At 54.9% G+C, this 121896-nt stretch overlaps 6 protein-coding genes and 1 non-coding gene across 11 annotated transcripts; 4 read left to right on the forward strand and 3 right to left on the reverse strand.

Moving 5' to 3' along the window:
* The first annotated feature begins 20575 nt into the window (after positions 1-20575).
* CUNH15orf39 (chromosome unknown C15orf39 homolog) lies at positions 20576-26849 on the forward strand. Its single transcript, XM_042668896.1, is given in 6 exon segments — positions 20576-20756; positions 20758-21489; positions 21491-22084; positions 22086-23000; positions 23002-23374; positions 25970-26849. Coding segments are annotated over 6 exon segments (3135 nt in total). The 5' UTR covers positions 20576-20603; the 3' UTR covers positions 26338-26849.
* Trnaa-ugc lies at positions 23756-23836 on the forward strand. Its single transcript has one exon. It is a non-coding gene; the product is annotated as a tRNA-Ala (tRNA).
* A 3963-nt stretch (positions 26850-30812) lies between the features above and the next one.
* Positions 30813-33848, reverse strand: LOC122098460 (taste receptor cell protein 1-like). Its single transcript, XM_042668890.1, has 10 exons — positions 33790-33848; positions 33587-33741; positions 33370-33500; positions 32824-32888; positions 32476-32615; positions 31613-31737; positions 31409-31467; positions 31170-31315; positions 30947-31038; positions 30813-30824 (listed from the first exon to the last, which is right to left on the reverse strand). The coding sequence occupies exons 1-10, from the start codon at positions 33846-33848 to the stop codon at positions 30813-30815; spliced, it is 984 nt and encodes a 327-aa protein (XP_042524824.1).
* Positions 33849-43627: 9779 nt separating this feature from the next.
* Commd4 (COMM domain containing 4) lies at positions 43628-48206 on the forward strand. Its single transcript, XM_042668837.1, has 8 exons — positions 43628-43709; positions 46312-46383; positions 46536-46601; positions 46749-46788; positions 46933-47052; positions 47189-47269; positions 47705-47881; positions 47973-48206. Exons 1-8 carry the CDS (start codon positions 43707-43709, stop codon positions 48011-48013), a joined length of 600 nt encoding a protein of 199 aa, XP_042524771.1. The 5' UTR covers positions 43628-43706; the 3' UTR covers positions 48014-48206.
* Positions 48207-52134: 3928 nt separating this feature from the next.
* Positions 52135-56139, forward strand: Neil1 (nei like DNA glycosylase 1). 4 transcript variants are annotated; one of them, XM_042668842.1, is made up of 9 exons: positions 52141-52612; positions 53870-53989; positions 54081-54144; positions 54290-54389; positions 54613-54740; positions 55188-55215; positions 55373-55434; positions 55548-55722; positions 55867-56139. In XM_042668842.1, exons 1-9 carry the CDS (start codon positions 52179-52181, stop codon positions 55935-55937), a joined length of 1182 nt encoding a protein of 393 aa, XP_042524776.1. In that variant the 5' UTR covers positions 52141-52178; the 3' UTR covers positions 55938-56139. The 4 variants fall into 4 exon arrangements, with proteins under 4 accessions (XP_042524777.1, XP_042524778.1, XP_042524776.1 ...); XM_042668839.1 differs by having other exon boundaries at positions 52143-52612; positions 55548-55728; XM_042668843.1 differs by lacking the exon at positions 55867-56139 and having other exon boundaries at positions 52135-52612; positions 55130-55215; positions 55548-55689.
* An 834-nt stretch (positions 56140-56973) lies between these two features.
* On the reverse strand, positions 56974-69639 carry Man2c1 (mannosidase alpha class 2C member 1). Its single transcript, XM_042668893.1, has 26 exons — positions 69485-69639; positions 69224-69349; positions 68463-68586; positions 65526-65596; positions 64756-64933; positions 63738-63927; positions 63403-63509; positions 63169-63279; positions 62852-62944; positions 62639-62755; positions 61619-61714; positions 61381-61526; positions 60975-61098; positions 60685-60806; positions 60524-60609; positions 60272-60427; positions 60061-60161; positions 59844-59938; positions 59596-59700; positions 59361-59517; positions 59112-59255; positions 58691-58800; positions 57706-57785; positions 57479-57627; positions 57271-57380; positions 56974-57203 (listed from the first exon to the last, which is right to left on the reverse strand). Exons 1-26 carry the CDS (start codon positions 69583-69585, stop codon positions 57077-57079), a joined length of 3126 nt encoding a protein of 1041 aa, XP_042524827.1. The 5' UTR covers positions 69586-69639; the 3' UTR covers positions 56974-57076.
* A 1534-nt stretch (positions 69640-71173) lies between these two features.
* Positions 71174-121135, reverse strand: Sin3a (SIN3 transcription regulator family member A). Of its 2 annotated transcripts, none has more exons than XM_042668835.1 (21): positions 121127-121135; positions 107536-107756; positions 104751-104927; positions 101125-101231; positions 100030-100312; positions 97975-98226; positions 96104-96256; positions 95807-95965; positions 94011-94100; positions 92318-92436; positions 91561-91771; positions 90720-90836; positions 89526-89764; positions 87624-87807; positions 86115-86688; positions 82540-82709; positions 79087-79260; positions 77001-77093; positions 75461-75555; positions 72860-73067; positions 71174-72288 (listed from the first exon to the last, which is right to left on the reverse strand). In XM_042668835.1, the coding sequence occupies exons 2-21, from the start codon at positions 107722-107724 to the stop codon at positions 72058-72060; spliced, it is 3825 nt and encodes a 1274-aa protein (XP_042524769.1). In that variant the 5' UTR covers positions 107725-107756; positions 121127-121135; the 3' UTR covers positions 71174-72057. The 2 variants fall into 2 exon arrangements, with proteins under 2 accessions (XP_042524769.1, XP_042524768.1); XM_042668834.1 differs by lacking the exon at positions 121127-121135 and adding an exon at positions 116910-117184.
* Positions 121136-121896: the final 761 nt, after the last annotated feature.

Below are 121896 nucleotides of genomic sequence, written 5' to 3' on the forward strand. Positions count from 1 at the left end.
CTTCAGGAACTGAGTCTCTAAGCTGGGCTATAGGATTGATTGCCCTATTATCTTATCTGTATAGGGTAGTGGAGGTGGCTGATTTGCATGTTTATCAGATCTGCAACCAGATTGGATGGATAGTGTAGCAACTCAAGCAAAACATCTTATCAGTATAGATACCAGTGAGCTGGGAATGTGGTTTAGTGGTAGAGTGCTTGCCTAGCGTGCTTGAAGCCCTGACTTCAATTCCTTAGTACCACATACACAGAAAAGGCCCGAGTAGTGCTGTGGCTCAAGTGATAGAGAAAAAGCAGCTCAGAGACAGTGCCCAGGCCCAGAGTTCAAGCCCCAGGACTGGCAAAAAACAAAAACAAAAAAACAGCACCAGGCCGGGTGCTGATGGCTCACACCTGAAATCCTAGCTACTCAAGAAGCTGAAGTCTGAGGATCGGGGTTAGAAGCCAGCCCAGGCAGGAAAGTCTGTAAGACTCTTATCTCCAATAAACTATTCAGAAAACTGGAAGTGACGCTGTGGCTCAAGTGGTAGAGCTCTATCTATCCTTGAGCCAAAGAAGCTCCAGGACAGCAACTGGGCCCGAGATGAAGCCCACAATTGACAACCACAACAAGGGCTAGGAAGGTGGCTCAGTGGTAGAGCGCTTGCCTTGTATGCATTGGGTGTGGTCCTGGGTTCGATTCCTCAGCACCACATAAGCAGAAAAAAGAACAATAATAATGTCATTATTATATAATAATTACTATTATTATTTCCTGTCCTCCAGGAAGTCTAAGACCAAGAAAGACCCCCATGTGATCTGTTAGCCCCAGTTCTGATGGGGGAGTTTAGGGGGGGTTCTAGTCCTCCTCAGTGCCACTTTGGCCAGCTTTGGAAGGTTCTTCAGGATAATAATTACCCAGAACCCTGAGGAACCTAAGCCCCCCCCCCCCCCCAGCAGAGTTATCTGAGGACTCTCAGGGAGTAACCGCTCAAGACAGGCACAAAACACCGTGCAGAGAGGCTGGCCCACGCTGGCAAGGATTTACAGGACATTGCTACTTGTCATGGCCCTGCAAACACACACACAGAAACCCAGCCTCGTCAGGAGACACACCAACTGAGGCTTCCATTCTCTCCAGTTCCTTTGCATGCCACCACGTTTCCCTTTTTGAAAATTAACTTTTCTTTTTTAAATACTGTTCATTTTACATTTTTCTCCTCTTTATTTATCTATTGTTTGCTCTTCAGCTCAAGGCGAGCGCTCTACCACTTGAGCCACGGTGGTTCTCTGGTGGTTCATTAGAGTTAAGAGTCTCACAGACTTTCCTGCCCTGGCTGGCTTTGAACCGCGATCCTCAGATCCCAGCCTCCTGAGTAGCTAAGATTACAGGCGTGAGCCACCGGTGCCCGGCTTGTATCTATGGTTTTAAACAGTAACACCCTAGTGCCAATGTGGTGTATAGACACCCTGTAACAAGTCCCATTTATTAACCCACAGAGCAATTACACTCTGAAAGTTTTCTCCATGGTGATATTTGTCTCCGGGATGGAAGCCAAATATTGACCCAGGTTTCATTTTGTATTGTTTTTAGCAAACTAAGAGCAGCAGCTTTTTGGCTTAAAAACCAAACAAAGCATTTCCACTAATCAAAAGCTACTGCTTGTCCTCCTGAAGGGAGCCAGCACCGTTCCTGAAAGGATCAACTTCCTGATAGGAATTTGTTCCGGGTGGGCGGTGTGCTGTGGCTCACGCCTGTCATCCCAGCTACTCAACAAGCTGAGATCTGAGGATCATAGTTTGAACATCCCACCAGGAAAGTTGAAAGTAGAGCTGTGGCTCAAGTGCTAGAATGCTACACATGAGTAAAAGCAGAGACAGCGTCCAGGCCCCGTGTTCAAGTCCCCATGCTGAGCTTCATGTGAGCATGCGCGCGCACACATGCACACACTTTATTACTTGATAACGAATTTCTAGACCTAGACCTAGTTCTCTGACCAAACCTCCCATACTTTTTTTTTTTTTTTTGGTAGTGGTGGGGCTTGAACTCTGGGCCTGGGCGCTGTCCCTCAGCTCTTCAGCTCAAGGCTAGCGCTCTACCACTTTTAGCCACAGCGCCACTTTTTTCTTTTTGCTTATGTGGTACTGGGGAATCGAACCCAGGGCCTCACGCATGCAAGGCAAGCGCTCTACCGCTGAGCTACCTTCCCAGCCCCTTGGGGTTTTTTGTTTGTTTGTTTGTTTGTTTTGGTACTAGGGATGGAACCCAGGACATTGCACTTGCTAGGCAAGTGCTTTGCCATTGAGCCACACCTCCTTCTTCAAAGAGTCTTCTGCTCCAAATAAGCCAGGCCTGGCCCCTCCTCCACGAAGCCCTCCAGGATTGCTCCCCCACAGAGCGCTCTTGAATGAAGGCCTGGGAAAAAGGAATCTGCTGGCTGTGGCAGCTGACCCCACCCCCATCCCCCAAGTCACTGGATGACCTGAGCCCTGGCTCTCTTTGTCCCCCAACTCTGCCTGCCTCACCAGAGAATTGAGAGTCTGCAGGGCTCTGTGGCTACCAGCCGAGGCTGAGCTGCCAACCCAGATCCACTATTATTTACACTGGCTCCTTCCCACTCTCCCTTGGGGCCGCCTGGCCCTGGGGCTGGGGTGGGGTAGGTGTGTGTCTTCAGCCCTTGGTGGGCCCAGCCAGGGCAGAGGTTAGGAGGGCTGTGTTTAGAGGCCTTTATCTGGCCTCTGTGCCCCGAACATTAGGAAGTTCCCTGGGAAAGGCTGGTTTGTTTGGCTTTGTTTTCATTTTTGTTTCCAAGGCTGGCTACTTTTTTTGGAGGGGAGGGGTGTTCAAAGAAGCCCCCACCCCACCCCCTCTTCTTCCAGTGCTAGAATGGAGCTTGTCCTAGCAAAGCATAGTGTAGAAACCTCTCTCCCCAGCCTGGTACCAGCGGCTCACGCCTGTCATCCCAGCCACTCCGGAGGCTGAGATCTGAGGCTCGCAGTTCAAAGCCAGCCCCAAGCAGGAAAGTCTGTGAAACTCTTAACTCCAATAAACCACCAGAAAACTGGAAGTGGAGCTGTGGCTCAAGTGGTAGAGGGCTCGCCTTGAGCAAAGGAACTCAGAGACAGCTCCCAGGCCCTGAGTTCAAGCCCCAAGACTAACCAAAAAAAAAAAAAAAAAAGTCTCATCTATTGATCCTTCCTGAGCAGGCTTTGAACTTCAATCCCCAGATCTCAGCTTCCTGAGTAGCTGGGATTACAGGTGTGAGTCACCGGCCTCTGCGTGTTCCTGGGACTGGGGTCATGGCAGAGTCGCCCTTGGCTGGACATTGCTTGGAGTCTGCATGCAGAGGTGTAGCAGGATGTAGCAGTGAGCGAGGGCCGGTGCAGTGGCTGTCACTTTGGCTCGGGGAGGAGCACACACACACGGGCCAGGACCTGGAGCTCAGGTAAACAAGCCAGGCACACCTAGGGACTGCTGCAAGCCAGGCTCCGAGTTACATCAGGCCCCCCAGGGCCTCCCGCCCCGGCAGCCGGGTCCCAGGGGGGCGGCTGGTGTCCAGGGCAGGCAGAGGGCTGGCGAGGCGCCAGGGCCGGTACCCTGACATGTTTTCTCCCGAGGTCTCCAGAGACTTCGTGGAAACCAAGTTTGGCCTGCCTGGGGCTGGAGGTAGGGAGGGGTGTGGTGGTGGTGCCTCAGTTTCTCCTCCTCTGCGAAATCAGATTGCTGTGCTTCGCAGTGGGGGTGGGGAAGTGACAGAAAGAGACGAAGAGAGGTGGCCAGGGGCTGGATCTGGGCTTTCTTTACTGTGTGTGTGTGTGTGTCTGTCTGTCTGTCTGTCTGTGTCTGTGTCTGTGTCTGTATCTTGAACTCAGGGCCTGGGCGCTATCCCTGAGCTTTTTGTTTTTGTTTTGGCTCGAGGCTGGTGCTCTACCATTTGAACCACAGCACCACTTCTGACCTTTTGGTGGGTAATTGGAGACGAGGCTCTCTCGCAGCCTTATCAATCCGTAATCCAGCTTCAGATCTCAGCCTCGGGTATAGCTGGGATAATGGGAATGAGCCACCCATGCCCGGAGGACTCAGACAGTTTCAAACTCGGTCTCCTGCTGTCACACCCTGGAGAAAGCCATTTGTTTTTCCCACTGGCTTACTTTGTTCCCCCTCTCCTGCTCCCTGTAAGAAGCCTTTACCTGGCCAGGTGACAGTGGCTCACACCAACTACTCAGGAGGCTGAGGTCTGAGGATCACGGCTCAAAGCCAGCCTGGGCAGGGAAGTCCGTGAGACTCTCATCTCCAATGAACCACCAGAAAACAGGAAGTGGCGCTGTGGCTCAAGTGGTAGAGCGCTCACCTTGAGCTGAAGAGCTGAGGGACAGCGCCCAGGCCCAGAGTTCAAGCCCCACAACCGGCCTTTACCCTTAGCCTGCACAGCCCTGTCATCTGACTTTGTTCATTTAATTCGCAGGCCCCACAGTGGAAAAATCCACACACAATCTCAGATGCAGCATGCGCCAAAAGAAAAGGTAACCGATCTCATTCATTATTTCATAGATCGATTAGCGCTGAACCGGTCACAGTCTGTGGAGAAATCGGGTTAAAGTAAATGTATTACTGCGTATTCTCTTTCTTCCTCCCCCTCTCCTCCTTTGGTAGACTTTTGTAGAATATTCTAGAAAAAAAAATCTCAAATAACATACAGACACCTGTTATGTTTCTTTTGGCTTAGGGACATGACACGTCAGGTGACTTTGAATCTTTGGTTCGTTTTTTTACCAAGAAACCATCAGTCTGTTTCTGTGATGTTCTGGGTCTCAGCAGCTTGGGCCTGGGGGAGAGGGGAGGGGGGGAGGGGGAGGGGAGGGGTGGGGGAGGAGGAAGGAGGCGGCGGTGGTGGCCCAGTGCCAGCCTTCAGGCCCTGCTAAGCTCCTCTTGGCTCCCAGCTCAGCCTGGTTAGGCCATTCCGCCGGCCTGCCTTGCTATTTCCACAGAAGAATCAGGAGGAAGTTGGATAGAGACTTCTGAAGTTGGCCAGGGCTCTGAGAAGAACTGAAGAACCTCTTTGTGGAGCCAAGGATTGTGTGTGTGTGTGTGTGTGTGTGTGTGTGTGTGTGTGTGTGTGTGTGTGTGTGTGTGTGTATGTGCCGGTCCTGGGGCTTGAACTCAGGGCCCAGGCACTGTCCCTGAGCTCTGGCTTTTTGTTTTGGTTTCCTGCAGATCAGAGTCTCACGGACTTTCCTGCCCAGGCTGGCTTTGAGCCACGATCCTCAGATCTCAGCCTCCTGAGTCGCTGGGATGACAAGTGTGAGTCACCAGCGCCCGGCTGGAGGCCAAGGCTTCTGAGCACAACGTGGCCAGCCAGTGGCCAGAAACCACGGCCGGGCCCTGACAGCACAGCCTCCCAGCCCCACCGGCCAGCACTGCCGCCGCGCAGAGCCCCGAGCTGGCCCTGCTGGCTCCATCTGGCGGAGGGGGAGAAGACTCCCCCCTCCCCCCCTCCATCCTGCCCGCCCCTCCGTTCCCAGGCCTGGCCTGATTAAAAGATTTTTCTGATGTCAGGGATAGAAACGGAGGTCTGGGAAAGAAATGTATTTCAGACTCTGGAAAAACAAACAAACATAGTTCTAAGGCTGGTATTTCTTTATTCTCTTCCTTCTAACTTCCTTCCTTCCTTCCTTCCTTCCTTCCCTCTCTCTTTCCTCCTGTCCTGGGTTAGAACTCTGAGCCTAAACACTCTCCCTGAGCTTTTTCATTCAAGGCTGGCGCTCTACCCTTTGAGCCACACCTCCACTCCCTGTTTTCTGGTGGTTTATTGGAGATAAGAGTCTCATGGACTTTCCTGCCTGGGCTGGCTTTGAACCTTGCGCCTCAGCCTCCTGAGTAGCTAGGATGACAGGCGTGAGCCGTGGGCTCCCCAGCAGGCTGGTATTTCTGATGACAGACCACACCTGGCATTTTAGAGATCTTCCTGGCTGGTGTGACCCCAGTTTAACCTCAGGGAGCAAACATTGATGTGACACCTTTATAGCCCTTAAAACTAAGCAGACCCGGGTGTAAACAAGCTTATCTGGGGTTCTTTTTTCCACTCTCTATAAATCTGCTTCTAACAGATCACACTCCTGGCATGTTTACCTTCCACTAGGCATCAGTGCTAAGAGCTTGCATGTATCCATCCATCCATCCATCCATCCATTCAGCTTGCAAGTCAGACCCTGCCTTCATTCATCAGCTAAGGTGCTCTGACAGGTGGGAAGCAGAGGTACAGAGAGGTCAAGCAACATGGCACAGCTAGCACAGGCCTACACATATGAAAACCAATGAGGCAGTGAATGATTGCATTCATCAGAAGAAGAAGAAACAAAAGCCAGGTACTGGTGCTCACACCTATAGTCCTAGCTAGTTAAGAGGTTGAGATCTGAGGATCACAGTTCACAGCCAGCCAGCCTGGGTAGGAAAGTCCGTGAGCGTCTCTCCAATGAACCAGTAAAACAAACAAACAACAAAAACCAACATGGAGCTGTGGTTTAAGTGGTAGAGCATCAGCCTTGAGCAGAGAAGCTCAGAGACAGGGAGCAGGCTTTGAGTTCAAGCCCCAGGATCTGCACAAAAATAAATTAAGAAAGTAGAATAAGAAAGTCTTGGGCTGGGAAGGTGGCTCAGTGGTAGAGCCCTTGCCTGGCATGCATGAGGCTCTGGGTTCGAGTCCTCAGCACCACATAAGCAGAAAAAGCCAGAAGTGGCGCTGTGGCTCAAGTGGTAGAGCGCTAGCCTTGAGCTGAAGAGCTGAGGGACAGTGTCTGGGCTCTGAGTTCAAGCCCCACGACTGACAAATAAAAGAATAACAAAATCTTCCCTTCTGTCAGCTTTTGCCCGTGTATGCATGGGGGCGGGGGAGGGAGCCCTAGGTACAAATGGGCGTGGCTTGTTGGGAGATGATCCAGATGGAAGGTTCCGGTCATCTGCCTGTGGTCTATCCAGCTGCTGAGCTGCGGCAGGCTGGTACCTGGACTGCCGAGCAGAGAGAAGGAAAAAAAAAAGAAAACTCAAGTGTGTTTCAGATCAGGGAGGAAGAAACGCAGGGGTTGGGGCCGCACGCAGGCCGGCCTGGGTGGGGCGGGACAGGAAGCAGCTGTGAGGTTCCACCCCAGGATGAGCGTCTTAGCTTGAGCAAGGTTCGCCTCCTTCAAAACTCACCTTGAGCTGGGCCGGAGACTCGCGCCTGCCATCCTCGGGAGGCTGAGATCCGAGGATCCTGGTTGGAGGCCAGCCTGGGCAGGGAAAGTCTGTGAGACTCCTATGTCCAGGCAGTGCTTGAGCTGAAGCAACTACCCGGATGTCACACCGACAGGCTGTGTGCCAGCCCCTCGAGGCCTGAATCCTGACTCAACTTCCCCACCTGCCTTCATTCCCTCCCTCCCTCCCTCCTTCTTCTTTCTTTCCTTCCTCCCTCCCTCCTCCCTCCTTTCTTCCCTCCTTCCTTTCCTCTCTCCCTTCCTCCCTCTCTCCTTTCCTTCCTTATCCCTCCCTCCTTCCTCCCTTCCTTCCTTCTTTCCTTCCTTCCTCCTCTCTCTCTCTCTCTCTCTCCCTTTTCTTTTGTGCTGATCCTGGGACTTGGACTCAGAACCAGGGCACTATACTAGAGCTTTTATGCTCAAGGCTAGCACTCTACCACGTGAGCCACACCTCCCCTTCTGACTGTGTGCGTGTGCATGTGCACATGTGCGTGTGATGTGTGTGTGTTTAATTGGAGATCAGAGAGTCTCACAGACTTTCCTGCCCAGGCTGGATTTGAACTCTGATCCTCTGATCTCAACCTTCTAAAACTAGCTAGGATTACAGGCGTGAGCTACAGGCTCGACTCCTGTACCCATTGTTGGAGTCTTGGACGCCCTGGGCTGTGTTTGGAAGGGTGGGTAAGCAATCAGGAAGACTGACTGAGGCCTTGCCAGCCCAGACTTGCCCAAGCTGTGGGCCCTGAAGCCCCCTTCTCAAGAGAGCTCCTCGCAGGCGGCCAGACGGCTGATGCGATCATTACTTGGCTAATTGGGTGGAGCTGCAGCTGTCTTGGCTGCCAGGGGCAGTGGGAGGCTGGGGAGGGTGAGGAGGCCGACCCAGCCCCCGGCTGCTGCCCAGCTGGCCACTGGCTCCAGGATTGTTGATTTATGAACAATGACCAGAGCTTTCAAACTCATCCTTTGCTTTACACCTGGAGCCTGGCCTTGCTTTGCTCTGTGAGAAAATCTTTGTGTTCTGAGGCCATTGTTTGTCAGTAAAGGCTTCATGGGACATGGGTTGTTGGCTCTGGAGAGGTGATCTAGAAAGGTCTAGGCAGATTCCAGGCCTGCAGCAGTCCAGGGAGGTGTAGACTGTGTGTGTGTGTGTGTGTGTGTGTGTGTGTGTGTGTGTGTGTGTGTGTGTGTGTGTGTGTGTGTGTGTGTGTAACTTGGCTGGTGACTCAGGCCTGTCATCCTAGCTACTCAGGAGGCTGAGATCTAGGATCGCAGTTCAAAGCCAGCTGGGGCAGGAAAGTCCTATGAGACTTTTATCTCCAATGAACCACCAGAAAACCGGAAGTGGAGCCCTGGCTGCAAGCGGTAGAGCACTAGCCTTGAGCTGAAGAGCCCTGGGTTCAAATCCTGGGACTGGCACACACAGACCTGGCCACTCCAGACCCCGGCTCTCAGTGGCTAGCAGGACATCATCCTCTGACTCCTTTCTGTCCACTCAAGTCCTCTCCACTCCCAGCTCTACCCACTGGAAATGGTGCAGCCGCACAGCCCCGGCCCAGCCCTGCCACAAGCCTTGGACTGGGGGGAGAGGGGGGGACCCAGACCTGCTGGGAGTCTGGAGAAAAGCTTGGGAGGCGGGCGATTGCCACCCCAGTACATGTACACCTCTCGCTCCCTCCTTCCCCAGAGGCTCCCAGGGCTAAATGAGGTGAGGCCTGTGATTTGGGGGGTAATTAATAGTTTAATAACTAGAATGATAATTGCTCCAATTTTATGAATCCCTATTATCAGGCATTGTATGAGGGACTTTGTATGCAGGTCTCCTCAACGCAATCCTCCCAGCTTTTCAGTGAGGAAATAGAGGCTCAGAGAGGCCTAGCCACTCCTTCAACATCACACAGCCTCTGTGTGTGTGTGTGTGTGTGTGTGTGTGTGTGTGTGTATTACAGGCGTGAGCCACCAGCTCCATCTGCACATCTCTTAGTGAGTCTGGAGACTCTAGTACTCACCAGGAGAGGAGGATTGTTATTATTGTCATTTAAAAAGAAAAAAAAAAAACTTGTTCCCTCCTCCCCCTTCTCCTTCCCAGTTATCTTGTGCCTGGTGAGTTTGCATCATTACTGGGGCTCAGGGGTCCAATCAGGGGATGCCCCCAAGGAGAAAGAATGAGGCAATCCCTGCCCCCAAGGGCCTCCCAGAGTTGAAGTTTTAATTAGCCTGAACTGCTCTTCCTGAAACTCTGACCCACCGCTGGCTGAGCCAGGCCGGGCGGCCTGTGCCAGGGTCAGGGCTGGATGGCGTCCAGTGCAGGGCCCCATCCCGGGGGTGGGGGGGGCAGAGGGGAGAGGGTGACTGCCCCCCCCACACCACCACCTCTGAATTACTGAATCTAATCCCATAAATGGACTCACGAAATAAAATGACTTAATCCATTAAATGGATTAAATAAGCAAGTTAATATGTGAAAAAGCATTTACAACCATACTCAACAAATAGGACAAGCTATAAGAGTATTTATTAAATTACAAAAAAAAAAGCAATTCAGGGGCTGGGAAGGTGGCTCAGTGGTAGAGCGCTTGCCTTGAGCTGAAGAGCTGAGGGACAGCGCCCAGGCCCAGAGTTCAGGTCCCACAACTCAAAAAAAGCAAGCAAGCAAGCAATGAGTAGGAATCTGGCACTGGTTAGCTGGTATTGGTCATCGAGCCATTCATTTGTTCATTCATTCATTCATTTGGTTAGCACCAGTACTAATTCAGAGACCTCCAAGCTCTCAGTTGACTTTTTTTTTCCACTCAAGGCTGGTGCTGCCGGGTATACCCCTGTCATCCTAGCTACTCAGGAGGCTGAGATCTGAGGATCACGGTTCAAAGCCAGCCCAGGAAGGAAAGTCTGTGAGACTCATTTCTAATAAACCACTCAGAAAACTGGAAGTGGTGCTGTGGCTCAAGTGGTAGAGCGCTAGCCTTGAGCTGAAGAGCTGAGGGACAGCGCCTAGGCCCAGAGTTCAAGCTCCATGACTGACCAAAAAAAAAAAAAAAAGTCTGGTGCTCTATCATTTGAACCACACTTCCACATCTAGCTTTTTTTCTTTTTTTTTTTTAGGGGGGGGGGGTCTGGTCGTGGGGCCTGAACTCTGGGCCTGGGTGCTGTCCCTCAACTCTTCAGCTCAAGGCTAGCGCTCTACCACTTGAGCCACAGCGCCACTTCCGGCTTTTTTCTTTTTGCTTATGTGGTGCTGAGGAATCGAACCCAGGGCCTCATGCATGCAAGGCAAGTGCTCTACCACTGAGCCACCTTCCCAGCCCTCTAGCTTTTTGATGTTTCATTAGAGATAAGAGTCTCAAGGATTCTCCTGCTTGGGGACCTGGGATTCACACCTGTCATCCTAGCTACTCAGGTGGTGTGGGTAGAAGATCGAAGTTCAAAGCCAGCCCAGGCAGGAAAGTCTGTAAGACTCATCTTCAATGAACCACCAGAAAATCCAAGTGGTAGAGCGCTCGCCTTGAGCTAAAGAGCTCAGGGACAGTGCCTAGGCCCAGAATTCAAGCCCCAGGATCCACACACACACACACACACACACACACACACACACACACACACACACACACACACACACACACACACACACACACACACACACACACACACACACACACACACACACACACACACACACACACACACACACACACACACACACACTCTCACTTCCCCTGGGCCTCTAGGAAACTAAAGGGCTCAGAGTTTGTGTCCTAGGCCCCAGGGACTCTGTCCTAGGGGAGGGCTGGAATTACCATGACAGGAAGATAAGGAGTGTCCAGACCCCGCCCTGGGGGGGGGGAGCTCCTGACCTTGACCTTGGCCTCCCTGCCCTCTCACCCACCCCCACCCCCACTGCGGCCTGCTGTAGTGTCAGCCCACAGCCAGAGCCCTGGGGACCCCCGTTGCCCCGGTAACCAGCCCTAAGCGACAGAGAGCCCAGCGGCCAGCTAATGAGGGGGCAGTGGCCAAGCACTAGCCAGACTCTGCCCGCCCCGGCTGGCCATTGTATGACTTGGAAGACAGTTCTGCCTGCCCACGGTAGGAGGGCAGGTGTCCAGCCCTGGGAGGTAGGAGCAGTGCCATTGGCAGCCCCTCCAAACCTTTGAAATGGGGATCTGGGGGTAGGGTGGGGGCTGCAGGCCAGGGCCTGACCAAAACCAGGGGTGGACTGTGTGCTGGAGTCGGGACTGTGGCCACAGATGCCCAGATCCAAACTACCATGCTGGGAACAGCGGTGCCAGCTTTGCCCAGTGGCAGATATGGGGGTGGGGGGATCCCCAGACAGAGGCTGGCGGGGGGGTTAGGCCCTGGAAGACCAAGGGAAAAGGGGGACTGCCAATCCCCTCCCCTGGCGGGCCACGCAGTGGTCCTGTTCTTCTCCTTAGTCTTTACCCCAGGCTGGGGAAACTTCTAGACCTGCGCCTGCCTGAGACCCTAGGTCTGTGGTGGGGCCTTATTGGGCCTCAGTTGCCCCAAGTAGTAATAATAAGCAGGGCGCAGGCTGCTGCCAGCCTGGGGCTTTATTAAGTTCTGGAGGGTGAGAGGGATTTTGGGGGAACTGGCTGTGGCAGAAATCCCCCGGGGCTTCTCCCCATTTCTGACCCAGGTAGAGTTTTGGGTTTTTTTTTAAGTTATATATATATATATTTTTTTTTTTGGGGGGGTCCAGTCGTGGGGCCTGAACTCTGGGCCTGGGCGCTGTCCCTCAGCTCTTCAGCTCAAGGCTAGAGCTCTACCACTTGAGCCACAGCACCACTTCCGGCTTTTTTCTTATGTGGTGCTGAGGAATCGAACTCAGGGCCTCAGGCTTGCAAGGCAAGCGCTCTACCACTGAGCCACCTTCCCAGCCCTTAAGTTATATTTTCTACCAATTTATTATGTTTGTTTGTACCTGTCCTGGGGCTCGAACTCAGGGCCTAGGCGCTGTCCCTGAACTCTTTTGCTCAAGGTTAGTGCTCTACCACCTTGAGCTACAACTCTACTTCCAGTTTTCCGGTAGTTCATTGGAGATAAGAATCTCACATACTTTCCTGCTGGGCCTGGCTTCGAACCAGGATCCTCAGACTTCAGCCTCCTGAGGAGTTAGGGTGACAGGCCTGAGCTACAGATACCTGGCTTTTTCTGGCTTCCTTTGCCTGAAGATGAACAGAGCCCTACTTTACTCTGCTTGGGCTCCACAGCCCTGGCCTGATCCCCCCCCCCTCCCACCCCCAAGTTGGCCACTCAGTCCCAGCTGAGTCCCTGTCCCCAGCCCCAGCCTCTCAGAGGGAAGCCGAGCTTGGGGGGGTGGGAAGGCCGGGGAGCTGCAGCTAGGCTGGAAGGAGGTCGGATGTCCATACAAGGCCCAAACCCAGCCTGGAGCTCAGGAAAGGCCTCACTGGCCCGGGGCCGCATGAATCAGCAAAGGAATGCGAGGAAGATACATGTTAGCAAGTGTGGACAGTGATGCACACAGGAGGAACTTCTGCTGCAGTGCTTGCTGGGTGGGGGGGTGGCGATCAGGAGACCGGGACAAGCCACAGGGGGAGCCACCAAAAGAGGGAGTCCCAGGGGCCCGCTTGGCTTGCCCAGCCCAGCCCTGGGGGGCTCCTAGCTCTGCCCCCTCCCACCCTCGGTCTCCTGCATGGCCTAAGCCCCCAGTGCCGCTTCCCACCCTGCCTGTTTTGAGTGGACGCTGGTGACTTCCTTGGTAAAGGGGGGGGGGGGGCTCACAGTGTCCCCAGGGTGCCTTTATTTCTTGGCTCCCTGGGCTAACTTCCTCTTGGCTGCCATTCTGCCATTGGCTGAGGGCATCAGAGCTTTGTGATGTCATAATCATGTCTATTTGGCAGGTTAAAGGGCTGGCGTGAGTCACAGAGGTCTCCCCTCCGCCCTCCTTCCTCCCTCCTCCTTTTTTTCCTTCCCCCCCCCTCCTCCTCTTCTTCCTTCTTTTCTTCCCTTTCCCTTTCTCTCTTAGTTTCTTTTCGAGATAGAATCTCCACTGTAGTCCAAGCTGGCCTCAGACTCATGATCTTCCTGCCTCAGCCTCCCAAGCGGTGTTGGGATTATTGGTATGAACCCGTGTTTCGGTTTTGTTTTGAAACTCTCCTGTCATCCGGTTGTGAGAAGTAACTGAGGTGAGCTCCTGTAAGAGGCTGGCAGGCTGGCACGCAACCAGACTCCCAATTAGGCACAGCCCCACCCGCAAACACTGAACTGAATCCTCTGCTGGAGAATGGCAGGCTGAGCAGGGTCGCACTAGCAATCTGGAGGCCTCCCTGGAGGAGGCAATTTCCATAGCTGGGTATGAAAGGCGATTTGCTGTGTATTGTCTCTGGACAAGGCTCCACAACGGTCTGTTTTGCTACCTATGGGGCACCCACTAAGGCCACCTCTCCCTTCTCTGTGGTGAGAGAAAGCCCTGCAGAGACAGGAAAGGTATTTGTAGGCAGCAGGTGGGAGAGGCATTATGATGAACAGCCAGAACATGAGCTGAAGTTCAGAGTGCTGGCCTTTGACCTCACCATCCCCGGGAGTCAGGTGACTGCTCCGTGTCTGGGGCAGGCAGAGGCGGCTGGCACTCACCCAGGGTGGGGAGTGTGCAGAATTGGGGTACAGAGTGTGTAAGCCCCTTTGAACTTCACTATCTATGTCATACCCTCCATCCAGGAAGCACAGCGAAGATCAGACTCTTCTGCGCTCTACTCCAGTCCAAACGCCATTTTTAAGTGTAAGTGTGTGTGTGCGTGCACACACCTATACTGGGACTTGAACTCAGAGGGCCTGGGTAATGTCCTTTCTTTCTTTCTCTCACTCTCTCTCTCTAGGCTAGCACTCTACCATTTGCTCCACACCTCCACTTCTGGTGTTTTTCTGGTTAAGTGGAAATAAGTGCTTCTCAAATTTTTCTGCCTGGGGCTGTCTTCGAGTCAGGATCCTCAGATCTCAGCCTCCTGAGTAGCTGGGATGACAGGTGTGAGCCACTGGTGCCCAGCTACAGTGATCATAGTAATCGTAATGATGGTGGTGATGATGATGATGATGATGACGGTGGGAAACGTGGCTCAGATGGTACAGCACTAGTGGGATGATCAGGTACTGAGTGAGAGTCCTGATCTTGTACCAAGAAAGAAGGGGCTGGGAAGGTGGCTTAGTGGTAGAGTGCTTGCCTTGCATGCATGAAGCCCTGGGTTCCATTCCTCGGCACCACATACACTGAAAAAGCCAGAAGTGGTGCTTGGCTCAAGTGGTAGAGTGCTAGGCTTGAACAAAAGAAGCTCAAGGATGCCGGGTGCTGGTGGCTCACGCCTGTCATCCTAGTTATCAGGAGGCTGAGATCTGAGGATCTCGGTTCAAAGCCAGCCTGGGCAGGAAAGTCCGTGAGACTCCTATCTCCAATAAACCACCAGAAAACTGGAAGTGGTGCTGTAGCTCAAGTGGTAGAGCGCTCGCCTTGAGCTGAAGAGCTGAGGGACAGCGCCCAGGCCCAGAGTTCAGGCCCCACAACCTACCAAAAAAAAAGCTCAAAGACAGTGCCCAGGCCCTGAGTTCAAGCCCTAAGACTGACAAGAAAGACAGAAAGACAGACAGAAAGAAAGAAGCATTTTTATATTGAGCCTTTCTCACTTCCCATTTTATTTTTTTTTGTCGGTCATGGGTCTTGAACTCTGGGCCTGGATGCTGTCCCTGAGCTACACTCTATCTCTTGAGCCACAGCGCCACTTCCAGTTTTCTGAGTGGTTTATAGGAGTTATGGACTTTCCTGCCCGGGCTGGCTTTGAACTGTGATCCTCAGATCTCAGCCTCCTGAGTAGCTAGGATGACAAGCGTGAGCCACTGGCGCCCGGCTTCACTTCCCATTTTTGCTTGGTTGAGGCTCGGAGAGTTCCTCAGTAGCTGGCACCCCCCACCCCCCTTTCCTCTCTGGTGGTCAGTGAGTAGAGGAAGGAGAAGTCAAGGGAAGGGGAGCGGGGAGGGGGGTTGTCGGGTCAGAGCAGGGCTGCACGTTCCTGATGTGAAGGTGTGGCTGCAGAAATACCTGTGGCCCGGCCTCCCCAGCCCTTCCCTTCCTCCCCATCAATCCATGTTTATTTATTACTGGTCCTGGGGTTTGAACTCAGGGGGTCTGGGCACTGTCACTGAGTTCCACCACTGGAGCCACACTTCCTTTTCTTTTCTTTTTTTTTTTTTTGGGGTCCGGTTGCAGGGCTTGAACTCTGGGCCTGGGAGCTGTCCCTCAGCTCTTCAGCTCAAGGCTAGCACTCTATCACTTGAGCCACAGCGCCACTTCCGGCTTTTTCTGCTTATGTGGTGCTGAGGAATTGAACCCAGGGCCTCAGGCATGCAAGGCAAGCTCTACCACTGAGCCACCTTCCCAGCCCCTGGAGCCACACTTCATTTCAGGCTTTTTTTCTATGATTAATTGGAGGCGCAAGTTGCATGGACTTTTCCTGCACAGGAAGGCTGGCTTTGAACCGGGATCCTCAGATCTCAGCCTCCTGAGTAGTTAGGATGACAGGCGGGCTCAGTCCAAACTCCATTTGTTAGGTCCTTCCAAGCCCTAGTTCAAATGACAGCCTTCCTCCTCTCCCCCTCCTCCTCCCCTTCTTCCCCTCCCCTCCCCCTCTCCCCAGATGACTTCACTTGCTTTTCCTACCTGGAGCCCAGCTGCCCTCCTCCTCCTCCTCCCCCCCCCCTCCTCCTCTCTCTCACCTCCTCCTCCCTCCCCTCCTCCTTCCCCTCTTCCTCCTCTCCTCTTCCTCCTCCTCCTCCTCCCCTCTTCCTCCTCCTCTCCCCCTCTCCTCCTCCCCCCTCTCCTCCTCCCCCCTCTTTCCTCTCTCTCACCTCCTCCTCCCTCCCCTCCTCCTTCCCCTCTTCCTCCTCTCCTCTTCCTCCTCCTCCTCCTCCCCCCTCCTCCTCTTCCTCTCCCCTCCTCTTCCTCTCCCCTCCTCTTCCTCTCCCCTCCCCTCCTCCTCCTCCCCTCCTCCTCCTCCCCCTCCCCTCCTCCTCCTCCCCCTCCCCTCCTCCTCCTCCCCCCTCCCCTCCTCCTCCTCCCCCTCCCCTCCTCCTCCCCTCCTCCTCTCCCCTCCCCTCCTTCCCCCTCTTCCTCCTCCCCCCCTCCCCTCCTCCTCCTCCCTCTCACCTCCTCCTCCTCTCTCCTCCTCCTCCCCCCTTCCCCTCTTCCTCCTCTTCTCTTCCCCCTCCTCCTCCCCCCCTCCCTTCTTCCTTCTCTCTCCCTCCCCTCCTCCTCCTCTTCCTCTCCTCCTCCTACCCCCTCCCTTCCTCCTTCCTCTCCCCTCCCCTCCTCCTCCTCCCCTCCTCTCCTCCTCCTCCCCTCCTCCTCCTCCCCCCCCTCCTCCTCCTCCCCCCTCCTCCTCCTCCTCCCCTCCTCTCCCCCCCCTCCCTCCTTCTCCTCCTCCCCCTCCCCTCCTCCCCCCTCCCCCCCTCCTCCTCCCCCTCCCCTCCTCCTCCCCCTCCCCCCTCCCCCTCCTCCTCCCCCTCCCCTCCTCCTCCTCCTCCCCCTCCCCCCCTCCCTCCTCCTCCCCCTCCCCTCCTCCTCCTCCCCCTCCCCTCCTCCTCCGTGCCAGCTGCTCCCCGACTCCTGGCACCCGTGGGTGGCTTCAGCTCTGCCCTGCTCCGCCACAGCCCTGTCCTGACCCAGTGGCCTGGGTGCTTTCTGACCCCATGAACTCGCTTTGACCTTTGCCCTGTCCACCTGCCCTCTCCCCTCACTGGCGTGCACCTGGCCCTGAGTAGGCCAGAAAGATGGGAAACCCCGGATTCCTTCGGAGAAAGAAAGGGGGTGGGAGCGAGGAGGGGCTGCGCTCCGCTCCAGCCGCCGGGTCTGGGGGGTCCCCCGGGCCGGGGTCCCCCCGCGCCCCCCGGGCTGCACCTGCTCAGGCCGGGCCAGCTGAGGGGTGCGGACCAAAATGGTGCCGGGGGGGGGGCTGGGGGGGGGGCCGGGGAGCGAGGCCCCTGCGGTGCGCCCCGCGCCCCCCGCCGGCCTCTCCCGGGGCCGAGCTCCCGCGCCCGCGGGGCCCGCGGGGCCGCCCGACGCCCGGCCCGGGTCGGCGCGCGCGGGGCCCGGCGACCCCCCGGCGCGGCGGGGGGGGCCGTGGCGCCCGCGGACCCGGGGGAGCGCAGGCTCGGCCCCGGCCCGCGCCGCCCCGCCCCCGCCCCGCCCCGCGCCGCCCCGCCCGGGACCGCAGACGGCGCCCGGCGGCGGCGCGAGCGGCAGCGCGGAGGGCGCGCGCGGCCCGGGCGGGACCAGAACCCGCGGCGCGGAGGATGCGGCGGGCCCCGCGGGGCCGCAGGGTAGGGCGGGCGGCGCGGCGGGCGCGGGAAGTTGGGCCGAGTTCGCGGGCTGCGCGCAGGGCGCCCCTGCCGGCGGGCGCGGGCGGAGCGCGGGGCCCGGGGCTTCCGGCGGCCGCGGGGGCCCCGGCGCGGCCCCGTCCCCACTTCCTTCCCCGCGCTCGGCGGGGCTCCGGGGGCGCCGCGGGGCCGGGGCGCGGGGCGGGGGGCCCGGCCGGGCGCGCACGTGCGGGCGGCTGCGCGTCAGCCCGCGGGGTGCACGTGCGCCCCTGCGCCGCCGGGACGCGGGGCGGGCGCCGGGGGGCGCGGGGGCGGGCGCGGGGCGCGGGTGGGGGGCGCGGGGCGGGCGCCGGGGGGCGGCGGGGACCCGAGGGGGAGGCCGCCCGCGCCCCGCGCCCCCCGCCCCCCGCCCGCGCCCCCCCGCCCCCGCGCCCCGCGCCCCCCGAGCCGTCCGGCTGCGGCCTCCCGCCCGGCTGGGCGTCTCCTCCCCGGGGGAGGCCGGGCCCCAGCCGCCCTGCCCGGGGGGGCACCGGGGCTCTGCTGGACCCAGCCCTGCGTCCTGCCCGCCCGAGGCGGCCGAGGCTCCTGCCAGGCCGGGCCCGCGCAGGGGCGCACCCCCCCCCCAGGGCTCGTGTCTGGGAAGGGAGCCCCCCCATGGTGTCTGCGCCCCCCCCCCCCGTCTCCCAGGCCTTCAGACCCCTCTGTGGGATCCCTGGGGTCCCCCCTTTCCCCCCCTCCAGAGCTTCCTGAGGGTCCCCCGTGGCCTCCTGTCTATTGTCTGGGTCCGGAGGGGGCTCTGGAAGTCTCCAGAGCTAAGGGCGCGGGGTTGGGCCCGGCCCTGGGGAGCAGGGTTCTTGGGGTGGGGGGCACTGGGGGGAAGCGGGACCAGAGCCAAGGCTTAATTAACCCGCAGCTCCCCCAGGGCAGAGGTGGGGGGCTCGGCACCCTCCAGACGGTACAGGGACCCCTTCTTGTGTCACGGCTGTGCAGCGGGGGGTGGGGGGGGTGGGGTGGGGGGGGAGGGGGGGCAGGTCCTCCTGGTCACCCTGCCACTGCTAGCGTCCGGGGTCTGGTGTCCAGTCTTCTCTGGGCCTGCGCTGGCCTTGTTGCTGTCCGATCGAGGGTAGACCCTTCCGCTCATTCCACCCCCCACCCCCATAATTGTCTTTTTGTGTGTTTGTGCTGGTGGTGGGGTTTGAACTTAGGGCCTGCATGCTGTCCCTTAGCTTTTGTTGTTGTTGGCTTACTGGAGATAAAGACTCTCACAGACTTCAGATAAGAGTCTCCCGGACTTTCCTGGCCGGGGCTGGCTTTGAACTTCTGATCCTCAGCTCTCTCCGCCTCCTGTATGGCATCGGAGGCCCTGTGCCAGCCACCTACCCCTGGCTTAGTCTTGCCTTGACTTGTCCCTTTGCTGTTCTGACTCTGAGCCCCTGGCTGTCATCGGCGTCCCCCCTCCCCCTCCAGGAGAGGGAGCAGTTCTTGTTTGTTGGTGACAGAAGCCTGTGACACTTGGCCTGTGGCCTGATTGCCGCAAGTTTGAGCTGATTCACCATTTCTGAGCCGGTGTTAGAAGGAACTGGGTGCTGGCTTGGAGAGGGGCGGGTCAGCCTGGCCTCAGATGGAGGGCCCTTGGTGACTCATCGAGAAACCCCATCCTTAACCTCTGACCCCTCTGGGTGTCGGGTCTTGGTTCTTTCTTGGCCTTGCCTTTCCATCAGTGGAAGTAACGTGCATACGGTGGAAGTAGCTGCCAGCTAGCACTCTGGACCTCTCGCAATAGCAGTTTGAAGGGCTTGGGGATGGACGCTGCCTCTCCACCCTCCTCCTCCCGTGGTCTGGGACCTTCCTCCTGGCATAACAGCACCATCTGGCGGACAGCCTTGACCCTGCGGGTGGGGGCGGGGCTTGGTAGACAGAGCCCCAGCGGTGGCTCCCAGGGGACTGCCCTCCCCTGGCTAGGCCCGGTTTTATCAGTGCTGGCTCTGGGTCTCTGGACCTGCATGTGAAGTCCTGTTCTGCTATTTTTCATAGGACCAGCGGGGTCAAGGGAGTGTCAGGAGAAATCTGAGTTTGTAGATAATGTCCAGATTCTGTGTCTGGGTTGCAAGGGGTTGGGGGGGGACAGGACATGACCTCAACCTGTGAAGATGACATCCCAGGAATCAACCAGATGCCTGCTTCTGGTCACATCTCTTCCATCACCAGTGTCTTGGTGTTCCACACCACTCATCTTGGTGTGGGGGACCTGTGGAGGGCCGGGAATTAATACAACATTCTGTGGCTTGGGGCTGGGTAGGTGGCTCAGTGGTAGAGCGCATGCCTTGCATGCCAGAGGCCCTGGGTTCGATTCCTCAGCACCACATAAGCAGAAAAAAGCCGGAAGTGGTGCTGTGGCTCAAGTGGTAGAGCGCTAGCCTTGAGCTGAAGAGCTGAGGGACAGCGCCCAGGCCCAGAGTTCAGGCCCCACGACTGACCCCAAAAAAAAAAACAGAAGCCGGGCTGGGCACCTGTGGCTCACACCTGTAATCCAACCTGATACTCAGGAGGCTGAGATCTGAGGATCGCAGTTTGAAGCCAGCCGGGGTAGAAAAGTCCCCATAAGACTCATTTCCAATGAGCTATTCAAGAACTGGAAATGGTGCTGTGGCTCAAGAGGCTTGGGGGATATCACCCAGGCCCTGAGTTCAAGCCCCACCATCAACAAAACAAAACAAGCTGGGCACTGGTGGCTCATACTTGGCATCCTAGCTAGATCTCAGGAGGCTGAGGTCTTAGGATCAGAGTTCAGTTGAAGCCAGCCTGGAGAGGAATGTCTTTGAGAATCTTTATCTTCGTTTAACTACCCCAAAAAAGCAGAAAGTGGAGGATGTGTGCTTCAAGCAGTAGAGCGGTCTTGGGGGGGGGGGGGAAGAAAGCTAAGGGACAGCACCCAGACACTGAGTTCAAGCCCCAGTACTGGCACACACATGCACACAAAACAGCCGTATGTGCAGGTGGCTCATGCATCCAGAAGATGCAAGATGCATCCAGAGTGTCTGGTTTTCAGGGGCACCGTGTGGCGGAATGCAGCCCATGCTACTGAGCGCCCAGCTTTTCTCTCTCTCTCCCCTAGGTCAGCAGTGGAGTAGAAAAGTCCCGGGAGAGTCTAACGCCTTAACCACCATGGCAGAGAAGCGGCCCCTGGGGACCCTGGGGCCGGTGATCTATGGCAAACTGCCCCCGCCTGGAGCCTGACACCGGACCCAGACACAGCTTACCTCTCTCCGTGGGCAGCCAAGACCCGTGCAGCTACAAGGGTGCCTACTTTTCCTGCCCCATGGGGGGCCCCCCCAAGGCTGAACAGTTAGCATCTTGGACCCCATACCCACCCTTGTACCCTGCCAGCGTGGCCGCATCTCCGCTCCGGACGGATAATCTGTTAACCAACTGCCTGCTCTACCGCCCGCCCCCGGAAGGTTCTGAGAAGGTGCCAGCCTCCGCCGAACTCCTGCCCTTCGCCCCCCAGGCTCACATGTACCCAGCACCTCCACTGGCGGCCCCCAAACCCGTCTACCGCAGCCCACTGTGCTACGGGCTCCCCACGTGCCTGGGGGAGGGGCCGGCCAAGAGGCCCCTGGATGGGGATTGGGCCTCGGTGACTAGTCCCCTGCTGCCCCCCGCAGACCCGCCCTGCCCTCTGACCCCGGCCGCTCCTGGCAAGGGGCAGTCTCTGGATGCCACCTTCCTGCGTGGAGTGCCCCCCGGGGCAGCTGGCAAAGACTCCTCCTCCGTGAACTTCTCTGCGTGCCAGGCGTTCCTGGAGAAGTATCGGACGCTACACGGCCCCAGTTTCCTGCCTTCCAAGTTCACGGGACCCCACTACGGGGACCCGAAGCCAGCCATGGCAGAGGGGCCTTCCAGTCCTTGGAGTCGACTGGCTCAGCCCCAGGAGTCTGTGCCCACTCACTACCCCGCTGCCCCCTCTCCCACAGACCCTGCCCTGCCCCCCCGCCTGCCGCCACCCGGAGAAACAAGACGGCTACAACTCGGTACTCTCCCTGCAGCCCCTCGGGGCGCACAAGGGGGCCGGGTACCCGGCCGGGGCTCTGGGTAGTCCCTACCTAAGGCAGCCGGCCGTCCAGGCCCCTTACATGCCCCCGATGGGGCTGGACACTTACTCCTACTCCTCGGCGCCTCTCCCGCCTCACTCGCCAGGCCTCAAGCTGGAGCCTCCCCTCGCCCCCCGGTGCCCGCTCGACTTTGCCCCTCCGACTCTCGGTTTTCCTTACGCCCGGGATGATCTGTCTCTCTACGGGGCATCCCCGGGGCTGGGGAGCACCCCACCTTCCCAGAACAGCATGCAGCCTGGAGCTCAGCCCAGCGCCTTTCCAAGGGCATGCCAGTCCCTGCCAGCCAGCCAGCCCTGCTCGGAGCCCGTGAAGCCGGCAGACAAGCCCGCGCGGGGCGCCGGCGACAAGGCCTGGGGGCCCGGCTGCGGGAAAGAGCAGTGCCAGCCGCAGCCCGGCGAGCCCCCTGTCCTTCCCATTGTCATCCCAGACAGCCCGGGACCCCCGCACCCCACCGGCACTGCGCCCCTGTGCCCGCGAGCTCCCGGCCCCCCCACAGAAGGAGGGGGTGAGGCCCCCCGGCTCTCCCCCTATGCCTGTGATCGACAACGTCTTCAGCCTGGCGCCCTACCGGGACTACCTGAACGCGCCCGTGCCCAAGGCGCCCCCGACCACCAGACAGAGCCCAGATGCAGACTCCGAGGGAGCCCCGCCTGCCCAGGACGGGCCCCCAGGGGCTCGCTGCCCCGGGCGACAAGAGGTGGCCTTGGACCTGAGCGTGAAGAAGCCCGTGGCAGAGGACGCTGCCCCCAGCAAGGCCCCGCCGCCGCCGCCTGAGCTGCCAAGCAGACCCACGGCGGCTGTGCCAGACCGGGGCCACTCACCATCACGACTGCCCGGCCCGAAAAAGACCACCGCGGAAGCGCCCACAGCGCCAGCCACCACCGACGACCTGCCCAGGACCAACTTCCACAGCTCCGTGGCTTTCATGTTCCGCAAGTTCAAGATCCTTCGGCCCACAACCCTATCCGCAGCCGGGGTGCCGTCCACGCCCGCCGTGGCTCCTGCTTCCACGCAGCCCGTGCCCACGCCCCCCTCCACGCCCGTAGGACTGCAGATCCTCACCCAGCCCTTGCCGGTGGCATGCTTCAACCTGGCCCTGCCCAGCCCACCAGCCCTCGCTGCGGCCTCTCCAGCCCCAGGGCCAGCCAGCTCCCCGGCCTCCACCCCTTCTCCAGCTGCAGGCCCAGCGCCGTCGGGCCCCGTGCCCGTCTCTTCGGGAGCCTCCGGAGTCTCCCTGGAGCAGCACTTTACCGGGCTGCACGCATCCCTGTGCGATGCCATCTCGGGCTCCGTCGCCCACTCCCCACCCGAGAAGCTCCGCGAGTGGTTTGAGTCCACGGGGCCGTGGGGCCCGGGCGGCGTGGCAGGAGTGCCAGGCCGTGCAGGGGCTGCTGGGTAAACTGCTGTCCCAGCTGCAGAGATTCATGTACACCCAGCAGTGCCCCTTCCCGCACGTCGTGCGGGCCGGTGCCATCTTCGTGCCCATCCACCTGGTGAAGGAGCGCCTCTTCCCCAGGCTGCCGCCCGCCTCCGTGGACCACGTGCTGCAGGAGCACCGCGTGGAGCTGAGACCCACGACGCTGTCGGAGGAGCGCGTGCTGCGGGAGCGCGCCCTGCACGGCTGCACCTCCCGCATGCTGAAGCTGCTGGCCCTGCGCCAGCTGCCCGACATCTACCCCGACCTGCTGGGCCTGCAGTGGCATGACTGTGTGCGGCGCCAGCTGGGTGAGCAGGAGCCCGCTCCGTAGCTGCAGGATCTGAGGGCGAGCGTGATGGGGGGTGTGCGCGCATGTGCGGGTAACCAGAACTCGAACTCAGGGCTTAGCGTTTTCTGCCCAGGGCTGGTGCTCTACCACCTGAGCCACAGCTCCACTTCTGGCTTTTTAAGGGGTCCATTGGCAATGAGTCTCACAGACTTTTCCAGCCTGGCTTTGAATCGTGATCCTGAGTGGCTGGCATTACAGGCGTGAGCCACTGGCGCCTGGTTACGTGGTGGTTTTTGAACGTCGTGGGTTCTGATGTGAAGGGTAGTTGGTTTGCTCTCTTTCTCCACTAAATGGTCAATTTGCCTGTTGTGCAGCTTGCTTTAAGATTTTTTGTTTGAGGGCTAGGAAGGTGGCTCAGTGGTAGAGCGCTTGCCTTGCATGCATGAGGCCCTGGGTTCGATTCCCCAGCACCACATAAGCAGAAAAAGCTGGAAGTGGCGCTGTGGCTCACACAGTAGAGCGCTAGCCTTGAACTGAAGAGCTGAGGGACAGCGCCCAGGCCCAGAGTTGAAGCCCCACGACCAACAACAACAAAAAAGACAAATCTTTTTTTTATTATTATTTGATTCCTCCCCATCCCCCTGGTCCTGGGGGTTGAACCCAGGGCCTTTCAAGTGCCAGGTGGAGCATTTACCACTTGAGCTTCACAAGAAGCCCTAGTCTCTCTTCCCCTCTCCCCCTCACTCCTTCCCTTCCTTCCTATCAAGGCAGGGTCCTACCTCCTTTTGGCCCCAAACTTGCAATTCTCCCTCCTCTGTCTTCTGAATGGCTGGGATTACAGGCATGTGCCACCATACACGGTTCCTTGAGGGCACATAGCTTGGTATCTCTGTGTGGTTAGGGCACTCATGCTTCTTCAGCCAGGACTTAGGGGTGGCTCTGCCTCTCCTGAGTCAGTTCTCGGCCCCCTCTGAGCCCTTTCTCCCTGCCACCCCCACCTTCCTACCACCCTTGAAGAACCTGTTGTCATCCCACCTCCTGGCCCTAGGCCTCCTCCCCTGAGGCTCCTGGTCAAGGTGGAGACCGGGCCGGAAGCAGAGTGCTGACCCACATTGTAGCATGTCCTCCAACACGAAGAGCTGGGCACCCGTGGCTCACGCCTGTAATCCTAGTACTCAGGAGGCAGAGATCTGAGGATTCACAGTTCAAAACCAACCCAGGTGGGCTGGGAAGGTGGCTTGGTGGTAGAGTGCTTAAGCACTTAGCATGCATGATGAAGCCCTGGGTTCGATTCCTCAGTACCACATACACAGATATAAACCAGAAGTAGTGCCGTGGATCAAGTGGTAGAATGCTAGCCTCGAGCAAAAGAAGCTCAGGGTCAGTGCCCAGGCCCTGAGTTCAAGCCCCAGGACTGGCCAAAACAAACAAAAACCCATGTAGGAAAATCCAAGTCAGATTATCTCCAATGAACCACCAAAAAGCCAGAAGTGGAGCTGTGGCTCAAGAGCATTTGAGCGAAATAGCACGAGTTAAAGAGGCAGTGCCAAGAACCCAGTACTGGCACACACAAAGTTAGGAAAGAGTTCTCAGTGGAGTGGAAGCAAGTATGGTATAGGATGTGTGGCCCCCTTGTTGAAGCCCAGGATACCCTTGTTCTGGCTCTGGTGGCCGGCCCTATTGAGTCTGGCTGGGAAGTGGTGGCCTGGCTGCTTGCCACAGGCTAGATTTGGGGGTTCCTGACCCCACGCCCTCCCTCAGCTGGAAGGGACCTCTAGAAAATTACTCCTACTTGGGTTTTTCGTCGTAGTTGTGGGTCTTGAACTCTGGGCTTAGGTGCTATCCCTGAGCTCTTCAGCTCAAGGCGAGCGCTCTACCACTTGAGCCACAGCGCCACTTCAGGTTTTCCGAGTGGTTTATTGGAAATAAGAGTCTCACGGACTTTTCCTGCCCGGGCTGGCTTTGAACCACAATCCTCAGATCTCAGTCTCCTGAATAGCTAGGATGACAGGCGTGAGCCGCCAGTGCCCAGCCCACTTGGGTTTCTTTTGGGTTCCTGATTTCCTCTAGTGGTTTTCCTTTCTAGAGGATCACAGTTCAAAACCAGCCAGGTAGATAAATCCACGATACTTCAGCAATAAAAAAGTTGGAGATAACCGGGCGCTGGTGGCTCACGCCTGTAATCCTAGCTACTTAGGAGGCTGAGATCTGAGGATCTTGGTTCAAAGCCAGCCCGGGCAGGAGAGACCATGAGACTCTTATCTCCAATAAAACACCAGAAAACTGGAAGTGGCGCTGTAGCTCAAGTGGTAGAGCGCTCGCCTTGAGCTGAAGAGCTGAGGGACAGCGCCCAGGCCCAGAGTTCAAGCCCCACGATCGACAAAAAAAAAAAAAAAAAGCTGGAGATGGAGCTGTGGCTGAAGGGGTAGAGCACCAAGTTTGAGCAACAAGAAAAAGTCATGTAATAGTGGGAGGCAGGGGCGGGGAGCCCTGCTGGTACCTGCGTACCCCGGTGCCGAGCGCTGTCCAGGGTAGTTTTGGAGGCTGGGAAGGTTGGGGGGAGGGAGGGGCCTGAGGACACGGAGCCCGCAGTCTGACCATGTCCCTTCTCCAGGTGACCTGGACATGGAGGCTCAGGCCACATCGCCCTCACAGCCCACTCTGGCTAGAGAAGACAGAGACAGCCTTCCCCTGGCTCAGAAGTCACCAGCCCCCAAGGTCAGGAAGCTGGGGAGGAAGCCACCCACCCCTGGCCCAGAGAGAGAAGCCACCTCTGGTGGGGGCGGGTCACGTGGTCCCTCACCAAGCCCAGCCACCAACGCCAGCCCGCCCGGCCCTACGCTGCGAGCCCGCTTCCGAAGCCTTCTGGAAACCGCCTGGCTCAATGGCGCAGCTTTGCCCACTTGGAGCCACAAGGCCCCGGGACCAGCCCGGCCCCCTCGGCAGCCCCACCTGCTGGGCAGTGCCAGCCAGCACCTGTAGCCCCCTGGGGCCAGGAGGGTGCCATCTTGTGTCCTACCCAGTTGCCTAGAGCCAGAAAATGGATGCTGGGGGGGCTGGGACCCACCAGGCTGGGCCTAGAACCTCTGACCTTGGAGTATGAGAAAGGACTCTTTCTTCTTCCCTAGAGAAAACCCGTGGGTGCTGGAACTCCCCAGACCTGGCCTTGAATCGTGGCTGCTGCGTTCCTGGCGGCGTGGCGTGGGCAGAGGCCTCTGCTTCTCTCTTGACTGCTCGTTCCCCGTTTGTAAAAATCAGGACAACAGCCTACCTCACCGGGGTGTTCTCGGGGTGATGGCCTGACTCATGCCCATGGTGACTGGGACTCGACGTTTCTCCCCCCTGGGGTCAGGCCCTCACCATCAGCCAAGAGCCTGGATTGGGAAGCCGGGGCCTGGACTGAGGCTGGATCAGCAGGCTCTTCTTGCTGAAAGTCTCCGTGTGTCTTAGGATTTGGTTGTCCCTGAGCAGTACATTGCCAGTGTCTGTCTGTCTGTCCTGTCCGTGCTGTGGTCCTTGATCTGGGCTGGTAACGGGTCCCAGGCCTCGCCTGAATTTACGTCATCCAGCCATCACCCCCCCCCCCCCCCCCAGGAAAGTGATGTTTTTCTGGAAGCCAACTAGCCCCAAGGAACTCGGGGACCAGTGCCCACGTGGTGGGGTGGGGGTGGGGGGAGGATTGGCTCTGTCCTTGGAGGTCTCTGAGCTTTGGCGGGGACTCTGGTGCTCTCCAGGCTGAGAGCTGGGGTCCTTGGCTTTATTTAAGGGGTCTAGGAGCCTGTGCGGTCCTGGGGGCGGGCAATTAAAACATTTGTGTTGTTTTGGAGCTGGGACTATGAGCCCATCTTTAATCATCCCAGGCTTCACCCTCCCCTCCCTGCTCCCAGCCTTGAAGTCACAAAGAACCTGTAGCACTGAATATAGCTATGTATATGTATATGTGTGTGCACATATATATGCATATACATGTATATGTATATATATATATATATATATATACGTTGTTGCTGCTGCAGTCGGGCATCTGTGGCTCAGGCCTGTATCCTAGCTCCTCAGGAGGCTGAGATTCATAGGATGGCAGTTCAAGGCCAGCCTAGGTAGAGTGTTCGCTAGATTCCATCTCCAAAACAACCGCCAAAAAAGAGCTGAACAGACATGACTTCCCCAAGTTCAAGTCTCAGCGCCAGGCACCCAAAACAAAACACAACCTATTGCTAAGAGCTGAGAGACTAAGGGGACAGAGGCTGCTACACCCCCAGAAACTAGGGCCCACTTAACTGTGACCCTCTAGCTCCACCCCCCCCCCCCCCCCAGTTTCTCTGCTGTCCATTGGAGTTCCTAGGCCAGGTCTAGCCAGGTAGGGCTTCTCAAAAAGAGGCCCCTGAAAAGGCCTCCCATTTCTCTTATTACAAGTGCTTTAAAAGAAACCGGGGACCAGTAACTCACTCCTGTAATCCTATTTAACTAAGGAGGCTGAGATCTGAGGATTGAGGTTCAAAGCCAGCCTGGGAAGAAAAGTCTTGAAACTTATTTCCAATTAATCACCAAAGATGAAAGTTGGAAGTGGAAGTGTGGCTCAAGCGGTAGAGTGCCAACCTTAAACCAAACAGTAAGAGACAGTGCCCAAGCCCTGAATTCAAACCTCAGTACTGGTGCACACACAAACACACACATATCCTAGAAACTAGGCCTTGTGGTTCATACTTGTAAACCCAGCATGGATCAAGAATTTAAGGCCAGCACCGACTGACTCAAAACCAAAGTCAGGAACCTGGGTTTTAGTCAAACTGCCGAGCTGACCGTTCTAGGCTGTGTTCTCAGTAACAACACTGACATGCCTTCCCTTTACAGAGGGGGAAACTGAGATCTGGGAACTTACTGAGGGATTGGTCTAGGTTGGGCTATGTCAGAAACCCTGGGTTAGGGCTGGGAATGTGGCTTAGTGACAGAGTGCTTGCCTAGCATGCACGAAGTCCTGGGTTCGATTCCTCAATAGCACACAGAAAAAAAACGGAAGTGGCACTGTGGCTCAAGTGATCGAGTGCTAGCCTTGAGCGAAAGAAGCTCAGGTATAGGCCCAGGCTCTGAGTTCAAGCCCCGGAACCAGTTTAAAAAAACCAAGTAGGTCAGAGCTGGGTGTGGTAGTTCATGCCTATCATCCTAGCTCCTCAGGAGGCTGAGATCTGAAGACCAGTGTTCAGAGCCAGCCTGGGCCGGAAAGTCCATGAGATGAGCTCACTCCATTGAACCCCAAGAAACCTGAAGTGGAACTGTGTGTGTGTTGGAGCACTAGACTTGAGAGTAGAAGCCAAGGGTCAGCATCTAGGCCCTGAGTTCATGTCCAGTACTGTCATACAGGGACACAGGTCTCCCTTTGGCAGCCTCTGGAGGCCTGGTCTGGTTCACTCTGGGTCACAATGAGCAGGATCCAGGCCTGGTCCTGGGCTCCCCCACTGGAGATGGAAGAATGGCTTTAGTCTCAGCCTGATCTGCCGTCCCACTGGGGGTGTTGGCTGGCAGGTGACCAGTCCCTCCTCGTGGGTCATCCCCCAGTATAGTCCTTCCGTGTCCCCTCTGCTTCCAGCTCTTGCCACTAACCCCTGGCTGGACAGGCCTCCCACGCAGAGCTGAGACCCCCATGCTAATACTCAGCCGCCTCCAGCGTCTCGCTGTCCTAGAGAGGAGCTGAGGCTCCTGGCGTGGGGTGCAGGGCCCAAGGAGGCCTGACGGTGGCTGCAGCCCTGGAGATCAAGTAAGGGCTCTACAGAGCCTGTCTCAGATTGAAGGGATGAGAGCATACAGGGCCAATGTGCTGCCAGGTCCTCCCCTACCTAGCTCAGAGCCTGGGACTCGGGGCTTGGCTGCTTCTCCCTGAACCTTACAAACCCCCCTGGGCCCCCAAGCACCAGCTGCTGGAGTCCGGGATGTCCTTAACCAGGGTGGCTCCCGGCTGTGGGTATAGGCCGGGGACCCCAGAGGCTTCTCCCCACACCTGGGGCCCTGCCGGCCTTCCCATAAACCTGTGCACGTCCCCTGGGTGGGAAGGCTGGAGTGGCACCATGCGGCCTTTCCTGACCCAACACACCAGAACTCCAGCTTCCTGAAGATCAGGTTTGCTTGTGTGAAGCCAGTCCTGGGGCTGGAACCCACCAGGGCCTGGGTGCTGTCCCTGAACAAAAAATTCTCATGCTTGAGGCTGGCACTCTACCACTTGAGCCACAGTTCCCACTTCTGGCTTTTTTTGTGGTTGGTAAAAGATGGAAAGCCAGGTACTGGTGGCTCATGCCTATAATTCTAGCTACCTATGACTGAGATCTGAGGATCACTGTTCAAGGCCAGCCTGGGCAGGAAAGTCCATGAGACTCTTCTCTCCAGTGAACCACCAGAAAACCAGAAGTGGCACTGTGGCTCAAAGTGGCAGAGTGCTAGCCTTGAGCAAAAGAGCTCAGGGACAGTGCCCAGCCCCTGAGTTCAAGCCCCATCACTGACCAAAAAAAAGTCTCACAGACTTACCTGTCCTGGCTGGCTTTGAAATAAGATCCTCAAATCTCAGCCTCTCGAGTAGCCAGGATGACAAGGTGTGAGTCTCAGCCTAGAAGCGTCTGACCCGAACAAACTCCTCCCTCTCGTGTCACTGTGGTCAGGTCTGTACAGGAATGGCCACCCGGCCTCTGGCCACTTGCTCGTGGGTCTCCCCACTTGCTCATGGGTCTCCCCAAAGTGCAGGTCCCTTCCTGCAAGGGGCAATGGGCAGCAGCTGGGCCTGGCTGGCCCGGAAGCTGGGCCCGAGTCCTCTCCTGCCCTGGGCTGGCTCCAGGCACCGCTGAGAGGTTCTGGGCCTGGACCTTGAGCGTGGATGGAAAGGCCAGAGGCTACGCAAAACCCCAGGATCAGAACCCCACGTGAACACAGAAACCATAGCAACTATTTCCCCTCTGACTTTTATGTCCCATGGAGGTGAGGTGAAGTGGGTAGAGTCAAGTCTGAGGAAGGCAGGCCACTGCTGGTTCAGTCTTAGGCTAGGGCCTTGCCCTGTCTGTGCTGGATGCCTGGGGAAGGCAAAGGTCCTGGGCTCCGGCTGGAGTCCTCCAGTTCAAGGGAGAAGCCCCAGGCAGGAGGAGTCGGGGTGGGGGGGGGGGGGTGGGGAGTGGGATTCAAGGGAGGGAGAAGCCGCTCCAGGGACACCTGGGGAGAGGAGAGGAAATACTGAACCCCCCAAACACGCACATACACACAGTGCCACCTGCCCACTCCTACCTGGGGGGAGAGGGGGAAGGGCAGGCAGGAGACAAAAAGGGAAACTGTAGATGGAGCCTGGCAGCTTTCCCCCCCAAATAACACCTCCTCTGGCACCCTGCGCCCCTGCCTGCCTGGGGCAAGCCCATACCTTGCAATGCAGGGCAGCGCCTGGGCGAGGCCTTGGTTCCCCCAGGCTGGACACTCAGGTTGAGGCCCCGCTACTTCAGCACCTGGGATGAGACAGCGCAGCATCACACACCCCTACCCAAAAGCCTCCTCACCATTCTGGTAGATTCCATTTGGATGCCCCCCCCCCCCCCCCGGAGTCCCTTCTGCCTAGCTGGATGCCTACCAAGGTGATGGTGACAATGGCATGCAGGACACAGAGCCGGGGGCTGGGGGCTCCAGGTCCAGGCCGACTGGAGGCTGCGGAGCGGGGGGCGCCTGGAGCAGAGAGCAGAGAGGAGCGGGTGGTCAGGGTAAGTAAGCCTCCATCTTTGCGGTCCTGGGGTCTGGGAGGGGGAGGGGGGAGGGCAGAAGGGAGGGAAGGCCGCCAGCTGGGGGGGGGCACTGACCGCAGTCTGGGCCGGTCACCTCCACCCAGAGGCCCTCCGCTTCCGGTGCACATCTCAGGGCCCTGCGCACGGATTCCTGGATGAGGCCCCGGGGTGGGGCCGCCTGGAAGAAGATGGCCTCCACTTTGGCAGTCGGTGGTTCTGGCCTGGAAAGGAGTTCCGCGGCTGGCTAATGGGAGCTGGCGTCTGGCTCTCCACCACCCATCCCCAGAACCAAAACCCAACCCAAACCAGCCCACCAGAACTCCTGCACCACGACTTGAGCAAAGTTCCACAGAGTCCTGAGGCCTGGGGTCATCTGGGGTCAGGAGAAGAGGGCAAAGGTCAGGGCTCTCTGCCCACCACAGGCTCAACCAGCTCCACCCCTGCACCCCCCCTCTCTCCCATCCCCCCCTCCCCCCCTCCCGCGCTCCCCCCCCCCCTCCCCCCGGCCGCCGTGTCACCCATCCGGTCAGCTGCTGCTGAAGCTTCTGGAATTCGGGGCTGGTTTTGTTCTGCAAGGCTTTGGTGAAGGGCCAGCCCCCTATCAGGAGCCACAGCTCATACACCTCCAGCTCGGCCTTCTCCTCTAGAACCATAGGAATGGGGGTACAGCATGCAGAACCCCATCACCCAGGAACCTGGCCCAGAGCACACGTCCCAGGCCCTGCTGTTCCCAGAGAGTGGCATTTATTTTAGTGTTGGTACTAGGGCTTGAACTCAGAGCCTGGGTGCTGTCCCTGAGCTTTTTCACTCCAGGTTAATGCTCTACCACTTGAGTCACAGCCCCACTTCAGGATTTGTGCCGTGGTTAACTGAAGATAAGAGTCTCACGAGTTTTCCTGCCCAAGGGGGCTTTGAACCGCGATCCTCAGATCTCAGCCTCCTGAGTAGGATGACAAGCGTGAGCCTCCAGGGCGGGCTCAAGGGTGCCATGTTTCACATCGAAGTCTGGAGATTCTCCAAGCACACACATGAAATCCACAGCCCGGGGCCAGTGACTCACGCCTGTGATCCCAGCTACTCAGGAGGCTGAGATCTGAGGATCCATTGTGGTTCGAAGCCAGCCTGGGCAGGAAAGTCTGTGAGACTCATCTCCAGTGAACCACCAAAAAAGCTGTGACTCAAAAGTGGTAGAGCACCAGACTGGAGGGGAAAAAAAACAGGCTCAAGGATAGAATTCATACTCTCAGTACAAGTCCCAGTAATGGCACACACACACATGCACACACACGCACACATGCAATTCTACTCATTTTCTAGAGGGGACTGTAAATTCTAGAAGAAGTAGGCTGCCAGTCCAGACTGGACTCCCTGCCAGACTTACCGTTGGCTTCTAGGCTGGATTTCAGGAGGGCGGGATCTGTGCTGCTGCGGGCCAGGTGATTGGCCAGGCCTCGGAGGTGGGTGGGGACAGGGCTGTGGAATTTGTATTCCATGTCCACGCTCACCCATTGGTGGAGGTCGCTAGAGAAGGGCGGGGTCACAGGTTAGCAGGTGCTACTACAGAAGCAAGCTTTGAGCCCTAGGTATGGGGGGGGGGGCCTCCCCACGTCCTGGGGCAGAGATCCAGATGGCTCAAAGTCCTCTCCAAGTGACCCCAAACCTCTGCCTCCCCATCCTGGCTTGCCCCCCTAGCTGTGCAGGCTGGGGATGGGGGCGACGCTCTACCCACCTGAAGAGGAGCAGGGGCCCTTTTTGAGGGTGCTTCTTGTAGAATCCGGACACCAGCGGTGTGAGCTGTGGGGAGTCAGGGAGGTCGGAACTCAGAGGAACCCTGGGGCAGGGGAGCCTGGCTAGGCCAACCCCACCCCACCCCAGGCATCGCTCTGAGGCCTCTCCAGTCTCCCTCACGCCCCCCCTTTCCCCTCCCTTCATGGTGCCAACCTGTGGCACCTCCACAGGCAAAAACCCAAGAGGGCAGCTGGGTACTGGTGGTTCACACCTGTCATCCCAGCTACTCAGGAGACTGAGATCTGAGGATCACAGTTCAAAGCCCCACAACCGACGCAAAAACCAGAAGTGGCGCTGCGGTTCAAGTGGCGAAGCACCAGCCTTGAGCAAAAGAGCTCAGGGACAGGGCCCAGGTCCTGAGTTCAAGTCCCAGGCTTGGCACAAAATAAAATAAAAATAGTCCAGAGGCCTGTTGTGAAGAGAATCAGGCAAAGGTCCCAGGCCCCTTCCAGAAGGAGGGCTGTGTAAGGGAGCAAGGAGATCTCACCCACTGGAGAATCTGCTTCTCTAGCAGGACGAAGGGCTTAGAACCAGGCGAGAGGAGCTGGGGCAGGAAGGGCCTCAGGACTGTGAAGTGGATGCTGATGGTCTCCAGAGCCAGGTCGGTCAGGTTGGACCCTGCAGTCACAGGTGAGAGTCAGGAGGCCCCAGAGTCCCCATGGTCCCTGTATTGGCTGGGGGGAGGCAGACACTTGAGGGCTCACCATCAGAGGCCAGGCTGTCCTCAGCCAGAGACACACTTCCCAGTATCCACCTGGACATCTTGACCCAGCGGTACATAGTCCAGAGGACTTGGTGCGCCGAGGGCCCGGATGAGCCCCCAAACACCAAGGTGGCGTTTACATCTTCAGAGCCAGGCCTGGGGACAGAGGCGTGTGCTCACAGAAGGCCCGGGCAGGGGAGGGGCCTGGCTAGGGCATAAGTCCCCCTCTTTTTTTTTTTTTTGAAAGGGGGAAGTAGAGGCATGAACTCGAGGCCTGGGCGCTGTCCCTGAGCTCCTCAGCTCAAGGCGAGCGCCGTACCATTTGAGCCACAGCACCACTTCTGGTTTCCTGGTGGTTCATTGGAGATAAGAGTCTCATGGATGTTCCTAACTGGGGCTGACTTTGAACCACCATCCTTAGATCTCAGCCTCCTGGGTAGCTAGGATTACGGGTGTGAGCCACGGGCACCAGGCCTGTCCCTGAGTTTTTGTGCTTCAAGGCTGGTGCTCTACCACTTGAGTCATTATGCCCAGTCTTTTTTTTTTGGGGGGGGGGGTCCGGTCGTGGGGCCTGAACTCTAGGTCTGGGTGCTGTCCCTCAGCTCTTCAGCTCAAGGCTAGCACTCTCCCACTTGAGCCACAGCGCCACTTCCGGCTTTTTTCTTTTTGTTTATGTGGTGCTGAAGAATCGAACCCAGGGCCTCATGCTTGCAAGGCAAGCGCTCTACCACTGAGCCACCTTCCCAGCCCAGGCCCAGTCTTTAACTCAGGGCTGTACTCTCCCTTGGCTAGTTTGCTACCACTTGAGCTATGCCTCCAGCCCAGCTTTTGGCTGGTTAATTGGAGTGGGCACTCAAGGACTGTTCTGCATGGGCTAGCTTTTTTTTTTAGTCGGTAGTAGGGCTTGAACTCGGCCTGGGCGCTGTCCCTCAGCTCTTCAGCTCAAGGCGAGCACTCTACCACTTGAGCCACAGCGCCACTTCCAGTTTTCTGAGTGGTTTATTGGAGATAAGAGTCTCACAGACTTTTCTTGCACAGGCTGGCTTTGAACCTCAATCCTCAGATCTCAGCCTCCTGAGTAGCTAGGCTTACAGGCGTGAGCCACCAGGGCCAGGCTGCGTGGGCTAGCTTTGAACAGTGATCCTCTAAATGTCAGCCTCCTGAGTAGCTAGGATTATGAGCAAGAGCCACCAGCACAAGGCCAGCCAGATGCTCTTGCCACCCCTGCCCTCCCACTGCTGCTCAGACATGCCTGGCAGCACCATACCAATCCAGCAGCTGAAATCAGCTCGGATCAAGAGGAAGGTCATTTGAGGTCACACAGCCATTGCTGGGACCAGATGTGAGCCTCTACCCTCTCCCTCCTCCCCGTCCAGCCCTTCCTGGCCCTGGCAGAGAGAGCAAGCAGGCAGGGGCTGGCAGCCTGGGGACCCCAAAACACAGGCACTCACCCGAACACCAGGACACCAACACCCTCGAAATTGGGAAAGTCCAAGTGATAGATAGACTGGATCTGAGGACAGATAGGCAGACAGACAGGCAGACAGAAGGCATGGAGCTGGCCCTCCCTACCCTCCACATCTCTGTCCTCTGCCATCAGCCTGGCTTGAACAATGCAGTGGCCAGACTCTGCCCAAGCTACTTTCCTTATTTTTTCCTTCTATTTTTCTGGCCAGTCCTGGGGCTTGAACTCAGGGCCCGGGCACTGTCCCTAAGCTGCTTTTGCTCAAGGCTAGCACTCGACCACTTGAGCCACCGCACCACTTCTGGCTTTTTTCTGTGTATGTGGTACTGAGGAATCGAACCCAGGGCTTCATGCATGCTAGGCAAGCACTCTACCAGTAAGCCACCTTCCCAGCCCTTTTTTTTTGGGGGTACTGGTCCTGGGGCTTGAACTCAGGGCCTGGATGCTACCCCTGAGCTTTTTCATTCAAGGCTAGTGTTCTACCACTTGAGCCACAGCTCTACTTCTAGCCTTTTTGCTGGTTCATTGGAGATAAGAGTCCCAGAGACTTTCCTGCTGGCAGGCAAGCTTTCAGTCTTGAGCCTCAGATCTCAGCCCCCTGTGTGGCTAAGATGACAGCCATGATCCACGGGCACTGGCCCAAGCTACTTTCTATACAAGCAGCCTCAGATCTGAGGTCAACTTAGCTAACATCAGAGGCAGTGCCAAGTCTTGGAGCTGTAAATGCCTGATTTTCCCACTTTGCTTTTCCTCTCTGCTGCAAATCACTTTTCAATGCCGTCATGCTTGGCTCTGGCTCCCAACAGCTGCCACCTGGGCCTCTCCTCACCTCCCCCCTCCTCCCCCTTCCCCCCTTCCCCCCACCCCAGTTCCTCAGTGCCTCTGACCATCTCAGGCACACAGTTCTGCCTGCTCACAAAGTCTCTTTCGTGTGTGTGTGTGTGTGTGTGTGTGTGTGCGCGCGTGTGTGATCAATTGTGGACCTTGAACTCAGGGCCTGGGCACTGTCCCTGAGCTCTTTTGCTCAAAAGGATATTGCTCTACTATTTTGAGCCACAGCCCCACTTCCCATTTTCTGGTGGTTCATTGGAGGTAAGAGTCCCATGGACTTCCCTGCCCGGGCTGGCTTTGAACTGCAGTCCTCAGATCTCAGCCTCCTGAGTAGTCGGGATGACAGGCGTGAACCTCCAGTGCCTGGCCCTCTCCCTGTTTCATCTGGCTATCTTCTCTCTACGACAGCTAATATTTCACACTTGTAATCCCAGCACAGGGGAGACTGAGGAGGGAGGATCTTGAGTTCAAGGCCAGCCTGGGCTATATTGGGAGCCCTGTCTCAATGAAAGGAGGCTGGGTGGGGGGGCAGCTCAGAGATGGAACTTTTACTCTATTATCGTCTATCTGGATTGGCCTGGTTTCTGATTCAGTCTCCCCAGGAGATTCCCTAAGCCAGGAATTCTGCTTGGTTTTGCTCTCTGTCTCTTCTGCCTTGGCACAATGCCTGGTCCAGAAGGCACTCAGTGAATTCTAAGAAACAGGTTAAAGAGCGGAAGGAATGGACCAATTGCCATGGACAGAGACTCAGAGCGCCCCCTGGAGGACAGGTGAAAATATACATGTCCTAGTCCTGCAGCTGTGGTTCACGCCTGTGATCCTGGTTAGGCCCTTCCTGGCCAGAGTGCTTCCTCCCCCATCTCTATAGTTCCTGAATGAACAGTGACTCATTTCCCCAGGAGTAAGATAAGAGTGAGATAAGAGGCCCATGGACTTTCCTCCTCAGGCTGGATTTGAACTGGGATCCTCAGATCCCAGCCTCCTGAGTAGCTGGGATGACAGGCAGGCTCCTGACTAGTTTTCTACTTTCTCCCCATTCTGTGGGGTCCTCCCAGGAGCACAGGACAGTATTCATTCATTCATTCATTCATTCATTCACCCTCAGCTCCGGGCCTCGCTGCCCTGAGGGAGCCCAGGGCACAGGAGGGGCTCTGTGATCCCCCCGTGGGGGATCAGGTGCCCCTACCTGGTGGAGGAGGTCCCCACGCAGCTGCTGTCGTGACACAGATGCGGCGCTTCCCAGAGCATCAGACGAGGCTCCACCGGTGACCCGGAAAGTCACGGAGCGGGTCACGGGACCCACTCTTGGCATGGAGGAGGCTGAGTCCTGGAAAGGGGTGATCTGGCCAGGATGAGAGGAGGGGGTGGGCTGGGTAGGGTAGATGCTCACAAGGGTCCTCGGGGAGCCAGGGCTCCAGGGGGCCCCCGGAAGGCTGGAGGGGGGTTGGTGGGAGAGGGTAGCAGTTGGGGATGGGCTGGCAGGGACCCCCAGCCCTGGCTGGACTGTCCTCTGAGGGGCAGCCGGCTGGTGGTGCCCTGAGACCAACAGGAGTGGCCTGGTTGGAGCAAGGCTGGAGGCACTGGGAGGGGAGGCTGTGGTTGAGAGGCCCAAGGCAGATGCAGACAGGCCTGGGGGGGCCCTGGCAGAAGAGATTGGGGCTGGGACTGGAGATGGTGACACTGGTGCTGGGGAAAGTGGCAGAGATGGAGCCAGCGGGGAGGAGGAGGTTGGAGATGGTTGTGGAGCTGACATGGCTGAGGGCAGTGGCCCCACAGAGGCCGCCAGGGGCCCCAGACCCCGGCTGGCCACTGCCCTGTCCCCGGCCACGCTTGTGATGGCCGGAGAGGCCCTGTCCAGCCCTGAAGTCCCAGGAGCTGCAGGGGGCAGGGGCTGGGTGACGGCGGTCCTGTTAGAACCAGATGGCCACACAAGTTGACATGGGGGCACTAAAGCCTTCCCAGGGTCCCCTGGCGCTCCCAGCAGGGGTGTAGGGGACTCAGGCCAGGAGCGGCCAGTGATCCATGCTGCGGGCACCTGAGCACTGGCATTAGGACTATGCCTGCCCCAGGCCTGCTTTGGCCATCCTGTGGGTCCAGACATGAATGAAGGGGAGGGGGAGGAGAAAGGGGGTCCTGCGGGCTGCCTCAGTGGTGTGGGAGTTACAGGTACAGACATCACCTGGGATCCTGGCACCATTGGGACCCGGGGCTGGGGCTCTGGGGTCCTGTAGGCTGCAGCCTTGGTCACTGTTGAGCGGGTCGGGACAGGGGTGGCTTTGACAGAGACCTCAGGACTTCCCCCAGGAGTGGGCCGTGGGAGGGGATCCCAGGACACGGCTTCGAGGACCTGCCGGCCCCCAGATGTCCCTGGGTAAGGGAATCTGAGGAACTTGGGTAGCTGGTGAGGCGTCTTGCCGCCAGCTTGCAGGTCTGCTGGGCCAGAGGCCGAAGGAGACTCATCAGGGTCTTCGTGAGCAAAAGGCAGGGGGAGGACCGGAACTGACACCACCAAGAACACTGCAAACCAGGCCAGGCCTTGTCTAGCAGCACCAGTGTGTATGATCGGCCCCACTCTCTCCCCCAACCCCCGTCATATTAAGGGGCCTAGGGAGCCTAAGACCCAGCTCAGCCTCAAGAGCTCACTGGGGCCAGGTGCTGGTGGTCCATGTCTGTCACCCTAGCTACTCAGGAGGCTGAGATCTGAGGGTCTTGCTTTAGCCCTGGCAGAAAAGACCTTGAGACTTTTGTTGTTGTTGGGAGAGGCAAGAAGGGGGGGTCTTGAACTCAGGGCCTGGGTGCTGTCCACAGCTCCACTTCTGGTTTTCTGATGGTTCACTGGAGATGAGAGTCTCACAGACTTTCCTGCCCTGGCTGGCTTTGGACCTCAGTTCTTAGATCTCAGCCTCTTGAGTAGCTAGGATGATAGGTGTGACCCACCAGCATCCAACTGGACTATTATCTCAAGCCCCAAGACTAGCCAAAACAAAACAAAAAAGGGAGAGGGGACCAGGTGCTGGTGGCTCACGCCTGTCATCCTAGCTATTCTGGAGGCTGAGATCCAAAGATCATGGTTCAAAGCCAGTCTGGGCAGGAAAGTCCATGAGACTCTTACCTCCAATAAGCCACCAGAAAACCGGAAGTAGAGCTGTGGCTCAAAGTGGTAGAGCGCTTTCCTTGAGCAGAAGAGCTCAGAGACAGTGCCCCCAGGCCCTCACAAAATCTCTCTCTCCCTCTCCCTCTCCCTCTCTCTCTCTCCCTCTCCCTCTCTCTCTCTCTCCCTCTCTCTCTCTCTCTCTCTCTCTCTCTCTCTCTCTCTCTCTCCCTCTCTCTCTCTCTCTCTCTCTCTCTCTCTCTCTCTCTCTCTCTCTCTCACACACACACACACACAAAGGAGAGGAGAGGTCTGATGTTCGTTGAGGAGGTCCTGTCCCTCCCTTGGGCCACCTACCCTGTCCCCACTTTCTTACCAGCCAGAAGAATCCCAACAGCTGGAAACCACTGCATAGCCATGCTACAGGCTCCCAGGGTCAGTGTCAGGGAGAGGGTCAGTGTCAGGGACAGGGTTAGTGTCAGGGACAGGGCAAAGCTGTGCTGAGCGCCTTGCAGAAGGGACAGCTGGGGCTCTGGGCCGCACTGGAGGCCCTGAGTGTAGTACTTAGCACCTGGAAAAGGGAGGAAGAGAGAAAAGACAGGAAAGCAAAAAGGAAGTAAGAAAGCAGGACACCAGTAGCTCACACCTGTCGTCCCAGCTACTCAGGAGGCTGAGATCTGAGGACAGAGGTTCAACACTAACCCAGAGGCCGGGCCTCAGTGGCTCACACCTGTCATCCTAACTACTCAGGAGGCTGAGATCTGAGGATCTCGGTTCAAAGCCAGCTGTGGCAGAAAAGTCTGAGATTCTTATCTCTAATGAACCACCAGAAAACCAGAAGTGGTGCTGTGTCAAGTAGTAGAGCACTTGCCTTGAACTGAAGAGCTGAGGGACAGCACCCAGGCCCAGAGTTCAAGCCCCACAACCAACTGACAAACATGAACAACAACAAACTAGCCCAGGCAGGAAAGTCTATGGGACTCTTATCTCTAATGAATGAGCAAAAAGTCAGAAATGGAGCTATGACTCAAGAGGTAGTGTGCCAGGGCTAGAACTACGGCTTAGTGGTAGAGTGCTTGCCTAGCATGCATGAAGCCTTTGGTTCGATTCCTCAGTACCACATACCCAGAAAAAGCGGGAAGTAGCGCTGTGACTCAGTGGTAGAGTGCTAGCCTTGAGTGAAAGATGTCCAGGGACAGTGCCCAGGCCCTGAGTTCAAGCCCCTGAATTGGCAAACAAAAAAAAACAGGAAGAACTACTCCTGGAACCTGGGTGACAGTGAAGCCAGTAAAGGAATTTAGGCGGAGCCTCCTCTGGTAGAGAGAAAATGAAAACCTAGGGTAGAACTCAGATGGCAGATCTCTCAGACAAGAGGCCAGCCAAGACAGCCAGCCCCGTCTCCCCACCTTCGCCTGCCCCACCCTGCCCTCTAGCCTGCTCCTCTTCCTGGCTGAACAGGTTTATTTTTGGTGCCAATGCTGGACCTTGAACTCAGGGCCTGGATCCTTTAGCTTTTGCCACTCAGGACTGGCGCTCTACTTAAGCCCCAGCTCCACGTCTGGCTTTCTGCTTGCTCGCTAGAGAGAAGAGTCTCAAGAACTGTCCTGCCTAGGCTGGCTTTAAATCCTGAGCCTCAGCTCTCAGCCTCCTGAGGAGCTAGGATGCAGCAGTGACCAGCACTAGGTTGAACATGATTTCTAAGAGGGAAGAATTTCACAGCTCCTTGTTGTGTAACCCCCCCCCCCCACTCCTGCTGCACACCCGGAGGCTGCCATCACCCACCCTTCTGGCTGAACAGTTCCAGGCGTGGTGAGGGCCAGAGGGGAGGGAGGATGCCCACTGAAGGGCACTGAGTTGAGGCCTGGACCCCATGACCCCCCCTGGCTGGCTGGCCTATCCTGACACCCCCATTCTGCCTCCCCAACCTGTGCCCCCCCAGGATGCTCAGGTCTTACCTGGTAGCCTAGGTAATTGCAAGAAGTCTCCTAGGTCCCTCAAGGAGGAGAGGCTCCAGCCATCTCCTCCCCGCCCCCCTCCGACCCCAGGAAGTTCTGCGTTTGATGGCTCAGGTCTGGGGCCCAGATCAACCTGTGTCCCCAGGCACAGAGCAGGGGGCTCACACACCCAGAGGGTCCTGAGAAGGGTGGTAGTGGACACAGAGGGACAGCAAGGGGTGAGGAGCAGACAGAGACCGGGCACCCCATCGACAGGTGTATTTGCCTAGACATACGGGCAGCGGGGCCAGCGGATGCCAGCTTTGCCTACTTGCCTTCCAAGATGGGCCTCCCTGGCTTGGGGGAGGGAGTGTCAGCAGGCTGCAGACCCCCCCCCCCCCCCACCATGTCCTGAGCGCTTCCATCAGCAAACAAACACTACCCAGCCAGAGCCAGTTCAGGAAGGGGAATGAATGCTCTTCCCACCAGAAATTAATTCATCTCAGCCAGACACTGGTGCCACACTGGTGCCTGTAATCCTAGCTACTCCAGAGACTGAGATCTGAGGTTTAAAGACAATCTAGTCAGGAAAGTCCATGAAACTTTTTTTTTAAGCTTCAATTAATCATCAAAAAGCCAGAAGTGTGTCTCAAGTTGTAGAGTGCTAGCCTTGAGCAAAATAGGTCGGGGCCAGCACTCAGGGCTTTGAGTTCAAGCCCCAGGACAGGCATGCACACACATACACACACACACACACACACACACACACACACACACACACACACGAAAAAGAACACAGTTTTCTCCCTCTGATCTTGCTTGTTTTCATGAATGCTTACTAGTGTCCCAAAACTGAGCAAAGGCATCTTAAAGAAAGACACCTATTCTGGAAAAAAAAAAAAAAAAACAAAACATTTAATGAAATGATCCCTCTGATCCCAAATGTGTTTACAAAGAAAAAGTATTTAAGGACTGGGAATGTGGCTTAGTGGTGGAGTGCTTGCCTAGCATGTACTGGGTTCAATTCCTTAGTACCACATACACAGAAAAAGCCAGAAGTGAGTGCTGTGACTCAAGTGGTAAAGTGCTAGCTTTGAGCAAAAGAAACTCAGGGACGCTGTCCAGATCCTGAGTTCAAGTCCCAGGATCAACATCAAACAAACACCACTATTGACAAAAACACCAAATAAGAGTACATTTGCAGGGGCTGGGAAGGTGGCTCAGTGGTAGAGTGCTTGCCTTGCATGCATGAGGCCCTGGGTTTGATTCCTCAGCACCACAAAAGCAGAAAAAGCTAGAAGTGGCGCTGTGATTCAAGTGGTAGAGTTCTAGCCTTGAGCTGAAGAGCTGAGGGACAGCGCCCAGGTCCAGAGTTCAGGCCCAACGACAGGCAAAAAAAAGAGTACATTTGTAGGACCCCATCTGGACCTATTGAATCAGACCTTTGGGTAAGGTCTGGCGATGTGTGTTATCACAAGCTGGCAGATGTGTATCTTGCCAACATTTGAGAACTGCTACTCTAAATAATCAAATAATCTCTATTTGTGAAACAAATATCTGTGAAATGGCATGAAAAGGACATGCCACTCACCTTTTTGACTTCCAAATTTAAGTCGTTTGCCTGTCTGATCTTACCTGTGTAATGTTTGCTGTTTTGCTTTTCAAATAGTCTTATCAATATAAAGGCAGTTTTAAATCTATATCTAATTTTTTTTGTCTCTCCTTTATATTAAAAAAAAATGAGTTTTCAAAGCCAGGTGTGGTGGCAAATGCCTGTAATTAGGTAGGCAGGCTGGCCTGGAAAAGTTGCCAAGACTTTATGTGAACTATAACCGAAGCAGGAAGGGCTGTGGGTGGGGTTTGGGGTTCAGGTGATAAAGAGCTTGCCCTAGGCAAGCACAAGGTCCTGGGCTCAAACCCCAGTTCTGCCTCTCCCCACAAGAAAGTTGCTGGGCACAGGCACGCCTGTCATGCTAGCTGCTCAGGAGGCTGAGATCTGGGGACCGCGGTTCAAAGCCAGCCCGGGCAGGAGAGACTGTGAGACTCCTATCTCCAATAAACCACCAGAAAACCGGAAGTGGCGCTGTGGCTCAAGTGGTAGAGCGCTCGCCTTGAGCTGAAGAGCTGAGGGACAGTGCCCAGGCCCAGAGTTCAGGCCCCATGACACACACACACACACACACACACACACGCAGCTTTTTTTCCTTTGTCAGTCGTGGGGCTTGAACTCTGGGCCTGGGCCTGGGTTCCTGTTCGGGCTGGCTTTGAACCGCGATCCTCAGATCTCAGCCTCCTGAGTAGCCAGCATGGCAGGTGTGAGCCACCGGCGCCCGGCCGGTTTGGACTTTCTTATCCTCGGCTTTGCCCTCCTGAGAGTGGAGCCGGTGATGGACGATCGTTCCCACGAGGGAGTTCTCCAACACGGAGCCCCGGGGTCAGAGCTGCGGCCACCTCCAGGGGGCCAAGATCCGCAGCGGTGCCTGCCGGGAGACCACTAACCCCGCGCAAGCCCCGCCCTGCGCAAGCCACACCCCCAGAGTAGCCGCCAGTGACCACGCCCTCACCAAGCCACACCCCCAGAGTAGCCGCCAATGACCACGCCCTCACCAAGCCACACCCACAGGCCCGCCTCTCGGCAGTGACCACGCCTCCAAACCAAGCCCCGCCCCACCGACCCGCCCCTTACACACTCCACCTCCACCGCCCCGCCCCTGACGCTGAGCGTCCCCGTCACGTGACCGCCCATCAGCTGACCTATGCGACCCAAAGAAGATATCCGTGGGCCGGGCCTCCGGGCAAGATGGTGAGGCCGCGGGGGCGGCGCGGGCTGTGGGAAGGGGGAGAGGGTGACCTCGGCGGCGGGGAGGCAAACACGGAAACACGGAGGTGGTCCAGGCCGGCCGTGCCGGCGGGGAGGCCGCCCGCCGCCCGCGTGCGGGATGGAGGCCGCCGCGGGGCCCCGCGCGGGCCGACGCTCCGGCCGCCGCCCTCCCGGGCCTCCGGCCGCCGCCCTCCCGGGCCTCCGGCCGCCGCCCTCCCGGGCCTCCGGCCGCCTGCGGAGCCGGACAGCAAGTGGCTTCCGATGCACCATCCAGATGCCTCGCCGCGCGCGCCCGGGCCCCGCCAGCCGGGCATCCATGCCCGAGGCGGGCGTGCGGAGCACCGGCACCCAACCGGGACCAGACCCAGAGGGCCAGGGTCCTGCTGAGCGTTGGGAGGCCCAGGGGAGCAGCGGCTTCCGGCGGGGACCGCAGCCCCCGGCGGGAGGGCCTGGCCCGGGAGCGGGGATGGATCTCAGCGGCTGGAGCTGGGTGGGTTGGAGGTGGGAGATGAGGCAGACCCCGCTGGGTCTATCGCCCCAGCCACAGGGTGAGCACACGCACTGGCTCCCAGGTGTCCTTGTGCAGGGGGCCCTTTAGTTGTATTCTTTTTTTAAAAAAGTAATTTTTTATTGAGATGAGGCGATTACATAAATGTCACAAATTTCTCGGTATTGTGGGATAGTGATACTTAAAGTCACACGCACATTTTAACCTTCACGAGGCAAAGTGTCATTATCATGGTCTGTAAAGTTTGTGAATTGTGTAAAATTTGACAATACACCTGTTTGATATGTACATTTCTTTAGTGTCAGCTGTTTCCTCTTTTATTCTTTTTATTTTTTTTTTGTCAGTTGTGGGGTTTGAACTCTGGGCTTGGGCACTGTCCTTCAGCTCGAGGCCAGCGCTCTACCACTTGAGCCACAGTACCACTTCCAATTTTCTGGTGGTTTATTAGAGATAAGAGTCTCATGGACTTTCCTGCCCCAGCTGGCTGTGAACCTCAATCCTCAGATCTCAGCCTCCTGAGTAGCTAGGATGACAGGCGTGAGCCACCGGTGCCCGGCTTTACTTTTATTCGTTAAAGCCAGGCTTGAGGTCTGGTAGGGTGCTTGCCTAGCATGCATGAAGTCCTGAGTTCAATTTCTCAGTACCATATAAACAATAAAAGGCTGGTGGCTCATGCCTGTAATCCTAGCTACTCAGGAGGCTGAGATCTGAGGATCATGGTTCAAAGCCAGCCTGGGCAGGAAAATCTGTGAAGTTCTTACTTCCAATAAACCATCAGAAAACCGGAAGTGGTGCTGTGGCTCGAGTGGTAGGTCACTAGCCTTGAGCTGAAGAGCTGAGGGACAGTGCTCAGGCCCAGAGTTCAAGCCCCACAACCGACAAAAAAAAAAAAAAAACAACAAAAGAAGTGGCACTGGCTCAAGTGGTAGAGAGCTAGCCTTGAGCAAACGAAGTTCAGGGTCGGGTGGGAATGTGGCTTCGTGGTAGAGTGCTTGCCTTGCATGCATGAAGCCCTCGGTTCAGTTTCTCAGTACGACATAAGCAGGAAGTGGTGCTGTGGCTCAAGTGGTAGAGTGCTGGCCTTGAACAAAAGAAGCTCAGGGACAGTTCACAGGTCCTGAGTTCACACCTCAGGACTGGCACAAACAAAAAGATGGGCTTGAACTCTGTGTGTTGGGTTCCCGCTTGGCTTTTTTGCTCAAGGTTGGTGCTCTACCACTTGAGTCACTGCTCCACGTCTGGCTTTTTGCTGGTTAGAGGTAAGAATACTGCGGGAAATTTTTTTTTTTTTGTCAGTTGTGGGGCCTGATCTCTGGGCCTGGGCGCTGTCCCTCAGCTCTTCAGCTCAAGGCTAGCGCTCACCACTTGAGCCACAGCTCCACTACTGGCTTTTTCTGCTTATGTGGTGCTGAGGAATGCAAGGCAAGCACTCTACCACTGAGCCACCTTGCCAGCCCTAGGAAAAAATTTTTTTAAAGAATATTACGGGCTTTTCTTGCCTGGCTGGCTTTGAACTTTAATCCTCAGATCTCAGCCTCCCGAATAGCTAGGATTACAGGCATAAGTCACTGCTAAAATGGTTCCTCATTTTAGAAAGTGGGAGCAGGAAAGACCCATTCAGCTGAGGGGGGATGGGATGAGAGCAGGCCAGGAGCGGGGAAGTGAGGATTCAGAGGGAGCGAAGCTGCTGTGAGAGGAACAGCTCCCTGCTGTTGTCGCTGGACCTGTGGTAAGGAAAGAGGAGAGAGATCCCTGAGCCCACAAGTCCACCATGGACTTCCTTCTGCCCCTGCCGGGTGCCCAGCACTTAGCTTAAGCTTTGCCTCTTGATTGATGCTTGTTGACCGTTGGAGTTGCGGCTCCAAGTGACTCACAAACACCGAGTTCAAACCCCATAGTGCCAAAAGCAAAACAAAAAGCTTGATGCTTGCTGGGTAAGAGAATGTCTGGACCAGATAGAACAGTCTGGTGGGGGCGGGGGTCCGGTGGTGGGGAGAACAGTGGCCTGAGGGTGGCCATCTTGGACATGAATCCGGGCCACTCTGCAGTCTGACTGTGCGCCTCGTTCCCTGACAGAGGTTCCGGTTCTGCGGAGACTTGGATTGCCCCGATTGGGTCCTAGCGGAGATCAGCACGCTGGCCAAGATCGTTGAGTGCACAGGGTCCCCTGGGGGCGGGGCAGGGTGAAGGGGTGGAGCAGTCACTCTGGGCCTGGGGCTGCCTTGCTGTGTGACCTGATCCCGTGGTTCGCCCTCTCTGAGCCAGTCCCCAGTCACCTGATTTGGGGACTTCCCTTCCAGTCCTCCGTGAAGCTGCGTCTGCTGTGTAGCCAGGTGCTTAAGGAACTTCTGGGACAGGGGATCGATGTGAGTGCCGGGCCCAGCAGCCCCTGTCCTTGACCTGTGACCCCAGGGTGACCCCCCACCCTCCTCTCCAGCCCTTAACCCAGAGGCTGGGGGAGGTGATGTTGCCACCGGGGCTCCAGCACCTCTAAGGCCCTTCTTTCCCTGTAGTATGAGAAGATCCTGAAGCTCACGGCCGATGCCAAGTTCGGTGAGTCGCCCATTGCACCTGCCAGCTCCTCCCCACCCCCCTCCCCTACGCACCCGGGCTTGGAGCTGAAGATCTCGCGGTAGCTGGGAGGTGACTGGGGGCCACAGCGACAGTCCCTGTCCTCCCCCTCCCTTGGGTCTCCAGAATCCGGCGATGTGAAGGCCACGGTGGCGGTGCTCAGCTTCATCCTCTCCAGCGCCGCCAAGCACAGTGTGGATGGCGAGTCTTTATCCAATGAGCTTCAGCAGCTGGGGCTGCCCCGAGGTACAGCCTGCGGGTGGGGGGGTGGGGAGCTGGGGGGAGGCGGGGGGGGGGGGGGGGGGGGAGGCCTGGCCAGGTGTCCAGGCGACCGGCCCTGCCCTCTCCCGGCTACACTCAGTGGAAGTCCCTCTGTCCCCAGAGCACGCCGCCAGCCTGTGCCGCTGTTACGAGGAGAAGCAGCGCCCCCTGCAGGAGCATCTGCGGGCCTGCAGCCTGCGCGGTGTGTGCGGCCATGGGGCCGGGGGGTTGGGAGGGCTGGGCTGGATTGGGGGGTGGACAGTCTTCGTTAGAAGCCTTAAACACAGCCCCACGTGCAGCCAGAGTTTCTTTCGCTGGATCTTTCAGCTCTTTCCCTTTTGTGCTGGGACTGGGGCTTGAACTCCGGGCCTGAGCTTTTTCACTCAGGTACTTACTCCATTTCCGGTTTTCTGGTGATAGAGTCTCACAGACTTTTGCTTAAGCTGGCCTTGAACTGCAAGCCTCAGATCTCAGCCTCCTGAGCAGCTCGGGTGACAGCTGTGAGCCACAGGTGGCTCGGCGTATTTGAACTCTTTAATGATAAAGCACCTGTCCTGTATCAGGCCTAGGGTAGAGGCCACGGCCGGGGGCGGGAGCCTGGCTTGCCCTCCTGAGCGCTGCTCTCCCTCCTTTACAGTGAGCAGGCTGGCGGGCGTGGGCTGGCGTGTGGACTACACCCTCAGCTCCAGCCTGCTGCGCTCTGTGCAGGAGCCCCTGGTGCACCTGCGGCTGGAGGTGGCGTCCGCCCCGGGCGCCCCAGCCCAGCCCTTGCTCATGGCCCTCTCAGCCGACAAGTTCCAGGTTCTGCTGGCAGGTGAGGACCAGCCACACCATAGGGGCACGGGGCTCCCCAGGGCCCGACACGGCTGCTCCCAACCTGCTGCATCTTCTCCCTGCCTTCGCAGAACTGAAGCAAGTCCAGACCCTGATGAGCAACTTAGGCTGAGAAGATGGAGCGGCCTTCTTTGGCCGCCGCTCTCCGCCTTCCCCAAGGGCCTCTGGGGCGCTGGCTGTGTGGCTTCCCATTTGGGACTCGAGTAGAGGGACTCTGGGGCCCCTTCCCCGCGTTGCCCCCTCCCCCTGAAACAGGCCCTGGTCACCCCTCTCTCTGGCAGCAAGAATAAAGGAGCATAAAGGGCTGTGGAGGTGTGGGCCTTTCTTTTTGGGTTCTAATGAAGGCATTTTTGTTTTATGTTTTGGTGCTGGTACTGGGGCTTGAACTCAGGGCCTTGTACTCTTTTTTTTTTTGGTCGGTCCTGGGGCTTGAACACTGGGTTTGAGCACTGTCCCTCAGCTCTTCCAGCTTCAAGGCGAGTGCTCTACCACTTGAGCCACAGCACCACTTCTGGTTTTTTCTAGTGGTTTATTGGAGTTAAGAGTCTCACAGAGTTTTCTGCCCGGGCTGGCTTTGAACCGCGATCCTCAGACCTCAGCCTCCTGAGTAGCTAGGATGACAGGCGTGAGCCACGGGCGCCCGGCAGCCTTTTACTCTTGTTTTGCTTTTTCACTCTAGTCTGGTGCCCTACCACTTGAGCCACAGCTGCAAGTCCAGCTTTTTGCTGACTGGAGATAAGAGTCTCACAGACCTTTCTGCCTTAGCTGGCTTTGATCCTCCTATCTCAGCCTCCTGGGTAGCTAGGATGGTAGGTGTGAGTCATTGGCACCTGGCCCTAGATAAAACTTTGTTATAGAAGAATTTCATGTCATTCATAAGGAATACTAGTTTTTTAAATTTTAAAAAAATGATGATTTTTGTAACTCCCAATTAAATGCTTGATGAGGCTAGAATAATCAAAACTGAGACTGCCAAGACCGTTGGGTAAAAGATGGATGTGAAACCAGATATTTGCATGGTATTAAAGAAGCCCCCAGAGAAATCCCAGCCACCTACAACTGGTGAGCTGAGCAGAGTGAATCAGCCGTGCACACAGTTCTGACGGGAGCAAGCCCTGAGCATGACACAGCCAGCCTCGTGCTTTGTGCTAAGAGAAAGGGTGCAGATGCTGCCACATGCGCCAGACACGTGGGCAATTCTCTGTGATAAGGAGCCTGAAGGTTTTGCTGTACACAACGATGTTAATGGCTGGGCTCTGGTGGCTCACGTTTGTAATCCCAGCTACCCAAGATCTGAGGATCACGGGTTCAAAGCCAGCCTAGGCAAGAAAGGCTGTGAGACGCTCCAATTAACCACTGGATAAAAAGGCAGAAGTGAAAACTAAGGGACAGCCCCCAGGCCCTGAGTTCAAGCCCCAGGACTGGCCAAAGAAATACGAATGCACTGCTGTTTATCAGGGAGTTTGGTTTCACATGCCTGCAATCCCACTTGCTATTGGGGTAGACGCAGGAAGATCTCAGTTCAAAGCTGACTTGGGCAAAAGCTCTAAAGCAAAAAGGGTTGGGGATGTGGCTCAAGTAGTAGAGTGCTTTTGATACCTTGAGTTCAAACCCCAGACTTCCTCCATCTCCCAAAACAATTCACTTACCACTGATGGCTATTGTGTCTCCTCATCTCGCCTTCTGTGACGCCGCCCTGGGGTCTCTGCTCCTGGCCAGCAGCTGCACAGCTGTGTGTGTTCATTAAAATTCCACAAAAGATAAATATTCCATATGTAAATTACATCTTAAAAAAAGAACATGAAATCGCCCGTCTGTGACTTAGCAGTCCACAATGGTGCCTTTGCCTGGCATAACCTCCACCTTGATCAACCCTCACTAAAGGGGACAACACAATATGGAGTACCCTCAAATGTGATGTTCTTTTTTTTTCCATTTTTCCATCCTGGGGCTTGAACTCAGGGCCTGGGCACTGTCCCAGAGCTTTTGCCCAAGACTAGCACTCTGCCATTTGAGCCACAAGCACCACTTCCAGCTTTTTCTTTCTCTGGTACTGAGGAATGGAACCCAGGGCTTCATGCATGGTAAGCAAGCACTCTACCACTAAGCCACCTTCCCAGCCCAAGAATCTTCAGTTAACCACCAAAATTCCAGAAGTCGAGCTGTGTCTCAAGTGGTAGAGCATTAGCCTTGAGCACAAGTGCCAAGAGGAGAGTGGGAAGCCGGGCGCCGGTGGCTCACGCTGTATCCTAGCTACTCAGGAGGCTGAGATCTGAGGATCACAGTTCAAAGCCAGCCTAGGCAGGGAAGTCCGCGAGACTCTTATCTCCACTTAACCACCAGAAAACTGGAAGTGGCGCTGTGGTTCAAGTGGTAGAGCGCTCGCCTTGAGCTGAAGAGCTGAGGGATGGTGCCCAGGCCCAGAGTTCACGCCCCACGACCGACCAAAAAAAAAAGACAGACAGGTAGGTAGGTAGGTAGATAGATAGATAGATAATGAGAAACGAGATAGGGGAGGCAGGGGGTTGGTGTGGAGAATGCAAACCCGGCTTTGGTCCGGTCTCAGACCCCCTAACCCTGGAAAAAACGCAAACGGCACCAAGGCCTCTCCGGCCCGCGCGGCCCTGCCTGGCCCCGGCCCCGCCCCCGCCGGGCCTGGCCCCGCCCCACCCGGCCTGACTCCGCCCCCGCCCGGGCCTGGCCCCACCCCCGCTGGGCCTGTCTCCGCCCCTGCCCGGGCCTGGCCCCGCCCCTGCCCGGGCCTGGCCCCGCCCCTGCCCTCTTCTCCCTGCCCGCCCCGCGGCCGCTCGGGCGGAAGTCCCGGCGCTACCTGCGGGTGACAGCCGCCACTTCGGGGCTCCGCGCCCGACCCCCGCCGAGACCCAACAGGTGACCGCTCCGACCCCCTCCCCGTGCCCCGACCCCGGCCCCCGACCCCCCCCGTGCCCCGACCCCGGCCCCCGACCCCCTCCCCCCGTGCCCCGACTCCGGCCCCCGACCCCCTCCCCCGTGCCCCGACTCCGGCCCCCGACCCCCTCCCCCGTGCCCCGACTCCGGCCCCCGACCCCCCCCCCCGTGCCCCGACCCCGGCCCCCGACCCCCCCCTCCCCGTGCCCCGACCCCGGCCCCCGACCCCCCCCCCGTGCCCCGACCCCCCCCCCCCGTGCCCCGACCCCGGCCCCCGACCCCCCCCCCCCGTGCCCCCTGCCCCTCCCGCCCGGGCCGCACCTCCCCGGGAGCTCGGGCCGGTCTGCGCCCCCGGGGGTCCCGGGGGGACGGTGGGGAGCGCGGCTCATCCCCGCGAGCCTGGCTGCTCAGGAGACAGAGATGGAACCCGGTTCCAGGCCGGCTTGGAACAGTTCTCAGGATTCTCTTCTCAACCCATAGAGCGCCGGGCATAGCGGGCACACCTGCCATCCCGGCCACGCAGGGGCGGGAACGCGAGCGCCCCGCCTGGCCCTCGGCTCAGACGCCAGCGAGGAGGCCGAGCCGGCCGGCCGCGGCCCGCGCGGCCCGCGCACCCCGCGCACCCCGCCGCGGCCCCGCGCACCCCGCCGCGGCCCCGCGCACCCCGCGCGCACCCCGCCGCGGCCCCGCGCACCCCGCGCAGCCCCGCGCACCCCGCTGCGGCCCCGCGCACCCCCGCGCGCCCCGCGCACCCCGCGCACCCCGCCGCGGCCCCGCGCACCCCGCCGCGGCCCCGCGCACCCCGCCGCGGCCCCGCGCACCCCGCGCGCACCCCGCCGCGGCCCCGCGCAGCCCCGCGCACCCCGCTGCGGCCCCGCGCACCCCGCCGCGGCCCCCGCGCAGCCCCGCGCACCCCGCTGCGGCCCCGCGCACCCCGCCGCGGCCCCGCGCACCCCGCCGCGGCCCCCGCGCACCCCGCGCACCCCCGCGCGCCCCGCCGCGGCCCCGCGCACCCCGCCGCGGCCCCCGCGCACCCCGCCGCGGCCCCGCGCACCCCGCCGCGGCCCCGCGCAGCCCCGCGCACCCCGCCGCGGCCCCGCGCACCCCGCGCACCCTGCCGCGGACCCGCGCACCCCGCGCAGCCCCGCGCACCCCGCTGCGGCCCCCGCGCACCCCGCGCAGCCCCGCGCACCCCGCTGCGGCCCCGCGCACCCCGCGCGCCCCGCGCACCCCGCCGCGGCCCCGCGCACCCCGCGCACCCCGCCGCGGCCCCCGCGCACCCCGCGCAGCCCGCGCACCCCGCGCAGCCCCCCGCAGCCCCGCCGCGGCCCCGCGCAGCCCCGCCGCGGCCCCCGCGCACCCCGCGCAGCATGCCCGAGGGCCCCGAGCTGCGCCTGGCCGCGCTCTACGTGAACCGCGCCTGCGCGGAGCTGGTGTTCGCGGGCCGCGTGGAGAAGTCCGAGGTCAGCCGCAACCCCGAGGTGCCCTTCGAGAGCAGCGCCTACCGCATCGCCGCGTCCACCCGCGGCAAGGAGCTGCGCCTGACCCTGAGCCCCCTGCCCGGGGCGCGCCCGCCGCGCCAGCCCCTGGCCATCGTCTTCCGCTTCGGCATGTCGGGCTCCTTCCGGCTGGCCCCGGCCGGCCAGCTGCCGCGCCACGCCCACCTGCGCTTCTACACCGCCCCGCCCGCACCCCCGCAGGCCCTGTGCTTCGTGGACGTCCGCCGCTTCGGCCGCTGGGACCCCGGAGGGCACTGGCATCCGGGCCGCGGGCCCTGTGTCCTCCTGGAGTACCAGCAGTTCAGGTATGGGGGTGCCCCCACTGGGCCTCACTCCCCGATCTGTCCCCACACTGATGTGGGGGGCTGCACCCCAGAACCCCACTCTGTCCCTGAGCTTTTTTTTTCTTTTTGTCAGTAGTGGGGCCTGAACTCTGGGCCTGGGCGCTGTCCCTCAGCTCTTCAGCTCAAGGCGAGCGCTCTACTGCTTAAGCCACAGCGCCACTTAGAGCTTTTTGGTAGTTCATTGGAGATGAGTCTCATGGTATGGGGCTGGGAAGGTGGCTCAGTGGTAGAGCGCTTGCCTTGCATGCTTGAGGCCCTGGGTTCGATTCCTCAGCACCACATAAGCAAAAAGAAAAAAAAGCCGGAAGTGGTGCTGTGGCTCAAGTGGTAGAACGCTAGCCTTGAGCTGAAGAGCTGAGGGACAGCGCCCAGGCCCAGAGTTCAGGCCCCAGCACCAGATCCAAAAAAAAAAAAAGAGTCTCATGGCTTTTCCTGCCAGGGTTATCTTTGAACTTTCATCCTCAGATCTCAGCCTCCTGAGCAGCGAGGATGACAGGTGTGAGCCACCAGCACCCAGCCTAGATGTGTTTTCGGTTTTTTTTTTTTTTTTGCTGGTCCTGGGGCTTGAACTCAGGGCCTACTGTCCCTGAGCTTCTTTTGCTCAAGGCTAGTGCTCTACCACTTGAGCCACAGCACCACTTCTGGCTTTTTCTGAGTTTATTGGAGATAATTGTCTCACAGGCTTTTCTGCTTGGAACTGTAATCCTCAGATCTCAGCGTCTTGAGTTGCTAAGATGACAGATGGGAGCCACTGGCCCCCCTGCCCAGATGTGTTTCTTTAGGGGTCTGTAGCGCCCCCTTCCCCCATTCCTTGGAGCAGTGCTCACTAGCCAGGCCTTGCCCTGGCATGCCTGGGACATGCTCTCTGAAATCCATTAGTGACCTCCCACAACCCGGGCCCTCCATTCACACACCCCTGGCAGCCTGAGTTCACCAGGAAAGTTTGAGGCTCTTGGATGGTGAGCACAAAGCTGCTCGTTTACTCACCAGTTCTCTTTCCCAATACATTTAACCCCTGTGTTGCTCCCATTTAACAGATAAGAAAACAGAGGCTCTACCTTACCCAGACAGCAGAGACTAGAAAGGGGGCTGGGATACTGGTTCCTTTTGCAGCCAAGGACAGGGTGTATCCCGTCCCCCACTAGCCTCTCTTTCCTTTCTCAGAGTTTGGGGCGAGGGTGTGTGTGTGAATCTCCCACATAAGGCTGTGTTTCCCAGGGAGAATGTGCTCTGGAACTTGTCAGACAAGGTCTTTGACCGGCCCATCTGTGAGGCCCTCCTGGACCAGAGATTCTTCAACGGCATCGGCAACTACCTGCGGGCGGAGATCCTGCACCGGTGGGCAGACAGGTCCCGGGCAGGAGGGCTGGGTAGCCTAGGCCCGGGGCCCGCCCCCACCCCCTCACCACGGCCCCCAATGCTCCCCCAGGCTGAAGATCCCCCCATTTGAGAGGGCTCGCACAGTTCTGGAGGCCCTGAAGCAGCAGCGGCCGGTGAGCCCCGCATGAGCATGGGTCCCGTGTGAGGTGGCTGTGAGCCATCTTGAAAGTGGGGTTGCTTCCAGCAGGGGAGGCGTGCAGTCTCGTGCAGCGCCCCTGCCCCCTGTGCTGACAGCCCGGCCTGCCCGCCTTCCCTCAGAGCCCCGAGCTGACCCTGAGCCAGAAGATCAGGGCCCGGCTACAAAACCCGGACCTGCTGGAGCTGTGCCATTTGCTGCCCAAGGAGGTGGTCCGGCTGGGTGAGGTCCAGCTGGCAGCCTCTGCCTTGGCATACCGTGTAACCAGGGGTGCCCGGCCTGGCCCTCCACCGAGTGGGAGCTGAGCAGAGGTCTCCCCTTGGCGGTGGTGCCCGGTGCCCGCTCATGCAGAGGGAGGAGCAGGTGCAGCCGAGGTCTGGGCCCCACCAGGCTCTGTCCTCCTTGGTTGGCAGTGTCTGATCGCCCTCCTTCCTTCTCCCCCCAGGGGGTAAAGGCTACGGGTTGGAGCAAGGGGAGGAAGACTTCGCGGTGTTCCGGGCCTGGCTGCGGTGCTATGGCGTGCCGGGCATGAGCTCCCTGCGGGACGGGCATGGCCGCACCATCTGGTTCCAGGTTTGGTGCTTACTGTTCACACAGGCAGGGAGGCCAGGGAAGTAGAGGCCTGGGGTCAGAGGCTGGGAGGCTGAGGCCCTGCCGAGGCCGGCCAGGGTCACATCTCCCTACAGTCCCCTTCCTTCCTTGGAGCCCCGTGGTCTCAGTGGCGGGCAGCACAGCCTGGTGGACACCCCCCACCCATGTGGGGGGTGGAGCTGTGGCTCCAGCCCCACTTCCGGCTTTTTGTGGTTCATTGGGGAATAAAAGCCTCACACACTTTACTGTCCCTGTTCGCTTCAAACCTGATCTTCAGATCTCGGCCTCCTGAGTAGCTGGGATTACAGGCGTGAGCCACAGGCACTGGACCAGGCACTAGTCCTATCACCCACCCCACCCCCATTCCCCAGGGGAGCCGCCCCTGCCGCAGCCCAGTTCCACGCCAGCCTCGTCCTCATTCCATTTCAGGGGGACCCTGGCCCCATGGCACCGAAGGGTAAGCAGCCACTAACTTAAGAGGCCAAGAGAGTGGAAAGGACTCCACGCCTTCCAGGGCTCAGCGTTCCCCCCACCCAGCCCCACTCCATCCTGGGGTCACCCCCAGAGGGGGAGCCGGGCCCTAGGAGCCTTAACCCCAGCGCGGTGTCCTGCAGGTGGCAAGTCCCGCAAAAAGAAGGCCCAGAAGAGCCAGCAGGTGCCTGCGGGTGGAGCAGAGGTAGGGGCCTGTTCCTGGCCAGTGCTCTTCTGAGGGGTGCTGGGGCCAGTTCTGCAGCTGGACCTGGTCAGCTCCCAGTGGACGGCCCACCCGGCGCCATCTCCTCCACCCAGGTCCCCCCACTGTCCAGGAGGAGAAGAACCCGAAAACCCCCCGGGAAGACAGCTGAAGGGGACCCGCCTCCCACAAGCCCCAGAGGCCCCCCTGGGCCTGGGACCACCCCCCCGCAGGCCCCAGAGGCCCCCCCGGACCCTGAGAAAGGGAAGAGGAAAGGGCGCCGCTGCACAGGTGCAGGTTGGCTTCCCCTTGTCTACGCAAGCGCAAGTGGGCTTCCCCGTCTCCTCCCTGGGCTGGGGGAGACCTGTGGGGGGGGGGAGCAAGGCCCTGTGGAACCCCCTCCCCCAGCCAGCTGTCTCTGCTGTCTCCTCCCAGGCCGCCGTAGACCGCAGAAGACCAAAGCCAGTACCCCATCTAGGGAGTCTGGGGGGACCCCAGCCTCTTAGCAGGCAGCCCTCCTTGCTTGAACCCACCTCCCAATCTCTGGATGTTGCTGTGTGTGTGTGTGTGTGTGTGTGTGTGTGGATTCCTAGGAGAGTATGCGAAGGGCTGTTCCCTGAATCACTGCAGTTTTAACTGGTACCCGCTTTCCAGGTTTTAAAGCTCTTATGAATGCTATTTTAAATAAACGAATACATTTGGACTCGATGCTTTTGGGCCTTGGAGAGAGGGGCCTCCCCTCCCCTGCAGACTTCAAGGCTGTGGCTCTTAGGGGACCTGCCTGAGGGTGGGATTCCATGGGTTCTGTGGCTGCCCCTTCCCCAAGCACCCAGAACCCATCCTCCAGCCTTCAACTGTCCAGCTTGTGGTCTCTTAGTTCAGGGTCCTGGAAACCCTCTGCCTCTCCCTTTTCCATGATCCCTGAGCCCAGCTTTAGCGGGGTAGAGCCGAGAAGCCTGCGGGCCCAGGAGGCCTGAGATCTCCTGTCCATGACAAGACAGACATCTGAGTGCCTGCCAACGGCCTGCGGCCATCTGTTGGTACTGGCATGCTTCTGTGTCCAGGGAATGGGTGTGTAATAAATATCCAAATGGGCTGGGCGCCGGTGGCTCATGCCTGTAATCCTAGCAACTCAGGAGGCTGAGATCTGAGGATTGCCGTTCAAAGCCAGCCGGGGCAGGAGAGTCCATGAGACTCATCTCCAATAAATCTACCAGATAACCGGAAGTGACGCTGTGGCTCAAGCGCTAGAGCGCTAGCCTTGAGCTGAGGGGCAGCGCCCAGGCCCAGAGTTCAAGCGCCATGACCAACAACAACAACAAAATCCAAACGGGAGCTGGGACTGTGGCTCAGTGGTAGAGTGCCTGCCTGGCATGCATGAAGCCCTGGGTTCGATTCCTCAGTACCACATACACAGAAAAAGCAAGAAGTGGCGCCGTGGCTCAAGTGGTCGAGTGCTAGCCTTGAGCAAAATTGGCTTAGGGACAGTGCCCAGGCCCTGAGTTCAAGCCCCGGGACTGGCAATAAATACATATCCAAGGGTGGCGGGGTCCCGGGCCGGGGCTACTGACCCGGGGGTTTATTATGCAAGAGGCGGCCGATCCTGGCTCAGGTCGGGGAAGTGGAGACAGGAGGCCCCAGGGCCTCAGTTCCGGGGAGGCTGCAGCACCAGCAGCAGGGACCTCACTTGGAAGGGGGAGAAGCTGAGCTTCACGCGGGAGTCCCGCAGGGGCAGGTAGCCGGCGGGGTCCCGCTGCTCCAGGAGGTCACAGCTGCGGGGAGGAAGGGGGGTGAGGGTCTGCAGGGGCGGGCCGCCCCCCCCCCCGGGTCCCCACTCACAGGAAGGCCTCCTGAACGGGCAGCAAGATGTGCAGCCAGCAGTCCACGCGGCTGCCGTAGGCCTCGTACAGCCTCAGGACCAGCGTGCGGCCCTGGGGGTTCCGCTCGGCCTGCGGAGCCAGGGAGGAGCCGTCGGCGGGAGTGGGCGTGGCCAGCGGAAGACCACGCCCCGCGCCGGAATGCCCCGCCCAGGCCCCGCCCCCCGGACCTGCTTGACCGTCTCCAGCACCACGGCGGGCGAGGACACCGAGAAGGCGCTCCAGGCCGTGGCGGGCGCGGGGCCGGGCACCCGCAGGGCCAGCAGCGGGAAGTTGAGGCTGTAGGCAGCTTGGATGACGCCGGCGTCCTGGAAGGAGCCTGGGGCGGAGGGATGGAGGACGGAGACCGGTGTTCTCCGCGGGGAAGCCCCGCTCCGCCCCCGGGAGCCCCACTCACCCTGGTGCGGCATCAGGGCGTAGGTGAACTCGTGGTGCCCCATGTCCGCCGTGGCGTCGGGGGCCTTCGGTGCCCGCAGGCTGGTGTGGGAGGGGGGAAGAGGGAAGGCTGCAGGGGCCGGGCCCCAGTCCCCCACCCGGCGGCCGCCATCTCTCCTCCCCTCCCCCCTCAACAGCGAGGCTGACCCCGCCCCCAGCCAGAGACTCCGCCCCCTCCCAGCCCCCTGCCTCTTACAGGGAGAGGCTGACCCCGCCCCCAGCCAGAGACCCCGCCCCCTCCCAGCCCCCTGCCCTTCTTACAGGGAGAGGCTGACCACGTCCCCAGCCAGAGACCCCGCCCCCAGCCCCTTACAGCCAGAGGCTGACCCCGCCCCCCATCCAGAGACCCCGCCTCCTCCCAGCCCCCTGCCCCTCTTACCGGGAGAGGCTGACCACGCCCCCACCCAGAAACCCCGCCTCCTCCCAGCCCCCTGCCCTTCTTACAGGGAGAGGCTGACCACGTCCCCAGCCAGAGACCCCGCCCCCTCCCAGCCCCCCTGCCCCTCTTACAGGGAGAGCTGACCACGCCCCCAGCCAGAGACCCCGCCCCTCCCCTTACAGGGAGAGGCTGACCCCACCCCCAGACAGAGACCACGCCCCCTCCCAGCCCCCTGCCCCTTACAGCGAGAGGCTGACCACGCCCCCAGCAGGAGACTCCGCCCCCTGCCTCCCGCCTCCCCCTCCCCCCCCCCCCCCCGCTTACAGCGAGAGGCTGAGCACGCCCCCCAGCCGGAGACTCCGCCCCCTGCCCCCCGCCTCCCCCTCCCCCCCCCCCCCCGCGCCCCGCTTACAGCGAGAGGCTGAGCACGCCCCCCAGCCGGAGACTCCGCCCCTGCCCCCCGCCTCCCCCTCCCCCGCTTACAGCGAGAGGCTGAGCACGCCCCCCAGCCGGAGACTCCGCCCCTGCCCCCCGCCTCCCCCTCCCCCCCCCCCTGCGCCCCGCTTACAGCGAGAGGCTGAGCACGTCGCCCCGCACGGCCGCGCCGTACTTGCAGTCGTTGAGCAGCGCCAGGCCGAAGCCGTGCTCCGACAGATCCACCCAGCGGTGCGCCCACACCTGCCAGCCAAGAAGACCTGGTAGCCCCACTTTCTCCGCTCTGTCCCCTCGTCTCCAGAGCCCTCTGGAACCCCCCTGACCGAAGGGAGCTGTCATGGGCTAGGAAGCCCTGGGCCGTGCCAGCACCCGGCTCAGCCTCAGTTTCCCCATCTGTGAAACAGGACCCGGGCGTCAAAGCTACACAGGAGGCTAAGGTCAGCACCCTGCCTGATGTGTTGGCAAAGAGCACAGGTTGGGTCTCCTCCTTTTCTGGCCTGGTCAGGCGTCAGAGCCTTCCCCCGCCCCTTTCACCCCCATTTCCCAGGTCAGACCTCAAATCGGGCCCAGTCCCAGGAGGTGTTGTAGTGGGTGGGCCGCTGCAGGTGTCCGAACTGGATCTCGTAGGTGGCCTGGGGGCTGCGCACGCGGGCGGGGAACTCCACCTTCAGGAACTTGTGGGCCTCGTGCCAGTGCACCTGGGGGCAGGGGGTGGGACAGGAGGGGAGGACCCCCACCCCATAGGCTGGGGCCGGCCTCCCGCGGGACAGGACGGCCACCCCACCACCCCCTGCCCCGGCTACCTCGGTGTGGAAGCGGACGTAGGGGCAGCCCACGTCCAGCACAACCTCCTGTCGGAGCTGACTGTCGGGGCTGATCTGCAGCTGGAACCAGGCGCTGCCCCGGAGACCCCCCTGGGCGCCCACCTCGAGGGCCCCTGCCTGGCCCAGCACGGGCTTCCTGTGGAACGGAGGTGGGGGACACTGAGCTGGGGCAGGCCGCACCCCCCCCCCCCCCAGCATCCGGCCGGGCGCTTACCGGGTCTCCAGGTGGTAGTCCATGACATCCCAGGCGTCCCAGAACAAGGGGACATCGTCAAACAGCACGAACTGGTTCCCCAGGGCACCCTGGGCGATGGCCTCCCTGGGGACAGGGCCATCTTGTCTCTCTCCCCCCAAGGGACAGGGGGACCCATAGGCCAGCCTAGCCCCACGCCCGTGCCCCCCCCCCAGGTCCTTGCCCCGGGGTGCTGGCAGGTGGGGTGCAGCATGGGGGGGGCTTGGTACCTGCCGGAGGCCACCAGGACCAGGGACGTGACTCTGCCCAGCGGATCCAGCTTTACCCGGATGATGCCGTTGTCCAGAGTCACCGAGCCGTCGCTCTTGGGTGGGAGCGGCGTGAGGCTGAGTCTGGAGGGTCTTCCCACACCGACAGCCCCCTCCCCCAGCACCCTCTGGCTGCAGTCTGGGGGTTCAGGGCCTGCCCCAGGCTGCCCCGACTCACCTCCTGCACCACGCCCACAGGCTGCTGGGGCTGTGATGGGGCCTGGCTGGGGTTCGGGCTGGGGGCCGGGGCGTAGCCCACGCCGGGCACCGTCACCAGAGCTGAGGATGAGGCCCGGGTGGGCATCAGCGGAGCCTGACCTTCCAGAGACCTTGCTCAGGGGGGTGAAGGCTGGGGTACCCCAAATCAGAGATTCCCCCAGGACTCATACCTAGGCTGTGGGTCCCCCCAGGCCTGGGCAGCAAGAGCACCTCGGTGCGCGGCCAGGGCAGCGTGTTGACCACGAGGAGCCCCTCGGGGCCGGGCTCCCCGGCGCTCAGGGCCGCAGCCGCCGCGCCCAGCAGCGCAGTGCCACGGGAACGGATGTCTAAGGAGAGACTGAAGGGTCACAGGGTGGGGTGCGGTGGGGGAGGGGAGTGGTCCCTGAGGGGCGCTCGGGGCCCAGCCCTGCGGGCAGCGTCACCTTCATAGAAGCTCAGGGCCTCTTCGGCAACCAGCTGGATACAGCTTCCGGTCAGCACGTCGTGGAACTGGTTGAGGAGCAGAATCCTGGGGGAGGGGGAGGGGTGTTGGGGTAGGGATGGGTGGGGCAGTGGGGGGGCACTGTTGGGGGGCTTGGCTGACCTCCACATCTTCTGCAGCTGGGCTGCAGGGTAGAGGAACTGCGTGCTGCGGGCCAGGGCCAGGGCGCTGAGCAGCTCCACGTCGTGCAGGATCTGCTCACACTCCCGGTTCCCCTTCTTGAGCTGTGCACAGAGCGGGGTACACCTGTGTGCAGTGTGCATGGAGCCAGGGGTGTCGAACCCCCTCCCTGGCTCTTTCGGGCCCCGCAGGGAGAGGGGGTGGGGACTTCTCTCTCCCCAGCTGGGACTCCGCCGTTGCCTGCAGGCTGGGCCTGGCAGCCTGGCTCTGACCTGGGCATGGGTGGTGTAGGTGCCATTGTGTAACTCCAGGAAGAGCTCCCCGACCCACGTGCACAGCTGGCCGGCGTCTTTCTCCAGTGCTGAGAAAAGCTGGTCCGGGGAAGACAGCTGCACCCTGAAGGAGACCACAGCCTGGGCCTCTTAGCACGGGCCTCCCTGCCTGGGCCTCCCCACCTGGGCCTGTAGTTTGCCCTTCCCCCTGAGAGCCAGCCCCAGTATTGGAGTTAATCTAGAGAGTTCCACGGACACAGGGCTGGCAAGGCCCCCAGGAGAGGTGCACTCTGGTGGCTACGCTCTTGCCCTGGCCAAGGCGGGGGTGGGTGGAAGGGTGGAGCGCGGTGCAGGCCCGGCTGCGGGGCTCCGGGCTGGGGCCGGCCCGTAGGAGGCCCAGGCTGACCTGGGCATCCCATCGGTGTTGCGCAGCCGCCTCAGGCGGTCCAGCATGGTCTGCGTGGGGCCGCCGCCCCCGTCCCCGAAACCGAAGAGGAAGGCGCTGTGGTTGGCCCGCCCCTTGTCCCGGTTATTGGTCACCGTCTTCAGGATCTGGACAGGCAGGGACAGACCAGCCCGGGTCAGCTTGGGACGTCCAGCCCTCTCTGGCCTGCCCTCCACCCCGCCAGCAGAGGCCCGCTCACCTCGTCCACACTGCCCTGCATGCCGTACGAGTCCCCAGGGGGAAAGTGGACCAGCACTCGAGAACCATCCAGCCCCTCCCAGAAAAAGGTGTGGTGCTGCCAGCCGGGAGACAGAGGCAGGGAAGAGGCTGGTCAGGGCTGAGGCTGCGGGCACCTTCCACGTGGGGTCTTGCCCTTTTTTCATCCTGGCGGAGGCCTATACTTTTCTAGGTGGGAGTTTGTTTTTGTGTTTTTGCTCTTTTTTGGTGGGTCCTGGGGCTTGAACTCAGCCTGGGCGCTGTCCCTCAGCTCTTCAGCTCAAGCAAGTGCTCTACCACTTGAGCCACAGCGCCAGTTTTCTGGTGGTTTATTGGAGATCAGAGTCTCACACTTTCCTGGTTTGAACCATGATCCTCAGATCTCAACCTCCTGAGTAGCTAGGATTATAGGCTTGAGCCACCAGCGCCCCGCTTCCCCCCCCCCCCCCCCGCCCACTACTGGGGCTTGGAGTCAGGCCCTGGGTGCTGTCCCTGAGCTTTTCACTCAAGGCTGGCACTCTGCCACTTGAACCACAGCTCCACATCCAGCTTTTTGCTGGTACACTGGAGATCAGAGTCTCATGCCGCAGCTGGCTTCAAACCACGATCCTCAGCTGTCAGCCTCCTGAGATGCTGAAATTTTGGGGTGGTCTTTCTAGGGGCCCTCAATAACCTTGGGGAGGAAAGCCGGGTGCCAGTGGCTCACGCCTGTCATCCTAGCTACTCAGGAGGCTGAGATCTGAGGATCATGGTTCAAAGCCAGCCTGGGCAGGAAAGTTCCTAAGACTCTTATCTTCAATAAACCACTCAGAAAACTGGAAGTGGCGCTGTGGCTCAGGAAGTAGAGCGCTTGCCTTGAGCTGAAGAGCTGAGGGACAGCGCCCAGGCCCAGAGTTCAAGCCCCATGACCGACAAAAACCAAACCAAACCAAACCTTGGGGAGGGGGTGGGACGGTGGGGGGACCCAGCCTGCTCCCTCGTGCGGTTGCGGGCTTGGGCTCACCGGGAAGGAGTTCACCAAGTTCCAGCTGAGTTTCTGCGTGAGAAATCGCGTGATGCCGCAGCCGCGCATGATCTGGGGTAGCTGGGCTGAGTAGCCAAACGTGTCCGGCAGCCAGAACTTCCAGGAAAGTAGGGGAGGGGGGAGAGTGGTCTGGAGCTGGTGGCAAGTGCGCCCCACCCCGCCCCGGGCTCCGGGGGGAGGGCACCCCACTACCTCAGAGCACGTCTTCCCAAACTCCTGCAGGAAGAAGGCCTGGCCCTGCAGGAACTGTCTGACCATGGCCTCGCCGCTCGGCAGGTTCCCGTCCTGGTGGAGGGGCGAGGGCAGCCGTGCTCAGGGCTACGAGCCCACGCCTGGAGAAGCCACAGGCAGGGTGGCGGGGGAGGGGGGTCCCTCGGGGTGCCCCCCCCCAGCTCCTGCCATGTGGAGAGCCTCGCTCGGTGCCCAGCCGCTTCCCCTTGGAGCCCCGCTGTGGAGGAAGTCGGGCTGGCCTGCGGATGGCCACGTGGAGCAGGGTAGGGACTACTCACCATCTCTACCCAGGTGCCCCCCACGGGCACAAACTGCCCGCGGCAGGCAAACTCCTGGAGCCGGGCGTACAGACCAGGGTAGTGGCTCTTCACCCATTCCAGCTGCTGGGCCTGGGGAGGGGGGGATCACACGGGGGTGTGTGTGGGGGAAGATGGCCCTCCGGGACCGACAAGGACCCCACCCCAATGCCCAGCTTCTGGGGCCATCATGCCCCGACATGGCCACCTTCTGACCTGGGAGCAGGCGAAGATGAAGTCGGCATTCTCCTCCATGAGCTGCACAGCCGTCACCCAGCTTCGGGCACATTTCCGCACTGTCTCCTTGAAGGGCCAAAGCCAGGCTGGAAGGGCGCAGGGTCAGGGCTGGGGCGGGGCGGCCGGGGCCCTGCTCCGTGCTGATGTCCAGCAAGCAGCCTGGCCCAGCCCAGGCCTCCAGATGGAAACCCCAGGCCCGGCAGCAGCGCACACTCCCAGCCCCATTTTACAGAGAGAGAACATGAAGGCCTGAGGACCTGTGTCTCCAGGGCTGGCCCCCAGCCTCCCCAGCCCTGCGACCGGCTGCACCCTACCTGTGTCGATGTGGCAGTGCCCCGTGGCGTGGATCGTGTGCTGGCTTTCACCTCCTCGTTGGCTGAAGAACTTGGAGGCCAGGGCCTGGGCCGCTGGGAAGGTCTCGGGCCGGGTGGGGTCACACACGTTCACCATGTGGTTGGCCGTGTACAAGGCCTGGAAGCTGCGCTGGCTCTCCTGCCCGAGGCCCTGCAACAGGCCTGACCCTTCACCCCTGCAACAGGCCTGACCCTTCACCCCTGCAACAGGCCTGACCCTTCACCCCTGCAACAGGCCTGACCCTTCACCCCTGCAACAGGCCTGACCCTTCACCCCTGCAACAGCCTGACCCTTCACCCCTGCAACAGAGCCCCCCCGCTTCACCCCCTGCAAGCACCACTGCAGCATCAGAAGCTCCCTTCACATCGGGAGCTCTGGGTTTCTAGAATCCTTGTCACCTGATCCAACAACGCAATGGGCAAGGGTGTCTGGAATCACACCTGTAATCCCGGCAACTCGGGAGGCTGAGATCCAGGATCACAGTTTGAAACCAGCCCAGGCAGGAAAGTCTGTGACTTTTTTTTTTCTTTTGTCCGTCCTGGGGCTTGAACTCTGGGCCTAGGCACTGACCCTCAGCTCTTTTGCTCAAGGCTAGCACTCTACTACTTGAGTCCCAGTGCCACTTCTGGTGGCTTATTGGAGATAAGAGTCTCATGGCCTTTGTTGCCTGGGCTGGCCTTGAACTGTGATCCTCAGATCTCAGCCTCTTGAGGAGCTGGGATGACAGGTGTGAGCCACCGGCCCCTGGATCTGTGAGACTCTTATTTCCAGTGAACCACCAAAAAGTTCAACGTGGAGCTCTGGCTCAAGTGGGAGAGTGCTAGCCTTGAGGGAAAAAGCAAAGGGACAGTGCTCAGGCCCTGAGTTCAAGCTCCAGTGCTAGTACAAAACAAAGCTGATGTGTTTGGGGTGGGGCTGTAGAGGATCAGCGAGGAGCAGGACGGGCCCCTTGTCTGCACCCCGGTGGGGCTCTGGTACCTTGGCGATGCCCAGCAGCAGCTCCAGGTCCACCAGGAGCCTGTGCACATCCCGGCGGAACACGGCCAGCTCAGCCCGGCTCAGCTTGAACATCCTGTCGGGGTCCGGGGGCGCGATCATGCTGTCCTTCCCGGCCCCCAGGAGCGCGTTGCAGGCCACTTCCACGTAGAGGGTGAGGCTGCACAGGCAGGCAGAAGAAGGGTCTGGGGCTTGGGGAGGGGCGTACAGGAGGCATCTGCCTGACCTGTTCCCCTTCGCCTGGCCTGAGACACCCACGGGATGTGTGTGCATGGCGCATGTGCGCGTGTCATGGAAAATACACCAGACCCAACCTGTGTCCTCTTCCAGAGGCTTGAGCTCCACATGGTCCGTGAGCCAAATGGTGCTGCTGGCTCAGGCTGTTTCCTAGCTGCCCAGGAGGCTGAGCTCTGAGGATTAAGGGGGACTGGGGACAGACTGCCTGGTAGCCAGCAAAAAGACCTGGAGAATGCTGGAGGCTGGCAGCTCCCGCCTGTCATCCCAGCTACTCAGGAGGCTGAGATCTGAGGATCACAGTTCAAAGGCAGCCTGGGCAGGAAAGGCCATGAGACTCTTCTCTCCAATAAACCACCAGAAAAGCAGCATGCGCGCGCACGCGCGCACACACACACACACACACATATACACACACACACACACACACACGCCTCTCAGGGCTGGTATTCCAATTGCCTGTGGGGATGGATGGGGAAGTGCTTCTGAGCCCACTCAGGACTCGTGCAGGGACTCACTTCCGGGGGTCTCCATCGCCCAGCTTCTCAGTGAGGACGTAACTGGTCTTCTCACCCTCTTTGGTCAAACCCTAGTAGAAGGGGAGGACAGAGACGGCACCTGAGCCTTTGGGAGGCTCAAGGGGAGGGAGGACAGGGCCCTCTGCGCAGCGCCCAGCCTGGGTGCCCCCCCCATGCTAGCCCAGATCAGGCCTCTGTCACTTACTGCCCACCTCCCGTGGGAGCTAGCCCATGACCACCTGTTTGCTGCGGAAAAGCCCACGGTCTTACGAGAAATGACCTAGACGGGATCAGAAGGCCTGGAAGTGGCTTTGGTGCCCCCAAAGAAATATCTGAAGGGCAAAGGGCTGGGAAGGTGGCTCAGTGGTAGAGCGCTTTCCTTGCAAGCCTGAGGCCCTGGGTTCGATTCCTCAGCACCACATAAGCAAAAAGAAAAAAGCCGGAAGTGGCGCTGTGGCTCAAGTGGTAGAGCGCTAGCCTTGAGCTGAAGAGCTGAGGGACAGCGCCCAGGCCCAGAGTTCAGGCCCCACGACCCAACCCAAAAATAAAACCAAGACAAAAAAAAGCTACTCAACAGAAATATCTGAAGGGCAATACCATGAGATGAGCCAGGCACAGTAGCACACATCTGCAATCCCAGCTACTCAGGAAATTGGAGCAGGAGGTCAGCAAGCTGGAAGCCAGCTTGGACAACTGAGTGGGGCTTTTTATTCCCTTTTTAAAAAAGGGGGAAGGGAGCCAGGTCCTGGGGGCTCACGCCTGTCATCCTAGCTTCTCAGGAGGCTGAGATCTGAGGACCATGGTTCAAAGCCAGCCTGGGCAGGAAAGTCTGTGAGACTTTTTTCTCCAATGAACCATCAGAAAACCAGAAGTGGCGCTGTGGCTCAAAGTGGTAGAGCGCTCGCCTTGAGCACCCAGGCAGAGTTCAAGTCCCATGACTGAGGGGTGGGGGGAGTGGGGGTGACGGGTGGGAGATGGAATCTGGGAACACTGGCTCAGTAGGACTGCATTTAACTTGTATGTTCAAGGCACTAAATTCAATCTTCCATACCAAGGGGAGAAAAATGCCCATAAAGCCAGAGACAGGTGTGCTTCATTTTCTGTTTTCTCTTTAGTACCAGGAGCTATCTGCTAGCCAGTGGGGGGGAAGGAGGAGTGGGAGGGATCTGCCTTCACTTATTTATTTATTTAGCCAGTCCTGGGGCTTGAACTCAGGGCCTGGGCTCTGTCCCTGAGCTTCATTTGCTCAAAGCTAGCACTCTACCATTTAAGCCACAGTTCCACTTTTGGCTTTTTCTGCTTATGTGGAGGAATTGAACCCAGGGCTTCATGCATGCTAGGCAAGCACTCTACTGCTAAGCCATACTCCCAGCCCCTGTTTTCTTTTAGAGCAAGAAGAAAAGGTCTAACCCTCGATTTGGAGCGGAAACTGTGCGCATCAATGAATCTCTATATACCTCAGTTTCTTCTTTTGTTGTGCCAGTCTGGGGCTTGACCCCTGGCTTTTTCTGTTCAAAATGTCACTCTACCACTTGAACCACAGCTCTATTTCCAGCTTTTTGCTGGAGAGATGAAAGTGTCACTGAATTTTCTGTCTGGGCTGGCATGGAACCTCGATCCTCAGATCTCAGCCTCCTGAGCAGCTGGGATGACAGGGCTGAGCTGCCATCATCTGGCTGTTTCCTAATCTGTAAGTGGACATGAAAACCTGCTGTACAGGATTACCAAAATTAAACCTATATGGCGTTTAACACTGGGGAACAGGGTTGGGTGATGGAGAGCCATTACTTTAGGTGGAGGTAATCTACTTCTCTTCCATTTCTCCACCCCTATTGTTTAACAGTCTTCAGTGAGATTTTTGTTCTGTTCATACTTAAGTCACAATTAATTTCAGTATTACTTTAGCTCCAGGTGAAGGGAGCTTAAGTGTTATACATTATAAAATCTGGAAGTATTAGAAAACCTCCCCCATAAATATGTATTATATATCATTAAAAAAATACCCAAAAGCTGGGCACCAGTTTCTCATGCCTGTAATCCTACTCAGGAGGCTGAGATCTGAGGATTGTGGTTCCAAGCTAGCCTAGGCAAGAAAGTGTGTGAGACTCTTTAATAACACCAGTAGAGGGGCTGGGAAGATGGCTCAGTGGTAGAGTGCTTGCTTTACATGCATGAGGCCCTGGGTTTGATTCCTCAGCACCACAAAAGCAGGAAAAGCTGGAAGTGGCGCTGTGACTCAAGTGGTAGATCACTTGCCTTGAGCTGAAGAGCTGAGGGACAGCACCCAGGCCCAGAGTGCAAGCCCCATGACTGACAAAAAAAAAATAAATAAAAAATAAATTCCAGTGCTGGTGGCTCAGGTCTGTAGCTACTCAGGAGGCTGAAATCAGAGGACTGCATTTTGAAGCCAGCCTGGAGAAGGAAAGTCCCTGAAACTCTTATCTCTTCATTAAGCAGTAAAAAAAGCCAGAAGTAGAGCTGTGGCTCAAGTGCTAGCCTTGATTACAAAAGCTAAAGGACAAGCAGAGTACCACCTGTAATTGTAGCTACTCAGGAGGCTGAGATCTGAAGATTGTGGTTTGAAACCAGCCTGGGCAGGAAAGTCTATGAGATTCATCTTCAATGAACCACCAGAAAACTGGAAGTTGGAGCTGCTGCTCAACATGGGAGAGCACTAGCCTTGATCAAAGAGCTCAGGGACAGCGCCTAGGACTTGAGTTCAAGTCTGATTAACTGACAAAAAAAAAACAAAAAACAAACCACCCAGGCCTTGATTTCAAGCCCCACTCTCTGCTCTCCCCCCTCCAAAAAAAAAACAGTTTGTTCACAACCAGGAACTCAAGACAGATGTCCCAGCGGCTTACTTTCCTAGTCTAGGAAAAGCCCTTCAGCTCAGCTTCTCCAAACCCCAGCGCTGTCCACAGGGCAGGCCCTCACCTGGACGGGCTCCCCATTGCGCCAGACCAGGCCTTCTCCATCACTTTCCCAGCAGAGGTGAACTTCTTGGCCTACCCACGCTTCTGGAATGCTCAGCTCCACGCGGAACCAGCAGGTCCACCACCTGGAAGAGAGCCATTGGGTCCAGGAGGTGGGAATTCCGCCCTCTGGGTTTTCTCTTCTGAGAGGTGAAAACTTTCCCCAAAACTTCCAGCAGAGGGCGCTGGCTCATCCCATCGCCTTCAGGAGCGGGGCGAAGAGGGGGCGTGGCCCTGGGCGGTGACGAGAAGGCCGGAAAAGCAGGACTTCCCGTTCAACCCAATCCCGAGCGGGACGGGGTGAGGGGCGTGGCCCTAGACGGTGACAGACAGGCCGGAAGAGCGGGGCTTTTACTGTTCATCTCAGGGGCGGGGCGGGGAACGGGCGTGGCCTGATGGTCAAGGGGCGGGGCCTCCCGCTCATCGGTCTGGAGCAGGTCGGGGGCGTGGCCAGGGTGCTGACACGGTGGCCGGGGGCGGGGCTTCCCGCTCATCGGTCTGGAGCAGGTCGGGGGCGTGGCCAGGGCGCTGACACGGAGGCCGGGGGCGGGGCTTCCCGCTCATCGGTCTGGAGCAGGTCGGGGGCGTGGCCAGGGCGCTGACACGGAGGCCGGGGGCGGGGCTTCCCGTTCACCCCTATCCCGGGCGGGGCGGGAAGAGGCGTGGCCCTGAATGGTGACGAAAGGCCGGGGGCGGGGCCGCCCAGGCGGGGCGTTTACCCACGTGGGTCCGAAGCTGTCGCCGACCTGAGCCGGGCGGAACTCCTGCTGGATCGCCTCGTGGTACGGAAGTCTCTCGGACGTCAGGAAGCTCGCGAGCGCCGCCACCGGGCAGCTGTCGCCGAAGAGCCTGGGCCAGAGGAGCCGGTGGGCGCGCCGCGGCCACCCCGCCCCCGGCCTCCCGCCTCGCCGCGTCCCCGCCCGCCGCGGCGCCCAGCCCCTCCCGCAGCCTCCGACGGGGAGGCCCGGCCGGCGAGGCCCGCACCTGCCGCGGAGGTTGCAGTCGGTGAAGTAGCGCGGCGACACGAACTTCTCTACCCGCTCCAGCGTGGTCCTCCAGTGCTTCAGGGCCGGCGCCGGCGCCATGGCGGAGGGTGCCCGGGAGGACTTGGTGCTGCCGGCGCTGTTCGCGGCCCGGAACCAAATGTTCCCGCTGCCCTCGCCGGGCAGCTTTTCCGGGGACGCCGGCGGCGCGCATGCGCGCACGCGCCCTGGCGCCGGCCCCGGGTGAACTTGGAGCCAGGTCGGAGGCGGAAGCTGGAGGCTTCGCTCTGGGAGCGGCCGGGCCTGGGCGGAGCCGCGCGCCCCGGGGCAGGCGACCCCTGCGGAGGGGAGCGTGAGGAGCGCGGCGGGAGCGCGCCGGGCCGGCCCGCGCCGAGGACCGTGCACCCCGGAAACGCTTCCCCGCCGCGGGCCGGAAGTGCGCGCCGGCCCGGCGGGACTTTTGACTCCGCACAATTCCCTAATATTCCGTTTGGCCACTTGTGTTTTCCTTCGGGGGCTGATGTCCTGCTCGTAAAATGCACGTGCACGTAAACACGCACACGCTAGCCCTGGCATTTTCCTTCCGGCCGTTTGGGGTTTGAACTCGGGGCCTGGGCGCTGCCCCTGAGCTCTTCAGCTCAAGGCTAGCGCTCTGCCACTTGAGCCACAGCGCCACGTCAGGTCTGCTGCTGGTTAATTGGAGATAAAGTCTCTCGGACTTTGCTGCCCACGGCGATCCGCAGGGTGGCGTGAGCTCCCAGCCCCTGGCAGGGCACCCACGTTCATCGTTGCATGAGGCTGGAAGTTCCTCCTGACGTGTCTCGAAACGAGCCTGACAGCTGCTGCTGACACCAGCAGGCAGGAAGCCGTGGCTGGTGCCGTGGCGGTGGTGAAGCCAACATGGTGTTTCTGGAGGGAGCCGAGTGGAATAGGGAAATTGTATTCCCCTAAAATACATGCCAACCATTCTCCAGCATCACCCTTGCTAGGCCGCATCCGTGCCCACAGAGCGCCTGCTCCACTGCTACAAGAAAAGCCCAGGGCTGAGTATGTGCAATCCTAACACTCAGGACCCAGGTTCAAGGTCAGCCTCAGCAGGTTTCTGAGTGTCTGCCTTGTGTTTGTGGAGATCCAACAGCCAAAAAACGTTTTTCTTTGTGGTGGTGTTGGGGATTTTTAAGTAAATTTTTACCAAAGCACCCAAGCAAAACCACAACTAGGTGATGGTTGCTCGGAAAATACTCACCTGAGTGCTGTGAAGGGCTAGTCAATCTTTTCTCATAAAATCCCTAGTCATTAATATTTAAGTCTGTGTAAAAGTTTTAGAAGTGTGCGCGTGTGTATACACATTTCCTTAGCAACTGCAAATAGTATCAAACTCCACTTACACAGCACACACTTTAGACATACTTCTTTCAGTTACTGGTTTGGCATTTACCTTAGTCACCCTTAGTCCCAATAGGATAAGAATACATAGATAGAAATCAGTAAATTGTCAATCGCTTGACAACCCAAATATAAAATATTTGTAAATAGTTGAACGGGGGGTGGGGGTGGGGGGGAGCATACTAAAGTTATTTAGTATTATGAAGTATTCCCTTTTAAACCTGAGGATGTGCAGCAGTGGAGAGATCACCGAGGCCAGCACCTTGCCTTGCTCTCGTGAGGACAAGGGACTGAAGATTGAGTATTCCTTAAGAACCAAGCTTTATTTATTTACAAAAAAAAAGAAAAAGAAAAAGAAAAAAAGGAGAAAAAAAGTCGGGGCAAAGGGGAAGACAAGTTTTACACAAAAGTACTACAATGGTTAAGTCCCTTTGGTAGAAAGTGTAATAAATGCCTTGTACACCTGTCGTAGCACTAAACCTGAAGCCACACAGCACCACGGTACACAAGGAGCTACAGCAGTTATGCTAGCACATCAAAGCAGAGTTCTTTTAATAAAAAATTGACAATATGTACATTATTTACAAAAGAAAACCCAAGTTAAAATTGTGTGTGTGTATGTGTGTGTGTGTGAGAGAGAGAGAAAGAGAGAGAAAGCTGGTGGATGGACTAGGGCGGACTAGTAAAGAAGCAGGTACAAAACAGTTCCACGGGAGCTAGAAAGGACGACGGAGTTGTACGTGTTGAGAACCGGAAGAGGGGAGTGGGGTGGGCAGACACCAGACCCACACGACGACCCATCCGGAAGCCACGCTGGGAGCCCACACGAAACCCAATGGCTTATCTTAGATGTGCTCGTGACCAGAAAATGAAACAAAACACCAGGTCCGGTGTCTCTCCTGTCTGGGGAGAGGGTAGAGGCCGGCAGTGGTGCTGCGCTCCAGGTGCGTCCGCCTGAGCAGCACCCCGTTCCTTCCTGAAGGTAGGGCGGTGGAGACGCTGGTGGTTCCCTGCTGGTGTGGGCAAGCACGCTGTGGGGTTGTGCGCTTGCCTGGGCTTCCTTCCCTTCTGGGTAGCTCCGGCTGTCAGGCGCCCCGTTCCTATCCCCCTCGGTGCCTGCAGGCCCAGTGAGGCTGGAAGCACCCTTGCTTGCAGCCTGGCCTGTGCCTCGGGCTCCTCGGGCCCGGGTTAGGGCGCCTTGAACGCGGGGCCATACTTCACGCGGTACTTGTTGATGCTGACGAAGTGCAGGGTCTCCGTGTCGCAGGTGGTGGTGCAGGGCACCAGGCCCTCCAGCCCCTCGCCCATGAGCCACTTGGTGGTCTCCGCTGCCATCTCACGAGGTACATGCTCCTTGGTCCATTTGTCCACCCAGGCCTGGAACCGCTGGTGCAGACGCTTGCTCACACGCTCGTGGGACTGCAAAACAGAAATTGGGGATGCCACACGAATGGAAGCCACCGCTGCTTCTGCAGCGAGGAGGCTGTGGCTCAGCTCTTACTATGGCTGGTTTAAAAATTTTAAAAGGGGGGTAGGGGTGGGGAGGCAGGCGCCAGTGGCTCACGCATGTCATCCTAGCTACTCAGGAGGCTGAGATCTGAGGATCGTGGTTCAAAGCCAGCCCAGGCATAGTTTTAGCTGAGGAGTTCAGGGGCAACGCTTTGGCTGAGTTCAAGCCCCGGGACCCCCCCAAAAAAGTGGGGGGGGTGGAGGGGGAGAGGGAGACACGGTTCAAAAAGAATCATTACCTGACTCATTTAACCATAACCCCTCTCTACATCAACTCTACAATAACAAAAACAAGCTTTAAGGCGGCCGTGGGGGTTGTCTTTAAATTGGACAGTGAGAGACCTGGCCCTCTGAAGGAAGATGGAAGCCCTCTGCTCTCCACCCCCCAAGACATGGCAAAGTGGCCAGCTGCGCGGGAGGCGCAGTGTGCGTGCAGCGGGGAGGTGTGTGAGGAGTGTGCGGCGGGGCCGGCGCGGCTCACCTGGTGCGCGCGCAGCAGCGCGGTGCGGCGGTACATGTAGTCCTCGGACTTGATGACATACACCATCTTGTACGAGTTGAGCTTGAACCTGCACTCCAGCTTGTCCAGGCTGTCCACGCTCTCTGGCGGCTTCTTGCTGTTCCCCTCCTTGCCCTCCTTCTCCTGCTGCTCCCGCCCGCGCTGGCACTTCCGGATCCGCCGCAGATTCCTGGGAGGCAGAGGGCCGGGGGGCAGTCACCCTGGTGCCCCGCCTCGGCCTCCAGGGAGGCCACACCACAGAGGCGGCTTCCCCATCAGAGCCCGGAATAACCTCGAACCCGGGACCCCTTCTACCTGCACTGGGATGATGAACCAACTCAAACCTTCCTAGGCTGTGGGACCCTTTTCTTTGTCGGTCATGGGGCCTGAACTTGGCCTGGGCGCTGTCCTTCAACTCTTCAGCTCAAGGCTAGCGCTCTACCACCTAAGCCGCAGCGCCACTTCTGGTTTTCTGGTGGTTTATTGGAGATAAGAGTCTTGGGCATTCCTGTCCAGTGACAGTGACAGGATTCTATCACCTAAAGTTAATCACGGCAGCTACATGCACGAGTGCCACACTAAAACGAAGGAGCGCTTTGGGGCACTGTCAGGTGCAGGTGCCTCCGAGGTGAGAATCTGGTTTTAGGATTCTAATTCCCAAGAGGTCACTAATGTGAAAATGAATTTCTGCCAACTCAAGTTTCCATTCCTTTACCTTGTATTATTAAAAGGAAGAGATCTCTTTTTAATGGGGCGGTTCTCTTTTTGTTGGTGATGGGGCTTGAACTCTGCACCTGAACTCTGTCCCTCAGCTCTTCAGCTCAAGGCCAGTGCTCTACCACTTGAGGCACAGCGCCACTTCTGGTTTTCTAAGTGGCTTATTGGAGGAGATTAGCTAGGATTACTGGTGTAAGCCTCTGAACCCAGCTGCAGTTCTCTTTTTATTGGCCTGCATGAGGGCTTGAAATCAGGGCTGCAGTCTTACATGGCACAAGCCCCACCTCCCATGCAGCTTCTCTGCTGGTTAACTGGAGGTATGGAGTCTCTCGAACTTGTTATCCAAGCTAGCCTCAAACCACCCAAGACCTCAACCAGGATCACAGGCAGGCACCACTGGTGGCAGCCAAGGTGGTTGGCCTGAATCCTGCACAATGGTAATGAGTGACTGGACCTCTCTGTGGAAGCCACTGTCCCTGTCCCCATAAGGACTGAGCCTAATGAATTCATTTATGCATAGGTTTTTGAGTATCCCAGGTTGGCCTGGAACTATATTATACAAAACTGGCTTTAAGTTTGTGATCCTTTTGCCTCTACCTTTTGAGTGCTGGGATTAAACTACCACCACATTCAGCTACTCTTTATTTTTTTCTTCTGAAACATGATTTATGTTTCTTTGCCAGTCCTGGGGGTTGAACTCAGGGCCTGGGCACTGTTCCTGAGCTTCTTTTTTTTTTTCTTGGTCGGTTGTGGGGCTTGAGCTGGGCTTGGGTGCTATCCTGCACTCTTCAGCTCAAGGCGAGCACTCTACCACTTGAGCCACAGTGCCACTTCTGGTTTTCTAGTGGCTAATTGTTGATAGGAGTCTCAGGACTTTTCTGTCCGGGCTGGCTTTGAACCACGATCCTTAGATCTCAGCCTGAGTAGCTAGGATGACAGGCGCGAGCCACTGGCGCCCAGTTTCCTGAGCTTCTTTTGCTAGTGTTCTCCACAGTGCTACATCCAGCCTTTTCTGTTTATGTGGTACTGAGGAATCAAACCCAGGGATACATGCATGCTAGGCAAGCACTCTATTACTAAGCCACATTCCCAGCCCCTGAAACATGATTTTCTACTCAGAGGAGGAGCAAATGTAACAGGACACAGGGAGTAGCCTACCAGCTCTGTAACTGCCCTGGGCCACCGTGCATGTGATCGTGAGGTCGTGGAGTGCATTCTACCACCTCGAATCACCAGGGAATGGGTATGCTGAAAACCATACACATGCAATGTGGCTTCTCCTAACACCTGCTGTTATCTGAGTCTGGGATTTTCACACAGGAAGGCTGTTTCCATGACCAGCACAGGCAAAGCCCTCACAGCCTCTAATGAGTCTTCCCAGAGGCAGCGCCTCGCCTGTGCGTGGAGGAGGTGAGGGAGTCCTGTCTGTGGAGGAAGGGGTGAAGGCATTCCGTGCATGGAGGAAGAGGAGGTGAGGGTGTTCCATGCGTGGAAGAGCAGGAGGTAAGAGCGTTCCAAGCGTGGAGGTGAGGCTGTCCCGTGCGTGGAGGAGAGGAGGTGGTGAGGTGTTCCATGTAATTCTGCTGGGAGGACTCCTGGCCTGGAAGCTTCCTTTGGCTTCCTCCCTCTTCCCTTTGCTGATCTGCTCTGGTGGCTCGGCTGTAACAGAGCCTCATTATGAACATGACTAGATGCTGAGTACTTGAGGCAGTCCAGAAACCCTGGCGGTCCTTCCTCCCGAGGAGGGACGCCCCTGCCAGGCTCTGGGCACGCTCAACATAAGCATGCAGAGAGCAATGGCTGACGTCAGCACTCCCAAGCCTGCAAAGTCATGGATACCCCACCGTGCACACCAGGCATACTCACCTGGGGAGAAACACTGGTTTCTGGGCCAGATGTTCCCGGAGCTCAGGAGAGGTAGTGTCGGAGTTCATGTAGCGCTCTACGTAGTCTGACCAGCGCTAGGAAGAGACATGCAACATGGAAGTGGAGGAAAAGCACAGAACCTAAGCCTCATCCACATCACGCAGTCTAATTCTATGACCACCATACAATTCGATTCTTTGATTAAAATCTCCAGAATTGCAAGCAGGTGCTTGTGGCTCATGCCTGTAATCCTAGTGACTTGGGAATCTGAGAAACGAGCCCATGTGCCAAAATCCAATACATCAGCAGAAAACAAAACAAAACAAAAAAAGAGAAAAAAGAAAAAGAAGAGGCCTGGAGTCATGAGTCAAGTGGCAAAGCGACAGGCATGAGAAAAAAATTCAAGTAAGAGCACAAAGGCCTGTACTTAAGCCCCAGTACTGACACCAAAGGAAAAATTCCAACATCAAAGTAAGTCAGCTGCGTTTGGTGGCACACGCCTATAGACCCAGCACTTCAGGGGCAGAGCCACGAGAGAAAGACTGTCTCTCAGGGGAGTTTCATCCCCACCATGGCAAAAGGGTCAGCAAGTCTTGTTCCCCAATAAAACGTTGGCTACTTAGTATTAAAAACAAATTTTAAAATTCTATCAGCTACAGGCTGGCTAACGACTAGCTCAGAGATGGCCATCAGAAGTCGGCAGTTGGTAGAAACTGGCTCATTGACAAAAATTTTCCTACGTGTTTTTTTTTTTTTTTTTGGGTGGTTGCAAGGCAAGCGCTCTACCACTGAGCCACCTTCCCAACCCATAAATTTTCTTTTTCTTTTTTTTTGGTCAGTCGTGGGGCTTGAACTCTGGACCTGAGCGCTGTCCCTGAGCTCTTCAGCTCAAGGCTAGCTCTCTACCACTTGAGCTACAGCACCACTTCCCCTACGTGAGGTTTTAAAGGAAATGTACATAGGGAGACTATGTCTGCAATCAGTATCTTGCACACCAGCCCGGACTTAGGTGGGCAGCTCCAGGGTTCAAGAGCCTGCCTGGCAAGTGCCAGCCCTGAGTTCAGACCCCAGTGCCACCCAAAATCTGCATTTCTGGTACCTCTTGGGGAGGGTGGAAGAAAAACTTCACAACCAGAAGCCAATATTTTCCTGTTATAATCTTCAACCACACAGATTGTGCCTGCACGTCTGTCACCTTGCTGGCCGCCAAACACCTGTGTCACGGCCTGCTCGATGGGTTCTCAATTCCCGGCTGCTCGACAACCAGTGAGAACAAAGCACCACGTGGACTGGACACTGCGCCGCCAGAGGGGCCCTGGGTACCCCGTGCTATTTCCTGTGCAGGAAAGCTGCCAACCATATTTCCTCAGTGGAGAGGAACAGAGCACTGGGCACCCCTTCCTTCTCTAAAGCTGAGGGTCCCCTGACTCTCACCATGCCCAACATATCTAAGTCCCCTTGAGAACAGGGCTGCCTGGCAGACTCAGGCAGCAACACTTCCTGGCATGGGGTGGTGGTGGTGGGAGATACTTGCCCATACCTCAGCCTCCACAGGGTCATCTGAATTCTCCTCCTCTGTGTCCAGAAGCTCAATAGTCAGCTGAACCTGGCCTTGACTTTGAATGAACATAAGCTGTAAATGAGAAGCCAGAGTGTAAAAAACAGAACCTCCAGGACAAATAAGCTTTCCCAAGCTATGGAGGCAATGAGTTACAAGATTTTGTGTAGGTGCCGGGTGCTGGTGGCTCACACTTGTAAGCTTAGCTACTCAGGAGGCTGAGATCAGAGGATTGCAGTTCGAAGCCAGCTTGGGCAGGAAAATCTGCCATGGTGGTGGGGCTTGAACTCTGGGCCTGAGCGCTGTCCCTCAGCTCTTCAATTCAAGCCTAGTGCTTTACCACTTGAGCTAGAGTGCCACTTCCAGCTTTCTGGTGGTTTTTATTGGAGATAAGAGTTTCATGGACTTTCCTATCCATGCTGGCTTTGAACTGCCATCCTCAGATCTCAGCCTCCTGAGTAGCTAGGATTATAGGTGTGAGCCACCAGCGCATGGCTTTCTGTGAGACTCTTAACTCCAATTAACTGTCAGAAAACTGGAAGTGGCACTGTGGCTCAAGTGGTAGAGTGCTAGCCTTGAGCTTCAGCTCAGGAACAGTGCCCAGGTCCTCAGTTCTAATTATTTGCTTTTACAATCAGCTAGAACAGTGGTCAAATATTGGAAACAACCAGTGCCCAACCTGACAGGAATTTACTCTATGAAATGAAATTTCAGGGACAGCACCGAGGCCCCAAGTTCAAGGTCTATGACTGACAATAAAAAAGAAAAAAAAGGCCAGGTGCCGGTGGCTCACGCCTGTAATCCTAGCTACTCAGGAGGCTGAGATCTGAGGATCGAAGTTCAAAGCCAGCCTGGGCAGGAAAGTCCGTGAAACTCTTATCTCCAATAAACCACTAGAAAACTGGAAGTGGCGCTGTAGTTCAAGTGGCAGAGCGCTTGCCTTGAGCTGAAGAGCTGAGGGACAGCACCCAGGCCCAGAGTTTAAGCCCCACGACTGACAAAAAAAAAAAAAAAAAAAAGGGCTGGGAAGATGGCTTAGAAGAAGAGTGCTTGCCTTGCATGCATGAGGCCTTGGATTCAATTCCTCAGCACTACATAAGTAGGAAAAAACCAGAAGTGGCGCTGTGCCTCAAGTGGTAGAATGCTAGTCTTGAGCTCAAGAGCTGAGGGACAGTGCCCAGGCCCAGAGTTCAGGCCCCATGACCACCACCACCACCACCACCACCACCACCACCACCACCACCACCACCACCACCACCACCACCACCACCACCACCAACAGAATAAATACAGTCAGGCATGTTAGTCCATAGCAGGAATCTCATCTCAGACTCTGGAAAGATGAGACAAAGGGTCTCATGTCTGAGGCCAGCTTGGGCTACATCACAAAAGACATCACAAAAAAAGAAAATGAAAAACCAATTTACCATAAAACATGTGAGAGCAGCCAGGGACATTGCTAATTGAGCAAAATAAGTTACAGTACATTTTGTTCAGGATGAGCTCCACTGATCATTTTCTGGGATAAATTTTGAGTGATTTTTTTGGTTGTCCATTTTCTACTTTATGTTAACCATGACAATAGATTTTATTGCCTAAGTTTTTCAACAATATTTACAAAGCAATAATTTATACTACGTAAAATGTTCAAAGCAAAAAACTACAAAGCTGAATACAAAAAATATATAGTAACTGATGTTATGTGTGTGTGTCCCAGTCCTGGGGCTTGAACCCAGGGCCTGGACACTGTCCTTAAGCTTATCTTGTTCAAGGCAAGTGCTCTACCACTTGAGCCACAACACCACTTCCACCTCTTTAGTAGTTAATTGGAGATAAGAGTCTCACGGACTTTCCTGCCCAGGCCGGTTTCAAAGGGTGGTCCGCAGAGCTCAGGCTCCTGAGTAGCTGGGATTCCAGGGTGAGCCACCGGCGCCTGGCCACTTCAGTAGTCTCGATAGTGCCTCCCCCAGGAACTCCTGAGGAGCTCCAGGACTGAAAGCATGTGCTTGGCAGAGCCTAATAGCTGTGCCCTCCCCAGCAAGGGCTCGGTCGCTTGAGCGGCTCTTACCTTAAAGCAGTTCTCCTCAGACATGAGCTGCTCCGCTTTCCGCTGGTACGTGGACTCCAGCAGGCTCCGTGCGCTCTGTGAGCTCAGCTGCCCTCCAGTAGCCCCGTTATTGTTTTCTGCCAGGTAAAGGTCCGTCACCTGCACGCAGATCTCATCGCTGACAATGTGCTGCAGCTGCAATGACACAGGCCACACTCCAGTGAGACCCACGCCAGCGTGACACCAGTGGGAGAGACTACTGACAGGAAGTGCCATACTTGAGCTGTCCATGGGAGGGACAGGACAGGCTCGTCACAGGAGCGCCACTCCCCCATCGGTTCATTTTCAATACAGCATATCCAATGACGGGGAGCCCATCTTCAAGCATTCTTCTTGCCATCTCCCCAGTGCTGGGGGTCTAACCTAGGGCCCTGCAGTAACAATTCAATGACCACAAAGTCGAACCTTCAAGAGATGCTGTTCTCAAAGATTATAGGCTATTTCTTAAAAAGAAAATAAAATTGTGGCACTGAACATGAAATGGGACAGATGCTAGGCAAGCACTCTACCAGTGAGCTGCATCATCTTCAGCCTGCTAGGTTTTTTTCTCCCCTAGTTCCAGGGTTTGAACTCAGGGCCATGGGCTTGCTTGGCTCCCACGTGAGCTATGCCTCTAAGCCTGCCCTGCTAAATATTTCTAAAATGGAGTCATGGACTTTTCTGTTACAGCTGACTTTGAACCATAATCCTCAACTCTCTGTCTTCTGATTAGCTAGGATGTTAGATATGAACCATTAGTGCCAGGTTGATTATTTCTATGTCGAAATAAAAATTCCAAGCCAGGCAGAGTGGCAAATGATTACAAGACTATAACCCTAGCTTCTCAGGAGCAGGATTGTGGTATGAGGTAGCTTGGGCAAAAATTCATTAAGACCTAATGTCAACCATGTCTGCACATGGTGGGGTATGTCTGTCATCCTAGCTACTCAGTATGATTAAATAAGTAAGTACTTAATAGCTCAACATGAGGGAGCTGGTGGTATGGCTCAGGTGTCCAAAGCACGAGGCCCTGAGTTTAAAAGAAGGAAAAAAATGATGAACCACCAGAAAACGTGAAGTGGCACTATGGCTCAAAGTAGTAGAGCACTGGCCTCAAGCAAAAAAGAGCTTAGGAACAGTACCTAGGCCCCAAGTTCAAGCCCTACAACAGTCGGAAAAACAAAACAAAACTTAATGTAAAAATCAAGTAAGAAAGCAAAAAGTACCAGGTGGCTCATGTCTGTAATTCTACCTTCAAAGGAGGCCAAGAGGTATGAGGTCTGTGGTTTAAAACAAGCCAGGGCAGGAAAGTTTTGGAGACTCTTATCTCCAGTTATCCACCAAAAAGCCAGAAGTAGGAACTGGTGCACACATACAGACACACAAAGCAAAGCGTCAAGTGTCACTATCAATTCATCTATATTAAATTTCTTTTTTTTTTTTGATCGGTCGTGGGGCTTGAACTCTAGGCCTGGGCGCTGTCCCTCAGTTCTTCAGCTCTACCACTTGAGCTACAGCGCCACTTCCAATATATTAAATTTCTTGTAACCACTAAGCTACCTATTTTTAGGAAGCGACATTCTTTTTGAGATGTAGCCATGACAACTACTATTTTTTCACATTAAACAGTCTTAAATGACAATGTAGGTATCTGTAGACAACTGGACAAGGCAAATTCAGAAAGGCGAGTGACGGGAGCTGGATGGGAGCTGGCATCTGTGGGGCTACACCATTCACAAAACACTGCCTGGCAACAGCAGAACCCATGGTGTGCTCGCCCCTCTCACAGTATTCGCAAAAGGGCAACACTAGGAATCCAGAGGCATGTCTGGTCACAGTGCCAGTGGGGGAGTGTGTGGAGGGAAGGGCAATGCCAGATCTCACAGGGATGGAGAGGCCTGGGGGAGATGCGGCAGGTCCAGCCACGAAGAACTGAGGACAAAGAGACAACGCAGAAGAAAGGAGGTCTCCCAGTGGTCCTCCCTGCGCAGCCATGCTATGAATCCTGGACTCACAGACTGTCTGCTATACCCTGAAAATTCATCTCCCTAAAACCAGTCTGGAAAAGATCCATCTGTGGCCTGACCTACACAGCAGTTCTCCATCCATTCAGCAAGGAGCTTGGGGCAACGTCATGTGGGAAGATGGAAGATTCTGAGAAGGATGTCTGGGCGTATGCACAGGGAGGAGAGCGATGGAAGATGGGTGACACTGACCAGAAGTGTCATAACCTGATTTTTGGAATTGTAACCTCTTTATATACTTAGTAGTAAAACAAATAGTAACAAAACAAATAGTGCTAACTAAAATGGACTAACTGCACCTACTGTTTCAAAGCTTAATCTGTTAAAAGTATCTACCACGGCTGTGAAGGTGGCTCAGTGGTAGAGTGCTTGCCTTGCATACATGAGGCCCTGGGTTCGATTCCTCAGCACCACATAAGCAGAAAAAGCCGGAAGTGGCGCTGTGGCTCAAGTGGTAGAGTGCTAGCCTTGAGCTGAAGAGCTGAGGGACAGCGCCCAGGCCCAGAGTTCAGGCCCCACAACTGACCAAAAAAAAAAAAAAAAAAAAAAAAAGTATCTACCAGTCTCATTGCTCCCTTTCATTTAAGGGGGGACTGGCACTGGGACTAAACTCAGGGCCTTGTGTTCTTACTCAGCTTGCTCACAGCTGGTGCTCTATCATTTGAGCCATACCTCTAGTCCAGCACTTTGGAAAGACTTTTCTGCCCACTGGCTTTGAACCTTGATCCTCCAGATCTTAACTTCCTGAGCAACTATGATTACTGGCATAAATGGGCAGCTGATGGCTTTCACTGGTTCTCTTTGAAGCTGCTGAGATGGTGGACTGACACATTCTGTTCCTACCTCCAGCCACAGCAGCAGAAAGCCGCACAGGGCAAGTGGACTCTGTGCTTAATGTAAATGAAGCCAGCTGTTATCCAATAGTGAAACCAGCAGTCACCACTCACATACCTTATGGGAAGGGCCAGGAACATCTCTGCTTTTCAGGAAAGAAGCTGTCTACCTGACAGCTTCAGTTCCGAGAGGCATGTACAGAATGACCAGTGTCTATGTAAAAGGCCATGCTACGTGCTGTGCATGCATCTCAGACAGGGAAGAGACGGGCCAGTGGGGGTGAGGGGGGTGGGGAGAGAGCACCAGGACCCCTGTGCTCTCCAGGGGGGTGGGGGGTGGGGCAGAAGGAATGCAGAGACTACAGTAGGGCCAGAGCACGGAGGGTTGCGAGGGAGCCCGTTGTGTGGTGGAATAGTGACACTGCGACATGGTGTGAGACCATCCCTTATCCTTTGCCTGCCTTTCCATTTCAGAGCCATCCATTCAGTGTCAGACGAGCAGACCGCCTTCCCTTTACACACCATGCAAATCCTTTTTTTCTTTGCCCTGAGCAGCCCCGGCTTCCAGGCCCCCTCACCTGTCTGACGATGCTCTGGATCAGCTTGTCCATGGTGAAGGCAATGTAGGCGTGAATGGTGAACATCTCTCTCAGCGAGTCTTCATACTGCGACGAGTCTATGTTGCCGTCCAGCAGGCTCCGCACCATGTCCAAGAATGCTGGGTAATAATCCTCCACATCAACATCCACTAGAGAAGAGAAAGGATGGGACAGGTGAGGCTTTACCCGGCTAAAGGCAGATGGAGGACAGAAGGCAGGACAAACCCCACAGCTGGCCACGCTGCATCTGAATGCATCAACACTGAAATCACCAGCTCCTCAACCCCTGCAGAGATGAAATCTGATGGCTGGCTATCAGCAATTGCGGTCCAGTAGAGAAAGAGACTTTGTAACCTTAGATACTCCATAGCACTGCTGGCCGCTGAAGGACAGGGAAGCAAAATATCCAAGGCAAAGGATCCAGGTGCTTTGGGCTGGAGAGGCACTTGCTCATCAAGCTATTTCAGTGAAACACAAATTACAGACAAGAAAAGGCAGGTGGGCAGGTGCAGCCATGGGCTGGCCAGCAGCACAGGGCAAACTAGTTAACAGAAGGGGCACAAATTAAATCCCTTATGAATAATGAGGTCATCTACATTTGTCAAAGTTTTTTTGTTTCAAAAGGTTTGCAATATTATATGCTCCATGAGCTGCATTCAGTGACCTACACTTGTTGCACACGGGAATCACCTCATCTAGCACCCTGCATCAATCTTTTTATATTTCCGGTCTGTACTAGGATTTGAACTCAGGGCCTGGGCACTGTTCCTTAGGGTATTATTATTTTTTGCTTGAGGCTGGCACTCTACCACTTAAACCACAGCTCTACTTTTGGCTTTTTGATGGTTAATGGAGATAAGAGTCTCACAGACTTTCCTGCTAGAGCTGGCTTTGAACCTAGGTCTCAACCTCCTGAGTAGTTATAACTGGATTATGGATGTGAGCCATCACACCCAGTTTTGGAATGATTCTCATTAGTACTTAAAAGTTGTCTGGCAACCAGCAGAGGAACAAAGACTGGACAGAGAGAAAGAGAGAGAGAGAGAGCTCCTTTCAGCTTACTGAGACCCACAGATAACATTCAGACACTCATCTCTATGACTGGGGCTCAAGAGGAAAGCACACAGAGGACAATGGCGTCTTAGCTTGCTTCTTCCTTGTCATCGTCTTTTTTCCCCCCTGTCCTGGGGCTTGAACTCTGGGCCTGGTGCGGCACTGTCCCTCAGCTCAAGGCAAGTACTCTACCACTTGAGCCACAGTACCACTTCCGTTTTTCTGGTGGTTAATTAGAGATAAAGGATCTCATGGACTTTTCTGCCCGGGCGGGCCTTGAACAGAGATTCTCAGATTTCAGCCTCCAGAGTAGCCAGAATTACAGGCATGAGCCACTAGCACCCAGCCCTTAATCTCTCTCTTTAACCCCAAATATATTCACTAAGGAAAAACTTATCTGTGCTGCAAAATTGTGATTTATATACTTTCCAGTATAAATGTACTTTCATTAAAAGTTGACTAAAATGAATTGCGTGTAGGTGGCTTACACCTGTAATCCTACCTCCTTGGGAGGCTGATAGTGGGAGGATTGTGGCAGAAGGGCAGAAAAAATTTTGAGACTCCTCAACTAGGCTCACTGGTGTATATGCCTGTCACATCCCAAATAGGATGGGAGGCCTCAAACAGGTGAATCATGGTCCAAGCATGCACTGGTCATGAGGCAAGAAGGTATTTCAAAAATGACCTTGATACAAGGGTGGGAAGTCATGGCTTAGAAGCAGACGGCTGCCTAGTAATCACAAAGGCCCTGAGTTCAAACTCCACAATACTGCCAGAAAGAAAGGAAAAAACATGACTAAAACAAGAAGAAAAAAATGACAAAAAGAAACTTCACCAATTGGCTACCTGCATGCAGCATATGCATGAAGAGAAAACTCTAATGAGCAAAATGGAACCCATCTCCCTTTATCTGAAGTGTGGTGCAAAGTTCCCAGACGGACAAACAAGACAATGACTGCGTAAAGCAATCAAGTGGCTTGAGTTTGACCGCAGAACATCACCAGCGCACGAGCCCACAGACAAACAGAGATGACAGCTGTCAGGGAAAAACACCTGCCTTTATGTGAGTATAAAGCTAGTGAAACTACACCTGTTCTTATAAGCTACGTCTAGTATAAGGGTGGCTCTGGCTTTACCACTCAACACCAAAGATGTAAGCCTCATACCAGGTTAAGCCAGGTTAGGTTAGTGGTCAGGCCAGGAGAATGCCATCTTTAATTCCTACCTAAGCAAAAGGAATCACCAGTTAAATTACAGGCCATAATTTGTTTCTCTCAAGCTAGCACCAATGCAGACAAAGGCGTTGAGAATTAATTGCTAGTGTCATTAGCGCTTCAGACAGCCAGGGCTGCACATTCGATTTCTGTAAGAGCAACCCATAAAAACAAAATGAAGCTGGACACTAGTGGCTTACGCCTGTAATCCTTACTATATAGGAGAGGTTGAGATCTGAGGATGATGGTTTGAAGCTTCTCTGGGCAGGAAAGTCGGTGAGACTTTTATCTCCAATAACTGCTCAGAACAAGTTGCAAGTGGCGCAATGGTTCAAGTAGTAGAGTGCTACTTTGAGCAGAAGCAGCTTAGGGACTGTGCATAAGCCTTGAGTTCAACCCCCAGGATAGGCACAAAAATAAGTATGTAGAGGGGCTGGGAAATTGGCTCAGTGGTAGAGCGCTTGCCTTGCATGCATGAGGCCCTGGGTTCGATTCCTCAGCACCACATAAGCAAAAAGAAAAAAGCCGGAAGTGGCGCTGTGGCTCAAGTGGTAGAGCTCTAGCCTTGAGCTGAAGGGCTGAGGGACAGCGCCCGGGCCCAGAGTTCAGGCCCCACAACCGGACCCAAAAAAAAGAAAAGTATGTAGAAAATAAAGAAAACCTCCTTCCTCAGATTTGCTCTTTCCTGAAGAGCACAGACGAAAGACATGGAAAAAGATTCTGGCTCAGAACAAGTCCCTAATGTATGAGCTGAACTGCGGTGTGGACACAGGCAGCAGACTTGCTTAGCCCATCATCAGGGCTTCCTCAACCTGCTCTCCTGTCACAGGAGCCCCAATGCCAATCTCCTCTTCAGAAAATACTGCTACTTTTTAGGAACACAGCTATTTGTCTTGGGCATGAATAACTAGACACTTAGGCTGTCATGGAGTGGAATCAACTATTAAGTCTCTGTCCTTTCAAACACTCTGTATACTGACAATTGGGTAACTGACGCCCCATCCCGGTGTCTGCAGTACCAACCACTAAGCTCAGTGTCCATGAACCAAGCAGGGCAAAAGCGCGCTCTCTCTCTCATAACCGCCCTCTCCCCTCACCCCGCCCCCCTCGGCCCGTGCCAAGTCCTCCAGCCACCCATAAGGTAGTAATGAACACCTCCATTCCCAAGTTATCAGCTTGCTGCTGTGTAAGGTCACACAGGCAGTTCAGTTGCAGAGACAGGGTGTGGTAAGTTTGCTCCAAAACCCAAGGCCTAGGCTCTCGCTCGCCCACAGCCCAGGCACTCACTAGGTTCTTTGAGCCGCAGCTGGATGGCAGGGCTATCACTCTTGTCTCGCTTGATGCCCAGCACTTCCCGTTCCCATTCTCTCTCTCGGTTTTCCTCTTCAATTTGCCGCTCAGCTTGGGAACAAATCCGTAGCAGCCGTAAGCAGAGAATCTGGTGCAGCCGCATAAAGATATACCAGTTGTTATTGACGTAGAAGAGGTTGTACACTTCGTCCATCCCTCGCAATTTCTGAGCTGCTGTGTTACTAAAGAGGAGCTTGGATTTAGGGGGGCTGCCCCCAACACCGTTGTGCTTCTTGGCTGCTCCTGTGGCTTCGTCTACATCCATTTCTTCCTCCTCCTCCTCCTCCACATCGGAGAGATCACCTCTCTGAGCAAACAGCAGATCTGGAATGAAATGATGCATGATTTGCTTGATTTTATACTTGTCCTCCTTCTGAATTCCTGTTTGCCTCTTGACATGATGGATGATCAGGGCAGCAGCGTCCTCCAGGATTTGCTTGTCTTCGTAGGCGAGTGAGAGGTGCGGGCCAGTGGGAACATTTGCGTTCTCTTCTGTGGCTTGTTCTTGCCTCTGGTGGGACAGACACAAAAGCATTGTGTGATATGTCTACAACGAACAGGACCACACTAGCCACGCACGTCCTATTATGAACTACACAGGCAGCTGTGTGTGTGTGCATACAACTGTAATCCCAGCACACAGGTGAGGCAGAAGGATTGTTAAGCCTTGGAGACACCCGTCCCTGACCTTAACAGTTATTATATGGGTCTTCTACATACACAGGTAATGTGGGAGAGTTAACTTGATGCACCTTGTAGACTCTGAATAAGAACGGGGGCTGAGTTTAAAACACTTCCAGGGTAGAGTGTTTAGGTGATTATGTAATAACACTGAGGGTATTGGTGGTTAAGTTTATGTCAGAGCTCATTTGCTAAATTCTTTTTTTTTTTTTTTTTAGGGAGGGGGGGCAGTCCTGGGGCTTGAACATAGGGTCTGGTCACTGTCCTTGAGCTTCTTTTTGCTCAAGGCTTGCACTCTACCACTTGAGCCACAGCGCTACTTCTAGCTTTTTCTGTGTATGTGGTACTGAGGAATTGAACCCAGGGATTCATGTGTGCTAGGCAAGCACTCTACCACTAAGCCACATTCCCAGCCCATGCTATATTGTTTTAAGAATGTGTGATCACAGTACCCTCATGTCCTAAGACTGTACACTAACAGAAAACACGACTCATCTTATTCATCTTTAGCTCCAAGACTATTTATAGTCCTGCTAATAAGTGTGCCGCATCAATGAGGATTAGGCAGTTTGAGGTCAATGGTAAGTTTTAGAGCTGTGGTACAGAGCCATCATATTTAGGCAAACAGACGGCAGGGGGCAAGAAGTGTACACTGAATCAGTAGCCCTGGAAAATCTTAATGCCTCTGTAACAAAGAATCTCCAGGAAGCAAAGCTATGAAAAAGATGAAGGCCAGCCCACAGGGGCCCGGGCCTGCCGGCTCACCTCATCGTATATGCTCTCGATCTCATTGAGCAAGCTCTTAGACCTCAGGACCTTCGTGTCGTTCTGCTTGAAGTTGATGCCTTGATGGTCTAGAGACTTCAAGTAGTATTTTTCATTTTGTTCTCGCCAAACCTTGTTAAAGCCTCTCTGAGCTTCTCGCCACTCTTCCTCTTTCATCTTCAACCTGCCGGGGAGAGGGAGATGTGAACACCATGTGGAAATTAAGAGACTAGGAAGGAGACATAAACCCCGATTACTTAAAAGATATGCAACAAATGGTGGGAATATTTATAACCTGAGATAAATATTTCCAAATAAAATGCTCTGATGACAGGGCACTCTTAGGTAGGACTTACTATGGGGAGATAACCTATCCTTAAGTCAGACATCTTAGCGACAATTACTTTTCCTTCCTTTCTTTTTTTTTTTTAAGGTGCCAGTCTTGAAGCTTAAACTCAGGACTTTGAGCAATCACTTAGCATTTTTGCTCAAGGCTGGCACTCTACCACTTAACCCAAACCTCCAGTCATGGCTTTTTTATGGTTTATCTGCCCGGGCTGCTTCAAACTGCAGTCCTCCTAGCCATTTGAGCAGAGAGGATTACAATTATGGTGCCTGACTTACAATGACTAATGCTTAAAAAGTGTGGTTAAAGCTGGGTGCTGATAGCTCATGCCTATAATACCAGTTACTCAGGAGGCTGAGATCCAAGGAGGATCACAGTTCAAAACCAGCCTACGCAGGAAAGTCTGTGAGACTCTTTATCTCCAATTCACTACCAGGAAACCAGAAGTGGCACTGTGGCTCAAGTGGTAGAGCACTTGCTCAGGAACAGGCCACGTTCAAGCCCTATGACTGACCAAAAAAAAAAAAAATTTAGTTAAGAAATGCAGCACTGGGGCTGGAAAGATGGCTCAGTGGTAGAGTGCTTGCCTTGCATGCATGAGGCCCTGGGTTCAATTCCTCAGCACCACATAAGCAAAAAGAAAAAAGCCGGAAGTGGTGCTGTGGCTCAAGTGGTAGAGCGATAGCCTTGAGCTGAAGAGCTGAGGGACAGCGCCCAGACCCAGAGTTCAGGCCCCAGGAATGGAATCCCCCCCCACCCCCCAAAAGAAAGAAATGCAGCATTTTCCCCTGGTAAATTTGAAGCCATGGGTTTGAACCCAACATCGTGAAAATAAAACAGAAGCACGCACTCTGGGGCTGAGAATGTGGCTCAATGGTAGAGTGCTTGCCTAGCATGCATAAAGCCTGAGGTTTGATTCCTCAATATCTCGTAAACAGAAAAGAAAAGCTGGAAGTGGAGCTGTGGCTCAAATGGTAGAGTGCTAGCCTGGAGCAAAAGCTCAGGGACAGGCCTCAGGCCCTGAGTTCGAGCCCCAGGAAGAGCAAAGTCTAAGAACAGAGAAATGAGCACGAAACAGTCTTCTTGGCTTGCTTGGGAGGCTTTGATCACAGCTGATGCTAATGCTCAAGATTATGACAAAAAATCAAACACAGCTGGGAGCTTGTGGCTCATGCCTGTAATCCTAGCTACTTAGGAGGCTGAGATCTGAGGATCATGGTTCAAAGCCAGCCAGTGCAGGAAAGTCCATAAGACTCTTATCTTCAGTTAACCACCAGAATCCAGAAATGGCATTGTGGCTCAAGTGGTAGAGTGTTAGCCTTGAGCTGAAGAAAGAGACTCTTATCTCCAATGAACCACGAAAAAGCTAGAAGTGCAGTTATGGCTCATGTGGTAGAGTACTGACAGGGAGTGGGAAAGTAAAGAAACAGCACCCTGACCCTGAGTTCAAACCACAGTATGGGCATTCGAACACACACGCGTGCACACGCACGCATACACACACACACACACACACACACACAGAGGCTGTCACATAGGACACACTGCTCACGCACCTTTTAAGAACAATTGGAACTGCGATGGAGGGGTTCTTCCTCAGCCCGTCGATAATGTCGGCTGCCTTGTCAGCGTATATCCTCTGGAGGGCTTTGCGGTGGATGACTTCTGACGTGCCCCCGAGGGTGTTGTCCAGGCGGAACTTGGCTTGCTCCTCAGCAGACAGCCGGGAGAGCTTTTTCTGTATTGCTTCCAGAACTCGGATTGTTGCCAGATTGGTCTCTAAGACGACATCAAGCTAGGGAAGAAGAAAAGAACGGCGCTCAGGACCCAAACCAGAAGAAAGCAGTGCTTAGAATAAGGTAGGGATCTAGCGGGGTCATAAATGCCAGATACCAGATACAGCTTATCAAATAGGACGGGCCACCGCCCTCACTTACTAGTCTCACAGCACATTAAGCACAATGCCTAGCACAGGCGAACACACACTGAAGGCAGCTGAACAGCTATTACTGCTATCCCAGCCAGCGATAGGGCTGCCTTAGGACAGCCAACCATAGGCTGGGGGCCTTACAGCAGAGACTCCAACTCTGTATTCCAACTCATCACCTGAACTTGTGGGCACAGGGAACAAGAACACTCTCTTCAGCTTGATATAATAATGCTCCACAGAAGCTAGCATTGATCATGGTTATTGACTTCTGTGAAATGACTGAGAAGTTCATAGATGCTATAGGCAACTATGACTAACCACCTACCAGTGGCCAACTGACATCGAATTCTTCATTCAAAACACACGAAATTGCTGAAGTAAAAAAAGCTCTTCGAAACTCAAAGGAGCTGGGTGCTGGTGGCTCACGCCTGTCATCCTAGCTACTCAGGAGGCTGAGATCTGAGGATCGCAGTTCAAAATCAGCTCAGGCAGGAAATGTCTGTGAGACTCTTATCTCCAATAAACCACCAGAAAACCAAAAGTTGCGTTATGGACCAAGTGGTAGAGCACTCGCCTTGAGCTGAAGAGCTGAGGGACAGCAAAAGTCCCAGAGCTCAAGCATCATGACCAACCAAAAAAAAAAAAAAAAAAAATTGATAATATGTTTGATGGTGGTCACTGTGAGCAGCACTTACAACACTGTGAGCCTTTGGTTCTTTAGTCTTAAACAGCCCATGCTCACAAACTATATTTAAGATACGCTTTCAATAATCTCATCTTCTCCCATTCCCCTAACTCCAAATGAACAAGGAGCTCATACCTCAAAACGTTCATCTTCACAACGGTAAATGTGCTCCTCATACTGAGTCTTCTTAGAACTGACGAAGGTGGAGTCTTCAGACCAGGAAGGGAAGGAAACCCAGGTATCGTTTAAAACCTTGGGGATAGAAAAAGAGAGACTGAGCCAGGTGCTGGTGGTTCACGCCTGTAATACTAGCTACTCAGGAGGCTGAGATCTTAGGATCTCAGTTCAAAGCCAGCCCAGGCAGGAAAGTCTGTGAGAATCTTATCTCCATTACCCATCAGAAAATTAGAAGTGGTGTGGTGATAAAAATGTTAGAGCGCTTGCCTTGAGCTGAAGAGCACAGGGACAGTGCCCAAGAATGCCCAGAGTTCAAGCCCCATGGCTGACCAAAAAAAAAAAAAAGAAAGGAAAAAGAAAAGTGACTAAAACAAAACTCTACACGTTTCCGTTCCACTAAAAAGATACACAAGAAACTGAGCACTAGTGGCTCAAGCCTGTCACCCCAGCTACTCAGGAGGCTAAGATCTGAGGATCACAGATGGAAGCCAGCCTGGGTAGGACAGTGTGTAAGACTCTGATTTCCAATGAATCATCAGAAAAACTAGATGTGGTACTGTGGTAGAGTGCCAGCCTTGAGAACAAAGAGCTCAGAGGACAGCACCCAGGCTGAGTTCAAGCCCCATGACCAAAAAAAAAAAAAAAAAAGAGGATACTAGGAAGCAAAGAGTTTTCCTTGTAGGTTGAAAACTGTCTCTGGAAGAACAGAGAAAGTCCTTGATCTCACCACTCAAAAAAGGCTTGGCTTGTTCCCCACTACCTGCAGAGGAAGTGGGGGTCCATGCTGACCCTCACCCACCTCTTTGCAGAGTGGAGTCCGGCCCGTACACTTGGGCTGCTGGTAGCTCTTTGGCAGGGCACGGTAGCTGGAGCCCAGGCGCTTGCAGGATGCGTAATCGATCTCCATGGCGATGCCCTCTGTGGCACGTTCCTTTGGATAGCTCTCCAGGTGAACAGACTCCTTGTAGCCCAGAAAGTTTTTAAACCAATTAAACAATTCAGGGAATTTCCTGAAGAATCAAGCAAAACACTCGTGAGCAATGAGGCAAGATGCAGTTATTTGTAGGTTAGGCTAAGGGCTCCACGTTGGTCAGAACTCTACAATGGAGAACGAGCATCTTCATTCAGCACACTCTGCATGTGGGGCCCTGCTCCTTGCTGAAGGCTAGGTTAAGGGGGTAATGGAACACTGCAGCCAAACTAGGCAAAAGCCAGCCTTTCTTTGGATCTAGAGCATATTGCTTCTGTGCTAACCCAATTCTTAGGTTGTCAATCACAGTCAAAATTATAGAGCCCTGGGGGAGATGTGTCTTGAAACATCCAGAATCGGCTAGATGATAAAAAGACCATCATTCCGGATGATTGGTCAGCCATGACACTGCAATATACACTGGGACAATTTTTTTCATCTTGAAGAGGTAAGATTGTATTCTATTTGCACTGACATGAGTCAGCTGACATTACCGCAATTAATGTTGCCTATTACACATTCTTACAAACCAATCACTATCTCGTGTCCAAAGGAGAACTAGGTCTGAAGCCCTCAGTTCACATACCCTAGAAAAGGAGAGACCAGCTGCACCAGTTCAGCTCGGGAGATGACCTCCTGGTTGAAGATAACAAGACAGCGCAGGAAATTTTCATATGCCTCTGCACTGCGCAGAGCCTTTCGGACCTACAGAGACAATGCAGGAAAATGGTTACATGGAAAACCGAGGCTCTAGGTCACTTTTTTTTTTTTTGGTAGTCAATTGTGGGGTCTGGGTGCTGTCCCTGAGCTCTTTTGCTCAGGACTAGCGCTATCACTTGGAACCACAGTGCTACCTCTGGCTTTCTGGTGACTAACTGGAGGTAACAGTCTCATGTACATTCATGCCCTGGCTACCTTTTAACTGCCATCCTCAGATCTCAGCCTACTGAGTAGCTAGGATTACAGATGTGAACTGTTGGTGCCCGGCCTAGATGACTTTTAAAACGTCAGGAAATTGAACTGAGTGCTGTGTTCACACCTGCAGTCCTAGCTAGTCAGGAGGCTGAGAGATAAAGATCACAGTTGGATGCCTGGGTAAGCAGAAAAATCCAAGAGGCTCAGTTTCAATTAACCAACGAAGTGCTAGACTGGAGGCCATGAAAAAAGTGGTAGAACACCAGCCAAGAGAAACAGAAAGCAGAGAAAGAGCACCAGAACTGAGTGCAAGTCCTGATACAGCACAAAAAGAAATATTTTAGCCAGAATATGTTGCAACGCTGTAATCCTAGCTACTTTGGAGGTCAAACCGGGATTACCACAGTTAGAGATCAATTTAGTGTAAAGACTCTTTCTCAGCTAAGGACTAAGGTACAGTGGCACTCGACTATCATCTCAACTACAAAGGGAAGCACAGATTGGAGGATTATAGTCTAGACCAGCCTGTGCCTTAAAGAGAGACCCTGCCTTGAAAACTACTGCCAAAAAGGCTGGCAGAATGACTCAAATAGTAGAGCCTCTGCTTAGCAAGCACGAGGCCCAGGTACTGTTCAAACCACAGTACCATATACATACCCCTCCACATACCCACAAAACAACAGAAAACAAAAAGACTTCCGTGCGTTCACATGCAGAGAGACAGAAAGCTACATGAAGGTGAAGATCACGGAGCCTCAAAGACTGTGAAGAAATCAACCCTCAGCCACATCCAAATATCCATGTGGGAACACCAAATGCCTTCCAAACACCTTCTGAGAGGAGCACCACAGTTTCTGTGAGGTTCTGTCTGGTTCCATCGTCACAAGGGACTTCACAAAACCAACACAGAAAATGCTATTTATCTTATCAACTTGTGCTAATACTTGTAGAAGATGGAAAAGGATCTACAACGTAGAAAATATGGCAGAGTGTTTGCCTGCCCTGAACAAAAGCAAGGAAGCAAACAGAAAAAAAAAAAAATTCTAGGCTTGGCACCAGGGGCTCATGCCTTTAATCCTCACTACTCAGGGTGCTGAGATCTGAGAAGGTTCAAAGCCAACCCAGAAAGTCCATGATACTCTTTATCTCCAATTAAAGACAAAAAGCAGAAGTGGAGTTATGATTCAAGTGGTAGAGCACTAGTCTTGAGCAAAATGGCTACAGGAGAGTGCCCAGGCCCTGAGTTCAAGCCCCAGGACTAGTGCCTGCACAAGCTGCAGTCATACACGCTGCACTCACACTTCTGAACAGCTGGATCTTTTTGAAATCATTTATATTAACAGCAATTCTTATCCATTACTCACCTTATCAAAAAATAATGATTCTGTTCCAACCCCGTGCTTACTGGCATCTACCATTGAGGAATCCTTTAGACTCAGGAGTTTGGGCTTCTTCTGCGAAGGAGAAATATAAACGTGTGAGACTCAGGGAATGGATTTCCCTGCATTTTATGCCACATCTGCTGAAGAGTTCCATCACAGAACCCACCATGGATGAATAATCTGCAACAGGTGAGAATTCAAGCCACCGACCCACTTTACACCCTAAAAGGTTTCTACTTTCCCTTCTATTTTAGTTTTCCTGTCCATTTTCCTCATCCAATGCTCACAGATCATTCCACTCCCCGAATCTCTAACCTTTCTTAAATAACATTTTAATTTAAAAATATTCAAAAAGTAGCATTTTCCTAATACAAAAAATAACCATGTTATCATCAGTATATACACAGACTAACTTAACAGTGCTTTGAAAAGGGGATGGAATAGACCTGTGGTATAACTCCAGCCATTCTCTCACGATTGGTGAAGAAAGGCACCACTTTATGAGCAGCAGCACATTTACCACGGCCTCAGAGGACAAGTTCATGGGGCCCGCAGCCTTGTTTACACTGCCCACGGAATGCAGGTGGAGAATTTATATTCTCCCAATGCTTCCACCTGTGGGTTGTGGAGCGTGGGAGCTCCATAGGAGATCCCAGTGAAGCCCACCGGCACAGCTGAGGCTTGCTACCCACACACTGCAATGTGGTATCTGAAGCTTCCACTCATTGAATGGCGTTCCACCATCTGAGTCATGCCTCCAACCCCAGTCCTAACACTCTTTACTGAAGTGAGAAAACAAAAAAAGGAGTGCTTCAAAAGTGTTGGCAACACCTAGTGTATCACCTACTTGTTCAAAGTGTGTCTCTCCAAACTCTGCAGACATGTCACCTCTTCTAAATTACACCCTGCTTTAGAATTCCCAGAAAAACCTGGATATTCGGTGACCAACCTCGCCCTCTCCACATCACCACGGCACCACACTGAAAAGGGAGCAAGCCTGTGAGTTTGTGCCGTCAGCTAGTGCTGAGCAAGAGGCATCATGTGCTGGTTACAAACAGGCACTGGAGGCCTCTCTTGGCTACAGCCAAAGGTCCTGCCTCAGAGGTGCAGAGAACGGGAAGGCCTGGTGAGGTCCACACACTGGTGCGTGGACAGAGACCAGTGAGCCATCACATGCCTGCGCTAGACCACACTTGGAGGACCTCAGAGGCCACATTATTTGTTTCTAGAAAACTCAAGAATCCTCTTTCTTCATACAAGGTAGGTTTAAGGAAGAAAATAAGGGGAAAATTACAAAGCCAGAAAGCTTTGATAAACAAAATAAGATGACTACTCTTAGCAAAGAGAGAAACATAGTTTAAAAAGCACTCTAGCGGGATGCTGGAGGCTCACACCTGTCATCCCAGCTACTCAGGAGGCTGAGATCTGAGGATCGCGGTTCAAAGCCAACCCGGGCAGGAAAGTGTGAGACTCTTACCTCCAATTAACCACCAGAAAAGCGGAAGTGGCACTGTGGCTCAAGGCACTCACCTTGAGCTGAAGGGCGGAGGGACAGTGCCCAAGCCGAGTTCAAGCCCCACGACCAACAACAACAAAAAAAGCACTCTACAAATCCAACAAGAATCCCAGCAATACGTGCTATCCTGACATTCCTTTTGGCAAGGCAGCTAAGCAGCTCTGCAGCAAGCTTTTGTGAGCTCTCTCCACTAGCTCTGGATGTTTAGAAGTGGGCCTACACCCACAGCACCGGCACCTGTGCCCACCCTCTGCCCATTCACCTTCACAGGGGGGGTGGCGCCCGTCCCGGAGTGCCTGCGGATCTGGCAGCCATTCTGGCTGGGCCTCTGGGGCTTGTTGTTCAGCTGCGGCTTCTTCACAGTGCCTCCATGGTCGTTCCTCACGGAATCCACCTTCTCAGCTGTGGTTTTGCTTAGAAGCTGATGGAGACAAATGCAAGAGAGGAAGGCTCTGATCAAAGCAAGCACAGTCTGGGCAAAGTCCCTTGGTGGTTCAGTCTGTCCTACTTCGCTAGAACAACAGTTCTCAACACTGCAGATGTTGGGAACGGAACTTACCACAGAGCTGTTGGCATCTGGAAGGAACTGTCCAAACTCAGACAGCAGGTCTTCCTGGTTTTTGAAGAGCCGGGCCACCTGGGCATATACCTCCTGCTCTGTTAGGGCTGGAGTGTAGTTCCCTCCTGCCTCCTTAGCGTTCCGCTGCTCTTTCTGAGGAGTCATAATCAAGAAGACACCATTTGAGAGGGCCACCATTTCCTAACACACATTCAGGATACTCTGGGATATTTACTGTGCCTATGGTGTGTAATCTACTTGGGCTGCACTAAAGAAAGTCTAATGTGGGCTGGGAAGGTGGCTCAGTGGTAAAGCGCTTGCCTTGCATGCCTGAGGCCCTGGGTTCGATTCCTCAGCACCACATAAGCAAAAAGAAAAAAGTCGGAAGTGGTGCTGTGACTGAACCTCCCCCCACCCCCCCAAAAAAAAGTCTAATGTTCTTTTTTTTTTTTTTGGTCAGTCATGGGGCTTGAACTCTGGGCCTGGGCACTGTCCCTCAGCTCTTCGGCTCAAGGCTAGCGCTCTACCACTTGAACCACAGCACCACTTCCAGTTTTCTGGTGGTTTATTTGAGACTTTGCTGCTCTGGCTGGCTTCGACCTGCGATCCTCAGACCTCAGCCTCCTGATTAGCTAGGATTACAGGCGTGAGCCACCAGCGCCTGGCTCTAATGTTTTTTTATTCTTTTCTGGCTTAGGGATTGAACTCAAGGGCCTCACAGTACTTGAGCTATATACCTCCAGACCCTAAGAAAGTGCTCTTTTAAAAACTCATTTTGGCTGCAGTCTTTTAAGTTGAGAAAGAAGATGACAGAGGACAATTAACGTCTTTTATAACTACAGAAATAATGGCCAGGTGCCAGTGGCTCATGCTTGTAATCTTCGCTAATTCAGGAGGCTGAGATCTGAGGATCATGGTTCAAAACCAGCCCAGACAGGAAAGTCCGTAAGACTTTTTCTTTTTGGTCAGTCGTGGGGCTTGAACTCTGGGCTTGGGCACTGTCCCTGCGCTCTTCAGCTCAAGATGAGCGCTCTACCGCTTGAGCCACAGCACAACTTCCGGTTTTCTAGTGGTTAACCGGAGATAAGAGTCTCATGGACTTTGCTGCCTGGGCTAGCTTTGAACCGTGATCCTCAGATCTCAGCCTCCTGAGTAGCTAGGATTACAGGCGTGAGCCACTGCTGCCCGGCTCCGTAAGACTTTTATCTTCAATAAAGCACCATAAAAGCCAGAAGTGGTTCTGTGACTAGCCCTGAGCCAAATCAGCTCAGGGATAGCGTCCAGGCCCTGTTCAAGTGCCAGGACTGGCAACAAACAAACAAAAATAACCTACAGAATATGAGTACCTCAACTAATAAAACATAATTAAGGAAATTTCTCCTTCCTCAACTGTAAAATAACCTAACTACGTAAATTGTCCTTTAACTTCCTAGATAAAACAAGGCATTCATTTCACAAGTCCAGGACTTTAATAAATCCTGAATGGAAGCTGGGAGCTGGTGACTCACACCTATAATCCTACTACTCAGGAGGCTGAGCTCCCAAGGATCTCAGTTCAAAGCGAGCTTGGATTAACAAACCCAAGAGACTATCTCTAGTTAGCCAGCAAAAAACTGGAAATAAAAGGCATAGATCAAGTGGTTGAGCCTTGAGGGGGAAAAGCCAAGAGCACAAGCTCTTGCACACACCATCCTTTCTGATTGCGACAAGGCATGCAAGTAAAACCTGCTTCATTGAACACACATCAGCCTAGCGTGTCTGACTGATTCATCTCTAGAAGAGCCAATGAGCATCACATGCAGTAAAGTTCTTGGATCAGCTGTTCTCAGAGATAACCTGGAGAAGACAGGCTGAAAGAGCAACTCACTTACCTGGTATGTGTGCAAAATCTCCAGGAATGCTTTGTAGATGTCTGGCTGGCCCTGGAATCGGTTCTTGATCTTATTGACATAGTTGATGGCATGATTAAACTCCACAGGCTGATTGTTCTGCAAGGATGGGGCCGAGCCCAGGGAGATTGTCACTGGGGTGTGGGGCTGGACGGGTGGAGAGCGTGGGGACGCGTACGGCGGCAGCGGCGGCGTCTGCTGGCTGGCTGGAGTATGTGCTTGGAGCTGGGAAGGCTAAAAAGAAAACAGTCTTTATTCTCTTCCGGAGCATAGATGCTTTGCTATAGGGAAAGACAATTCAAACTAAAAAGGAACAGGGTGTCTGCTGAACTGATTCCCTTTATTTACGGAGGCAGTCCCACAATTTTTCTTTCTTGTCAATCCTGGGGCTTGAACTCGGGGGCTTGGGCTCTGAGATTTTTTTTCCTCTCAAGCCTAGTGCTCTACCACTTGAGCTCCACTTCTAGTTTTGTTTTTTTTTGAATGGTTAACTGAGGTAAGAGTCTCATGGTCTTTTCTGCCCAAGTTGGCTTTGAACAACAATTCTCGTATCTCAGCCTCGAGTAGTGAGAATTATAGGCATGAGCCACTGGCTCCTGACAGGCCCACAATTTTAACCCAACTCAAATCACAGTGCGTGGCAAGAGATGTAGAAGGCCCACACATTCTGATAGGAATTATCTTAACATGTCTAAATACTGCTAGGTGTCCGTAGCTCACACCTGTAACCCTAGCTAGTTAGGAGGCTGAGATCTGAGGATCATGGTTCAAAGCTGGCCTGGACGTCCAAATAATACCTTAAGACTAGCTTACCACCTCTAATAATGGGGAAGAATTTTTCATATTCACTTTTTGAGCTCACTAAAAAAGAAAAAGTGATTTTACACAGGTTTTTATTGCCAGTGCCCTCACAGTAAAACAAGCCCGAGATCAGCTCTCTGCAGTAAAACTATCTGAAGCTGCAAGTGGTCCTCTGTGCCAGTCACTAGCTGCCCGTGACGGAGTGCATAAAATGCAGTAGAGCAAATGGAAAAGTAAACTTATTTAACTTAATGGAGAACGCTTATCTTGCTAGTACCTACTCTATCACATGTGTAGTTCTTAATTAAGAACATCCCGTCATCAAACTTTCTACTTTTTTGGTATGTCCCAATCTGGCAAATGAGTAAATCTTATAAAATGATAATCATATGGGTAGTAGCCTAACTGGAACACGGTTAAGATGATCAGGTCTTAAGTTCTCACTCAAGCTTTTCTGCTCAATTGGTGCCCACCACTAGAGCCACGCTCTATTTCTGGCTTTTTGTTGATTAATTGGAGAAAAGAACCTCACATTTGTCTGCCTAGAGGCAGGTGTGGAACCAAGATTCTCAAATCTCCTGAGTAGGTAAGAGACAGACTTCTGGCTAAGATTCCATCTGAAGATCAAGGATTGAAGCTTGGGCAGGAAAGTCCATGAGACTCTAACTACCTTGGTAGTTAATTTACCAGAGTGGAACTGTAGCTCAAGTGGTAGAGTGCTAGCCTTGAGCAAAAAAGCTCAGGGACAGAGACAGTGCCCAGGCGCTGAACCTCAGCCCTGAGACCAGCACAGATACACACACACAATCACACACGCACTCTCTATTTCTCTTTCTCTGTGTCTTGGCTGCCATCCCTGATCACCATCATGCCACGCGTGGTTTCAGACCTAAAGCAATGCTGCCACAGAATCATGGACTCTGAATTCAGACTGAATCATGAGCAAAGTAAATCTTTCCTGTTCTAAATGGACAAGAACAAAAGCTTGCTATGATGTCTACACACAAAGCCCACCACGACCTGCTAGCATGCATGTGAACTACCAAAGACAGAGAAGCTGGAGACCATGATGGCCACAGCATGTTCATGTTTAAGTAGGTGTCCACGTAATCACTTGTCTCCATCTTCTCTATGAAATAAATTTTCTAACCTGTGATCTGTTAAGAGTCAAGCCTTATAAGCGTGGCTTCCTAGGGGGATGCATTTCATGCGAGGCTTTGGTTTCCAAATGCTCACCTTGCTGACTTTGGTGGCTGGGGGCTGAGGGCTGGGCTGGGCAGGAGCTGGGGCAGACTGTGCTGAAGGCTGGGAAGGATGCTGGGGCGGTGGCTGAGGCTGGGGCTGGATGCCATGGGTGGGGATCTGATGAACCTGGCCGGGAGTTGTCACGTTCACCATGTCATTCGTTTGCACCTCAATTTTATAGCCAGGAGGCAGGAAGGTGTTGAAGCCCATGATCAGGTCGGGGTGGCCTTTGAACAGTTGTGACACCCGGCTGATCACTCCCGGAGTATCGATGCTGACGAATAAAAGGAGAAAAGTGAGAAATGGCAAGCTCAACAACGAAATTCTCAAAAGGGGGAAAAAAAAAAGGAAGCGCAACCTGCCTATTATTATAACATCACATAAAAGTTACTTAGCTTTAGTTCCAGAGGCTCAGTCACAATTTTGAACAAAATATACATTCACAGCAACTATGTAATGAAGCCAATACAAACAGTGAATATAAAGGTGCAATTCTCAAACAAAACTCAATCTTTGATCCACCAGTATAACTCATTTACTGGCATCAGTCTAAATGGTTCAGGTTAGTTTATGCTTTACAATGGTGAACCATGCCCGAATACAGGTATCTATTTTGTTTTATACCTAAATATATACCTTAGTATGCTTGCTTTCAGCCATAAATACATGAGTATTTAACATACTTGTAATCATATTTAATATGTTGACTTTGCTGGGGGCGTAGGGTGGGGGTGGGGGTGGAACTCCTTGCCAGGTTTTTTCACTCAAGGCTGGCTCACTACAACTTGAGCTACACCTCTACCTCCCCCTCCCCCAGGCTATCTTAAACCAACAAAAGATCAAGTAGCCTAAGCCATTCCCTAATTATTTGAAGCACCCAGACAAAGTTTAGTGAAAATGTACCAATAGAGAGAAAAACATCCAGTAACTATAATTTATATGGAAAAAAAAACCCCAAATGTACAAATACATAATTTTTAAGACATGACCTGAAAAAAAAATCCCTGAAAAAATACTCAGGAGATTAAAGTTATACTATCTAACAATCAATATGCCATGAACAAAAACCACAAGCAAATCTCTTACCTCTGAGATTTAAACTCCTTCATGATGTCAAGGAAATCATTGTAGACCTGTGGTTGACTGCCAAACTGCAGCTTTACCTGGTCGAGATAGGACAGCGCATCCTCCACCTGAGAGGATAAATCCCAGAGTTACAGTTACAGCGGGAATACACGTGCAGCCACTGGAAACAAATCACATGAGCCTTCAAAAAAAACCTCAAAGCAGTGAATGCAACAGAATATGTAAAAAGCATTAAAAATCAGCACAGATGACAATAACAACAAAAATCTTTAAAAAAAAATAAACTCATAAAACTGCACTTTGCCTTAGATAGTTCTAGAAGGAATAACCAGTGATTAACAGTCACATGAAGCCACTGTCAAAGTATTCATCTAAGTATCTATTAAGATAGATCACAGAAGACCCAATGTAGGCACTAGAGAAGTTTGAGGCTCTCACTGGTGATCCTACGCACTGGGGTGAGCAGATAAGCACTGAAGGCTCAGAGCAAGGCTGCACACATCACTGTCCCTGCAGGAATGTGGACCAGCTAGGACGGGATGTGTTGACTGAGATACAGGAGAGCACAAGCTAGCAAAAGTGAAGACAAGCAAGAGTATCACGTGGTTGGACTTAGAAAACCAGAACGTTTAGTTTGGCTGGAAGGTAAGATTTGGTAGGAAGATAAAAGAGAGATGAGAAAAGAAGGATCTACATCCTGAAAGGCCTTGTAAACTTTGCATCTTAATATTTTTTGTTGTTGTTGTTGTTGGTCGTGGGGCTTGAACTCTGGGCCTGGGCGCTGTCCCTGTACTCTTCAGCTTAAGGCTAGCACTCTACCACTTGAGCTACAGCTCATTTTCTGATGGTTTATTGGAGATAACAGTCTCACGGACTTTCCTGTCCAGGCTGGCTTTGAACCGTGATCCTCAGATCTCAGCCTCCTGAGTAGCTAGGATTACAGGTGTGAGCCACCAGCGCCCAGCTTTAAGATTTTTATCATATGCTTTTTTTTTTTGGTCAGTGCTGGGGCTGGAAATCATGGCCTAGATGCTGTCCCTGAGCCTCTTTGTGCTCAAGGCCAGTGTTCTTCCACTGAGCAACAGTGCCACGTGCTTAATGTGGCCACAGGGAGGAAAAAAACTGCCCAATCACAGTGGTAATAACTGGGAAACTCAGGTAAGAACAGGAACTTGGTCAAAGTAACAGAACTCTCAGATTGTAAAGCTTTTGAAGAAGCAGCGGCTGGGCACTGGTGGCTAACATCTGTAATCCCAGCTGCTCAGAAAGCTGACATGAGCACTGCTCAGGATCTCAGTTCAAGGGGGCTGGAAGGAACTAGTATGGGACCTCTGCTACATAGAAGGGCACTTGGGCAGAAGTACCTCAACCACAGGTGTGCTTAAAGGAACTCTCTCTTTTTTTTTTTGTCGGTCGTGGGGCTTGAACTCTGGGCCTGGGCGCTGCCCCTCAGCTCTTCAGCTCAAGGCGAGCGCTCTACCACTTGAGCTACAGCGCCACTTCCGGTTTTCTGGTGGTTATTGGAGATAGGAGTCTCACGATCTCTCCTGCCTGGGCTGGCTTTGAACCGCGATCCTCAGATCTCAGCCTCCTGAGTAGCTAGGATTACAGGCGTGAGCCACCAGCGCCCGGCTAAAGGAACTCTCTTGGGCAAAGAATTGACCATCACCCAACAGTGAATGGCTCTTGGATTCTGAAGTCATGATTTCTATGAGAAATAAATGTTGGCTATTTATAAATTACTCAGTCTCAAGTATTCTGATAAACCAAGCCTAATGAATTGAGAACACCGTTGTTACAAGATGGATGTAATGGTGTATACTTTGGTCTATACTTATAGTCCCCCCTTGTTGTTGGTGGTCGTCATGAGGCCAAGAATTCAGGAACTCTTTTGCTCAAGGCTAGTGCTCTACCACTTTAAGCCACAGCTCTACTTCCAGTTTTCTAGAGGTTAACTGGAGATTAAGAGTAATGGATTTTTTTGCCCCAGCTGGCTTTGAACCACAGTCCTCAGATCTAAGCCTCCTGAGTAGCTGGGATTACAGGCATGACAAGAAATGTCAGCTCTGCCTGAGAGTTACTCTATACACTCAAAAGCCCTTCCTCACCAGTGTGTGGAATATGGAGCTCAATCCACATTACATACCCCAGCGAGGCAGACTCATTTGTAATACTCAAGCCACAAACTGCAGACAGCTCCCCATTCTCAGGGGACAAGCGCCAAGACTCCCAGTGAATGCTGGTTGGTACTCAGTAACGAAGACTTTGTATACTATGTTTCCCTATGCATACTTAATATTTTAACAACTATTTTTCTTTGTGCCAGTCCTGGGTCTGTGTCCTGTTCCTGAGGTTTTGTGCTCAAGGCTAGCGTAGCACTCTATCCAGCTCTATTTTCAAGATCTAACATTTTTAAACTTTAAATTTATATCTTGTACATGATCCTAAATTTTATGATCAGGGAAAAAACTGAACTCTAGGACACTGATAGCAACAGTCACGTAAGTAATGCTCAAGTAAAAAGGAGAGATGAGGTTAGCTCCTCACTTCTGAATTGCCTCAGGGAAACTACAGCATGCACACAGCCGGACAGATGCAAGCCAAATTTTATTATAAAGTTAGGCTCAAATACAGCATGTGTCTACTAAGGATGGATCTCAAGATGCCAACAAGGCCAGCTACTCAGAAGTAGGAATAAAAAGATTAAATCTGAGGGAAGGAATGGTAGGGGAAAAACAGAGGATGTAACAATGCTCAATAGGAAATGGACGCATTACTTTACTCATGTAACTGTAACGCCTCTCTATAGTATCTTTACAATAAAAAACATATTTAGGAGAAAAAAAGATTAAATCCTTGTTGGGCGCCCATGGCTCACGCCTGTAATAGCAGCTACTCAGGAGGCTGAAATCTGAGAGCTGAGATCTGAGGATTATGGTTCAAAGCCAGCACAGACAGGGAAGTCCATGAGACTCATATCCAATTAGTTACCAAAAAAGCCAACACTGGAATTGTGGCTCAAGTGGTAGAGCACCATTCTTGAGCAAAAAAGCTTAGGGACAGTGTTCAGGCCTTCAGCTTAAGCACCAGGACTGGCAAAAAACAAAACAAAAAACCAACAAATAAAAAAACCCCACCTTAGATGACACTAAAACTGTGAGTTTAAAAGCGCTTGCCTTGCATGCATGAGGCCCTGGGTTCAATTCCTCAGCACCACATAAGCAAAAAGAAAAAAGCCGGAAGTGGCGCTGTGGCTCAAGTGGTAGAGTGCTAGCCTTGAGCTGAAGAGCTGAGGGACAGCGCCCAGGCCCAGAGTTCAGGCCCCACGACCGGACCCAAAAAAATGAAAATAAATAAAAATAAATAAATAAAAAAGCATTAAGCCCTGAACTTTACAGTCTATTTTGTATGAAAATAGCCTTTCAATTCTGGTCTAAGGATCATGTATTCATTCTTGAGTATATTCTTCTTTGGATCAGGCACCGTGCTAAAATAGGAAATAAAGATAAGTTTTCAAGCTTCTTGTCACCCAACCTGAGATTAAAAGTTGTGACTCCATCACTCACAGGCTGTGGCCGATTACTTCCTGCTAAAGATAAACAGACAAAAGAAGGACTGAGTACCACCTTAAGTCTCTGAAACTGCTGCTGTCCCTGCACCGGTGCCACGGGCGGGGCGGGGTGGGCGTGACTCTGAACCACCTGGCTTCCGTGGGGCTGGACGGCAGTCGGGTGGTGGTGGCTGCTGTGGACAGCTGCGATGGCGGGCCCATGACTGCCAGAGCTCTGGGGCACAGCTGAAACCTGGGAGGCAAAACAGACAACTCTCAGGGCTTGTGCACTCTTCCCCAAATGCACCTATGCACAAAGCATGCTTGCATGTCTCTGGCATGCATGAAAATTATACATTAGGAATGCAAATTTTCAAAGCTAATGACCATGTGTAGGGGCTGAGTTCAAGCCTAAGTACTGCCACAAAACAAAAAAGCCTAAATTTTCCAGAAAAGAGAATTAGCTAAATAAGTAACAGCCCATCTTCATGACAGAGCTTTTCTTTCACTATAAAAATTACATAACTTGCCAGGTGCCAGTGGCTCAAGCCTGTAATCCTAGCTACTCAGGAGGCTGAGATCTGAGGATCATGGTTCAAAGCCAGCTCAGGCTTTCCTTCCCGTGAGACTCAGAAAACTGGAAGTGGCATTGTAGCTCAAGTGGTAGAGCACTAGCCTTGAGCTAAAGAGCTGAGGGACAGCACCCAGGCCCAGAGTTCAAGCCCCACGACCAACAAATAAATAAACAATAAAAAAATCACGTAACTTAAATGCTAAATTGCTTGTGGTGAAATTACAAGTTTTCTTTTTATTTCTTCGATTTTATTTCTAGTGTGGTGCTGGGGATGAAACCCAGGGCATTATGCAGGCAAGGCAAGCTGTACTGCGACCGAACTACACTTCTGTCCCCTGATTCCTTCAATGTCAATCTGCCATGGGCCATTACTGTTGCTCACGGCTTATGCTCTCATTACTTGAGCCACACATTAGGTCTAGGCCATTACTTTAATAAAATGCCAGGAAAATGGATTACTACTAGAAAAGTGAAATAAGGGGCTGGGAATGTGGCTTAGTGGTAGAGTGCTTGCCTAGCGTGCATGAAGCCCTGGGTTCTATTCCTCAGTACCACATAAACAGAAAAAGTCATAAATGGCACTGTGGCTCAAGTAGAAGAGTGCTAGCCTTGAGCAAAAGAAATTCAGGGACAGTGTCTAAGGCTCTGACTTGAATTCAAGCCCAGGAGGGGTTAAAAAGTGAAATAAAAACACATAAACTCATAATTCTTAATATCAGATATTACAGATATAAAATTATGACACCCGTTTATTATAAAAGTTTCTAACAGTGTGGTGGCACATACCTATAATCCCAGCTCAGGCAGAGGATCAAGTTTGAGGCCAGCCTGGCTATATAAGGAGTTGGATCTTATCTCTTATTTTCATGAGTTGTAGCTATGAGTAGCTACAGATGCATAAGAATATTCACGGCAGGGGCTGGGAAGATGGCTCAGTGGTATAGTGCTTGCCTTGCATGCATGAGGCCCTGGGGTTCGATTCTCAGCACCACATAAGCAAAAAGAAAAAAGTCAGAAGTGGAGTTGTGGCTCAAGCGGTAGAGTGCTAGCCTTGAACTGAAGAGCCGAGGGACAGTGCCCAGGCTCAGAGTTCAGGCCTCACGACCGGACCCAAAAAATTAAAAAAAGAATATTCACGGCCTCTGGTGCCGCATGCCTGTAATCCTAGCTACTCAGGAGGTAGAGACCTGAGGATCTGAGGTTTAAAGCCAGCCCCGGCAAGTTTTGATAAGACCCTTATCTCCAATTAACCACCATAAAACCAGAAGTGGCCCAAGTGGTAGAGCACTAGCCGTGAGCTGAAAAGCTCAGGGACAGCGCCCAGGCCCAGAGTTCAAGCCCCACAACAATATTCACGGCTATTCTTTTGCATGAGCAAAAACCTACAGTACCATCATAGAATGGGTATAAACATTGAATATAATTACATATTTTATACTAGAGTGGAAAAGATACAATCACTACTATACCCAATAGAAAGCCGGAAGTGGAGCTGTGGCTCAAAGTGGTAGTCTTGAACAAAAAAGCACAGGGACAGTGCACAGGACCTGAATTCAAGCCCCATGACCAATCAAAAAAAAAAAAGGCAGAAGCAGAAGGAGAAGGAGAAGAGGAGGAGAAGCAGCACATGTCTATAATATCTGCTATTATGTAGGTGGAGGCAACTGAGTCTCCAAGTGAGTTATTTTTTCTCAATAAATAAAAACAAAAGGGAAAGGGCTGTGACTCAAATGGTTAAGACACCTGCCTAGCAAGTACAAGGTTGAGTTCAAATCCCAGAAACACTCAAGGGGGGGGGGAAATGTTTCCATACATGAAAAAGAGAAAATGGAATGGGAAAAACCTGAAGAAAGTACAGGTAATGAACCACCAAAAGTTCACATTAGCTGCTATGCCTACAAAGGGAAAGAAAAGAAGGAAGCAGGAAAAGACAGTGAAATTCAAAGGCCAGGACTTATCTTTTTCACCTTCTGCCCCTGCTCCATCCTAGGCACTGTCCCTGAGCTTCTTTTGCTCAAAGCTAGCACTGCACCACTTCCGGCTTTTTCTATTTTCTGAGGAATTGAACCCAGGGTTTCACGTATGCTAGGCAAGCACTCTACCACAAAGCCACATTCCCAGCCCCTTGATGTTTATCTTAAATTAATGTGGTAATGAGCACACAGCACAAGTATACTGTACAAGTGTATTGTTTTATACTTAACACATTTCCTGTACAACTTTATATCAAATGCACAGCTTAATAAAAATGTAAGTGAAAGGGACGGCCCACGTCCTTTCCTCGCACCTGGTAGCTGGGTGTGACTGAGTACTGGATCCCTGTGGCCGACTGCATGGCCTCGGAGACCGCTTCATAGACAGGAGGGGCGGGGGCCAGCACCCGGTGCTGGTGAGGAAAAGCCTCCGTGCCGCCAGGGATCCGACGCTGCTGGGCTGCATACACCGGTGACTCCTGGTCATCCAACCGTCGCTTCATTCTGCACTCATGCTCAGGAATGCACCACAAACCTGCAGGAACCAAACACAGCCCAGCAATGAGCTCTCACTGCAGTAAGATGAGGAAGGCTTAGGACCCCTTGCCTAAGTTCAGAAAGAGTCCGACCTCCAACTGGGTCTACTTCACATGGGGGTGACTGCTGGGTGCCAACACATTCATGTGCATGCCATGTGTGGCATGCCATGTGCACGCTCTGCGTGTGTGTGTATGTCCAGTTACTCTACTCAAATGCTATCATTCCTAATATTAAAATTACATATTCACATGCTATAAAAATATTCACTTAAGAACCTTCAAAACCTAGTATTTCAGTTTTTTAAGTTTATTTTTACATTTATTTTTAAATATAACTATTGTTATTAATAAGGCGTTATATAGAGGGTTACCATAAGTCAGGTACATTTCTCTTTTTTTTTTTTTTTTGGGGGGGGGGGGGGGGTCCGGTCATGGGGCCTGAACTCTGGGCCTGGGCACTGTCCCTCAGCTCTTTAGCTCAAGGCTAGCACTCTACCACTTAGCCAGAGCGCCACTTCTGGCTCTTTTTGCTTATGTGGTGCTGGGGAATTGAACCCAGGGCCTCAGACATGCAAGGCAAGTGCTCTACCACTGAGCCACCTTCCCAGCCCCAGGTACATTTCTTTTTGTGGACAATGTCATACCTTCCCTTCACTTTCCCACAGATTTCTTCTCTCATCCCTATCCTCAAGTTACATAGATCATCATCATCATCATCACCATCATTAATTATTTTTTGTCAGTCATGGGGCTTGAACTCTGGGCCTGGGTGCTGTTCCTCAGCTCTTCAGCTCAAGGCTAGTGCTCTTCCACTTGAGCCACAGCACAACTCCCAGTTTTCTGGTGGTTTATTGGAGTCTTAGAGTCTCATGAACTTTCCTGCCCGGCTTGGCTTGGATGGCTTTGAACTGCAATCCTCAGATCTCAGCCTCCTGAGTAGCTAGGATTGCAAGCAGGAGCCACCAACACCCAGCTTACTATATTGTTTATATAGGCTTTCCCTAAGTAACCTAGGCTGATCTTAAACTTGCAATCCTCCTGCCTCTTGAGTGCTAAGATTTTGGGCCTGTGAGACCACATCCACTGGGAATCTAATTTTTTAACTATTGTTGTGACAAATGTGTCACACAAAAAAGGGGGGAGTTTGTCAGTTCGCACCACTTTTGTCGGGGCTATTTTCCTTCCATCAGAACATACAAGTCTAATAGTAGCTTGCCCGGTAGTGCAGCTGAGGTGTTCAGAGCTTGCCCAATGTCAGTATGACTGGTGTATGATGCACCATGATTAAGACACAAGGTTCCAGCCATCGGAAGACAAGAAGGAACCAAGCCTCGCCATGTTTTCAGAGATGACAACCCTTAAAGCAACAGTCACCACAGGACCCTGAGCAGCCACCTCTGCTCGGCTCGACCACAGCTGCCGGTCCTCAACTCTGAAACAAGACTTGAGGTTTTCCTCACACCTCAAAACCCTCGAAGGACACTGATACAGTAGCACAATGCTTTCATTTGCAAGCTAGCTACTTAACCTATGTGCACGTGTGTGCATACTGGTCCTGGGGCTTGAACTCAGGGCCTGGGCTGGGCACTGTCCCTGAGCTTTCTCACTAACTTTAGAGCTCTTTCACTTGAGCTCTACTTCTGGCTTGTTTGGAGATAAGAGTATCACCAACTCTCCTGCCCAGGCTGGTTTCAATCCTCAGATCTCAGCCTCCTGAGTAGCTAAGATTACAGGTATGACCTGCCAGTGTCCAGCTAATATGAAGATACATATATATTTGTATTTTATAAACCACAACCCACAAATATGCTGTGGTCTGCAAGGGCTGCTGTCCTAGTTTGTGTGTGCTGAACTCAGTTAACTACAATTGAAAACTACTGCTGACAGTTTCTGAAGGGGAAATAATCTTTTTTTTTTTTTTGTCGGTCGTGGGGCTTGAACTCTGGGCCTGAGTGCTGTCCCTAAGCTCTTCAGCTCAAGGTGAGCGCTCTACCACTTGAGCTACAGTGCCACTTCCGGTTTTCTGGTGGTTTTTTTATTGGAGATAGGAGTCTCACGGTCTCTCCTGCCCGGGCTGGCTTTGAACCGCGATCCTCAGATCTCAGCCTCCTGAGTAGCTAGGATTACAGGCGTGAGCCACCAGCGCCCGGCTTGAAGGGGAAATAATCTTAAGTGTCTCCCTGGTATGAAGCAAAATATTTAGCTTAGTATTTCAAAATATTTCAGACACATTAAGGGGTTGGAAATACAGATTTACACACGCCATTTGAAACCTGAAGAGCCACCTGTCAACTAGCTATGAACACTAAACCTCAACCTATTTTGGGATGAGGCACTGAGTCTCATAAATGGATAGATTAAAAAGTCTTAAAGACTTCTCTGTGGCTTCTATCCATGGCCTAAACTACAATTCAGCCTTGGCTTCGATTGGTTTAAAACCTAGACATTTAACTCCTTTAAGATTAATCTCTATAAACACCTCTAAGACTAATCTCTAAAAACAAAAGCCAATACTTTATAAACAGTAAATCGAATGCATATTAGCAGCACAACATAAGACTATGAAAAAAAATTAACTAGAGTACCACCAGCCTTGAGAAAAAAAGCCAAGCAAGAGTGCAAGGCCCAGAGCTCTAACTCTAGTATTGGGGGCAGGTGCATGCAACCCACGTTCACACACTTTGATTCCTCAGCACCACATAAACAGAAAAAGCCGAAGTGGCACTATGACTCAAGTAGTAGAGTGCTAGCCTTGAGCAAAAGCAGCTCAGGGATAATGACTAGGCCCTGAGTTCAAGCCCCAGGACTGGCCAAAAAATATTAAAAAACAAAACAAAACAAAAAAACACATGCATAAATGTTGGCCTATGGACCAGCCTATAGGAAAATGGAGGAAGAGGAATCATTTTGACTTCATGCTCTTTTTTTTTTTTTTTGCAACTAAAATATTATTTCCTTTATAAAGTAATTGTGGTTTTGCTTAGGAGTTTAATTTTTGGTGTTTTTGTGTGCTGAAACTGGGCTTTTTAAACTCAGAACTGTCTCCTTACCTTTTTACTCCTTTTTGTTGTTGTTGTTGGTCGTGGGGTTTGAACTCAGGGCTAGCACTCTATCACTTTGAGCCAGAGCACCACTTCTGGTTTTCTGGTGGTTCATTGGAGATGGAAATCTCAACTTTCCTACTCAGTCTGGCTTTAGAGCATGATCCCCAGATCTCAGCCTCTTGATAGGTAAGATGATAGGTGTTAGCTACCAGAGCCCAGCTCCCTTAGCTTTTAGACTCAAGGCTGGCTAGCACTGTACCACCTGAGTCACAGTTCTACTTCTGGCTTTTTGTTGGTTAACTGGAGAGAAGAATCTCATAGACCTTTTCAGCCTGAGCTAGATTCCATGATCTTCAGATCTCAGCCTCTGAGTAGCTGGGATTACAGGTGTGAGCCATGGGTGCCCGACTCTTCTTTTTTCCTGAGACAGGGTCTCCTCATGCACTGCCATACCCTGCGCTACCCTATTCTCTCTTTTTCTTTTCCTTCCTTCCTTTGCCAGTCCTGGGGCTTGAACTGAGGGCCTGGGCAATGTCCATGAGCTCTTCAGCTCAAGGCTAGGGCTCTGCCACTTGAGCCACAGTGCCACTTCTGGCCTTTTCTGTTTATGTGGTATGGAGGAATCGAACCCAGGGCTGCAAGCACTCTACCACTGGGCCAAAAACCTTCCCAGCCCCTATCCTCCATTTTCTTTTTCCTTTTTTGGTCTGTTCATGGGGCTTGAACTCTGGGCGTGGGCGCTGTCCCTCAGCTCTTCAGCTCAATGGGAGTGCTCTACCACTTGAGCCACAGAGCCACTTCCAGTTTTCTGGTGGCTAATTGGAGATAAGAGTCTCATGGGCTTTCCTGCCTGGGCTGGCTTTAAATCATGGTCCTCAGATCTCAGCCTCCTCTGAGTAGCTAGGATTACAGGCGTGAGTCACTGGCACCTGGCCATACCCTCCATTTTCTATAAGAAACTAAAAATTAAATGAATGGCTCAGTTACACAGCTATAGAGGCAAAGGTGGGATATAAATCTGAAAATCTGCCTCCAGGGTATGGACTTTAAACCACCTCATAACCAATGAAAGAAGAGTCCCTTTATTTAAAGCACAAGGATTGAGCAACTTCAGCTTTAACCTATCACACACTTATACTATTCATCTTTTCTGTAGCCCCAATCTAGTAAAGGAGGAATGTTTTGTCAGCTTTCATTCATTCAACTAAACAGACAGGAAGGCAGCTTAGGACACCAGTCCTCACCCTCTAAAAACTTAAAAATGAGCAGCCAAGAAATGTAAACAAAGAAGTATACATATCTCCCAAAGCCACTGACAAAAATTACAAGTTGGTATTAACTAGACAATATATTGAATATGAGCCATACAATTTGTAGGTAAGGATGGGAGGGAAAAAATTGGGAGAGTGAGGGAAGGGGTGACATTGTCCAAAAAGGAACTTGCTCTTTACCTGACTTATGTAACTGTAACCCCAGTGTACATCACCTTTATAGTAACAATAAAACAATTATTAAAAAGACTAAAAGTTATGTTGGTCAGGATGGGTAAAAACCATGTGGTAGAAATTAATTGGTACAGTCTATCTGGTCAGCAACTTATAGGCATCTTTAAAACTTCAAATGTACTCATTTCCAGTATTAAGGTCTCTATATTATATGTCTGCCAAGTGTATCTACTGCAGCAAGAATGACATTCTAAGTGTCCATTAGTAGCTAAATGAACTGACACATGTTATGAAAAACTACACAATTACAAAAATCAAGGTTTGGTTACAATTAAAGACATGAAAAGAGAAAGCTATAGAATGTATACACCGTGTGATATCATGTATGTGCACACAACATGCATTCATCCCATGTACAAGACATATGCATTTCATACATTCTTCCGTGAAAGTACACCAATGTCTGCAACTTACCAGGAAATACATAAAAAAACCCCACAAAAAAAAACAGTTCAGACTTACAGCTGACCGAGGGATCGAGGAACAGACGTACAAGAGAGCAGGCGCTATAGAAATGGTAATGAAGCCGGAGCTGGTGGCTTATCCCAGTAATCCTAGCTACTGACTGAAAGTATTGTGATTCAAAAATCGACAGAAAAGTCTTTCAGACTTCATCTCCAAAATCAGCAGCAAAAAGCAAAGCTGGAGGGGTGGCTCCAGTGGTAGTGCCAGCCAAGCCAGCTGTGAGTGCAAGGCCCTGAGTTCGAGTTCAACAGGAAAACAGTATAACATACATAGGAAGTCAATAAGTTATTCACTGCGATTCCTAAATACCTCTGAAGTACTTGAAACTGAAGCAAGCAACATGGACAAATGCTGGAAGAGAACTCAATGTCCACATGGACCCCCCCCTTTTCAAGTGAGATGTTGGGGGATACTGCACAACTCATTCACCAGGCCCTGGCATTTCACACCAGTCCCTCCCGACCTGCAAGGTAGCCTCTACTCCTAAGGACCTGGGGAACTTGATTCTTGTTACCCCCCCACTCTTCCCCCCAGTCTGCTTGCCTTTCCTCATAAGAATGGTGGCTTCCTGGGGACAAAGGCTCTTCCTTTATAAGCCTAGGAATCCCTCAAAGCCTATCCCTCAAAGCTGCTTTCAAAACTCACTGAGGATTGCTCCTAGTAATTAAATGTAGAATTAATCATGATCTAGCAATTCCATCTTTGGATATATACAAAAAAGAACTAAAAAGTTCAGCAGTATTTACACACACACACACACACACACACACACACACACACACACACACACACACACACACACACACCACACACACACTCATGACAGAATTATCCATAATAGCCAAAAGGTGGGAAAACCCTGTGTCCACTGACATACAGGTACATACACACATATGCATAATGGAGTATTATTTCACCTTAAAAGAGAGGTATCTTCCCACAGAATGCAATGTGGATAAACCTTAGCAATATAAGCTAAGGGAAATAAGCTAGTGACAAAGGACAGAGAATGTATGATCTACTTAGATGAGGTACTCATCTAAGGATCATAACAGAGAAATCCATAGACACAAAGTAGAATAAAGCTGGTGACAAGTGGAAGGGGACATTTCCTGATTAACAAATGCAAAGCTAGGAAAGTCAAAAAAAGTTCTAAAGATGGATAATGTTAATATACAATTAAAAATGAGCAGAACGGAGCTAGGCACTGGTGGCTCCTGCGTGTAATCCTAGCTACTCAGGAGCCTGAGATCTGAGGATCGCAGCTCAAATCCAGCCCCAGCAGGAAAGTCTGTGAGACCACCAGAAGATCAGAAGTGGCACTGTGGTCCAAGTGGTAGAGTGCTCACCTTGAGCTGAAGAGCTCAGGATCCATGCCCAGGCTCCCAGAGTTCAAGCCCCATGACCCACAAAGAAAAAAAAAAAGAAAAAAGAGAATGATAAATTGTGTTACATGAATTTTACCACAATTAAAACATTTTAAAACAGAATGCTGCTTCTTTGCAGCCTATCCTTAAACCAGAGATGGCTAAAATATAAGAAATTCCAGAGCCAGACTGCCTAGGTTCAGACCCTGGCTGGGCCACATGAATGTCTCTGTGACAGTGTTTCTTCACCTTTTTTTTTGGTCAGTCATGGGGCTTGAACTCTGGGCCTGGGCGCTGTCCCTCAGCTCTTCAGCTCAAGGCAAGCGCTCTACCACTTGAACCACAGTGCCACTTCCGGTTTTCTGGTAGCTAATTGGAGATAAGAGTCTCACGGACTTTTCTGCCTGGGCTAGCTTTGAACCCTGATCCTCAGATCTCAGCCTCCTGAGTAGCTAGCATTACAGCCGAGAGCCACAGGTGTCCGGCTTGTTTCTTCACCTTTAAGGCATGCGTTTCATTGCACTCACCATCCAGAGCTGCTGTGACAATGGAATGTGTTCATAAATGGGCAGTGCCCAACACTACACCTTGGACACAGTGAGGGCACAACAAACGTAAGCCCATATTGCTGTTGAAGAGGGAAGAGGTTATAGTTTGAAAATATATGTTTATTCTCTTTCAAGAACATGTAGAAAGGGGCTAGAAAGGTGGCTCAGTGGTAGGGTGCTTGCCTTGCATGCATGAGACCCTGGGTTCGATTCCTCAACACCACATAAGCAGAAAAAGCTGGAAGTGGCACTGTGGCTCAAGTGGTAGAGTGCTCGCCTTGAGCTGAAGAGCTGAGGGACAGCGCCCAGGCCCAGAGTTCAGGCCCCACCACGGACAAAAAAAAAAAAAAAAAAAGAACATGTAGAAAGAAAAGCTTTCCAAGTTCTTGGCTGGGGGAATATCCAGAAGAACTGGAAAGCCTGCATTAGGATACTGAAATGTCATGTACATAACCTTCCAATTCTAGGTACTAGAATACACATGTACTAGAGTCTGGACCTTCAAGGCTCTCTGCTAAATTGTTTGTTTGCACTGAAGATGTAAACAGAAAAACGTGCTTTGCCAGGATTATTGTGAAACTACTTCCTACTTCTTTCCTTAAAGAAATATGTCTCTTCAGGTGAACTATGTAAACCTTCTCAATTGTTTAATGTCAATGTACCTAATGTACTTAATGCTGAAGAGTTAAAAGACTCACAAAAATTCTCATCTATTATAAGGCTCTTACTTTAAGGCTTAAAGCTCAGGTAGTGTATGTGACCTTTGCACACTAGACAATGTATTCTGCAAAAGCATACATTCATTCTTATGTATTTTCCAAAGCACTGGAAACAACTCGATTGGCTAAACTGTCCTCAATACCAAGTCATTCTCCACTGCAGCCCCAACGTACAGCACCAGGAAGAACGCCCAGGCTTCCTGCCTGCACACCGATGCCGTTACCGAGCCACGGACCTGCTACTACTGTGGCTGCAGAGAACGGGCGACTGACCCAGTTCCCGTGAGAAGTACAGCACAGGGCACCGCGCTTTCAGCTCCTCCTGGGCAAAGGACAAATCTAGACCTCAACCCGAGTGTACCTAACCTCAGGCTCACTCAGAGGACCCGCGCGTAAATACCCCGGACGCTCAGCGTCACGCATTAAACGCTCGCTTTCTCACGAAAGATGCCGGTCGCTTCTGACAGCAAGATGCCAAGTCGGCGTGAAAGGCTCAGTGGAAGATTTCAGAACGTGCCAAGTGCTGACGAACCCGGCTGCTTCATTCAGAGGCGGCTGGGGCGGTAAGTGCCCTCCGCGCGGGGGTGGGGGCGAGGGCGCTGCTCCGGGCTCCGTCCCGACCACCTGACTACACAAATGCAACGTAAAGAATCCGTGTCCGTGGAGAACCCTTCCGGGACAAACCTCAGCCTTCCCGCGGCTTCCCGCTCCTCTGGAGGGGGGCTCGAGTCTTTGATGCGCCTCGGACGCCCCGACCCCACAGGACCGGAGGCTCCTTCTACAAACTCCGGGGTCGGGATTCCCGCCCGCTTCCGCCCCGAGACCCCGGCCCAGGTGAACCCACCGGGAGGCCGCCCGCGCCGCGCGGGGCGCCGACGCCCGAGCCGGACCGGGACAGAGGGCTTTCCCCGCACCGCCCCCGGCCCCCGGCGCGCAGGGGCGTGGCCTCGCCATTCCGGACGGCCATTCGGGCCAGTCGCGCCCGAGGAGGAACGCGGGCTCCACACCGCCTCCCCAGCCCCCCGCCCGCCCACCGGCCGCGCCCGGGAGCCACGCGCGGGAGACCCGCGCCCGGGCCCATCCCCGCGGGCCGGCGGCGCGGGGCCGGCCGGCGGCGTGGAGCCCGCGCGCGGCGGGGCGGGGCCAGGCCGCCGGGGCCCGAGGCTCCGCCCCCGGGGGGGCCCGAAGGGGGGGTCCGCGACGCTCGGCGCTTCGGCCGCCCCGCCCCCTTCGCCACCACCGCACGCGCGCCGGCCCCGCCCCTGGGCGGCGGGGCGAGAGCCCGCCCCTCCGCGCGCACCGGGACTACGCTCGCCTCCCCCTCCCGCACGGAGGGCGGCCCCGCTCCGCCCTCCGCGCCCCTCACACCGCCACACACCTCCCGCCCGTCCGCTCTACGGGAAGCCGAGGAGGTCAGCCCCCCCTAAAAATACACGCCCTCGAGTCCCGCGCGACCCGCCACCCCGACCCCTGCCCGCAGCTCGACCCGGCATGCGCTCACCGCGAAGCTCCTTCAGCCGCTCGGCACTGCGGGTCCCGTTCGGCGTGAGCCTCGCACTCGGCGGGGAGGCCCTGGAGAACGGCGCGGGGCACAGGCCCACCGGGGCGAACTGGCAACCTCCTCTGCACTCCCCGAGCACTCTCAGGCCCCGGTGCCGACACAGGGAGGGAGGAAGGGAGGGAGGGAGGGAAACTCCGAGGGGGAAGGGGAGGGGGGGAAGATGGAGAAACCGTCTCCGCCGCCTCTACTGCCGCGGCCGCTTCTCTGTTACCCGGGAAATCCCGCCCACTCCCCGGCCCGCCCCGCTGGGGGAAGGCTCAACCTAGCTCCGCCACTGGACAGACTACCCGCCCGTCACACACTGAGCCAATCACTGCGCCCCGCCTGCAGACTTCCCGCCCCTTCCCCCGGCGAGAGGGGAGGGGGAGCCGCTCACCTTCTCCACGCCCCTATTGGCGGGGAGCGTCCCTAACTCAACCCCGCCTATTGGAGACGGATTGCTGAATCCCACCCCCAAGCCGTGACACTATTGGAGGAGGGAAGGAAGTTCTTGACACCTCATTGGAGGACGCCACAAGTCCCGCCCCACAGCGACTCAACCACAGGCCTAACAAATGGGCTCCCGCCTCCGCCGGCCGTCGCATTGGAAGACTACCTCGGGCTCTTTCACGGCCCCAGGAAGGTAAGTAACCGATGTGGGGTAAAATGTCCGTAAGTGAGGCTGGCTCCTCCTACTGCACTGTCGGGCCAGGCCCCGCCCCCGGCGGGGGGATTGGGTCTCCCGGCGCCGGTTGGAGCCTCCATTGGACGCGATGCCCGTCCGGGAAGGCGCCGAGTCCACCCTGCGCGGGGAGGCTGAACCTCGGTAGTCCTTTTGTGGAATGTTTACACTAGAGACGAGCGCGGCGTTCCAAGGTCCCGGGCCACAGCCCAGCCCTGAGCCCCGGGCAGCGCTTCCACCCCGCCAAAACCATGCAAGAGGACCCCATCGTTCCCTGTGGTTTTCACACCGCCGGGAAAGCCGGCCGGCCGCCCAGATCACCAAGTGCAGTACAGAATAGAGATCCGAAGCTCAAATCGCAGCTCCACACCTCGAGGGGCTGTGAGTCCGCCTTCAAGGGTGGCCACACTGTCCTAACTCTAGACTCTCTCGCTGAACCTGAACCTGCAAGCCTAAAAGGGCGGAGATAGCCCAAAGGGCGGCCCCGAAGGCCACCGCCCTGGCAAGCCTCCGGAAGGCGGAGCGGGAAGCGAAGTGCATACGTGAAGTCCCCCGTAGATCTTGGGGACAACCCCGGGCTGGGGGAACCAAGATACAGTGGGAAAAGATCAAGGCAGACCCCGGTATAAATGAACCTTGGGGATACCCTCAACACGCAGAACAAGGATGGAAATTCCAGACTTGGGGCGGGGGGGAGGGAGAGTAAAAAAAAAAAAAAAAAACAACTTAAGAACGCGCCAGTAATCTCAACTACTCGGGAGGAGAAGGCAGCAGATCGCTTGAGCCCAGAATGGAGGCCAGACGGGGATACTTAACAGATCCACAAAAAAGGCGGGGGTTGGGGGGGGGAAGGACTGTTGCCGGCCCAAGTGTGTTAATGGCAGACCCCAGGCCCTCCGAGTATGTAAAAACGTCTGCAATACGAATATAAGTCCTGGCGATGTTTCCTAGTTGCTTTGATTAATTCACCAAACAGGGTGTGGACCCGGTGCTGGCCAGGCTTTGGGGGTGGGAGACCGACGCTGCTCGGCGCCAGGACAGGGGGGCGGGACTAAGTCTTCCCGCTCACAAGCAAAGAGACTGGGCGGCCCGGGGAGCCGATCCCTCGGTCCAAGGTTGTCCTCCTTCCGCAATCCTGCGGGGCCCGGCAGGAACGAGTGCTGGCAACAGGTGGGTATAAACTCCCGGGTAATTGTGCCAAGCCCTGCCCCAGGATGGAGCTCTAAAAATAAGTCAAACCCCCAAGCCAAACCGCTCCGAGGTGTCGAGCAGGCGGCACTCCAGCAGAACGGTCCGAAAGCCGCCTTTAACTCGGGTCGGGCACACACCTCGGACCCTCCCTCCAGGCCAAGGCGGCCCTCCTGGCGACCCCAGATCTTTGGGGACGCGGCAAGTTCTAAATGGCGCCCATGGAGGAGGGCACCTGCCCGGTCTGGGGCAGGAGACGCGGCCGGCGCCGGATTCTGCAGGTTAATGAGGCTCGAGGAAGTCAAGGACCGCAGCGGAAACGGCCATGCCTGGGACCAGAACTTCAGACTTGGGGGGACCAAGGCAGACAGAAGATCCCAAACCCGCTCGATCCCGACCCCCAGGGCTCACCCGAGGGCCGCCCGACCTCCAGCCCGGCCACAATCTTTGTGTGCCTCCCCGCCCCCTTCTCCAAGGGCGCCGAGCCCGGGACTTCCGGGCGGGAGGGCAGCGCGGAGCGGCCGGGTGGACCTCACACATGTGCCGGGCGCGCTCCCGAGCCGCGGCAGGAGGGGGCGGGGAGGGGAGGACTTCCCCCGCCCCGCTGGCCCCGGACGGAGGAGGCGGGCCTTACTCATTCCGCCAATCAGACGTGGGGGCGTGGCCGCACGTCTTCCGAAAGGCCCAGGAATCCTCCCTCCGCCCTCAAGGGGGGGGGAAATCCTAGCAACTTAAACTCCAGCCCGACCTCCCGATAGGCGGAGCACTGGGGAATCCCGCCCAATCCGTACGGGGGAAGGGGAAAAGGGAGGCTCGCCCAGCCAATGGAAGACAAGAGGAGGCGGAGCCTTCGGGGGAGCCCGAGGTGGGTGGAAGGGAGGAAGCGGCCCCGCCCCTCGGGCCCCCTCCAGGCCGATTGCACAAGCCCAAGCCGAGGAGATAGTAAACAGTCTGGGCCGCAGAGTGACGGCGGGGGCAGCCCGCGTTCCGGGGACCGGCTCCCCGCGCCGTGCGGCGGGACTCCGCCGCGCCGCACCCCTGCCCGCGGCCGCCATCCCAGCTGACAGGCGCGCCCCTCCCCGCCCACTAATGCATTTCCTTCTCCCGAGCCCGGGGACTGTTTCCCCAGTTTCCGACCTTCACTGCCTCGGTTCGGGCCGGCCCCCGCCCCCGTGGGCGTGCACACACGCCCACCCCCCACCCCCCCCGCCGCCCCAGGGCCCGCAGCGGCCCCTCACGGGAAGAGGAAGCCCCGACCGCCGCACGGCCCGGGGAGGGGGAAGCCGGCGCCGACGCGGCCGCCGCGCGGTGGGCGGGGAAGGAGGCAGCACCATATTTGCAAAGGGATCAGCTGGGGCCGCGAGTCGCGTCGGCCGAGTTCCTGGAGGTTTTCGGTACTGCCGGCTGGGGGGGGCTCCCCGCCCGAGCGCGGGCGGGCGGCGAATCGTAGCGGCGCGATTACAGCCCGGGAGTTCCGGGAGCCCCGAGCGGCGCGGGGGGCGAGGCACAAGGGCGCTCGCTCCTTCTCCCGCCTCCGGGTCCCTCCCGCCCGCCCGCCCGGCGTTGCCCCCGCCCCCAGAGTCCTTAACAACCGCGGGCCTCCGGCGCCCGCGCCTCCTCCCCGGGGCGCCCACTGCCCCCTCCAAGTTTGCCGGCAGAAACAAAACCCTCAGGGCACCGGCCCCCGCCGCCCCGCGTGGTTAGCGGAGCGCCCCGGCGGCGGCTCGCGGGCTGGCTCCGAACTCCGCATCTCCACCAAGTCGGGACACCGAGGGCCCAGCCCTCCCGGCGCGGGCCGGGGCCCCCAGCCAAGCCCGCGCGCCGCCGCAGTCCAGCCAGGGCCGGCTTCCAGTCGGGGTACGGAATCCCCACCCCATTCTCTCCACGGTATTTTTCTTTAAAAAAAGAAAAAGAAAAAGGCATAAACGGGAGCGGTCTCCAGTCGGCTCGCTGCCCAGCGCACCCCCAAAGCCTTACCGACGCCCCCCTCCGCACACCCGGCTCGGGGAGAGACGCTCGAGGGTGCGGCGGGCGCAGGGGGCGACCCCCGGCCGGGCCGCCCCCTCCCCGCGGCTCCTGCCCGGCTGGGAAACACACGGGCGAGCAGGCGGCGCCAAGCGCTCTCCTTCCTGGCCTGCCCCTCGCCTACCTCGGCCGCGGGACTCCGCGCCTCCCCCTAGCCGGGTCTGGAGACCCACGGCGCCCACACCGCTTCGGGCTAGCCAAAGCGGGGGCCCAGCCAACTAGCCCCCCAAAATGCCCGAGATTCGGGGGGGGGAAGCAAATTAAAAGCAGCTGTTTAACATACCTTCCGAGCCAGGCGAGGAGTCCTGAATGGGGAGGAACGCCCCCCGCCTGCCATTGGTCCCGCGGCGCTGACGTCAGCGCCCAGGCCCCGCCCGCCGCCCCGCCTCTTCCCTTCATTGAACGCCCCCTCCCTCCAAAAAATTATAAATAAATAAATCGAACCGGAGACGGGTGGGAGGCGCCCGCCCTGCGTGGCCAGGCCCCGCCGGCGCCCGCGCGCCCGCCCCGCGCCCGGCCCGGCCCCCGGGCGGGAAGACGGGCAGGCAGGAGGGACGTCGAGGAGGTCCCAGCCGGGCTACGGAAAATCCGACTCGCCGGGATGCAGGGTGGACCTAACCGCGTCGGCCCGCGTCGTTGGTTAGGGGCCTGGAAATCCAGCGATGCAAGCGGAGCCTCTGAGCCCCGGGCAGCTCCTGCACCGCCCGGTACCTGCTGTGGACAGACCGACGCTTCGGGAGTCAGGCGGGAACGGTGAATATGAAAATCAACAGCAATCGACGCTGCGAAGAGGGAGCTTCCTTCTAGCCCAGGGAAGCCGAGGAGGAGGTGGTCGTCCAGAGGGGGTCTGCACGATCCATGTCGGGCAGAAAAACAGAAGGGCAAGCCAGACACTGGTGGCTCACACGTCATCCTAGCTACTCAGGAGGATGAGATCTGAGGGTCCTAGTTCAAAGCCAACCCTGGCTTCCAAGAAAGTCCAGGAGTCCCTTAACTTCGATTTTAACCAGAAGACAAAACAAAGCCATAAGTGGGGTTGTGGCTCAAGTGGTA

This window comes from Dipodomys spectabilis, unplaced genomic scaffold, assembly GCF_019054845.1.
Source record: "Dipodomys spectabilis isolate Male_0828 unplaced genomic scaffold, ASM1905484v1 ptg000478l, whole genome shotgun sequence".
Classification (NCBI taxonomy): Eukaryota; Metazoa; Chordata; class Mammalia; order Rodentia; family Heteromyidae; genus Dipodomys; species Dipodomys spectabilis.

Excerpts from the sequence above, each read along its gene's own strand:
- Commd4 (XM_042668837.1), top strand. Across the intron at positions 47,270-47,704 it reads GCGGGCCTGCAGCCTGCGCG|TGAGCAGGCTGGCGGGCGTG; the intron begins GTGTGTGCGGCC and ends CCTCCTTTACAG. Across the intron at positions 47,882-47,972 it reads GTTCCAGGTTCTGCTGGCAG|AACTGAAGCAAGTCCAGACC; the intron begins GTGAGGACCAGC and ends CTGCCTTCGCAG.
- Neil1 (XM_042668839.1), top strand. The coding sequence starts at position 52,179 with ATGCCCGAGGGCCCCGAGCTGCGCCTGGCCGCGCTCTACGTGAACCGC. Across the intron at positions 52,613-53,869 it reads CTGGAGTACCAGCAGTTCAG|GGAGAATGTGCTCTGGAACT; the intron begins GTATGGGGGTGC and ends TGTGTTTCCCAG. Across the intron at positions 54,741-55,187 it reads GCCGCACCATCTGGTTCCAG|GGGGACCCTGGCCCCATGGC; the intron begins GTTTGGTGCTTA and ends ATTCCATTTCAG.
- Sin3a (XM_042668835.1), bottom strand. The coding sequence starts at position 107,724 with ATGAAGCGACGGTTGGATGACCAGGAGTCACCGGTGTATGCAGCCCAG. Across the intron at positions 100,313-101,124 it reads AAGGAGTTTAAATCTCAGAG|CATCGATACTCCGGGAGTGA; the intron begins GTAAGAGATTTG and ends TTTATTCGTCAG. Across the intron at positions 73,068-75,460 it reads AAACCAGTGTTTCTCCCCAG|GAATCTGCGGCGGATCCGGA; the intron begins GTGAGTATGCCT and ends TCTGCCTCCCAG.
- LOC122098460 (XM_042668890.1), bottom strand. The coding sequence starts at position 33,848 with ATGCCTCTACTTCCCCCTTTCAAAAAAAAAAAAAAGAGGGGGACTTAT. Across the intron at positions 33,742-33,789 it reads GGGACTTATGCCCTAGCCAG|GCCTGGCTCTGAAGATGTAA; the intron begins GCCCCTCCCCTG and ends CTCTGTCCCCAG. Across the intron at positions 33,501-33,586 it reads GGACAGCCTGGCCTCTGATG|GGTCCAACCTGACCGACCTG; the intron begins GTGAGCCCTCAA and ends CTGTGACTGCAG.
- Man2c1 (XM_042668893.1), bottom strand. The coding sequence starts at position 69,585 with ATGGCGCCGGCGCCGGCCCTGAAGCACTGGAGGACCACGCTGGAGCGG. Across the intron at positions 65,597-68,462 it reads GCAATGGGGAGCCCGTCCAG|GGTTTGACCAAAGAGGGTGA; the intron begins GTGAGGGCCTGC and ends CCCTTCTACTAG. Across the intron at positions 57,628-57,705 it reads CGCCCTGATGCCGCACCAGG|GCTCCTTCCAGGACGCCGGC; the intron begins GTGAGTGGGGCT and ends CCTCCGCCCCAG.